The sequence below is a fragment of the Plecotus auritus genome, assembly GCF_963455305.1.
Source record: "Plecotus auritus genome assembly, chromosome: 9".
NCBI lineage: Eukaryota > Metazoa > Chordata > Mammalia > Chiroptera > Vespertilionidae > Plecotus > Plecotus auritus.
In genome coordinates, this window is record NC_137783.1 from 74,173,148 (window position 1) to 74,317,326 (window position 144,179).

At 42.7% G+C, this 144,179-nt stretch overlaps 1 protein-coding gene and 1 pseudogene across 8 annotated transcripts; both read left to right on the top strand.

Annotated features, from left to right (window-relative positions):
- The first annotated feature begins 21,667 nt into the window (after nt 1–21,667).
- USP28 (ubiquitin specific peptidase 28) lies at nt 21,668–90,078 on the top strand. Of its 7 annotated transcripts, XM_080642675.1 has the most exons (27): nt 21,668–21,870; nt 38,553–38,630; nt 39,388–39,520; nt 42,750–42,855; nt 44,002–44,161; nt 50,934–51,020; nt 51,949–52,086; nt 52,952–53,025; nt 54,613–54,692; nt 56,304–56,452; nt 58,240–58,367; nt 65,375–65,470; nt 67,451–67,630; nt 74,825–75,039; nt 75,798–75,868; nt 77,221–77,449; nt 79,793–79,987; nt 80,900–81,039; nt 81,203–81,388; nt 82,420–82,515; nt 83,211–83,389; nt 83,506–83,584; nt 84,370–84,449; nt 84,988–85,111; nt 86,795–86,990; nt 88,519–88,690; nt 89,789–90,078. In XM_080642675.1, the coding sequence occupies exons 1-27, from the start codon at nt 21,670–21,672 to the stop codon at nt 89,793–89,795; spliced, it is 3,579 nt and encodes a 1,192-aa protein (XP_080498801.1). In that variant the 5' UTR covers nt 21,668–21,669; the 3' UTR covers nt 89,796–90,078. The 7 variants fall into 7 exon arrangements, with proteins under 7 accessions (XP_080498801.1, XP_080498802.1, XP_080498803.1 ...); XM_080642676.1 differs by lacking the exon at nt 89,789–90,078 and having other exon boundaries at nt 88,519–89,694; XM_080642677.1 differs by lacking the exon at nt 89,789–90,078 and having other exon boundaries at nt 54,616–54,692; nt 88,519–89,694.
- Nucleotides 90,079–132,211: 42,133 nt separating this feature from the next.
- On the top strand, nt 132,212–139,149 carry LOC308233562 (protein FAM118B-like; annotated as a pseudogene). The gene is made up of 5 exons: nt 132,212–132,394; nt 136,324–136,429; nt 137,082–137,225; nt 137,462–137,853; nt 139,052–139,149. The product of its transcript is annotated as a protein FAM118B-like (transcript).
- The last annotated feature ends 5,030 nt before the right edge of the window (nt 139,150–144,179 follow it).

Sequence of the window (144,179 nt, forward strand, 5' to 3'; positions counted from 1 at the left end):
AGAAAGGGTAAAATCCCAGAAAGTTCACTTAGACTGGGTTTTTCTGAAGCATAACTGATAAGGATTTGTGTACTACTGTTTGTTACAGAAGGACTCACAAAAGAAACAGCTAAGGAAAAAAGGTGGTGTTAGCCTGGCCCTGCAGGGAAACTTGACGGTGAAAACAACACTAAGAGTTTGTTCCTTAGAAAGGGAGCCTGGCTGGCACTCTCACTCACACCTGTCAGGGGGCGGGGTGCAGATAGTGAACTCCCAGGCGTTTTCTTTCTTTCTTTTTTAAATTTCTTTATTGATTAAGGTATCACATATTTGTCCTCATCCCCCCATTTCCATCCCAAACCCCTCCCCACGCATGCCCCCACCACCCTGTTGTCCGTGACCACTGGTTAGGCTTATATGCATGCACACAAGTCCCAGGCATTTTCTGCTCTTTTCCTAGGCAAGCAAAGTATTTAGTAGCCCAGGCAAAGAATCCTAGGTGTGGGCTTTTGGGAGCAATAGCACACAGAAGCCGCCAGAGGGAGTACAGGGACCGTAAAAGGGGACCTGGGACGGTCTGGGAAAACCACTGCAGACCGCGGAGATTTAGGAAGGGCGCTGCTTATCTCTCCAAAGACAGTTACTTTCTAAGGAACCTGGCAACCAACTTTTTCAAAGCCTAATCATACAGAAATATACATATTAGCTATTGTCAACTTAATACTCTTCCTCCTGGAGGAAGCTCTTCTCTTCTCAAAATACTCAGTGACGATTTTACCATAAAACTTTGCAGAGGCACGTGGTTCCTAACTTGATCACATTTTTAAAGAATCAGATACGGCCCTGGCCCAGTGACTGGGCTGGTTGGAGCGGCGTCGTGGTCCCGAGCATCAAAAGGCTTCGGGTTCAATTCCTGGTCTGGGCTCCTATAGGAGGCAACCGATCGATGTTTCTCTCTCACATCGATGTTTCTCTCCTCCTCTCTTTAAACATATCCTGAGGTGAGGATTATTTCTAAAAAGAATAAGATATGAAAACATAAAATCTGAAGTCTTAAGTTATACTGATGTGAAGTCTAAACAAGTGGTTTGCAACCCTGACAGAACGTTAGGATCATCTGGAGCGTTTAAAAACTTTTAAAAAATTACCTGAGCTCCACCTCCAGAGATGCTGATGTTAGAGTGCAAGGTGGGGACCCGGCACTGGCGGGTTTCTGAAACTGCGCAGGTGACTGATGTGCAGCCAGGTCTAAAAACACACATTTAAACCAATGCAAATAAACTCTCTTGCAGATGCATGGAATACATTTCCCTTCGTTCAGTTATTATTATATTCCACTTTGATGCTTATAAAAGGAAACTGTTGGGTTATCTGCCCCGTCTGCACTCCCTTCTCGGAGAATTGCCTTTTTCTCCAGCTCCAGAAGCCATATGTGTCCTGTTAGCTCACCCCCTCTCACCAAAGCCAGTAGGACAAGGGGTGGACATCGGGTCCAAGTGGACCTCTAGACTCTCTCCTAGAACTTGAAGCCCGGGGGTAGTGATGCTGGGACTGGGGAGATATTGTGGACCCAAGGCTGGAGTGATGGCAATTTCCACCATTTCCACATAGAAGCACAGAATGCTGGGCAGATAGGTGAGGATGAGAAACCACCCCGGCCAGCAGTCAGAGAGGAGTCATTTTGAATCCTGGTGATTCTTTGAGAACCGGTCCCAGCTTTGAGGCCCAGTTGACTCCCATGAGATTGCTATGTGGCCTCTAAAAAAGTCACTCTCCTTCCACATATTAGAGCTGCTTTGTGCTGGTTTCTGTTACTTGCAACTAAAAAGCCTTTGTTAAAACAATGATACTTTGGCCAGGTACTAAGTTTGTGCCAAAAATATCTTTGTTAGGTAAAATATGTAGAGGCATGTAAGCGATAGTGCATATACGCTCCTGACCCTATGTAGACATTCCTCACCACCATGTCTGTCTGCCTCCGCAGAGGTCATGTAATCACCCAGCCATCACCCAGCACATACAGTGGTATAGTGGAGGTTCAATCTGCAGTTGTTGAATTCAACTATTAGGCTTGTCAAAGAATATGTATGTATTAGTGTGCTAGGGCTGCCGTAGCAAAGCACCACAGATTGGGTGGTTTAAACAACAGAAATTAATTTTTTCACGAAGGTGTCAGCAGGGTTGGTTTCTCCTGAGGCCTCGCTCCTGGGCCTGCAGATGGCCATCTTCTTGCTGTGTCTTCATGTGGTCGCCCCTTGGTCTGTGTCCTAATCTCTCCTGGTAAGGACCCCAGTCATAAGGGCCACCCTAACACCCCATTTTAACTTAATCACCTCTTGAAAGGCTCTGCCTACAGTCACATTCTGAGGTACTGGGGGTTAGGGCTTCATGAAAATTTGTAGGGGACACAACTCAGCCCATAACAATGTTTGTTCACTCATTTATTTATTCCAGACACTTTTGTGGGTCCAATGAAACAGGCCTAGTGTAATCCTCCAAACCAAAGCCTTATATCAGCGCTAAATGTGCCAGCTCCTTCATATTGTTAGTTTATAACTTTCAAAGCATCTTATAGATTGAATTGCTCCAACTTACATGATTAAGTCTTGGAGGAAATCTAAGTCTACAAACTTCAGAAAAATAGGTAAGTTCCCAGCACACAGTTTTATTATCAAAATCAGAATGGATACAGGTTTTTAAAATTTGCTTTATTTTCTTTTTGTTTTAATTAAGAATTCATTTTTGAGAGCAGTTTTAGGTTCACAGCAAAATTAAGGGGAAGATACAAAAATTTCTCATATACAAGCTGCTCCAAAACATGCATAGCCTCCCCTAGTATCAGAGTGGTACATTTGTTATAATTGATGAACCTACATTGACATGTCATAATCACCCAAAGTCCATCGTTTACACTGCAGTTTATTCTTGATGTTGTACATTCTATGGGTTTAGAAAAATGTGTCATGACACGTCCCTATCATTATGGGATCATATATAGTATTTTCACTACCCTAAACACCCTCTGTGCTCTGCCTATCCTTCCCTTTTAACCCCCAGCAACCAGTGATCTGTTTACTGTCTCCATAGTTTTAACTCTTCCAAAATGTCATATAGTTAGAAACAGATATTTCAGATAGACTTTTTTTCACTTATTAATATTAATTTAAGATTTCTTCATGTCTTTTCCTGACTTGATGGCTCATTTCTTTTTAGTGCTGAATAATATTTGATAGTTTGGATGTATCATAGTTTATTTACCCATTCACCTATTGAGGAACATCTCAGTTACTTCCAAGTTTGGCACTTATGAATAAAGCTGCTGTAAACATCTGTGCACAGGTTTTAGTGTGGATGTAAGTTTTAACCCCTTTGGGTAAATAACAAGGAGCATAATTTGGAGATTATATGGTAAGAGCATGTTTAGTTTTGTAAGAAACTGCCAAACTGTGTTTTAAAGTTGCTGCACCATTTTTCATTCCCACCAATTCACAAGAATTCCTGTTGCTTCACAGCCTCAGCAGCAGTTAGTGCTGCCAGTGTCCAGATTTTGGTCATCCTAGCAGGTGTGTGCTGGCATCTCATTGTTTTAAGTTGCACTTCCCTGAAGACAAATGATGTGCAGCCTTTTTTTACATGTCTTTCAGGAAGCATAAGTTTTACTTTTAATGACATCTAGCTTATCAATTATTTCTTTCATAGATTGTAACTTTGGTGTTACAAAATTTTTTCTAAAAAATCACCCACATACTCAAGGTCATTTAGAGTTTTATAGAGCTGTGTTTTACATGTAGATCTGTATTACATTTTGAGTTAATTTTTATGAAAAGTGTAAGACATGTGTTAGGATTAATGTTTTTTGCATGTAGATCTCCAGTAGTTCTAGTACCATTTATTGAAAGGACTATCTTTGCTCCACTGTATTACCTTTGCTCGTTTGCCAAAGATCAGTTGACTGTATTTATGTGGGTCTAATTCTGCACTTTCCATTCTGTTCCATTGTTCTATTTGTCTATTCTTTTTCCAGTGCCATATTGTGTTGATTCCTGTAGCTTTCTAATGTCTAATGTTGAGTAGTATCAGTCTTCCTACTTTGTTCTTCTCCTTCAATATTATGTTGGCTATTCTGGGTCTTTTGATTCTCCACATAAACTTTAAAATCAGTTTATAGATATCCACAAGATTTTACCATAAAGTAATTGCTGAGATTTTGGTTGGAGTCCCATTAAATCTATAGATCAAGTTGAGAAGAACTGACATCTTGATAATATTGAGTTTCTTATCCACAAACATGGGCTAGCTTTCCATTCATTCATTCATTCACTCATTCATTCATTTATTTTCTTATTTAAAAATTTTATTTTTTAAATTACAGTTTACAGTCAATATTATTTTGTGCTAGTTTCTTTCCATTTATTTTCCCTCCATTTATCTTGTTCTTTGATTTCATTCATTACAGTTTTCTAGTTTTTCTCACATAGATCTTATACACATTTTGTTAGATTTATAGCAAAGTATTTCATTGAGGCGGAGGGATGTAAGTGGTTTTATGTTTATAATTTCAAATTCCTCTTGTTCATTCTGGTATACAGGAAAGTGATTGACTTTTTTTATATTAACCTTGTGCCCTACACCCTTGCTATAAACATTGATTAGTTCCAGAAGTGTTTCTTATTTGCTTGTTTGTTTTGCCAATTCTTTTGACTTTTCTACATAGACTAGAGGCCCAGTGAATGAAATTCGTGCACTGGGGGGGGGGGGGGTGTCCCTCAGCCCAGCCTGAACCCTCTCCAATCTGGGACCCCTCGAGGGATGTCTGACTGCCCGTTTAGGCCCAATCCCGGTAGAATCGGGCCTAAACGGGCAGTCGGACATCCCTTTCATAATCCAGGACTGCTGGCTCCCAATTGCTCTCCTGCCTGCCTTCCTGATTGCCCCTAACTGCTTCTGCCTGCCAGCCTGATCACCCCCTAACCACTCCCCTGCCAGCCTGATTGATGCCTAACTGCTCCCCTGCCAGCCTGATTGCCCCTAACTGCCCTCCTCTGCAGGCCTGGTCACCCCTAACTGCCCTCCCCTGTAGGCCCAGTTGCCCCCAACTGCCCTCCCTTGCAGGCCTGGTCACTCCCAACTGCCCTCCCCTGCTGGCCATCTTGTGGTGGCCATCTTGTGTCCACATGGGGGCAGCCATCTTGTGTGTTGGAGTGATGGTCAATTTGCATATTATTCTTTTATTAGATAGGATAGAGGCCTGGTGCACAGGTGGGGGCCAGCTGGTTTGCCCTGAAGGGTGTCCCGGATCAGGGTGGGGGTTCCCTTGGGGTGTGGGGGGTGGCCTGGGCAAGGGGCCTGTGGTGGTTTGCAGGCCGGCCATGCCCCCTGGCGACCCAAGCAGAGGCCCTGGTATCTGGGATTTATTTATCTTCTACAATTGAAACTTTGTAGCCTTAAGTGGAGGCTAGGGCAGGCCAGGGCAGGCAGAAACCTTGGCTTCCTCCATCGCCGGGGAAACCCAAGCCTCCTGCTTACTCCAAGGCCACAGCCATTTTTGTTGGGATTTATTTATCTTCCATAATTGAAACTTTGTAGCCTTGAGTGGAGTCCACGGCCAGCCAGGCTGTGTGGGAAGCTTGGTTCCTCCATTGCCGGGAAAACCCAAGCCTCCTGCTCGCTCCTTGGCTGCAGCCATCTTGATTGGGTTAATTTGCATACTTGCTCCTGATTGGCTGGTGGGCATGGCTTGTGGGTATAGTGGAGGTATAGTCAATTTGCATATTACTCTTTTATTAGATAGGATGATCATGTCATCTGTGAATAAAGACAGTTTTCTTTCTACCTTCTCAATCTATACACCTTTTATTTCCTTTTCTTGTCTTAATGCATTAGCTAGAACTTCCAGTATGTTGAAAAAGAATGGTGCAAGGGAACATCCTTGCCTTTTACCTGATCTTAGTAGCAAAGCTTAGAGTTCCTCACTATTAAGTATAATGTTACTGTAGGCTTTGTAGATATGTTTTTATCAAGTTGAAGGAGTTCCCCTCTATTCCTAGGATATTGACAGTTTTTATGATGAATGAATGTTGGATTTTGTCAAATGCCTTTTCTACATCTATTCATATGACCATGTGACTTTTGGAAACAGTTTTTAAAAAGCTTTTATTGTAGTTTTCACCCTAAATTTGACCAACTCACTTTTTAATTACTTTACTTCTTTTTCTTTTCTTCCTTTTTGTGCTTTGTTGTGTTACTGTTCAAAGGAAGTAATAATTTAAAGTGCACAGTCTTAAATATGCAGTCTTAAGAGTTTTGAAAAATGTATAAATTCTTCTAACCAACATCCCTATCAAGATATGGTACATTTCCAAAAAGTTCCTTTTGTTCTTTGCCTATTTTAGAATTTCCTACAATTAGAATCATATACAGTATGTACCCTTTGTGTCAGGGTTCTTCCTCTCAATGTTTTTGAAATTCACAAATGTTGTTATGTATATCAATAATTCTTTGATTTTCATTGCTGAATGATATTTTATCATGTGGATATTATACAGTTTGTTTATCTACTCTCCTATCGACAGATATTTGAGTCATTAAAATTTGGGACTGTTATAAAGAAAGATACTATGGACATTTTGGAGCAGGTCTTCTCGTGGATCCACACTTTCATTTCTCCTGGGTAAAAACCCAGGAATGGATTGCTGGATACAAGATGTGAATGTTTAACTTTTAAGAAACTAAAAGTTTTCCAAAGTAGTTTTACCATTTTATACTCCTACTAGCAACTAAAGTCTTTTAACCTGGGCAGGTGGCTCATTGGTTGGAGTGTCGTCCCATATACCAAAGAGTGGTGGCTTTGATCCCTGGTCAGGGGCATGTGTGGGAGGCAACCAATCGATGTTTCTCTCCCCCCCCCCCACTCCCCTGCCCCCTCTCAAATCAATTTTAAAAACTTTTTTAAAAGTCTTTAAAATTTTAGTCACTCTAATTGGTGTGTAGTAGTATTACATTATAGTTTTAATTTGTAATTCCCTGATGGCTAATGCTATATTGGCTACTTATATATGTATCTTACTTTGTAAACTATCTGTTAAAGTCGTTTTCCCATTTTTATTTTTTATTTTATTTAAAAATCTTTATTGTTGAAAGTATTACATATGCCCCCCCTTTTCCCCCATTGACTCCCTCCAGCCCACCCCTGCTCCCCACTTCAGGCCTTCACCACCCTAGTGCCTTCACCATAGGTTATGCATATATGCATACAAGGTCTTTGGTTGATTACTTAACACCCACCCACCCTCTCTCTCTTTCCCTCCGAGATTCTTTTGCCCATTTTAAAACTGAACTGTATTTTTTTTAATGATTTGTAGGAGCTCTTTATACATCTGGTTATAAATAATTTTCTCAGATTATGTATTATAAATATTTTCTCCCAGCCTATAGTTTACCTTTCAATTTTATTAACAGTCTTTTGTGGAGCATAAATTTTTTATTTTGATTAATCCAATTTATCAATTTCTTCTTTTATGTTTAGTGTACTTTATGTCCTGTCAAGCTAACCTGCCTATATCTGGGTAGAGAAGGTACTCTCATGTTGTGTTCTCTCTAGAAGCATTAAAATTTTAGTTTAAAATTTATATATATGGCCATCTTGAATTAGTTGTTATGTATGAAGAATGATTGAAGTTGTTTCATTTTTTTCCCATACAAGTATCTTGTTATCACCATTTATTGAAAAGACTTTACTTTCCCCACTGAATTGAATCAGCATCTTTTCTGAAAATCACTTGACTCTGAATTTATTTCTGGACTCTCTATTGTGCTGCATTGATATGTTTGTCAATCATAAGGTTTCTCAACTTCAGCACTATTGACATTTTGGGCCAAATAATTCTTTGTTGTGGGAGCTTTCCTGAGTATTATAGGATATTTAGCAGCATCCCTGACCTCTACTCATTAGTACCATACCCTCAATGTGATAACCAAAACTGTCTCCACACATTGCCAAATGTCTCCTGCAGAACAAAATTTTCTTGGAGGGGAGAACCACCGGCATATCCTTTTGCCAACATCAAACTTGAAACGAATCGAAAAGGCAAAATACATATCTTAGCATTTCTAGTATGGTTAAATATTGAGAATGAATTCCTAGCCATGAAAATAAATAAACATTATTGTTTTATATCCTTGTTTTAAGCAACCTCCCTCAGGCAATCTCTAGAATCTGCTCTGAATGGGTTGGCTTATTTGATAATGTCCACAAAGTGATGGAAAAGAGGCTCTTTATCTTAATCAGTTTGAGCAATGCATATTTAGTTTTTGTAAAAATCAAAACTTATTCAAGTGTCACTGCAAAATGTTCAAAATATTTTCATGTTCTTCAGATAATCTTATAATCAGGTCAGACACCAAAAGACCTACTCAGCATGATCAAGTCATAGCATTAATTTTGCCTTCATCCCATTCTTTTTGTCTTGCCAATGAAATAATGAGATTTAGCATAAAACAACAGTTGTGCAGGTCACTGCTCATCTTTTTGTAAAGCTGAGGAAATGAAAGTTGAGAATCTACTACTTTTAAATAACATGACTAGCAATGTTAAGCTGAAATACTTTCCTGAAGCTTTTACTCCTAGGTACTAGAGCACCTTGATTGACGTAGGCCAACTCTCCGATCTGCTGGTCCCAGGAATGCCGTTCTTCACCTGCATTCCTTAAAGCACCAACACCCACTCTACAGGGTTACAGCTCTTCACAAAAATGGCTGGAGTCCAGACACTTGATTCAGCGCCTGTTTCTTTGTTATGAATTACTCTGGAGAAGTATTAGAGACAATAAATACTACAAAAAATAATTGTTTCAGGACTTCAGAGTTTGTACCTTTGCCATTCCAGACCTGAAATTCTAAACTCTCTTCTCCAATGGGGACTGAAAGCTCCATTCATCTCCGGCTTTAGTTTCTACCTCTCTGGCAGAGACCATCCACTGTTTTCTCTCCTTTTAACTCCACTTGGTCTTCAGCTCTTCAACAACTGCCCTGAGGACACTTGGGCCTCAAACGATGATTGAAGTTGGCTTACAAAATTGGAAAAGTTGCAGTACTTAAGGGCACAGGACTCCAGGTAGTGATCCCACCCACTTTCAGCGGGGTTCCTCCTATTACCTCTGGCTATGTTCTTCAGAAACAGATTAGCCAATTTTTGTTAATTATGCATGCTTATCAGATTTGGCTAGGGATCTGCATTTTAGCTGTATTTGAAAGACTGGGAAATTCTATGCTAAGAGTCTCTAGGACCATTGCTTAAATTCAAGATGAACGGCTCTGTAAGAGGGTGACCCTATAATTTATCATCCCAACCTGGAAGTTTGAGAAAGGAGGAGCTACTGATAATCATGCTGGAAAAACAGAAATAAACAAGAATTGCCCCAGGCAAAGTGAGACTTTTGATTACCCCAGCCACATCAGTTTTCCCTGCCTCTCAACTCAGCTCAGGTGGCACTCAAAATAATCTTTACAGGCTGCTTCTTCAATTATTCATCTTTCCCAGTGAGAGTTTTTCTAAACCAAAATCTTCTTATCTTTTACCCCACACTGTAGAAAAAGCTAGCCTGCTTGGCTTTGAAACCTGGCTCTACCTTTATTAGTAGAAAGACCTTGGGCAAATTACTTAACTGGTCTGTGGTTGTTTACTCATTTGTAAAGCACATCCTATATAATAATATATAATAAAAGGGTAATATGCAAATTGACCCTAATGGTGGAACGACCAGAACAACTACTCGACCAGTCACTATGAGGCGCACTGACCACCTCTCGGTCCCTTTCCCTGGCCAGCAGGCTCCGATTGCCTGATGGCGAATAGGGAACTGGGGGTAGGTACTGGGGAAACAGGCGGCACCAGGCCAAGGCCCTTGCCCCGCCAGTTGGCCCACACACAGAGGGCAACCCGCGGTGGGGCCAGCGAGCGGGCAGAATGGCCAGCCTCTTGGTTTCTCCCCCTAGCCTGCAGGCTCCAATCACCCGATGGTGAACGGGAAACCAGGGGTGGGTGGCAGCAGGGGGCAAGGCCGGCTGCGGGAAACCGGGGAAGATGGCCCTGATTGCAGGCCAGGCCTAGGGACCTTACCTGCACATGAATTGTGTGCACTAGGCCTATAGCAGCCTATATAATAAAAGGCTAATATGCAAATCGACCGAACAGCCGAACAACCAGTCGCTGTGACATGCACTGATCACCAGGGGGCAGACGCTCAATGCAGGAGCTGCCCCCTGGTGGTCAGTGTGCTCCCACAGGGGGAGCACCGCTCAGCCAGAAGCCCTGAGCCGGGCTTACGGCTGGCGAGCACAGCGGCGGTGGCTGGAGCCTCTCTCGCCTCCGCGGCAGCACTAAGGATGTCCAACTGACAGCTTAGACCCACACCCCCTAAGCCAGCAGTTGGACATGCCCCGAGAGCTCCCAGACTGTGAGAGGGTGCAGGCCAGGCTGAGGGAACCCCCCGAGTGCATGAATTTCGTGCACTGGGCCTCTAGTTTATAATAACAGTACTTACTTTTGTTGACCATAAGACTGAATTGATTAGGTACTGCATTACCAAAAAGAAGTTATTCAGGAACTTGAAAAGATTGCAATCCAGTGCAGAGCCTGCAGCCCTGGTGAGCTTTGTGGAGCGTCATGCCCGCATAAAGGAGGTACTTTATCCAGGGGAAGAGGAAGTTGTGGGGAAGCACAGGACTTGGTTGGAAAGTCTGTAAGGAGGAATCTCTGAAAGATCAGGGGCCTCTAGGGGGACTTACCAAAGGCGTCAGCCCCTGCTTTGACATTTCCAAGCAAGTCTGAGCCCCCAGGTGTTTCATTGGAATCTTTATATTTAGACTTCAAAATGTCCTTGCTTAAAGGACACTACAGACGCATGTGTCTTCTCAAGAATGCTTACCCTGCTGATAGTATCTAATAGTTAATTTTAGTGCAAGCTGTTGTTACAATAAAAGCTTAAGGAGGAGAAACCAAGATGGCGGCATAGGTAAGCACCTAAACTGCTGCCTCGCACAACAATTTCAAAACTACAACTAAAAGACAGAACGGACACCATCCAGAACCACAGGGAAGCTGGCTGAGTGAAAATTCTACAACTAGAAGGAAAGAGAAAAGCTCACAGAGAATTGGAGGTACGGCAAAGGGTCTTTGTGCGCGCACAGAGGAAGGGTGGCTGAGAGCCTGGCTGACTTTCTCTGGCAGAATGGGGAAGGAAGCCCCCGACCCCAGTTCTGACTGCACTGAACCCCAGTCCCGGGTGAAACCCCGTGGACCCAGGCTCATACAGGGGGAGTCTGGACTGTCAGGTAGAGAAAAAGGCACCCGGAGACTCGGAGATCCGGGGAAGACCCAGGGGAGCCCCGGCAGGCAGGGTTCTGGAGGCGCGCGCGCCCGTGTGCACAAAGGCTGCGGAGGTTGCCACAGGCTTTCCCTAGTGGAAGGGAGTCAGAAGCTTCTGACTGCACTGAGCCCCAGTTCTGACTGCACTGAACCCCAGTTCCAGGCGAGCCCCTGGGGACCCACGCTCTTACAAGGGTGGGGGGAATCTGGACTCTCGGGCGGAGACTTGGGAGCCGGGAAAGGCAGAGGTCTAGAGGCGCACGCGCGCAAGGGCAAGGCTGACCGGAAGTCAAGACTGTCTGCTCCACCCTGAGACTCCACCCCATCCAAGCTGAGCACAGAGGCTATTGCAGTTTGGCAAGTCTAATCCTATAAGGCTGTCTCCAGCACCGAACTTCTCCCAGCATAGACACAGCTGATCCTTACAGCCAACTGGCCTGGAGGTCAATTCCTCCCAGTGATACCAACAACAATCAAGACTTAACTACAACAAGGCTGTACACACAGTCCACAAAGGGGTGCACCAAGAGTGTCCACCTCAGGTTAACTGGGAAGGCCGACCCACTGGGCCATAAAGGAAACCTAGCACACAAATCTACCCTACCAACTCAGGGAAGCAGTGAAAATGTGGCGTCAAAGAAACAGATCACAAACGAAAGAAATGGAGGAGAACAAACAACTGAATATAGAATTCAAAACCACGGTTTTAAGGCTTTTCAAGAATATCCTAGAAAAGGCCGATAAATATATCTCAAAGATATGAAAAAGGACCAACTAGAAATTAAACATACACTGACTGAAATAAAAAATATTATACAGAGACCCAACAACAGACTAGAAGAACACAAGAATCAAGTCAAAGAATTGAAATACAAAGAAGCAAAAAACACTCAACCGAAAAAGCAAAAAGAAAAAAAATCCAAAAAGTTGAAGATAGTGTAAGAAGACTCTGGGACAACTTCAAGCATACCAACATCAGAATTATGGGGGTGCCAGAAGAAGAGAGAGAGCAAGATACTGAAAACCTATTTGAAGAAATAATGACCGAAAACTTCCCCCACCTGGTGAAAGAAATAGACTTACAGGAAGCGCACAGAACCCCAAACAAAAGGAATCCAAAGAGGACCACACCAAGACACATCATAATTAAAATGCCAAGAGCAAAAGACAAAGAGAGAATTTTAAAAGCAGCAAGAGAAAAACAGTTAATTACCTACAAGGGAGCACCCATACGATTGTCAGCTGATTTCTCAACAGAAACTATGCAGGCCAGACAGGAGTGGCAAGAAATTTTCAAAGTGATGAATAGCAAGAACTTACAACCAAGATTACTCTACCCAGCAAAGATATCATTCAGAATTGAAGGGCAGATAAAGAGCTTCACAGATAAGGAAAAGCTAAAGGAGTTCATCACCACCAAACCAGTATTATATGAAATGCTGAAAGGTATTCTTAAAGAAGAGGAAGAAGAAAAAAGTAAAGATAAAAATTATGAACAACAAATACATATCTATCAACAAGTGAACCTAAAAATCAAGTGAATTAAAAACCTGAGGAACAGAATAATCTGGTGAATATAATAGAATCAGGGGCATAGAAAGGGAGTGGACTGATAATTCTCAGGGGGAAAGGGGTATGGGGGGGTTCAGGAAGAGACTGGACAAAAATCATACACCCATGGATGAGGACAGTGGGGGGGAGGTAAGGGCAGAAGGTGGGGTGGGAACCGGGTGGAGGGGAGCTATGGGGGGAAAAAGGAGAAACAATTGTAATATTGTAATAATTTGAATAAAGATTTATTAAAAAAAAAAAAAAGCTTAAGGAGGCAGGCGAATGGGACTGTTTTAGTTCCTATAGCCAAGCAGCCCCTTAGCCCTCTCTTTCACAGAAACATGTGTCATAGTAATCCATTCATCCATTGCTCAGGGGCTGCCACACTATAGAGTTCTGTTGTAGACATAGAGTTCGGGGAGACTTAAGGCTTTTCCAGGACATAGGGTGCAAGAGCTTCATCTACAGTCCCTCCAAATGATTATGTCCAGATGAAGATTTTATCATGTCATTGGTTATTGTGAGGATAGAATGAGTTCATACATGGAAAGGACTTAGAACACCACCTAGCTTCCAAGTGCTGGGTAAAGTTAGCTCTTACTTTCTCTAAAAATGTTCTATTTTTTTCTAGATTCAAGTATCAGAATCTATAAAACCTCAGTAAAAACATTTGCATTTCTAAAGGCAAGTTTGTTTGTTTTTTGCCTCATCTATGCTTTCACATTTTGCCTCAGCTATTCTTTCAAATTTTGAAAAGATTTTGAAGTAAAACCTTTTACTTCAGTGGTGTCCTGGATGAAAAAATTCAGTCACCTGGTGTCCCAATTTATGTCCCAGTATTTGCAGCATTACACAAGTTTCTATTTGCTTTTTCTGGGTAGCTTTCTGGTTTTCATCCTAAGTCATGTTTTTGGTTTCTGCAGGCAGCTTCTAAAGAATTCTTCCCTTAAATTTTGGGAGCTAAAAGAGAAAATATTTTGCAAAATAGACTTCAAAAACTCCTTGGACATCATCAAAAATCTGGATTTTTTTTGCACACTTTTGCATAAAATGGAATGGTAACATTATTCATTTGTTTTATCTTAAAGACAGTCAAACCATAATTTCTACTTAATAGGAGAGAATGTTAAATGTTTGCCTCATGCATCAGCCAGCATAAAAGAATTATCTTTTGTAAACTGAAGAAACTTTATATTTTTCAGTATTTTTGGTGGACACAAAAATATTATTAGAGAGTGAGGATGGTATGTTTTTAATCTTTATTATTAGAATAGAGTTCTTTTGGTCTTTTGTTTTATTAAGTAGTTATAAAATCTATGTAAAATGATATAACAAACCCTCATGTATCTACCACCTGATTTATGAAAATAAAATGTTACCAATATCTGTGAAATCCCTATATGCTGTTTCCCCATGTCTTCCCTTCTCTTTCCTTCCCTCAGAATTTTGTGTTTACAATGTACTTGCTTTTATTTGTAGTTTAGCCATGTGTTTATCTCCCTAGATAATTATTATTTAACTAGAGGCCCAATGCACGGATTCATGCACCGATTGGGTCCCTCGGCCTGGCCTATGGGGATTGGGCCAAAACTTGCTCTCCAACATAACCTGAGGGGTCCCAGATTATGAGAGGGTGGTTCTCAAGTGACGCACCCTGGAATCAGGCTCCTTCCTCTCTGGTTCTGGGTGCATCACCCAAGAACCACAGCTGCCAGGTCACTGCAGATTGGCAGCTCCTGCATTGAGCATCTGCCCCCTGGTGGTCAGTGCGCATCATAGCTACCAGTCAGATGGTCAAACGGTCAGCCAGTCGGCTGGTTGCTTAGGTTTTTATATATACAGATATTGCTTTTGTAATTTGCATAAATAGAATCATATTGTATGTTATCTTCTGTGATTTGCTTTTCACCCCACAACACTGTGTTCCTGAGAATCAACCATGATATTAATAGCACAGCTGTAGTTCATTCGTTTTTCAGCTATATGTTTCATTAAATGACTATACAAAAATTGATCAATTTTACTGTTGATAGATTTAGGCTGTTTCCTGTTTTGTCTGCTGTTAAAAGTGTTATATTTGTATACATATATTCTGGTAAAATTTTTTTGCTAGGATACTATTTGAGGGAGGAATTGTTGTCATGAGGATGCACAACTTCAAATTTCAGTAGTTGATATTAATTGCTTTCCAAAGTAGTTGTGCTAATTTATACTACTAGTGTAAGGTCCTCCCATCACTCCACATTCCCAGCAACATGTTATTGTGGCATTTAAAAAATATTGCCAATTGTATGCATAAAATGGTATCTTTATGGCTTTAATTCATGTGTTTCTAATGACCAATAAGTTTAGCATCTTTTCATACACTTGGGATTCTTTTCTGTGAAGTGCCTGCTTAAGCCTTTTGCCCTTTTTTCTAATGCATTGTCTTTTTCTTCTAATTTGTAAGAGTTTTTCACCTAGTTTGGATCAGTGGTTCTGAAAAGATGCTGCCCTTTAGGAGATACAAATGTTGAAAATATTTGGCAATGTCTGGAGACATTTTTAATGGTTACAACTGGATATAGGAGAGCTACTGGCAACTAGAAGGTAAAGGCCAGCGATGATGCTAAAACATCCGACAATGCACTGGATAGCGACCACAACAGAAAATTATCTGGTCCAATATGTTAACAGTGCCAAAGTTGGGAATACTTGTTCTAGATACTAATGTTATCAGTTATATGTGTTAAAAATATTTTCTCTCAGTTTCTGGATGTTTTTATTTTTCTTATGGTATCTTTTAATGGAGAGAAATTCCTTGTTTTAACATAATTGAAGTTATCGATCTATTCTTTTATGGGTTAGGCTTTTTGTGCCTGATTTAAGAAAGATCCCTTATCCCCAAAGCATAGGATTCTCCAAAGGTGTTTCACAAGTTTTTAACTTCGTGGTTTTTTTTACATGCAAGCCTTTACTATACCTAAAACTGATTTCTGTTTATGATGTAAGGTAAGAGTCCAAAATTAAATTTTATATGGATAACTATCAGTCTGAGCACCATTTATTAAAAGGCCATCCTATTTTCACTGGTCTTTGATGCTGGTCAATTAAAAATCAAGATTGCAGCCCAGCTAGCTTGGCTCATGCCCAGGTTGCGGGCTCGATCCCCAGTAGTGGATGTGCAGGAGGAAGCCAATCGATGATTCTCTCTCATCATTGATATTTCTATCTCTCTCTCCCTCTTCCTTCCTTTCTGAAATCAACAAAAAATATATTAAAAAAATAAAGATTGCAGAAATGGCCTTACTTCTAGTTCTCTATTTTATTATACCTTTTAACAAATACTTTTTATTTTTCAACTGATGTACAATGTTATATTAGTTTCAGGTGTCGAACTCAGTAAGTAGCCATTTATATAACCTATAAAGTGATCACCCCAATAAATCCAGTATCCATCTAACATCATACATAGTCATTACATTATTGGCTATATTCCCTATGCTGTACTTTACATCCCATGACTCTATTTCAACCCATGACAATTATGTAACTACCAATTTGTACTTCTAAATCTCTTCACGTTTTTTTACTCATCCCTGTAACTCCCCTCCCTTTGATGGCAACCATCAAAATGGTCTCTGTATCTATGAGTCTTTTTCTATTCTGCTTCTTTATTTATTTTGTCTTTTCAGATTCTGCATATAAGTAAAATCATATAGCATAGATACATACAAATGCCATATGCTGATAGATATGTATTTATTGCCATTTTATAATTATTATTTTTAATTTCTGTTTCTTTTTCTTAAAGAAGACCCTTTGACATCTCTTATAATACAGGTTTGGTGGTGATGAACTTCTTTAGCTTTTTCTTGTCTGGGAAGCTCTTTATCTGTCCTTTGATTCTAAATTATAGCTCTACTAGGTAGAATTTTTTTTTTATTATAAGTCCTTGCTATTCATTACTTTGAATATTTCATGCCAATCCTTTCTGGCCTGCAAAGTTTCTATTAAGAAATCAGCTGACAGTCTTATGGGAGCTCCCTTGTAGGTAACTAATCACTTTTCTCTTGCTACTTTTAAGATACTCTTGTCTTTACCCTTTGTGAATCCTGAGGAAAAAAATGACACCTACTAAGTAGGCCTCTTGATGGCTAACTAGGCTCAAATGTAAAAACAACAACAATAGAGCAGCCCTGGCCAGTGTTTACAGTAGTTAGAGCATCAGCCCATGCACGAAGGGTCTCTGGTTTGATTCCCTGGTCAAGGGCACATATCTGGGTTGCAGGTTCAATCCCTATCCTAGTAGGGGTGCATGTTGGAAGCAACCAACAATGTGTCTCTCACATTGATGTGTTTTTTAAATATATATTTTTATTGATTTCAGAGAGGAAGGGAGAGGGGGAGAGAGAGAGAGAAACATCAATGATGAGAGAATCATTGATTAGCTGCCTCCTGCACGCCCCACACTGGGGATCAATTCCACAAACCCAGCATGTGCTCTGACCGGGAATCAAACTATGACCTCCTGGTTCATAGGTCGATGCTCAACCACTGAGCCATGCTGGCCAGGCTCACAGTGATGTTTCTCTCTCTTTCTCTTCCCGTCCCTTCCACTCTCTAAATAAATAATAAATAAATAAATAAATAAATAAATAAATAAAACAAAACAAAACAAAAAAACAGAGCCTAGCAGCCATTTCTGCACAGGGTCTTCTCACACAAATTGCACTTCACAGAGAAGCTGGTGTCTCTGCACTCAACTCCCTGCCTGCACTATGTGTCTACCAGCTGAGCCAGCCCTTATAAAGGAGTTCCTGGAATATTTCAGCCAATAGGACTGAGGCTTTCCACATCCAATCAGAGCTGCACAGTTCCAACCAATCAGAGCAGCTCTATTCCAACCAATCAGGACAGTGCCTTTTGGACCAAACTGTGAGGATTTTGCACGAGGACAGACCAATCAGGGACCAGATGCAGGACTTCTGTCCATATAAGCCAGCTTCCTTCTTGCTGGAGAGTGTACTTTCCACAGAAGACAGAAGACTGTGTCCCCTGGCTTAGTTGAAACACTGAAGATGTCTCACCAGAGCAGAGGGGAGCAGGCCAGGGTAATGCAAGGCAGACCATTAAGGAGCAGAGAAACAAAAGGAAGGGGACATGAGCTTGTTATTTTGAATGCCCAGGTCAAATACTTCTAAAATAAAAATGAACTCATTAACTTTACTGTAAGTTGTATCAATTCTCCACAAACCATATTCCCCTATTGTACAAATTTCAGGAAGGTTGGAAGTGATTTTTCAACTAGCAAAAACAACACCTATAATTTAACCTCAACATTTATATATCATCTAAATCTTTAATCTGTCCTCCTTCTTCCCTCTGTAGTAAGAAAGGCCCTTTTTGTAACTGCTGAGAAGCTGGCCCTGAAGGATATTTCTGTCTAGGTCATTCTTGGAAAAGATCCTATGGCTCAAAGAACAGCCAGCCACTCCTGTCAATCAGCGTCGGCCATCAGTTTTCAACTCCAGTTGGTCTGAAGCCAGTGGCAAAAACTATTTATAGAGTGAAGCCCAAATGAAATGCAAGTATACATTTTTTCCTTCCCTTTTTCTTTTTTCTTTTCCTAACTCCTTCCTTCCCTTCTCACTTACCCCACAAAGTTTGATAGAAGCATTCAATAACATTGAAATAGGATCATTTTATTATAATACAAACTATATTCGGAGTTTGAGATAAATCAGAAGCAGAACTATAAATACACTGACTCAGAAAATTACTGAGCCTTGGGACAAAAAGCTTTCTAAGAAAGGAAAAAATAATTCAATTTCTTCCTTAGGAAAATACTCTGAAAATTACTCCCCCTTTTTAATAGGTCAACTATTTATTGCTCCATATTAATATTATTTTTCCTGAATACACTTGAAATGATTATCAACTAAAAACATAATTATTGTGAAGCCTTCATGTATGGGTTTTATAGAGGAATGAGAAGGGATTTTCTGAGGTGACAGCATATGTTCCATGATACCCACTTTTGTTATTTGATCACCATGAAGTTTGCCAACTGATGGCTGAGCACTGACGTAGAGTGTTCATTAAATACGCTGGTTGGACTGGGTATCTCTAACTGATTACCATGTCCAGGACCAGCTGGTAGTTAAACCCCATGGGGCTATAGCCCTCAAATTGATTAGGTCAAATTTATTAATATGGAGTCTTGTTTGAAACCACACAGCAGAAAGCAGCTTAATCAAAACTCAGGGGCCAGTATTTACCATATGGTCTGTACATATCCCTTTCAGAGACATGGCAGTCTTTGCTGGTCTTTCAAGGAAATTTTCATAAATAAGCATAATAGGTCTCCACCTACTTGCACACAATAAATAAGCAATTTCCTATAACAAGTGTGCAAAGATGAAACAAGAGTGGCTCCAGAGACATGCTAAAGACACACAAAAATAGAGCTTTCTAGCAACATACAAGTATGCAATGCTGCAAATAAGCTAAACTAAGAAATCAACTTGTTTTGCTCTGATCCCCAAGTTTGAGGCCATGAACACAGGTTTTGATTACTCATTAAAAAAATAAAAGGGGGTAAAGCCACAAAAAAATAGTCTTACAACCATTAGACATAAACACAGCCTGTTGAATGTGGAAGATTCTGATCTTTTCAAAAGTGACCTGCCAGGGAAAGGGGGCCCCTGTATTTCCAGGCGAAAGAAGTATCTATCGCTAGTCCTAGTTCAGGCTCCTGAGAGTAATCAGGTCTCCCATGGGAGCTTCACCTGTGTCCTTAGACCAGTTGTGGTCACATGCAGACTAGAAAAACCTGCCAGTGAAACATCACAGTCACACGAACAACAATGCCAATTCCAGGAGCACAGGAAAGGCCCCTATCCGTAAAAAATTCACACCAAGGGTGCTGCCCGAGAGCTAGGACCAGGGCAATGGTAAAAGCAGTAACCCCTAAAAAAAAAAAAAAAGATGCTTTTACACCCAGCCTAAGCATAGTGGAGAGCCAAAGTGTGCCTAGTGGATTGCCCTTGTGATACGTGTGAATGTGAGACATGGTCAGTAGTTACAATTTCCACCAAATTGTTCAAAATAAAACTCAATTGAGGGCATCTTAGCTTTAACATGCTATCTATCATAAGCATCTGGCTCAAACTTAACAAAATACTACAAAATTTTAGTTTGAACTCCAGAAAATCTAAAATGGGACAACTTAAGAATTTTTTTTTCTATTTTATTATGTTTTTAAATCTATTGGGGTAACCTTGGTTAATAACATTATATAAATTTCAGGTGTAAAACCTCATATTACAACATTTGTATACTCTATCATGTGCCCACCACCTGAAGCCAAGTCTCCTTCTGACACCATATATTGGGCCCCTTTACCCTCTTTAACCTTTCCCTAACCTTGTTCCCCTCTGGTAACCATCATTCTGTTGTATCTAGGTTTTAAAAAATTTGTTGTTTTTTGTTTTATTTCCCACATATAAGTGTAACCATTCAGTTCTTGTTCTTTTTGTCTGGTTTATTTCACTCAACATAGTACTCTCAAAATAGTCCATGTTCATGGACTGAAATAATTACCATTGTTAAAATGGCCACATTGCCTAAAGCAATATACAGATTTAATGCAATCCCCATCAAAATCCCAGTGGCATTTTTCACAGAACTAGTGCAAATACTCCTAAAATTTATATGGAACCACAAAAGACCCCAATAAGCCAAAGCAACCCTGAGAAAAAAGTACAAAGCTGGAAGTATCACACTCCCTGACTTCCAACTATACAATGATGTTGAGAAAATTGGAAGCCACTGACACCATACACAAAACTTAACTCAATAAGTATTAAAGACTTGAATATAAGACCTGAAGCAATACATGGAAAAACACATAGGCACTAGACTTAATGGACTTGGGTCCCAGTAGGGTTTTTGTGCACTTGCTCCAGATACATATTTGGACTAAGACTTTAAAGTAACAAGATCGGTGGGAGGGACTGTAGTTGGAACTAGCGCTCCTGGGAGCAGTTCTCCAGCTCGGCCATCCAGAGAACCCTGCAGAAAGAACTAAGCTTACATCAGGCTCTATGGTTGCAAATGCCTCTCTCCTTAACTTCCTCCCCTCTGTTAAGTTCCTTTCCATCCCGGCAGCAGTGCAGCGTGTGCACGTGGCTGGCCGGGTCTGTAGGCACTGAGTTGCAACCCCTGCTCCCCCCACCCCATCCTTTTTGGTGACAAAACACCTAGTGGCTACTATCCATACTGCCCATGCTCATGCCAGTGTTAGGCACCACGCTGGGCACCAGTGAACAGAAGTTTGGTTAAGTTTAGGAAGGCCGCTCATTCAACTTGTCTCTCCTTTTTTAAAAGATGATTAATAATTTTTCGTGTCGCTGGATTTAGGAATGGCTATGTGACCAGATGGGAAACCCTTTATTTACGCTGTCCCTAGACAGGATCCCAAATTGGGGAGCAGCTTTAACTCCTCGGAGGGGAAGGCTGAGCGGGTGGTGGGTCCTAGAAATGAGCATATTTTGGAAGCAGAGAACGGAGAAGGAGCGCGGGACGCAGATGCCCTCGTCCGAAAACCATGTCCTGGGCACCCCCGCCAGAACATAACCTCCCTGAGTGGCGACTCTGACCTCTAGCTATGGGCGGGGCTGGGGTCACGTGGCCGACGCCGGGGTCAAGCCGGCTGTGCGCGGGCACGCAGAGCGCCCCGGAACGCGCTCGGGCGGAGGCGGAGGCGGAGGCGGAGGCGGGGCCGGAGCGGGATGATGGGTGGGGCGGTGGCGGGCGTGTGGGCGGAGCCTCCGGCGCGCGCTGGGGCGAAGGCGGTGGCCGTGGCAGGGTCTCCGTCTCCTCCTCCTCCTGCGAGGCAACACTGGCGGAGGTGGCGGGAGGCCGGTGACCCGGCCATGACTGCGGAGCTGCAGCAGGACGACGCGGCCGGAGCAGCCGATGGCCACGGCTCGGTGGGCTACGTGGCGGCGAGGGGAGCCGGGCGCCGGCGAGGCGGGCTCCGGGTCGGGGAGAGGAGGGTTGCGGGGCTAGGGTGGGAGCGGCGCGGGCGGCGGCCTGCGGGCTGGTCGCGGGGCGGGGGCCGAGAGGCCCCCGCGGACCGTGGGCGTGGGCGAGCGCGGGGAAGGGGCTCGGGAGGAGGCTGGAGTCTTTTCTGGGCTTGGGTTCCGTCGCCGAACGAGGGGCATTAGATGTTTTGGGAAACGAAGCATGAAGGCGGGCACGGGGTTGTCTGCACCGCGGTCTCTGGGGAGAACGCCCCGGGCCGCGACCGGGGCTGAGGAACTTCCAGGGGCGGCTTTGGTGGTCTTTGCACTTTGTTTCTATTTTAAAATCTGCTTTGTGGCGGGGCTGCCTTAGAGAGTCTCACCCCGGGAGAAGTTAACTGAAAGCCGGCATTTATCAGCACCGGGGAGAGGCCGGGTCCTAGCGACCCTCCCGCGCCCTCGCCGCCAGCCACGCTTCTTAGAGCCTCCTCCCTCCCAGCAGCGGCCGCAGGGGTAGCGTTCATCGCCGGGTTTGAAGGAGGGGGCATCGCGCCGAGTCGTAGGCATGCGGGTGGCGTGTTCCTATTCTGGTGTCTGAGAAGATCCCAAGCAGCACTAGGGTTCCTGGGCTCAGGTGGTGAGAGGAAAAGAAGGCTGGTTTGGGAGAAAATCCAAAGGCTAACGTTTGTGTGCAGAAACTTGAAAATGGGCAATTTGAGAATGTCTTCTGATGTGACTCTGGAATGTTAAAACCTCACGCTTCCTCATCGCCCCTCCCAAGGCAAAATGGGAAACTTGTGCCGAGTATTCAGATGCGAGTTTGGAAGTGAGGAATTTCATAAAATATTTACAACACAGAGCTGTCAGATGCCTCCACGCCAGAAACCTTTGATACCTTTTTACTCTTTTCATGCACTCAGAGGGCCAGTAGCGTAGAAGGTGGACACACTTCCTCTTAAAACTTCTGGAGTAAAAGATACCTTTGCGTCCTGGGCTTCGAAATGAAAGTATGCTGCTTTCTAATGAAAATAGCATTGTTAGGTGTTCCCCAGTGCCTGCTGGCACCCGAGTCAGGATTTTCTCTGCTTTCAGAGATCAATTCTATTCGTTTTTAGGGTAGTGACTGAAAACAGGTGGGGGGAAAAAATCTTAGTTTTGAGACAGTGGCGTTGATTTAGAGAAGAGACTATTTTAAGGGAGAGCAAGTTATTTACATTTCTCAGGACTCTTGTTAGTTGAGACCACGTGCATGTTAATCATTGGCATCTTCATTCCCCTTTGCCACAGTTTGAGAAGTGACCACCATCTCATCACTATCTATTTGAGACTGTTGTCTGTGAGGTGTTTGATGAGCACTTGTTCGTAAGTCATAGCTATTTTTGGAAAGCTTGGAAATCCGCTGGCTGTGGTTGGCTGCAGTACCCTGGTTCCTGGCGACCTGCACAGTGATGACATTAACTGTTCTTCCCAGTGTTTTGCCCCATACAGGCAGATGATAAGCTTGGTATGCTTGATAGTGTTTGCCCTTTTTGCTTTTGTTCTTTTGTTGATGATGTAAAATGCTTGAAGTCAGCAGGCTAGGTTGACGGAATCTTATATGGGGATCTTATATCCTCATCTTGATAAGTTTCATGTTAGAATGGACTTCATTTTGAATTCTCCGTAGCATTCTACATTTCCCTTGGAGGATCTTTAATTGTTCTCATCAAGAAGAGCTTTCCTCCACAGACATTGAGAAACTACTTAAACCCGGAGTGCTTCCCATCCCTTGTTGGTCAGTTGTACATGGGACAGACAGAACCTTCCTTAACCTCACAAGAATTTTAGTAAGGGGAAAATGTAGTACTCTTGAAATAGGTTTTCAGTATCTACTCAAACCTAAAAGAGAACACTGATAATTCTAAATCCTCCACACTGCAGAATGTTATTTGAGTATCTAAAGGGATTACTTAATAGATTCTGTATTTTAATCAGTTCTTGACTTAGATAAAAACCCAGCAGCAACAGTCACTATTATTATAGGATGAACAACTTGAAGTCAGGTTGGTTCTTATAAACCTGTCATCCTTGGCGGCTGTACTAGGGTTCATCACACATTCTCTGTGCTAACTGGAGTTCTATGAAAACCTGCCAGCTGCAGTGAAAATTTAACTTCTTGTTTTCCCTGGGTTTATTGGCTTTTCATTCCCTTTTACCTTGTCTCATTCATTGTGATTTTTGGAGCATCAGTAAATGAATGCTTGGTTGGCTTTTACAACTCTCATGCCTCCTCAGCTACAAAGTTTCTGCTTACACAATGAGTATAGTATTTGTAAAGCACATCAACAAATAGTGCCTCAGATCTTTCCATGTGTTTTGTTTCATCAGAGAAATTTAAAGCAATAGCCAAGTGAAGCAGATATATTTTTCAAGGAAAATAAATGATGTTGATAATAGTAGTTAACATTGAGCATGTACTGTGTACCAGACCTTGTGCTCAGAACTTACCATGTATTATTTCAGTACTTATGACTACCCTAGGAAGTTTTCTTATGAGAAGGCTTATACTTGTTAAATAATTTGCTCAAGGTCACCCAGCTGGTAAGTGGTACATCCAGAATTGAACCCAGGCAGTTCTGACTCCCAAGAGCCAAAGATATCCCTGATTCTACTTCTTTGTTGTTGGACCCATTGTCTTGGGTCAGAACCTTTCTATTCTCTAGAACTTTCTGGTATTTTAAACTTTCAATCCTCCTTGCACTCTTTCTAAACAGTTAACCTTTTTTTCCTACTTGATTGAGCTTGCTGACATCTAAAGAGAGCTCATTGTCTCATGGTTTGGTGTTTTCCCCACCCCCTCTTCAATGTCTCTTCTCAGCGGAAGAGGTACCCATTCCTTCTTCCTTCATTTGTTAGAGATGAATCTAGATCACTGGTGTCCAGAGACCTTTTTGATTGTGACTATTGGATGAGGAGGATGCTGGCATCTAGTGGGTGACAGCTAGGAATGCTGCTAAACATCCAACAATGTACAGGGATAACCCCCTAACACAGACTTGTCTGGCCCAAAATGTCAGTAACACTGAGCTTGAGAAACCCTGATCTAGATGCTGTCTCTCCCTACTGTCCCAATCATCTCACATCTCCTTTATCCTAGCCTAATCCCTTTACTGTTATCTTCTCCCTTTAGACTCAAAATATGGTCCATGGACCAGCAGCATTTGTATCACCTAAGTGTCTGTTAGAAATATAGCAATGTGGATGTGCTGGAGCCAGCTTTTACTGCGTCTCCACCTGATTGTATACATCTCTTCCCAACGCTGCTTGGTGACCTCATGTTGGTAGCTTGAAATTGCCACAGTGGGAGTATTGTTACCAAGGAGATAAGCAAGCTCTCTGAATCATCACACCACTGTTTGGGCCTCCACCCTAGACCTCCTAAATCAGAAACTACCTTTTGACAAGATTCCTGGGTGATAAACTTGGGGAAGCTCGGTCCTACTCCACAGAATTCCCACGGTCCATTCAGCTATGAATACATATCCCCAATCCTCAAAATAAGAGCAACAAAATTCTCTTCTGCCCTTGTCTACCTCCTTTCTTTTATTTTGTTTACTTTTTGAACAGGTTTTAAATTCCGTTTCTTTTTTAAAGTGTTTTTCCAATTACAGTGTAATAGCTCTTGGCTGATAGGAGGCACAGCCCTGAGGCTGAGGCAAATTGGTTGCCAGATTCCACAGTGAGGTAGCAGCAACAGGTTGTGCAAAAGCCCAGTTAGGATTGGGCTGTGGGGACCAGTCCAGGCTCCATCAAGAAGAGGGTGATTGCCCATAGTCCTGCAGAGAGGCCTGCAGCAGAAGGTTCGATTGTAGGGCAATGAGTAGTTTTATGTTATCAGCATGCCCCAGGCTGCCCAACCAGAGCCTTGCCAGTAGTAGGCTTTTAGTATTTGTCATTAGCAAATGAAACACACCTGTCGGAAGTAACCAGCGACTGATCACCTTCTGGTCAAATCAGTGGTCTTTCTGTAGTGATTCCTATTACTATTTTCCTTTAGTTATTCAAGTACCCTTGGAGTCCCATTCTCATGCTTTCATTTGCAGTGATTCCTTATTGCCACTTGTTTGTTGATACTTATTTTGGCATTTGATTTTACGGCTGCCTTACTTCCTGAGCTCTCCTCCTTTGGCCCTGTATGTTGTTCTTTCATCTTTCTCTGCTATGGGCCTGTTTGCTTTCTTGGCTGTTACTGTCCTTTTATTAACTGCTTCCCTGTCTGCATTTGTACTCTTCTACCCCTCTTTTTGGAAATGCTTGTTGAACATTTACACTTGTATGTCAGCTTCCTTGGCCATAAGTATTTGCTGCATAGTTACTTTCCCACACTTATTGTAATAGGCAAGGGGATATATACTTGTAGTAATAGCATCGGCCATTTGCCAGTTACTGCCTTAAGCACTTTCTGTACATTTCTAATATTTACAAAAACCCTTCAAGGTATGAATTATTGTACCTTATTATTGATGAGGAAACTCAAATTCAGATATTAATATAGCTAATGAGGGCCTAATATGAGATTTTAAGCTGAAGTCTGTTTGCCTCCTTATTGCATATAAAAAATGTGGCTTACTCTTACTCAAGATTAAATTCTAAGTAGCAGAGCTGGGACTTAAAGCCATTGACTTCCCCCACTGCCATTCGTGCCTTTCTAAAGCCAAGCTTTCTGACTACCACTTGACAATTTATGAAGCACTTCAACATATGTTGTCATTGAACCTATATAGCAACCCCATGAAGTAAAAGTTAGTGTGACTGGGAAGTAGAATTTGCAAAGTGACACAGCTAATACTTAAAACCAAAACCCATGGCACAGTTAATTTTCTCCTAGGATATCAGTATTTTCCCTACAACCTTTGGATGGGCAGGTCACAAAATTTTACATTTATATATCATTTTAAATTTTATTAACAATTCCTGTATGTGTTATTTAATTCGATAGTCACACCGGGTCTGTTAAAGCTAATGCTGTATTTTATTTTACAGATGTGGACATTTGATGCTTGGAAAAATTGAGAGTTGCTCTAGTGTGTGCTGGAATCTGTGGAATCTGGACTACATAGTGCTATTTCTAAATAAAAGGGGAGGTCGAAGTACTGGACATATGAAGATCTGTGTGAATAGGTGCTAGTAACATGCTACGTGATGGCTGGTAGTCAGTTTAAACTTGTGATGTCCTAAACAAATATTTTTTTTTTTTAACATTACTGCCCAAGTTAGTACTTTCCTAGTGTTCTTTTTCTTATTTTGTGTGTGTGTGTAGCATGTGCATGTACATGAGCAAACACAAATCTCTCGATTTTTATTCAGTTGAGGTGAAATACATATAAAATTAACTGAAATGTATAACTCAGTGACATTTAGTATATTCACAATATTGTGCAGCACCATTTCTATTTAGTTCCAACATATTTTCATCACCCCAAAAGAAAACCCATATTCACTAAGTAGTCACTCCCCATTCCCCAGCCCCTGGCAGTGCCAATCTGCTTTCTGTTTCTGCTTTAACCTGTTCTGGATATTTCATATAAATGGGATCATACAATATGTGATCTTTTGTGTCTGGCTGTTTTTACTTAGTATAATGTTTTTGAGATTCATCTAAGTTATAGCATCTATCAGTACTTCATTTCTTTTAATGACTGAGTAATATTCTACTCTGTGTACTCTTAACTTATCCAATTTTCCATTGGTGGACATTTCCAACCTTTTGGCTGTTATGAATAGAGCTGCTATGAACATTCCTATACAAGTTTTTGAGTATCTGTTTTCAATTCTTTTGGGTATATACCTAGACATAAAATTGCTGGGTCATTTAGTAACTTTATGTTTAACTTTTTGCCCCAGGAATTGCCAAACTATTTTCCACAGCAGCTGTACCATTTTATATTCCCACCAGAATGCACAAGGGTTCTAGTTTCTCCACATCCTCACCCAACACTTATTTTCCATTTTTGTTGTTTGTTTGTCTTATAATGGCCATTCTCATGTGTGTGAAGTGGTATCTCATTTGTGTTTTTTTTTTAATCCTCACTCAATATATTTTTCCATTGACCTTTAGAGAGAGAGTGTAATGGAGAGAGGAGTGGAGGGAGGGAAGGAGGGAGAGAGAGAGAGAGAGAGAAACATTGATGTGAGAGAAACACATCGACTGGTTGCCTTCCCCACGTGCCCTGACAGACTCGACTGGGCTGGATATTGAACCTACAACTGAGATACCTGCACTTGACTGGGAATTGAACCTGCGACCCTTCTGTCTGTGGGCCTATGCTCTAGTCACTGAGTCAGACTGGCCAGGGCTCATTGTAGTTTTTATTTGCATTTTCCTAGTGGCTAATAATGTTGTTAAGTATCTTTTCATATGCTTATTGGCCATTTGTATATCTTCTTTGGAAAAATGTCTATTCAAATCCTTTGCCCATTTTTTTTTTTTTCTGGCATACACGAACTTACTGAATTATGATTAAAAACCATTGTCAGTACTGCCTGTTCGTTGCTTCTTTCTGTGCCACCACCATGCCTCACATCACTGTGCTCCAGGAGGGAGTCTCAACCAGATAATGGACCAGATGCCACCTCTATTCCCAATGCCACCTAGGAAGTTCAGGTTTCTGAACAAGTTTTATTACACACATAGGGGATGGGATTCAGACCTTCTTAGCTGCTGCATTCCTCATGGACGAAAGGACATTCTTCAGTTCCTCTCTCTTCTTCTTGGTGTGAATATGTGTCTGCATCCTCTTCTTTTGTTGTTGTTGTTGTTAATCCTCACTGGAGGATATCTTTCCAGTGATTTTTAGAGAGAGTAGAAGAGAGGGAGGGAGGTGGGAGAGAGACAGAGAGAGAAACATTGATGTGAGAGGGTCACATCGGTTGGTTGCTTTCTGTATGCGCCTTGCAGAACAACACTGGTTAGGGCCATACCCTTTTCTTGATGAACTTCAGGACCTGCTTGTATCTCCGTGGCATGCTGCTCATAGGGGGCAAAGCCACACACCTCTCGAATCATGTTCTACATGCACTTTGTGTGCTTATTGAGGTACCTGCAGCGGTGGCTGAGCCTCAGCTTGCTCATGTTCTTGGTCACTTGTGGCCCTTGTTGAGGCCAACAGCCCTGGGGTAGTAGGGCAGAGCCATGGCTGCTGCTTCTCAGTGGCTGCTGCGGCAGAAAAGCAGTCCTTTGCCCATTTTTGAATTGGGTTGGTTTGTTCTTGGTTGTTTGAATTATGAGAGTTGTTTCTGTTTTTATATATGTATATTTTTTATTTTTTACAGAGAGGAAGGGAGAGGGATAGAGAGTTAGAAACATCGATGAGAGAGAACCATCGATCAGCCGCCTCCTGCACACCCCCTACTGGGGATGTACTTGCAACCACGGTACATGCCCTTGACCGCATTCGAACCCGGGACCCTTGAGTCCGCAGGCTGACGCTCTATCCACTGAGCCAAAGCGGTCAGGGCTATGAGAGTTTTTTTTTAATATAATCTGGGTACTAGACCCTTACCAGAATTATGATTTGAAAATATTTTCTCCCATCCTGTAGGTTGCCATTTCACTTTCTTAGTAATATCCTTTATGCACAAGTTTTTAATTTTGATGAAGTCCTGCTTACCTGTTTTTTTTGTAGCTCAAACTTTTGGTGCCATATCTAAGAATCTATTGCCAAATCCAAGATCATGAAGATATACCTTTATGTTTTCTTCTAAGAGTTTTATAGGATTAGCTCTTATATTTAAGTTGTTGATCCATTTTAAATTAGTTTTTGTGTAAGTTAGGGGGTCTAATTTTACTCTTTTGCATGTGGATGTCTACTTGTCCTAAGCACCATTTTTTGAAGGGACTATTTTTCCCCATTATATGATCTTGGGACCCTTGTCAAAAATCAGTTGACCAGATGTATGGAGTTTGTTGGAACTCTTAATTGAATTCAGTGGTCTATATGTCTTTCTTTATGCCAGTAGCTTTGTAGTAATATTTGAAATCAAGAAATGTGAGACTTCAACTTTATTCTTTTTTCAATATTGTTTTTACTATACAGAGTCCATTGAAATTCCATATGGATTTGAGGATCAGCTTTGCCATTTCTGAAGAAAAAAAAAAAAAAAAGGCCGTTGGAAATTTTGATAAGAATTGCATTGAATTTGTAGATCACTTTGGGTAGTATTTCTGTCTTAACAATATTAAATCTTCGTGATGATTACTTTGGTGTGTCAACAGAGCTGTGAGGTGCCCAGACATTTGCTCAAACATTATTTTGTACGTAAGGGTGCTTCTGGATGAGATTAACATTTGAATCAGTTGCCCTCCCAAATGTCTATGGGCCTCATCAATCAATTGAAGACCTGAATAACAAAAAGGCTGGTTAAGAGGAACTTCACGTGACTGCTGAGCTAGGACAGTGGTCGGCAAACTCATTAGTCAACAGAGCCAAGTATCAACAGTACAACAATTGAAATTTCTTTTGAGAGCCAAATTTTTTAAACTTCTTCTAACGCCACTTCTTCAAAATAGACTCGCCCAGGCCGTGGTATTTTGTGGAAGAGCCACACTCAAGGGGCCAAAGAGCCGCATGTGGCTCACAAGCCACAGTTTGCCGACCACGGAGCTAGGACATCAGTTTTCTGCTCTCACGCTGGAACTTATACCATCAGCTTTCCTGGTTCTCAGGCTTTCTAACTTAAAATGGAATGACACCACTCACTCTCCCTCTGAGGTCTCCAGCTTGCTAACTGCAGATCTTGGGACTTCTCAGCCTCCATAATTGCAAAAGCCAATTCCTTACAATACATTAATTTACCCCTACACACAGGAAACTGAGAATCCAGGGTTCCTTTACACACACACACACACACACACACACACAATCACAATCACAATCACACATCCCGTATTGGTTCTGTTTCTCTGGAGAAATCTGACTAATCCAGTCTTCCAGTCAAGGAACCTGGATATCTTTCCATTTATTTAGGTTTCCTTTAACTTCTGTCTCAATGTTTTGTACTTCTCAATGTATAGAATTTTACTTCCTTGGTTAAATTTATTCCTAGGTATTTTATTCTTTTGGATAGTTGTAAATGGAATTGTTTACTTAATTTTTCAGATTGTTCATTACTGCTTTATAAACTGATTTTCGCATGTTTATCTTTTTTCCTGTGAAATTACTGAATTTGTTTATTAGCTCTAATAACTTTTTCGTGGATTCTTCGGGATTTTATATATTATGTCATCTGTGAATAGAGATAGTTTTATGGTTTCCTTTTCAATTTGATGTCTTTTATTTTTCTTGCCTCATTGCTCTGGCTAGAACTTCCAGCACAGTGTTGAATAGCATTGGTGAAAGTGGGCATTCTTGTTTTGTTCCTGATTCCAATGGGGAAACTTTCAGTCTTTCACATTGATATGATGTCAGCTGAGAGTTGTTTCTGTTTGTGACTATTGTGACTAGTAAAGGCCCTTTATCATGTTGATGAAATTCCCTTCTATTCCTAGTTCCCTGTTGGTTTTTGTCAAATGCCTTTTCTGCATCATTCAAGATGATCTTGTGTTTTCCCCTCCTTCATTCTGTTAGTGTGGTATATTACATTGGTTGGTTTTCTTACTGCTTTTATTTTATGTTGGCAATAGCATTCCCTTAGGCATCCATATTCAAATATTTGACTAATATTTGAGATGTTTAGAATATACACTCCCTTTCCATTTTTTTCCGACCAGCATCCTACCTGTCTCATCACACTGGCTTATTCAGTAGCCCTGTAACTCTAGTTAAGCTTTCTTCCCCTAGTTTCATCCCACTTTAAACTAGTTGTTACATGTTCTAGATTAATTCCCTTAAGGCAGTGGTTGGCAAACCGCAGCTCGCGAGCCACATGCGGCTCTTTGGCCCCTTGAGTGTGGCTCTTCCACAAAATACCACGTGCGGGCGTGCACGTACAGTGCGATTGAAACTTCGTGGCCCATGTGCAGAAGCCGGTTTTCGTCTCTCAAAAGAAATTTCAATCATTGTACTGTTGATATTTGGCTCTGTTGACTAATGAGTTTGCCGACCACTGCCTTAAGGTCCACCCCCCCACCCCCCAATTTCTTTCCTGCTGAGGAACCTGTAATGATTTTCCATTGTTTATCAGGTCAAGTCTCATCCTGACGTTTAGTACCCTTTCTAATCTAATCGCACGTCACTTCTCTGATCCCTGTTATTTATCAAAAGTGGAAACTACACACTGAGGCCCACCTAATAATAACTTAAAATTTTACTGTCGTTAGGTTTCTAAAACTCTAAGCATGTAAATTTGATTTCTTAACTCTTTCCTCATACTTTCCTAGTTTCTCAATTAACCTTAGCAATATATTGCTAAAAATGGCATTTTCTTTAATCTTTGAGGATCCATTTCAAATTACCTATTGTACCTGCTTCCCAACCTAATTTGTATTTGGTTTGGTCATGTAGTCAAAGAAATGAAAAAATGTTGTCTTAATGTCCTCTAAAGTAAGAAACAGGCAAGATGCAGGACATGATGGATAGTGTGAAGATATATTCATGTGCATAGACCAGTTTTGGAAAGATATATCAGAAACTATTAGTAACAGTTACTCCTGGTAAATGGGAATGGGATGAAAAGAAGAGGTAAATTTTCTATTCATTTTATATCTTTTTATATTGTTGGAATTTCTTACTCAGTGCATTTGAGGAAAAGAGATGAGAAAATTTAAAAATAAACTAGTTCCTCTTTTTAAAAAATATTTTATTGGTTCCAGAGAGGAAGGGAGAGGAAACATCAATGATCAATATCATTGATCGGCTGCTTCCTGCATGCCCTCTACTGGGGATTGAGCTCCCAACCTGGGCATATGCCCTAACTGGAAATTGAACTGTGACCTCCTGGTTCTAAATTGATGCTCACCCATTGAGCCATACCAGCTGGGCTCCTTTTTTTTCTTTTAATTCCAACTTAAACCTCTCTATACCATATGAGTGACTAAACAGTCATTTTCAAATGACTTTTTGCATCATTAACATAAGTTATCGATTGAGTACCCTGTTTCAGGGGATTTAGTTGGGTCCACAAAAAACTGCTATTTGTCATTTTTAGAGAGTCATAGCCTTATGGCACTCACTGTCAAACAAAGAATCTTAACTTCTACTGCTGAAGTGTTTTTAAATAAAAGGGTATATCAGGTCATTGGGAGCCAAAAAAGTAAATAAATAAAGGAAAAGAGGCCCGTCTTGGGGCATGGAGTATAAACCAACCACAGCAGAATGGCTACGTGAGGACATGTCCATCATCCTGGAGCTTTGCAATGTTTTTATACATCCCTGGGGGTGGGGAGAGAAAGATCTAAGCCCTCCTGAAAGGATTTACATTAGCTCTAGACAAGGGATGGGAGAAGGTAAGAGGCTAGTTCTGGGATAGGTGTAACAGAGTCTGTAAGGAAGAAGTGTCCACTCCTGTGGATTATAACCACCTGGAAATTAATCCTAAATTCCAGCAGATATACCGGAATGTGAGCAGCCGTTAGTCAAAGCTGGTCCACAGCTATGAGCCGGCCACTGTCCTGTCTCCTCTGTCCTCTGTGGTTTTAATTTAGGTCATCTCAGAATTTTTTTCTTGTTTGTATGTTAGCTTTCTGCTTTATCAGTAAATTGGACCAACATAGAGTTGTTGCTGGAAGAAAAATGGAAAAAGCACCAGGGTTTTTGTGGACTGTTCTTGTTTTGTGGAAGTTGGAAAGATTAGTGGCAATCTCAGCATACATTAAGACCCTGTTGTCTAGACTGGATTTCTGGAGTTGTTGCTATATATTTTCTTTAACGCCTAAAATTATTATTTTGCTTTTCTTGGGTACTTAAGTTTTATTTTAAAACTAGAGGCCCGGTGCACGAAATTTGTGCACAGGGGTGTGTGTCCCTCAGCCCAGCCTGCACCCTCTCCAATCTGGGATCCCTCTCACAATCCAGGACTGCTGGCTCCCAACTGCTCGCCTGCCTACTTTCCTGATTGCCCCTAACCACTTCTGCCTGCCAGCCTGATCACCCCCTAACCACTCCCCTGCCAGCCTGATTGATACCTAACTGCCCTCCCCTGCAGGCCAGGTCACCCCCAACTTCCCTCCTCTGCTGGCCTGGTCACCCCTAACTGCCCTCCCCTGCAGTCTTGATCACCCCCAACTGCCCTCCCTTGTAGGCCTGGTCCCTCCCAACTGCCCTCCCTTGCTGGCCATCTTGTGGCGGCCATCTTGTGTCCACATGGGGGCAGCCATCTTGTGTGTTGGAGTGATGGACAATTTGCATATTACTCTTTTATTAGAAAACCAGATCTTTAATTTTGGAGGGAATTTTATTAGGCACACCTTGGAAGTTCTTCGGAGTAAAGGAACATTTATCAATATGTACTTAGTTTTTTTTTTTTTTTAAATTGATTTTAGAGAGAGGATGGGGGAGAAAGAGAGAAACATCAAAGTGAGAAACATCAATCAGGCACTTAATGGGGGATCGAATCCACCACCTTTTGGTGAGGAAGGGATAGGGAGAAAGAGAGAAACATCGATGATGAGAAAGAATCATTGATCGGCTGCCTCCTGCACGGACGGGGATTGAGCCCACAACTTGGACATATCCCCTGACTAAGAATTTAACCATAACCTCCTGGTTCATGTGTCAACGCTCGACCACTGAGCCACCTAGGCTGAGGCAAGAGTATTTTTTGTTTTACAAAAATAATGTGAATTCATCTAAGGAAATGCAAACCTGTTGACTCTTGCCAGTTATTTGACTTGATCATGACTGGAGCACAAGCTCTATCCTGTCTTGTTGGGTGTGTACTATATATAGCAGCATGATAGTGGTGAAGTTAATATTTAAATCAGCTTCCTGTGCAGTCCCAGGAGAAACTATTAGTTATAATACAAGAGGGTCGTAGTGCTCTTGGTTGGAATCTATACTAATAATAGCCTAGGTGGTCATCACCCCCTCACGCCATGATGCCCTCACGCTGTCACAATCCCACAATCCATCACCAGGAGGCTGTGTGTGCAATGGGCACGCACAGGTTGGTGGGTACTTGATGCTGCGTGCGCGGTGTGGAGGTGGGGCCCAACAGCTCACAGCGCAGCCTGGCCTGGGGGTCCCACGGCACAGAGGCAGGACCCCTGGCTCCCGCCTACCTCTTTGGAGCAATCCATTGAGGAGCCCCAGATGGGTGGGCGGGGCCTACCTCTTTGGGGCCATCAATCGCGGGGCTCCCGCACTGTGAGAGGGCACAGGCCAGGCTGGGGACACACACCCCCAAGTGCACAAATTTCGTGCACCTGGCCTCTAGTGTTACTATAAAATTAACATTTAATATATAGTACTTTTAGGATTTTAGTTGTGGCTACCATTTAAGAAATAAGGTTTAGCTGAATATTAAGATTGAGTCATGCACCCTGGCTGGTGTTTCACAGTGGTTAGAGCCTCGGTCCAGGCATCGAAGGATCCTGGGTTCGATTCCTAATCAAGGGCATGCAACTGGGTTGCAGATTCTATCCCCGGCCCCTAGTCAGGGTGTGTGTGGGAGGCAACCCATCAGTGTTTCTCTTTCTCTCTCTCTCCCCCTTCCTCTTCCTGTAAAATCAATAACACTTTTAAAAAAAGATGAACCTAACCATTGACAGTAGGTTAACATTCCATGGTCAATCAAATGTAGGAGGTATTACTAGAAATAACATAAACACTTCAATTGAGTTTGTGAGGTAAGGGATGGTGTAGGAGAAAAGGTTGAGTAAGTAGTGCAGGGTAGAATCTTTGAAAACTAGCAAGATAGGAATTTAGATTTGAATTAACATGTATAACATCATTCTTAGAGCTGTACGAAATGATATTACAAAGTAGTCATCTCTACCCAATAACTTTAAAAAAGGGAAACTAAGTCCAGTTGGTGTGGCTAAGTGGTTAAGGATTGATCCAGGAACCAAGAGGTCGCTAGTTAGATTCCCAGTCAGGGCACATGCCTGGGTTGCGGGCTTGATCCCCAGTGGGGGCTGTGCAGAAGGCAGCCAATGGATGACTTCCTCTCTCATCGATGTTTCTGTCTCTTTATCCCTCTCCCTTCCTCTCTCTATAAAAATCAATAAAAAATATATATATGTATATATATTTTTTTTTAAAAAAAGGGAAACTAAGAGTATTTTCCTTTCCTGGGTGTATTATTCTAGATGTATTGCTGTCCACTGCTACCTGTTACAAAGTGGGAAAATGGGAAAGGGACTTTAATCCATGGACAAATATAATTATTAATAAATTATTTAATATTTGCATACCATGTTTCACTGATTGACATTGGCATTCTGAGTTAAATTAATTAATACATGTGAAGTGTTTAGAAGAACACCTGGGTAAAGTAAGCAGCCTGTGTTACTTACTGCTTTTTGTTGGGATTTTTTTCTGTGAATCCTAAGTGTCAGTTGATGTACAGAGTAATTTAAGATGAAGATGTGATGTAGGTTAAATGCTCTATTCATTTGCCTCTCCCAATTATTCCCCCTCTTTTTGGGGTATGTTGATTTTGATTCTTTGAAAACTGAGTATGATTAAGATGTATAGATTCACATACCTTTACCCAATAAAATTAAATGGAATTAGAGTTAGTTTGGAGAAAACTTTTTAATATTTATTTTTCTAAAAATCACATGCTTTGTGTTTTCAGCATTTGCCAAGGCTAAATCTGGACACCTGCTAGTCTGAGAGTCACTCTCCCAGTCCACAGGCAGTGACTTCCTTTGACAAGACTCACGGCCTCAAAGACTGCTGGTCTCAGCAGGGTCGGTTCCATTTCTAGCCTATGACTGTGGCCTGGACTAGAACAGAAAGACTTGACTACAGGGGTGTTGCATTTAGTTATTTCTAGTTGCATGATACTTAAATGTTGCCCTGGGCCCGCAGCTGTTGAGGAACATAGGATACTGTTTCTGTTACAGCGGCAGAGAATGGGCAGTGCCTCTTGACGTATTACTAGCTGAAAGACAGTTAGTGGTGAAGCAGTAAGTACTGAGGCCTGGCTTCATTCTGGGATAACCTTAAGAATGGTATAAATTAGCCAAAACCGGTTTGGCTCAGTGGATAGAGCGTCAGCCTGCAGACTGAAAGGTCCCAGGTTCGATTCCGGTCAAGGGCATGTAACTTGTTTGCTGGCACATCCCCAGTGGGAGGTGTGCAGGAGGCAGCTGGTCGATGTTTCTCTCTCATAGATGTTTCTGACTGTCTATCACTCTTCCTTCCTCTCTGTAAAAAATCAATAAAATATATTAAAAAAAAAAAAAGAATGGTATAAATTAGACTTATTCTTACTGAATTAAATTTGAACTATTTTGTTTTCAATATTCATCTAAATGATCATTGTCTTCAGTTGGACAGCCAATTGTTTATATTGAGCTTACTTGTAAATAGTTGTTTTTGTTAACTTTTGTCTGTGCAAAACAGGACAGAATGTTCCAGTGAAGATGTTAAGGCTGAAAAGGGGTTATAAACTGATCTTGAGGTAGCCAGAAGTTACTACAAGATAGGTTTTTCCATGATTCAGATCAGTGAAGAGAAAACATTTCATAGTGTAGTCCCCCTGGAATTTTATTTGTAATTCAGAAAGTTCTAGCTTTCATTTAAGCAATTAAACCTAAAGTTTGAAATACGATGTTGGTGATATCATTTGTTAATCACATGGTTAGACACATTGTCAGTAAAAAAAAAAAAAAAAAATGACACATACAAATGGCATGTGCAGTGAAGCTTAAAATAGCACATCTTCACATCCCTGCAGATTCCCTGCACTCCGTGTATGACCTCCTTACTTTATGTACTGTTCACAGAAGGAAAAACCAGAGGCACTTTAAGCATCCCTTAAGGCTAGAATATTACATTTAAATGTTTTGTATTCTTCCAGTTTTACTGTTTAGTCATATTCTGCAGTTATTTTCTATGAGTAAGCTTTTAAGAGAGTGATAGATTTGGCATTTTAGAATGTGTCTTGACAGTGTTGGCGCTGGGGACACTTTTTCCTTTAGTTCTTCTGGCTGATTGAATAATTCAGACAACATACAGCAGATTAACAGGAGAAGATCAATTTTTAATACGTGCACACAGAATATTCACATAGATATTCACATAGGCATGAAAATTCCAAAGACTGAGGCAAAATGAGGCAGATATGCCAGTTTGGAGAAGAAAGGAAAAGAGTCTGGGATTCCTAAGGGGAGATAGGCAATTCACAGGTAGAGGACAAAGTAGCAAGCAAATTCTTGCTAGGTGACTCAGAAACAATGGGTTGCACTTCATTCACATGTGCTAAAGCAAGTATGGTGATTATACTCAGGTTCCCTTCCTGAAGCAGAGTTTTCATCTGAATCTCTTTAGGGGGGAAAGGGGAAGATAACTTTTCCTATTTTGTTAGGCTGTAATTATTTTCAGCTCAAAGTAACCTGCATGACAGCCGGGCATATTCTGAGAGACTAGACCCCACAACAGTCAATACCTTGTTGCTTGGAGGAAAGTCTCTGGTTTGTTAAGATGCTTATACTCTTTAAATGTATCCAGGTTTACTTTCTGACTGACATTTGTCTGCTGTTTTGTTTTGTTTTTCAAACATAGAGCTGCCAAATGCTGTTAAATCAGCTGAGAGAAATCACGGGCATTCAGGACCCTTCCTTCCTTCAAGAAGCTCTGAAGGTTAGTTTCAAGGCTTCTGTTAGTCAACAGGCTTTAAAACAGTTGTCCATATTGTAGTTATGTCAATTCAAGCTATTTTAATGCCTAAATGAAAGTGTATGTAGGGACAGAGCTCTACAGGTCAAATAACCCAGTATCTTCAACATGTAAATGGACGGAGGAGACTTGCAGTGCAGGAAATCCTACAGGGTAAAAGAGGTTTATGAACATATCAACCAGTTGCACAGTATAAACTTTGTATGGATCCTGACTCAAACAAACTAAAAGATATTTGAGTCAGGGAACTTTGAAGTAATTTACTTAAAAACAAGTTTACTTAAAAACTTGTTACTTACTCTTAAGGGGTTATATTTTTTAAAACATACATTCTGAAATGTTGACTGATGAATTGATACGATACTTAAGATTTGCTTCAAAGTATCTGGGAGAGAGTAGGCAGAATAGATGACTACCTTGGTACATGGGTTCAATTATACATTCCCTCTACTATTGTAAATGTTACAAAGTTTTCCCTAATAAAATATTAGAAACAATTATAAGTATGGTCACCTACAGAATATGTTTTAAGCACAGTGCCTTACTATCCTCCACCATATCCCACCCCCCTACCCCCCCACCCCTGCCCCCAGACTTATGCCTAGACTTACTCCGTATGTGTCCAGGTAGTAAGGAGTTATAACCAAGCAAGAAATTAACGCACTACTTACTTTAAATGCTGTGATGCTTTACTTGTGAAGTTTTTTTTCCCTCTCCTTAGGCCAGTAATGGTGACATCACTCTGGCAGTCAGTCTTCTCACAGATGAAAGAGTGAAGGAGCCCAGTCAAGACACTGTTGCTACAGAACCATCTGAAGTAGAGCGGAGTGCTGCCAGCAAAGAAGCATTAGCAAGTAAGTACATCCTGTCTTAGTCCTGCTTGAACTTGCAAAAAATAACAAATGAGTGTGTGTGACTTTTCTATCTGCCACATCAGCCCTTTGGAAATAATGGTAATGATAACTGATGATTAAACCGTTACCATGTGCCGGGCACAATTGTAAGCACTTTTGTGACTTCATTCATTCACACTTTTTAATGAGCACCTGCTATGTGCCAAGCCCTCTTTCAGGCACTGATGAACAAAATAAACAAGATGAACAAAATTAATAAGAATCCCTGCCTTCGTGTTGCTTACTTTTTCAAGGGGAGATGAACAAACAAATTATATAGCATACCAGACATGCTAAGTACCATAGAGAGAAAGTAAAGGATGGAATGAAAAAAGTTTTGAGGATTAGATTTGAAATAGGATGAGCCTTTTGAGAATGGGTGAGTAAGTCAAGTGAGGCCTTAGGATGGGAATATACATTGGTTTGCTTAAAGAGCAGCAAGGAGGCCAGAGCTGAGGCTTAGTGAGTGAGGAGAGCAATATGAGATGAGGCTGTAGAGAGAACAGGAGGCAGATCATGCATAAGTGCTTGGCTTTCCTCTGAGTTAGATGGCAGCCATTGGAGAATCTGGAGCCGAGGAGCGATGTAAACTGTTCCCATTTTCTAAGGTCACTCTGGCTGCTCTGTTGGGTAGTGGGTAATGAGCATGGGTCGGAGCAAGGAGCCCAGGACCAGTGTGGAGGCTATTGCAGATACTGTTGGGTGAACTGGGATGTAGTGGTTAAGGAGTGAGAAGTGCTTTCTATGTGGGCTTTGCTTACAGAGGAGACAAGGGGTGTGTGAGAGGAGTTAAAGGTGACTCCAGGGTTTTTTCCTAAGCAGCTGAAATGATGGTGTTGCACTTATCCAACATAGGAATAACTGTAGATGGAGCAAATTTGGGGTGTAAGATGAAGTGATCGATTTGGGAATATTAAGTTTGGATGCCTGTTAGACATTCAGGTGGAGTGTCATAAAGGCAGTGGAGCCCAGCCCATGTGGCTCAGTGGTTGAGTATTGATCTTGGAACCAGGAGGTCACAGTTTGATTCCTAGTCAGAGCACATGTCCGGGTTGTGGGCTTGATCCCCAATAGGGGGCATTCAGGGGGCAGCCAATTGATGATTCTCTCTCATGGTTGTTGTTTGTATCTCTCTCTCTCCCTGAAATCAATAAAAATAGATATATAAAAAAAGAGGCAGTGCAAACCCACATAGTAGTTCAGGGGAGAGATCCGCTGGAGATAGATAGAACTTGGAATCATAAACCTGTAAATGGTATGTAAAGTTATGGGACTGGATGAACTCTTCAAGGGAGTCGGTATAGAAAAGAGAAAAGGTTCGGTGACTAAACAAGCCAGCACTCCCAGTGAAGGGAGGTCTGGGGAGGTCAGAGGAAGACCAAGAGAACCAGGAGAGTGGTACTGTGGAAGCCAAGGAGGCTTCCAAGGGAAAGGAACCATCAGCTGGGTCAGATGGTGTTAATGGATATTTGGTCTATTTGTCATTTTGAACTATTCTGAATAATGCTGGTACGAATATTCTTGTGTGTGTGTATATATATATGTATATATGTGTATATAGATATGTCTTTGGTGCACATAGTGATCTTTTTAAATCAATATTTTGGGAGACTCATCCATGATGAAAGTTATAACTGTAGTTCACTTATTTTCACTGGTGTGTAGCATTTCATGGTCTGAATATACTACAGTTTATGTATTTATTAACTTTGGGGTTCACATTTTTTTTTGCTATTATAAGCAAGGCTGCTGTGAGCTATTTTGATTCTTGTAACATGTGCATGGCTAATGATGTTGAGCATCTTTTCATGTGTTATTGGCCATTTGTATGTCTTCTTCGAAAAAATGTCTATCCAAATTCTTTGCCCATTTAAAAAATTGGGCTATTTGTTTTTTTCATTATTTAGTTGCAGGAATAATTTAGGTAGTCTGTATATAGTATCTTACTGGTTACATGATTTGCAAAAATTTTCTCTTGTGTGTTGTCCTTTCGCATTCTTGATGGTGTCCTCTGAAGCCCAAGGTTTGTGGGTTTTTAAAAATTTTGATGTCAAATTTATCTAGTTTTTTCTTTGGTTGTTTGTGCTTTGGATGTCATCTCTAAGATGCCATTGCTTAATCCAATATCACAAAGAATTACAGTGTTTTCTTCTAACAGTTTTACAATTTTAGCTGTTATCATGTGGTCACAAGGTCATTTTTTTAAATGGTGTGAAGTAGGGGTTTAAAGTTATTCTTTTGTGTGTAAATATCCAGTTGTTCCAGTACCATTTGTTAAAAATATAGTCTTTCTCTACTGAATTATCTTTGTACCTGTGCATGAAAAGCATTTGACCATAAATATGAGGTTTGTTTCTATTCCACTGAAGTCTGTTCCCTTGATCTGTATGTTTGTCTTTATGCCAGTAGCCCACAATCTTGATTACTACAATTTTGTGTTTTTTTTCTTTTTAAATTAAATGTTCTTCATTGTTCATGTATAGAAATTCACTTAACTTTTGTACATTGATCTTTTTTCAGCCACATTTTATTAATTGTAACTGTTGTCTATAGATTATTTTGGGTTTCTCTTGTAGGTGATCATTATCTATGAGTTATGACAGCTTTCTTATTTTCCATTTCTTATGTTTTTAAAAAATCTACTTTTTCTTTTCTTATTGCACTGACTAGAACTTTCAGAACCATACTGAACAAAAGCCTTGATAGTGGACATCTTTGTCTTAGTCTTGGTTTTAAAGGAAATGTGTTTGACATTTCACCATTAAGTACAAAGTGTGCTGTGGGCTTCTCATGGATACTCTTTCTCAGCCTAAGGATATTCTCTTTCTAGTTAGTTTAGAGTTTTTATGCTTGAATAGAGGTTTAATGTTATCAACTACTTTTTCTGTATCTATTGAGATGATCATTTTCTTCCTTGAAATGTTAAGATAATGAATTTTACTGGTCTCTTTTCTAATGTTAACTCAATGTTTCCTACAATGAACTCAACTTGGTCTTAATATAGAATCTTTTTTTGTACATTAGCAGGATTCTGTTTGCTAATGTTTCGTTTAGGTTTTTTGCATTGGTAAACATGTGAGAGTTTGAGTATATCTAGGTTTGTTAATGCTTTTACTTTTTTTCCTGCAATACACACAGAAGGGCAGTGTTTCCTGAATGTAGACTAATTGAAGTTCAATGTATCTTGCAGAAGTAATAGACCTTACTCATGAGAACAAAGATGATCTTCAGGCTGCCATTGCTTTGAGTCTACTGGAGTCCCCCAAAGTTCAAACTGATGGAAGAGATCTTAACAGGTAATTGATTTAATTTATAATCTTTGCTCCCTACATTAGTGTGTAGGTCAAAGGCAATAGCTTTGTGAGTGCCACTCAAGAACTGTTCTTCCAGGCTCCTTTAATTGCATCTGAATTAAATTTTTCAAGGAAAATTTACTAAATTTAGCTTGCTTACTCTGGTTCACTTTTGAAAAGCCAAATATGATAAGTGTCTTATTGCAGCCTGTGGTCTTTGGGTAGAAGCCTGCAGGTTATGTATTTCATAATTGCTAATTCATGAGGGGGGTGGGCATTCTAGTGCAAGTATCCAATAAATATGTATGCCCTTTATAATCGTTGAGCCTTTGTAAACTTTGAGGGTTATGTTAATTTTTAAAAATGAAATAATGATTCAACTACCCTGTCTCAGAAGTGAACAGGGAATATAGTATTTGAATTGGTACTAATTTGGTGACTGGCTGGAATTGTCCATAAATATCCAGTTCCAGTAGTGGCCTGTCAGTTTCCAGATATGTTTATTTCCTTGAACTGTCGAGTTGTTTCTTTCAGGGAAACATGGGGCCATGGTTTGGGTACTAGACAGTTTGGAGGCTCTTACTTTTTAAAAAATATATTTTTATTGATTTCAGAGAGGAAAAGAGAGGGAGAGAGAGATAGAAACATCAGTGATGAGATGGAATCATTGATTGGCTGCCTCCTGCACGTCCCACACTGGGGATTGAACCTGCAACCTGGGTATGTGCCCTGACCTGATTCATAGGTAGATGCTCAACCACTGAGTCATGCCGGCCAGGCCGGAGGCTCTTACTGGTATCTTATAGCAGGGTGTCTCTCTTGCCTCTTTCAACGACATGGTCTGAGAGAGGGCACTGTTGCTGAAATCTAAAACTTTTCCTATGCTACCATAAATAGTCTTAAGTCTCAACTCAGTTCCATGAAGCACCTTATTAGTAATAATCTCTGTTATAGAAGGATTAACATCTCTATGTTTAAACCTTACTTTTCACTTACGTTATAATCTTATAATTACTATATAGCCAGTGGTTACCCAACAAATAGTTTATCTGGCCTTTGTAAACTTTATGAAAGGTTACCAGTATCCTCCATGTAGTATGTTCTTTAACTTTTTCCTTTTCTGATGTGTGGTATGTTGGCACAATGCAGGATGCACGAGTCAACCTCTGCAGAAACTAAACGCTCAAAGAGGAAACGCTGTGAAGTCTGGGGAGAAAATCCCAATCCCAATGACTGGAGGCGAGTTGATGGTTGGCCAGTTGGGCTGAAAAATGTTGGCAATACATGTTGGTTTAGTGCTGTTATTCAGGTATGATATTTTTAAGAGACAACTATGTAATTTTGAAACAATATTGTAATTTATTAAACCAAAATGTGAGGAGCATAGCTTTAAAAAAATGGAAACCTATAAAACTGGAGAGTTTCCCCCACAGCATCGTGTTTGGTTGCTTTCTTGTGTTCTGGATTTATATGCTCTGGTGTCTACATTGGGCAGTACTAAAAACAAGATCCTCTGTGGTTGTAAATATGTTGAGTCGGTGTTTTAGATCAGCATTCAGTGACTACTGTGTTGTAGCAGAGCAAGAGTTACTAAGGAGAAGCCAGTTTTTGGAGGCTGTCATGTAGGCAGGCAGTTAATGACGGTGGTCTGCAACAGAGAAGTGGCATAAGCCACAGAGAAGAGAAGTAAAGCATTTGAGAAGTGTTAGGAGATCAGATCTACAGGATTTGGCAAGTGACTAAATTCAGGATCTCTGCAGGAGAGAGTGGAGAAAGACTCCCAAGGTTTCTAGTTGGAGTACAGGTGGATAATACCTCTTGACACTTCAGGAGGGCTGATTTGGGTGTGTGTTAAGAGTGGGATTTCTGTTCAGTCCCCTCTCCCCCCAATAGTTATTAGATGGCAGGCCAAGATATGTGACAAAAACAGGATAGGTTGTCACTTAAAAAATCATGAACTGTGGAGGAGAGAGGAACCTTTGGTATTCCAGTACAGAGTCCTCATTTTAACTTTTTATCTTCTCTGATTCCATGTATAACACTTTCCATTGACAATACTTCTAAACACTTAAAAACAGCACCATGTCCTAGACAGTGGGCTCCCTGAAGGCAAAGCCAGTGTATAATTCACCTCTCAGGGATTCTTGAGTAGATGAGTGAGTGGATTGAGTGGGTGAAAGAACATACTGTGTTATTACAGAGGGGTTAAGTTGTTGAGGAAGCCACATGACACCTCCAGGGCTGATGTCACTGTAGCCCCATCACGGCCTTGCAGTCCCTCATGTGACCCCGTTGTCTTCTTACTGGAGTGATGTGAACACAGCACCTGGGCTGCTGCCCGTGCAGGCAGATGGCCTTGCTTGCCCCATCCCACTGCAAGTCCCCAGGTTAGCAGCTGGGTTTTTCTCTCAATGATGTGACTGGGCTTCCTGTCTTCCCTGACATGTGTGCAGATTTCCCCCTAGGAGTCTCCAACTCAAATCTCACAGAAAGCAGGGACTCCTCTGCCACCTTCATGCTTCTGTGTGACCATCCAGGAGTGCTTTGCAAAGTTACTTTTAGGATTAACTTACCAGCGTGCTTCCAGCTTTAACCTAAACCCATCAGGAAGCCACAGAGCAGCACCCTGGCCCTTCTAACTCCCAGTATAAAGCTAGCCAACAACACGGCTGCTGTGTGTGCTCAAATGGGCCATCATCTTGCCATCTGCTGCCATAGCCATCACAGTCTTGGAGCCACCTCCTTCCTGACAGAGTGGAGCCATGGGGTTTGTGAGGCGGTCATGGCCTTCAGTCCCAAACTATCATGTGGCCCAACTCCTGCTCTGACAAGGGCAGTCAGATATTGGGGATGTTCCTGGCAATCCAGCACCTCAAATCTGATTCTTGTGAGGCAGGCCTCTGGGATTAGTTCAGTTTTATACTCATTGAGTTTGAGGGTATCATGTAGTCAGGGAACTCTATGAATCTGTAGTTCAGTAAAAAGATTTGGGCTGCAGGTACATTCTGGGGATCAGTAGCATGGGTGCAGATAAAGCCAAGGGAGTGGATGAACCCCCTAGAGAGAGCTGCCTCTAGAGTTGTCTCAGGCATCTGCACCGGACATGGCCACAGGGCCGACTCGACTCTGCGCCTGCAGTTTCCTTCATCATAGCATTGGACATCCATCCAGCTGCTCAGCCAGAAACGGGATCATCCCTTTCCATACATAAAATCTATGGACTCCTGTGCCTGGCGCTGTTTTGGCACAGGGGAAACAGCCATGAATAAAAAGCCCTCACTCCCATGGAGTTTACCTTGAAAAGAGTGGGACAGACGGTAAACAATATATGTCAGGTGGTGACAAGTGCCATAAAGACAAATGGATGAGGGTAAGAGGGGCCCAGAGAGGAATCGGCTACAGAGGCTGCTATTTGTATAGGGTAGTTAGGTGTGGCCTTTTTGATAAGGTGGGCATCTGAGCAGAGGCCTGCATTAGGTGAGGGAGTGAGCCATATCCTATATAATAAAAGGCTTATATGCAAATCGACCAAACGGTGGAATGACCCGTTGCCATGACGCGCACTGACCACCAGGGGGCAGATGCTCAATGCAGGAGCTGCCCCCTGGTGGTCATTGCGCTCCCACAGGGGGAGTGCCGCTCATCTAGAAGCTGGGCTCACAGCTGGCAAGCGCAGCGGCGGTGGCAGGAGCCTCACCCGCCTCCGCGGCAGCACTAAGAATGTCCGACTGCTGGTTTAGGGGAGCGGGCCTAAGCTGTCAGTCAGACATCCCCTGATGGGTCCCGGTCTGTGAGAGGGTGCAGGCTGGGCTGAGGGACACCACCACCCGCCCCCCCCCCCGCCCCCCCCCCCCCCCGTGCATGAATTTCATGCACTGGGCCTCTAGTAATTACATAAAAGCATTGTAGACAGAGGAAACAGCAAGTAAAAGACCCAGATTCAGAAGCTTGTTTAATGAGTTGAGAAATAGGAAAAAGGCTAGAACTGAGTGATGGGGGAGAGGGCAACAGACAGTGATGAGGTCAGAAAGGTGGAGGTGGGGTGGGGAGCATGGGGTCATGATGAGGATTTAGGGAATATATATATGAAGTGGGAAAGTATAGGGAACGGAGCCTAGAAGTGATAGGATCCTACTTCCATTTCTTTCTTTTTTTTTTTTTTTTTTTTTAATATATATTTTATTGATATTTTACAGAGAGGAAGGGAGAGGGATAGAGAGTTAGAAACATCGATGAGAGAGAAACATCGATCAGCTGCCTCCTGCACACCTCCCACCGGGGATGTGCCCGCAACCAAGGTACATGCCCCTGACCGGAATCGAACCCGGGACCTTTCAGTCCGCAGGCCGACGCTCCATCCACTGAGCCAAACCGGTTTCGGCCCTACTTCCATTTCAAGAGGACTACTGGAATCTATGTTGAGAACAGAATTTAGGAAGGTAGTGTAGAATTAAGGACATCAGTCTGTTCTTAAGAGAGATTGAGACCCCAGTATTCACACCCCTTCAGCCTTCGGTCCTGTGAGAGATGTTGAAAAGAACTAGCAGGTAGAGGGGATAACGAGTATGGTTTCTGAGAACATGAGAGGATATGGCACATACAGGGAGGGAATAGGAAAACGGCAAGAGTAATGGGGAAAGAAGGAAGAAATGATGACTGAATATAAAGTTGATATAGTTTCTAATAGTCGATTTTTCCTCTGTGAAATAAGCAGTACTTTTCTGAGACTGGGCGGAGGAATGATAAGAGTCAGATTTTAAATGGAGTGAAAGTTTAAGAGTTGTTGCAGACAGTGGGCAACTGGTTGGCAGCAGAATATAATAGTACGGTGATATCAGTATGTACTGTTTTTTTCAGGACTTCTTAGCAGCTCTCTGAAACTGGAAAGTTAAATTCTTTTAGGTTGGAGGATTTTCTGGGTCTGGTGAAGACAAAAGAGCAATTTGAGAATTTAATGAAGGGAATCAAAGGTAGAAAGAGGGAAAATGAAGACAGGAAGGAACTGATTGTTAGGGGAAAACGAAAGAGGCCAGTTTGCTTGGGTTCCTATGAAATCAAGGGACAAATGTCCTGTAGGTAGTTGAAAAGATAAGCCAGAAGACAGGTATGCTTTAAGAGTGGGATTTTCTGCATTTGTGATCTGGCATCTTTTCAGGTGTTGGCATATCCCAGGTGTGGCTGTGGTGTGGGTGTAGAGATGGACTGGAGGAATGTGTCACTAGAGAGAAGACGCTCAGGAGACAAAGGGTCCCTGGGCTGACTGGATGTTCAACTAGGATGTGTTCTTGCAGCACATCCTAGTTGAATATTCCACCTCCTGTATGTCTAGAATGCTCTGGGCCCTTGAGATGCAGGAGTGAACACAGCCAAAACAGAGCCCTGCCCTTATAGAATTAAGATGTAAATAAATTTATATAATATGTTAGTCTGTGATTGGTGTGATAGAGAAAAGAGCAGGTTAATGGAGATTGCAATTGCTGCAGGAGAGACTGGAGCAGGTTGCAGTGTAAATGGTGATGTTAAGCTGAGGAGATGAGATTGGAGCAAATGCCAAGGGAGTGAGCCAGGCAACTGTGGGGGCAAAATATTCCAGGTTGGGGAAACCGCAGTGCAACGCCTTGAGGTGGGAGTGTGTTCATGGGGTTGATGTGTGCACAGGACACCCTGGAGTCCTGAGTGGCAGGAGTGCTAGGAGCAGAAGGGGGAATCATTGGGATGAAATTGGAGAGGTAACTTGTCTTTCATTCTGAGTGAGATGGGAGTCACTGAGGGTTCTGAGCAGAGGGGTGGTGAACTCTGACCCGAGTTTTAAAGTCTCACTCTGGCTACTGTGAGAATGAATGGAGTGGGCAAGAACCAGTGCATTCATCCATGTGCGAGGTGATGGGCCTGGACCAGGCTGGTGGCCGTAGAAGTAGAGAAGAGGTTGGATTCCTGATTTATTCTGAGGTAGAGCTTACAGGAGGTCCCATGATTGAATGTTGACTGAAGTTACTAGGTAGGATGACAGGACTTGGGATTGTAAGAACTATTACCAGAGAATAGTCTTCAGTGAGTTGGGAGCTTAATTTTGGTCATTTTAGAAAGATGGAAGAACCTGCGTGGCAGGTGAATTGGTACAGGGGACGTTCTGGAGGCAGGAAGGCTGTGTGCAGTGATCCAGGTGAGCATTGATGAGAGTGTGATTGCAGCCATCGATTGAAGGAGGTGGTTGGATCCAGCACCCCTGGGGCTCAATCCAAGCACTTCTCTGTGTTGGATGTGGCTGGTAAAGAAAGGGAAAGGATTCCAATATGATTCTGAATTCCTGAACTGGAGGAGGAGAATGTAATTAAGTAGTACAAAGAATACAGAAGAAGCAGGTGTTGGGAAATGGGAGTGCCCTCTTGTGGTTTTTAAGAGCAGTGGGGTAAAGCCTGATTTTGGTGAAGGTGAGGAGGTAGAGTGATGTGACTGAAAACGTAAAGCCATTTTGTGGTGGTAGAACCAAAGTCCTGGAAAAAGTTATGGGGTGGTGAGCAGAGCAAAAGTGAAATTGGGAGGAATGGAGGTGTGTGAGGGAGGCAGTCGAAGTGGAATGAAGGAGAAGGCAGAGGGCTGATACTCCCAGTCCAGCTGTGCTCCCACCCTAGCGGGTGAGTCCCTGTAGGCCTGCGATCCAGAGAGGGGCGGGGGGCTGTTGTCCACCCAGGTTTCGGCTTTAGGAGTCCAGGGTGCGGACTGCAGGGGCTTTTGTTTGAGGAGCGTGTTGGGATGAGGAGTCATAGTCACATGACAGATTTGGAAAACATTATCTTTCAAAAGATATTCATAGTAGAAAAATATATGGTTTACAAAACAATGAAAAGAATCCTTCATCCTAACTCTGCCAGCCAGAGATATCGGTTGTTAAAATTTTTTAATATAGAAATGTTCTCAGTACCCAGCTTCAGAAATAAATGTTATGAATCTCTGTGCTATTGAGTCCCTGTTGTTCCCATCCTGTCAGCTCCTCCCTTCCCCTCAAATATAGCCATATATGTATGAATCCTAAACAACCTATAGTATTATTTTATATATAACTAGAGGCCCAGAATTTGGTGGATTGGGGCCAGGCCTGTCAGGAAGAGGAGATGGCGGGAGGTTGGCCGGCCTGCCCACCCGGGCCTGCTGGGTGGAGAGGCTGTGGGCAATTGGCTGGTGGGCCCCGCCCCCGATTAGGGTGGGGAGGCCGATCAGGGGTGGGGATGGCTGGCGGTAGGGGCTGCTGGCTGGTGGGAGTGGTGGGGTCCCATCGGCCGGCCAGGGGAGAAGCTGCAGGTAGTTGGTTGGCTGGCCCGGCCCCCTACTGGGATGCGGGGCGGGGGGGGGGGGGGGTGATCAGGGGCGGGGTTGGCCAGGGTGAGGGGCTGTGGGCTGATCGGGTTGGGGGTGGGCTGATCGGGGGTGGGGCCAGCTGGGGGAAAGGGCCCGCCCTCTATTGGGGTGGGAGAGGTGGATCAGGGGTAGGGCCGGCTGACGGGAGGGGCTGCGGGAGGTTGTCTGGCCGGCCCCACCCCCTAATCAGGCCGGTTCACTGGCTGCAGTGGGCATCATAGGGACTGGTCGATCTGGTCATTATGGTGTTCCAGTCCCTGGCTTTTTATATATATAGATTATATTTAATATAAATAATATAACACTTTATTTTTCTGTAACTTTTGTTCACTCAAAATACATGTCTGAGATTTATCCATGTTAATTCATGTAGCTAGCTCTTGATCATTTATTTTCACTGCTGTGTGGCAGTCCATTTTTATGAAAACATTTTTTCTCCAAAAGTATTTTAATGATTACATAATAGTCTAGTGTATAAATGTACTATAGTTTATCTAATCTGTTCCTCTTGTTAGCCATCAGGTGGTTTTTTGTTTGTTTGTTTTTTCCTAAAAGAATTAGCATTCAGCTCAATTTTTATACATAGCCATTATCATTTCCTTCAACATAATAGAAATAGAATTACTATGTAGACAGTTATACATACTTTTAAGATAAAAGCAGTATTTTCTTACTGCAGTTATTTTGAAAGAAAGGCTATCAACCCATTTCTCTCTTCATTTCAGTCTCTCTTTCAATTGCCTGCATTTCGAAGACTTGTTCTCAGCTACAGCCTGCCACAGAGTGTACTTGAAAATTGTCCCAGTCACACCGTAAGTTGCTGCTATTGAGGAATCTTCACTGTTTAGTTCCTTTCATCCCAAAAGCTTTTAATTTTTTGGCTGAAGCTGATAACTGTGATGCTCTTTATTTGTGCTGATATTGTTTTCACTTCCAAATGGCTCTTTTTCCTTCTTTGTGACAAGAAATAAGGGTTTGCAAAAATGTAAAGTTAAGTAGGAATAAAATTGGAAAAACAGTTTCAAGAAAGTGGTGAGTTACCTACCGACCTCAGCATGTGGAGATGCAGAATCAATGTTCTGTTGTGGCAGCGAGCAGTGAGCTGCATTAGTCACTCAGACCTAGTGATGCAGAGGAGGCACCTAGTGCTAGAGGTCTGGACTCAGAAGAGGCTTTAGCCCTGGCTGGTGTGCACAGTGTTTAGAGCATCAGCCCTTGAGCCAAAGGGTCGAGGGTTCAATTCCTGGTCAAGGGCAAGTACCTGGGTTGCAAGTTCAAGCCTGGGCCCTAGTCAGGGTGGGTGCAGGAGGCAACCTATTGATGTTTCTCTTTCTCCCCTCCCTCCCTTCCACTCTCTCTAAAAATCAATGAAAAAAATATCCTTGGGTGAAGATTAACAAAGAAGACAAGAAGGATGAAGCCTCTTGCCAGTGATCTGACCCTTCCCAGGATTTCACCTGGGTGACAGATTTCCTAACAGGAGGGAGGACGGCAGCTTCAGAAAACAATTACACTATTAACACTATTAACTCCCTTGCTTCTACATAGACACTCTTTCAGTTGAGAGTAATCCCCTATAGAGACATTTCAGAGTACCAGTAACATAGTTTGAGACCTGACCCTGGTCTAGATCTAGGTAAATATAAATGTAAGAAGTGATCATTGACAACTTTTCTCTTTATATGTTATAATTTTCCAAGTAAGAGGTTGTAAGAGTACACATTGCTGTGTTTTCTACAGGAAAAGAGAAATATCATGTTTATGCAAGAGCTTCAGTATTTGTTTGCTCTGATGATGGGATCAAATCGCAAATTTGTAGACCCTTCGGCAGCCCTCGATCTCTTAAAGGGAGCATTCCGATCACCTGAGGAACAGCAGGTACCAGGTTTCCCCTCAAACTCTGTGGAGTTTGAAATCATGCCTAACATTACTGTAATGTTTATTTTAACCATATAATAAACTATGAACATGAGTAAGCAGGACTGTGGGTGCCTACCTTTGCCCTTTATAATGTCTAAGGAACAGGTGGTAAAAAGAGTGTGTGTTGTCTGGGGGAGGCTGGCAGTTCTAAGAGGAAGAAGTAGTAGTAGAAATAACAATTATAAAGAGGCAGTTGAAGTAGGAGGAGACTGGAAAATAGCTCATTGAGTGCTAGCAAAGAGTCACTGAGAAAAACAAAGTCCTTTGTCTACACATTTGCTGGGGTGTAGACCATCTAACCCTGAGTTCAGCAACTCTGAGCAGTCTTCTAGATGTTAGTAACTTCTTTTCCCCGCCTCCTATTAGGAAACAAAGCTCTCATTATTAGTGCAGCTTCTTCCTCATAAAATTAATTTTTTTCTCTAAAAGTCCTACAGTTCTGCAAAATCTCAAAACATTTTACAAAAGCTTTCTTTCTTCATTCAGATCTCATAAATTCTAAAGGACTACAGTGTGTTCTTTGGACCTTTTTAAAAAGTCCTTAACTGGAAGATTTAGTTTGTTTGTTACAAAAAGAGGTGGCTGGAAGTGGCAGTGTTCCAGTTTCCTCCTAGCCACAACTTAGAGGCTGCCTAGTGTGCCTTCTGTTGCACCTTTGGTAGCTGGTCCCAGTGTTCCATGTATCTTCTTGATAGGTGGCCCTAAAATAGAAATCATTGCATGGTAATAGAATCTTAGTGATTGGTGGGATAAAAGCAAATGTTTGTTTCCCTAAGTATAGTGTGGGGTCTAACTCTTATGCAATTTGTTACCTTTCTTATAGCAAGATGTGAGTGAATTCACACACAAGCTTCTGGATTGGCTGGAGGATGCATTCCAGCTCGCTGTTAATGCTAAGTGAGTGTCAAGGATCCGTTTGTACATCCTTCCTGCTCACAGCGGTCCAGTGAGAATTATGATAAGGGGGAACAGTACTCATCTTAAGTAGAAATTACTGGTTTTGCCCGACTGGCATGGCTCAGTGGTTGATTGTCGACCTATGAACCAGGAGGTCATGGTTCAATTCCCATTCAGGGCACAGGCCCAGATTGCAGGCTCAATCCCCACTAGGGGACATGTGGGAGGCAGTCGATCAATGATTCTATCTCATCATTGATGTTTCTATCTCCCTCTTTCTTCCTCTCCGAAATCAATAGGAAAAAAAAAAGAAAGAAATGAAAAGAAATTGCTGTTTTTTTCCAAACTTCATGGCGTAGCCACTCATAATTGTCATTGTGCATCCCCATTGCTTTTGGTTTTTCTCTTTGAGGATATAAATAATCATATTAACCCATAATTTTTTACTAAAAGGGCCATAATTATTAACTTTGTTACAGCCATAGCCTGTGGTGTAAAATGTGTTAAAAGGTTAAATCGTAGATGTGAACATGGTGGAATAATATAGATCATTAAATTTAATGTAAGACAACTGGTGTAATCTGTGTAGACTGTTAGAGAACAGCTTTTAGTCATGTCAGTCATTAGCAGAAATGAAATTCAGGGCAAAGATACAAGTATCCTTCACCCAATATAGATGCTGAGGAATTTGTTTTCTAAATTGTCATAATTTTGGGTAGAAGAAATGTATATCATAAAACAGCTTTGCAAATGGAAACATACATAGTTAACAATTTAAGGTAGGCTTGTAGATATAAACTACAGTTGACCTTAGAACAACATGGGTTTGATCTGTACAGATCCATTTAGACATGAATTTTTTTCAATGAGTATATTAGAAAACATTTTTGGAGATTTGCGACAATTTGAAAAAGCTTGAAATGAACCATATAGCCTAGATATATAAAAAAAATCAAGAAAAAGGTCATGAATGTGGAAAATAGTGTATTATTTTCTTTTATAATTTTCTTAACATTTTCTTTTCTTTAGCTTATTTTATTATGAAAATACAGTATATAATACATAACACACAAATATGTGTTAATCAGCTGTTTATATTACTGGTAAGGCTTAAGGTCCACAGTAGGTTAAGTTTTAGGAGAGTCAAAATTATACATGGATTTTCAACTTTGTCCCTAACATCCTCATTGTTCAAGGATCACTGTATTTTCATTCCTTGACTGTCATGCCACTGGGAAAACGTTTTCTATTTATTTGCGGAACTACACAAGAAGGTTCATTCTTATCTATGTACTACTTTTATACCCTGTATACTTTGGAGAGCTATATCTATATCTCTTATATATGTATCGAATGTATATAGATACATGTATAAGGCTTTCAGGCCTTATTGTCCTTGTGCTTTCAGATTTTAGCATATACTTGTCTAGTGAATGTGTGGACTGAAATAATCTATTACTTATTTTAGACCATACCTGGCTCTTTGTTTAAATGAAATTGTAGTGTTTTTGCTTTTGAATGATGGTTGGGTTTAGTTTAGTGCTTATCTGATCCAAATGATACCAAGTTGTCTCCTTTTTTTAAAAGCAGCAATCCCAAGAACAAATCTGAAAATCCAATGGTGCAGCTATTCTACGGTACTTTCCTCACTGAAGGGGTTCGTGAAGGTAAATTCTCTGCTGTAACTGTTAATGCTAGTCCTGTGACCAAATCTATATTACTGTTACAATTTGGGGAGGCAGTGTAGTGAAAAGGCTTGGGAATCAGACAAATGCAGGTCTGAATGTTGGTTCTGCCTCTTAGAAGCTGTGTAATTGTGGACAAATTATGTGAGGTCCTGGAACCTTGGTCTCTTTATAAGATGGGCCCAGTCAGGTAGCTCTCTTAGTTAGAACGTCATCTCCATACACCAAGGATGTGGGTTTGACCCCTAGTCAGGGCATATACAAGAATCAACTAATGAATGCATAAATAAGTGGAACAACAAATTGATATATCTCTCTTTTATATCAATAAAAAATTTGAAAAGATGGGCCTGATCATTATCTCAGAGTTGTTATATTAAGTTGTGTAATATTTGCACTACCCAAATCTAGTGTTAATTTTAGATACACAGTGATGTTACTTAATTTTCTGTTGTTCTTTCCAATGTAATATCTAATCTCAAAAGGTTTTATTGTGTTAGACTGCCAGAAATGTTTGTCTACTATAGAAGCTGCATGTTGGCCACATGAGGTTTTTTTTCTTTTTTTCGACTATAGAGAATTTTAAACACATAGAAATAGACCAATATAAAAACCTCCATAAACTCAGCAGCCATTAGCCTATGGCCAATCATTCTCCATGTAATCCCTGTCTACTCTTACCCCTCTGACATTCTTCTTAAAACAATCCAATATCACTATCACACCAAAAAAATAGCATTTCTTATATCAAATATCGAGTCAGTATTCAAATTGTTAACTTGTATAGTTATATATGGAGGCAGTGTTTATTTTTAGTTTCTCTTAATTAGGATCCGAATGTGGTGCATTTATGATTGGTTGATATGTCTTTTAAGTCTCTTTTCACAATCTGTAGATTCTTCTTATTCAATCTATTTTCTTTGAAATGTTTTATGGTTTTTTGTTTTGTTTTGTTTTTTAAGAAAGCAGGCTGTTTGTTCTCTAGTATTTGTATTTCCCACACTCTGAAATCTTGCTGCTTGCATATCCATGATATAAATTGGTAGTTGGATCTAGAGTTTGACTGGATTCAGGTAAGGTTTTTTTCTCCCCCCCCACAAAATATATTTTTGTTTATTTCAGAGAGGAACGGAGAGAGAGAGAGGGATAGAGAAACATCAGTGATGAGAGAGAATCATTGTTTGGCTGCACTTCCCCTACTAGGGATGGAGCCCGCAACCTGGGCATGTGCCCTGACTGGGAATGGAACTGTGACCTCCTGGTTCATAGGTTGATGTTCAACAACTGAGCCACACCAGCTGGGCTGGGTAAGGCTTTTTTAGGCAAGACAAACTCACAGGTCGTGGGATAGTCTCAGGCAGGAGGCATTTACTGTCTGCTTGCATTTCTTTTTGCAGTGTTAGCAGTTGCCAATGATCTGGGCCTGGATCCACTGGTTCATTAGCGGTTGCCACACAGGCTTAAATGCACTACAGATCAGTTCTCAGGATGTTGCTGAATTAAGAAGACATTGTCTCTGGTACCAGAAAAAAGGGCTTTAGATCTCGCTATGGCAGTGATGTCTTTTAAAAATCATTCTGTTTCTTTGTCTAGGAAAGCCCTTTTGTAACAATGAGACCTTTGGCCAGTATCCCCTTCAGGTAAATGGCTATCACAACTTAGACGAATGTTTGGAAGGGGCCATGGTGGAGGGTGACATTGAGCTGCTTCCTTCCGACCATTCAGTGAAGTACGGACAAGAGGTGAGTTGGGTATTTTCTTTGGTGCACCAACCACAAAGCCTGTTAAATAGGACTGAGCTTTTTGGCCAGTCGTTTTCCCATCACATAGCTTTACATGTAACAGAACTTAAACTTGTTTGAGATCTCTCATGAGTTGATGTGAGTTGGATGAGTCTTACTATTGGATAAATTCTTTACTAAAAGTGTGAATTTGGAGTCTGAGTTACTCATTTAAAGGTTGTATGCTGCTTCTGATATTTCAAGTGTGATCAAGTTTCTCTCTTTCTGTTGAAGCCTACCTGTACCTGAGTAGGGAGAGCGCACTGCCTCCATATTTTCGGAGGGTAAAAGTACAGTGATTAACTCCTATGGTATGCCATTTAGAATATTTTCCCTATTATAGTATTTACTGTTTTCCATTGTAACTTCTGCCTTTACTTTAAAATTTTTAAAATTTTGCATTTATTTATTTTTGTGGGTTGGGAAGAAATGGGGACATTAAAGGGAGAACAAGGGTAATTAATATCTCAAGACTTCAGCTGGGTTAAGAATTGCATTTGAATTTGTAGTAGCATTATTGTCAGTACAACACAGCTTGGATTATTCTCTTCTCATCATCCATTTTGAGACAAAATTATGGCTTATATGATGAGTCCAACTCAATAATTACTATAGGAGGAAGAAAAGCTTTCTTGAGTTAAAATAGGAAGCATAGTATGAACCTTGTCAAAATGCATTAGCGGTAGGGCAGGGCTGGGACCTGGAGAGAGGAACTGCTTCCCCTAGCTTTTCAAGGAAGGTACCGATTCCTGATTATGAGGAGCTGCATGGAGCTGATGGTGTGCTTACAAAAGAGAGGGGATGCTCACCAGTTACTCAGACCTCTGAAGACCTTTATTCAAGGATGGGAACACTTTATATATATATAAGAAAACCATTATGCTTGTTTAGATTTAGCCCTGAGGTAGTCAGACAGGCTATTTGGATTCACCTCAGCCTGACGAGGGCCTGTGAAGGGAACCGCTGTTTGTACTTTTGGTAAAGGGAATATTTTAAAGCTATCATACAGACCTCTGGCCTATAGGTGAATTGAACAGAAAGGCCTTTCCTGGTCTAGCTTTTCCTCATCTATGACCAGTGACACTTGAAATCATTTTTAAAAGCCAGGGCTTTCTTTTCTTGAAACTCAAGGTAACATACATTATAGGTTCATATGTCTGGGTCCCTTAGGATATGTCTGTAAATTGTTGGAATTGAGAGATTTTCTCAGGAACTTGAGAACTCATAATCATGAGGCTACTTCAAGTTTTCCTTTTTAGACAGAAAGGGGATTCAAGTTATGGTTAATAGATTATAAATAAATAGTACATTATATATGCACACATATTAGTCTTTTTAGCTGATTCATGGAGACAGTTGTCCCCTTACTTACATGCTGCTTAGTTTATAATTTCTAATTCTTTGGCTAGGCTGCCATTTTCTTCAGGTTTTGAATCTATTTTGAGTACTGATGACTTAATGAATAAATTGCATAGGTGCTTGTGCATTCACATATTTATTGGTGGTTATTTCTGAGGATGATAGTTGAGCTGGAGTATTGAGGAATGTTTAACCATATTTTCAATGAGGGCATGATTCTAAGTGGTCATTTCCTTTAGGATTTAAGATTAAACAAGAGCTCTAGAATGAGTTTGATTTGAATATAAATTCTATACCAAAAATACAGATTTATGAGGGATATTTTAAATCTGACAATTGCCATTTCCTGAAAATAACTTATTTCTCTCACATTTCTACTCCTGACATAGTGTTGGTTTACAAAACTACCTCCAGTGTTAACCTTTGAACTCTCAAGATTTGAGTTCAATCAGTCCCTTGGTCAGCCAGAGAAAATTCACAATAAGCTGGAGTTTCCTCAGATCATTTATATGGACAGGTGAGTTCTGTGATTGATTGTCTAAGATTGATTGTCTTAAGATTATGTGATTTTTATCTCTCAATTTGTTTATGTGATGTATCATATTTATTGATTTGTGGATGTTGTACCATCCTTGCATCCCTGGAATAAATTCCACTTGGTCATTGTGTATGATCTTTCTAATGTAATGCTGGATCTGATTTGCTAGGATTTTGTTGAGGATTTTAACATCTATGTTCATCAGAGATATTGGCCTCTAATTCTCTTTCTTTGTAGTGTCTTTATTTGGTTTTGGGGTTAGAGTAATGCTGGCTTCGTAGAAAGAGCTTGGAAATGCTCCTTCCTCCTGAATTTTTTGGAATAGTCTGAGGAAGATAGATTTTATTTCTTCTTTGAATGTTTGATAAAACTCCCCTGTGAAGTAGTATGGATCAGGGCTTTTGTTTGCTGTAAGTTTTTTGATTACTGCTTCAATTTCCTCCATAGTTATTGGCCTGTTCAGATTTTTTTATTCTTCCTGGTTGAGTTTTGGAAGGTTGTATTTTTCTAGGAATATGTCCATTTCTTCTAGGTTGACCGTTTGTTGAAATAGAGTTGCTCATAGTATTTTTTTACGATTTGTCGTATTTCTGAGGGGTCTGTTGTTACTTCGCCTCTTTCATTTCTAATTTTGTTTATTTGGGTCCTCTCTCTTTGCTTCTTGGTGAGCCTGGCTAGAGGTTCATCAATCTTGTTTATCCTTTCAAAGAACCAGCTCTTGGTTTCGTTGATGTTTTGTATTGTTTTTTGGTCTCTATGTCATATATTTCTGCTCTGCTCTTTATTATTTCCATCCTTCTGTTCACTCTGGGTTTTTCTTGTTGTTTTCTTTCTAATTCTTCAAGTTGCAGTGTTAGATGGTTTATTACCAGTTTTTCTGTTTTTTTTTTTTTAATATATTTTATTGATTTTTTACAGAGAGGAAGGGAGAGAGATACAGAGTTAGAAACATCGATGAGAGAGAAACATCGATCAGCTGCCTCCTGCACACCCCCTACTGGGGATGTGCCCGCAACCAAGGTACATGCTTTTGACCGGAATCGAACCTGGGACCTTTCAGTCTGCAGGCTGACACTCTATCCACTGAGCCAAACCGGTTTCGGCTTCTTGTTTTTTTGAGGTAGGCCTGTAATGCTTTGAACTTCCCTCTCAGGACTGCTTTCATTGTGTCCCAAAGATTTTGGATTGTTGTGTTTTCATTATCCTTTGTTTCCAGGATGTTTTTTATTTCTTCTTTGATCTCTTTGGTAACCCACTCATTGTTTGGTATTATGCTATTCAGCCTCAAAGTGTTTGAATTTTTGTGATTGTTTTTATTGTAGTTGATTTCTAATTTAATGCCATTGTGATCTGAGAAGATGCTTGATATGATTTCAGTCTTCTTGAATATGGAGAGAGTTTGCCTGTGTCCCAATATGTGGTCTGTCTTTGAGAATGTCTCATGTGCACTTGAGAAGAATGCATAGTCTGTAGTTTTGGGGTAGAATGTTCTGAAGATGTCGATTAAGTCCATCTGATCTACTGAGTTGTTTAGCATTGCTGTTTCTTTGCTAATTTTTTTGTCTAGAGGATTTATGCAGTGATGTTAATGGGCTATTAAAGTCTCCTACTATAATTGTATTGTTGTTGATCTCTCCCCTGATATCTTCCAGAAGATTTTTTATGTTATTTGGGTGTTCCTGCATTGGGTGCATAAATGTTTACCAGAGTTATATCCTCTTGTTGTATCGATCCTTTTAGAATTATGAAGTGGCCTTTCTTGTCTCTTGTTATGGTCTTCACTTTGAGGTCTATTTTGTCAGATATAAGTATTGCTACCCCAGCTTTTTTTTTTCATTTCCATTTGACTGATAGATATTTTTTCATCCCTTCACTTTCGGTCTGTGTGAGTCCCTTGTTCTGAGGTGGGTCTCCTGTAGACATCATATATATGGGTCATGTTTTCTTATTCATTCAGTCACTCAATGTCTTTTGATTGGAGCATTTAATCCATATACGTTTAGTGTTATTATTGATAGGTACTTGTTTGTAGCCATTTCTGTTCTTTATGCCTGTTTTCCCTTCCTCCCTTTCTATTTCTTCTTTTTACAGCATTCCCTTTAGCATTTCTTGCATTTCTGGCTTGGTGTAATGATAAACTCCCTTAGCCTTTTTTTTCTGCGAAGTTCCTGATTTCCCCTTCAATTTTGAATGATAGCCTTGCTGGGTAGAGTATTCTTGGATTCAGTCCTTTGCTTTGCATCACTTTGTATACTTCATTCCATTTCCTTCTGGTTTGATGTGTTTCTGTTGAGAAATCATTTGATAATCTGATGGGGGATTCTTTGTAGGTAACTCTCTGTCTCTCTCTTGCAGCCTTTAAGATTCTCTCTTTGTCATTAACATTTGCCATTGCAATTCTGATGTGTCCTGGTGTGGGTCTTTTGGGGATTCATCTTGCTTGGGACTCTCTGTACTTGTGTGACTTTTTTCTTCCCCATATCAGACAAGTTTTCTGTCATTATTTCTTCAAATAGATTATCTAATCCTTGCTGTTCTTCTTGTCCTACTGGCACCCCTATTATATGTATGTTACTTCATTTCATGTTGTCCCAAAGCTCCCTTAGGCTCTCCTGCTTTTTAATTATTTTCTCCAGTTGGTGTTCAGATTGGGCTTGTTTCTCTACCTTATCTTCTAACTCACTAATTTGGTCCTCCACTTCTTCCAGTCTACTGTTGAAACCTTCCATAGCGTTTTTGATTGTAGCTTTATCACTTTTGATTTCTTCATGATTTTTGCATAAGTTGTTGATTTTCTTGTCCATCCAGTATATGAACTGTATGACCATTACACTGAATTCTTTTTCTGTCATATTGCATGTCTCTGTTTCACTTATTTCCTTTCTTGATGAATCCTCTTTTTCTTTCCTTTGAGGGTTGTTTCGTTGTCTCCCCATTCTAAGTATCACCAGAAGGTCCAAACTCCCAAGTTGTGGGGGCCCGAGCTGTGTGCAGTAGGAGCATCGTGCCACCCGAGTGTCACTGAAGAGCTCTGACACCGAGATGTGTGCTGCTGTGGGTCAGTAGGAGCCACGCATGCCGAGAATCAGAGTCACCTGCTCTCAGTGCTGCCTCGTGCACACACCTAGAATGAGTGCCCAACATGCACCGCACTGAGAAAGAGTCTGATAGCATGCTCCAGGAATCAGAGTCCCCATGTTTGAGCGCTGAGAATTGAGTATCGGAGTCTCTGTCACTTGGTGCCGCCTTGCATCAAAAATCAGGGTCCCTGTGCACACGTGCACCAAGAATTGGAGTCACTGGCGCTCAGAGAGTGCGCACTGAGAATCATTGTTCCCATGCACCCGCGATGAGAAACAATTCCTGCATGTGCGCGCTGAGTGTCAAGTCACTGTTGCTCAGTGTGGCCTCTCGCATAGAGAATCAGGGTCCCCGGTCTGCTTGGGGGTCGGATTGCACAGCCTGCCTGTGTTGCAGGAGGCCTGCTCGCGTGCTGCAGGAAATAGACTCCCAGTGTGCGCTCACCCAGAGTCAAATTCAGGTAGCACAGCCGCCCTCTGTCGATGGGAGGCCTGCTCGCGTGCTGCAGGAAACAGACTACACGTGTGTGCACACGGCCAGAGTCAAAGTCAAGTCGCACAGCCGCCCTGTGTTGGCAGGAGGTCTGCTAGCATGGCATGGGTCTAGCAGGTCCTATTCCGCTGCATTGGGCCGGCGGGGAGGGGGTTAGGCTCTGTAACTCACAGAAATCTGCGGACAGGATGTCTGGAGTCTTGGTGTCCGTGAGGCTGCTGCTGTGATAGCAGGTCTTTGTCCCGAGTGGCTGTAGGATCCTGGTTTGCATCTGAGGACACACTGGGTGGTGGTTAGGCTAGGATCCTAGTTGCTAGCAGTTTTGCCCTTCAAGATGGCGTGGTTTCTGTGTAAGCGCTGGCCACCCCGAGTGTTTGCAGTGGCAGTGGGGTTTTGCAGTCTAAGACTTCCTGATCCAGCAGCCCCCCGAAAACCCTGCAGGATCTAACTGTCTCTAGCTAAAACACACACACACCACACATGTCCACACACTCCTCTATTGCTCCTTCACTCTTTCACACACTCTCCCTCCCTGCCTTCTTGCCAGTCGCCATCTTTTCGGTCTCCCAACTGTTTTCTAACGTGGCTGTACAATTTTGCATTTCTATCAGCTCCATTTGCTTCAAATCCTCACCAACATGTGGAATGCATGTTAGCCATTATAGTGGGTTTGTAGGGATATCTTATTTAAAATTTATATTCCCCTGATAACTAGTGATGTTGAGCATCTTTTTATGTACTTAATTAATGGTTATTTGTGTATTTTCTTTAGTGAAATGTCTGTTCAAACCTTTTGTTCACTTCCTTAACTGTGTTGTTGTGTTCATACTGAGTTTTAAGGGTTTTTTAAAATACATTTTAGATTCAAATCCAAATATTTCCCGTCTGCTTGTCTCTTCCATTTTCTTCCAGTGTTTTTTAGAAGAGCAGGAATTTTAGTTTTAATGAAGTGTAATGTATCAGTTTTTCTTTTATAGTTTGTGCTTTTTATGTTCTAACTAGAGGCTCGGTGCATGAAATTCGTGCACCGAGTGTGTGGCCCTCAGCCCAGCCTGCACCCTCTCCAATCTGGGACCCCTCGAGGGATGTCCGACTGCCCGTTTAGGCCTGATCCCGGTAGAATCGGGCCTAAACAGGCAGTCGGACATCCCTCTCACAATCCAGGACTGCTGGCTCCCAACTGCTTGCCTTCCTGATTGCCCCTAACCGCTTCTGCCTGCCAGCCTGATCACCCCCTAACCACTCCCCTGCCAGCCTGATTGATGCCTAACTGCTCCCCTGCCAGCCTGTTTGCCTCTAACTGCCCTCCCCTGCAGGCCTGGTCATCGCTAACTGTCCTCCCCTGTAGGCCTGGTCACCCCTAACTGCCCTCCCCTGCAGGCCTGGTCCCCCCACAACTGCTCTCCCCTGCAGGCCTGGGTCCCCCACAACTGCCTTCCCTGCAGGCCCGGTTGCCCCCAACTTCCCTCCTCTGCTGGCCTGGTCACCCCTAACTGCCCTCTCCTGCAGGCTTGATCGCCCCCAACTGCCCTCCCTTGCAGGCCTGGTCCCTCCCAACTGCCCTCCCCTGCTGCCATCTTGTGGCAGCCATCTTGTGTCCACATGGGGGCAGCCATCTTTGACCACATGGGGACAGCCATCTTGTATGTTGGAGTGATGGTCAATTTGCATATTACTCTTTTATTAGATAGGATAGAGGCCTGGTGCACGGGTGGGGGCCAGCTGGTTTGCCCTGAAGGTGTCCCAGATCAAAGTGGGGGTTCCCTTGGGGTGTGGGGTGGCCTAGGCGAGGGGCCTGTTGTGGTTTGCAGGCCGGCCATGCCCCCTTGGTGACCCAAGCGGAGGCCCTGGTATCTGGGATTGATTTATCTTCTATAATTGAAACTTTGTAGCCTTGAGCAGAGCCAAGCCTCCTGCTTGCTCAGTGGCTGCAGCCATTTTTGTTGGGATTTATTTATCTTCTGTAATTGAAACTTTGTAGCCTTAAGCAGAGGCCAAGGCAGGCCAGGGCTGCGGGAGCTTGGCTTCTTCCATCGCCGGGGGCAACTCAAGCATCCTGCTCTCTCCAGCTCCATGGCTGCCGCCATTTTTGTTGGGATTTATTTATCTTCTGTAATTGAAACTTTGTAGCCTTGAGTGGAGGCCTGGGCTGGCCAGGGTGTGCAGAAAGCTTGGCTTCCTCCATTGCCGGGGAAACCCAAGCCTACTGCTCGCTCCTTGGCTGCAGCCATCTTGGTTGGGTTAATTTGCATACTTGCTCCTGATTGGCTGGTGGGCGTGGCTTGTGGGTGTAGCAGAGTGATGTTTAATTTGCATATTACTATTTTGTTAGATAGGATTAAGAATTCTTTGCCAAACCAAAGGTCACAAAGATTTTATTTTTTTCCCCTTTCTGAAAAATTGTAATTTTAACTCTTAAATTTATGCCTATGACTCTTTTAGAATTTATATTTATATATATTATGAAATAAAGGTTTTTGGTGTTTTGTTTTGTTTTTTTAATAAGAGGGGAAAGATGGCATGTGGGTGTCCAATTATTCTAGTACCATTTGTTGAAAAGACACTCTTTTCCCTCATTAAATTACCTTGATACTCTGTTAGAATTAATTAAATTTACATTTGTGGGTCTATTTCTGGAGTCTCTGTTCTGTCTGTTGCCTAATCTTATGTCAGGGCCACCTTGTCTCGATTACTGTGGTTTTATTATAAATCTTGACCTCAGTATAAGTTCTCTAACTTTGTTTTTCTTTTTTCAAATTGTTTTGGTTATCCTGGTAACTGCATTTCTTTCTTTTTTTTTTTTCCTTTTAATCTTTATTGTTGAAAGTATTACATAGGCCCTCCTTTTCCTCCCGTTAACTTCTTCCAGCCTGGTCCCATTCTCACCCCCCCTCCCCAAGCCCTCACCACCCATTGTCTGTGTCCACAGGTTATGCATCCTTTGCATTTCTATATAAATATTAGAATCAGCTTGTCAGTGATTGGGATTTTGATTGAGATTGTATTGAATCTATAGATCAGTTTGGGGAAATTGACTTAACAATTCTTAGTTCTTCAATCCATGAACATAGTATACCTCCATTTATTTAATTTTTCTGTGAATTTCTTCAACAGTGTTTCATAATTTTTAGTGTATAGGTCTTGTACATATCTAGTTGTTTATTTCTAAATTCATGTTTAATTTTATTATAATTGTGTTTTTTACCTCATTGCCTCCAGGCTATGCCTCCAGAGGGAATGCTTTCAGTAGTCTTAACCATTAAGTGTTCTACCATTAAGTGTGGTGTTAACTGTGTGTTTTCATAGATGTCCTTTGTCTAATTGAGGAAGTTTCCTTGTGTCCCTAGTTTGCTGAGACTTTGTGTTATTAATGTTCTTAAATATAAATTGTGATTTGGGGCTTATTTGTTTAGATACATGTACAGAAGCAAAGAGCTTATTCGAAGTAAGAGAGAGAGTATTCGAAAGTTGAAGGAGGAAATGAAAGTCCTGCAGCAAAAACTGGAAAGGTAAGTTATGGACACCTCTGTGCTTATAAATGTAGGAGTAGAACATTAAAATCAGATAACTTGTTTATCTTTAAAAACTAGAGGCCCAGTGCATGAATTCGTGCACAGGTGGGGTCCCTCGGCCAGGCGGCATTCAGGGCTGTCTCACCCAGTCCCAATCAGGGCTGGCTGGCTCGGGGAAGGGACTGCAGGAGTTTGGCCAGCCCCAGGAGGTTGGCTGTGGGGGCACACTGACCACCAGGGGGCAGCTTCTGCATTGAGCCTCTGCCCTCTGGTGGTCAGTGCACAACATAGCAACACGTCATTTGGTTGACTGGTTGTAATGGTCACTTGGGCTTTTATATATATAGATAGATTAATTCAGAGTTCAAGTATTAACTAGTGTATTTTATAAAGTAATATTTATTTTTCTAAGGGTGAAGCATATTTCAAGATAAACTAATAGTATCCATGGGCAAACAGTAGTCCCAGGGAACTTAAGTGACCCTTAGCCACACAGTTATTGGCAGTGTATTTAGAGGACCAACATTCTGATTTTATAGCCCTTTCCTTTTCCACTGTCCTTGCCGTCTTTTTCATAAACACAAGAGAGGTAATGTCATAGTGCTCCTTTCCCATTGTCTTGGGAAAACAGTTTCTGAATGTCTGGGGAAGGTAAAAACAAAAAACAATTCTGCTCTACCTAGAGTAGGGCTAACTGATTTAAAAGGGCTATTTCTGACAGGTACAAAGTCCTTTGTCTTATAGAGGATTCAGTCCCTTTTCTTTGTTTACATTATTTCTGTGGAATCACTCCTATGACTTCCTAAGGGGGAGTCAATGTAATTTCTTTCTAGTCAAGATAGAGCCCATTGTTTTTGCATTTCAGAAAGAATCTCATACAATGTTAGTGGCTTTCCCCCCTTTATCTGCTTAACAATTTTGCTGCTATCATCACCCCATCTCTACCCACTCTATTGCTAGGTCATTAATTTTCCTGAGAGGCAACACTGCATATCCTCTAATGTGGTTGACTTTGATTGCTCTGTACATATTTTCCTCTAGTGTTTTCATTTTATAATGTCCTTCTAAATATAGAAACAGACAATTTTCCTTCTTCCTAGTTCTATACCCCTTTCTTCCCCCTACCTCTCACTTTATTCAGAGAAGAAAAACATGAAGTGACTCTATCCTTTGTAAATAGAATCCCAGAACTACAGAGTTTACCTGTATCAATTGGTCAACTTAATTATTGTACCATTTAAACTTTGTCTACTATAGTGAACTGTAGAATTTATTAAAGTAAATTTCTTTAATGACTCTAACATATGATAGTAATGGCAGAATATTGGGTATTATTAAAATAATTTGATATTTTGGTTACATATTTCTGGTATTTATATTTACTAATCCCAAAGAAATCTTTAATAATTTATGCCTGGCCTATGCTGTTTTTGAGTGTATAAATAATAGGGTACTTAGGACTCTGCAAAAAAAAGATTTGCTAGTTTTCTTAAACTCTGACCTTTATCAATATCTACTTACCATTTCCAGCTTTCTTTCATTTTTTCCTAATAATTGCCAAGTGGTTGATCTATAGGGCAGCAAAGAAAAAAAACGTGGGTACTAGTTCACCAGCATTTTTTTCAGATTTGAGTACTGGTAATATCTCTATTTTCCTTTAAGAAACAGCATTTACTTTTATGTCCAGAGCCTAAATGTGATATGATATCAACAGAAAACATAACTGGCATGACTTTGGTTAGGAGCCCATTTGTTATATTTTCTGCCAGGTATAAAAGTTTAGATTGTTACGAATTTTTACTTTTGTAGTTAGAGATTTTTTGCCCTACAGGTTGTTTGAATAATGTGTTAAATATCGTGTAGTGTTTAGAAATAGCCTTTCCATCAACTCTTCACACCACAACAGATCTTTTGTCAGCAAGCCTCAAAATATAAGACAGACATGGCCAATAGAGTACCATTGTCTTTGCCTCTTAGGTATGTGAAGTATGGCTCGGGCCCAGCTCGGTTCCCACTCCCTGACATGTTGAAATACGTTATTGAATTTGCTAGTACAAAACCTGCCTCAGAAAGCTCTACGTCTCAGAGTGACACAAGCATGACATCACCACTTTCTCCAGTGCATTGCCCGGTGTCTGACCTGACATCCAAGGAAAGGTAATGAAAAAAGTTTTATTAGTATACGTATATATATATTTGGTTTATATGTACTGTGCACCTTCTTTCTATCTGATTAACACCCCATATGACTTGAGGTCTTGAGCTCTTTGTCTTAAAGGGAAGGATTTTGCCAACTGTCCCTTGAGAGAATGTTCCTAATTCCCACCAGTGCACTCACCTGCCCATAGGAGGGTTGGGGTTATTTCAGAGCTTCCTGAACTGTCTTGGGATAGTGTTCGTTTTGTACCAGGGCTGCCTTGTTTTGGGCTAGCTGCCAACGATCTTTCTAAGAGGAAACTTCAGCCCTGCTCCTCCAAACATCTTATTCTTGCTGCTGAAAATATGCATGACTAAGTAAACATTAAGAAAAGAGATTTATTCATAAATAGAAAACTAACACATGAAAAGACTGGCTTGCAGTTGAAGAGGATGGCCTAGAGGGGTTTATCTAGGGAAGGAACAGGGAGATCAAAGCTCAGGAGCCCTTTGATTCTGCTCTGGCCCAGCCACATGCAACAACCTTTGTAACCTGGAGAAACCATTAGGGTCAGCTCAGATTAAACTTGATGTGTGCCTTAACTGTTAAAACAAAACACTAGAACCTGCTTAAAAAGGTTAGATTTTTGTTTTTTTGTTTATTTGTTTTAAATATTTATTTATTGATTTCAGAGCAGAAGGGAGAGGGAGAGAGAGAGAGAGAGAGAAACATCAATGATGAGAGAGAATCATTGATTGGTTGCCTCCTGCATGCCCCACAGTGGGGATCGAGCCCGCAACCCGGGCATGTACCCTGACCGGGAATTGAACCGTGACCTCCTGGTTCATAGGTCTATGCTCAACCACTGAGCCATGCCAGTCAGGCTAGATTTTTTTTTTTTTTTAAAGAAAGATCAGGTCTTTACTGCAAGATCAAACATCACACAGCAGCAGTTCCTTCAGTACATTGCAAAGCACTTCTCAGGGCCAGGGCCCCACACTGTAGTTTATTGCATAAAATGACATCTTAAAGGTAGTGTGGCCACTGTTGAGGTTCACATCAGCTTTCCATTAAAAGCATCAGCACTTTTGGTGATGGGGAGAGGGTCAGCTCTAATGCTGGTATTCTCAGGGGGGGAGAGGGCAGGGATGAGGTGGACTTAAGTGAGTGCCTCCAGGGCCTCACTCCTGCCATCTCCTGGGGCACTTTCTGGAATATAGAATATACTCACAGGGCCAAAGAAACAAGGCCAGGTTCAGGCAGCACTGCCCACCCCAGGCCAGGCTCCTGCCCACTCAGGAATCTGGGGCAGTTCAGGCTCCGATGAGGCTGTGTTTGTGGTGGAGCATTAATGCCATTGTGTGTATATGTGGCAGGTAGGATGGGGATAAGGAGTTATCTTTGATTTTCTTTCTTTCACACAACACATCAAATCCATCAGCAAATCCTATTGGTATATCCAGGATCTTTTCACTTCTCACCACCTGTATCCCTCATGGGTTCAGTCCACCAACATCCATGGTCTCCTTATGGCAGTGGCCTCCTAATTGGTCTCTCGCACCCTGTAGTCCTTCAACATGTGAGCCAGGATGACTCCCCCATTTAAAATAGGTCTGAATGTCTCTCTGCCTAAAACCTTGGAGGGGCTGCTATCTCCCTCAGCACAAAAGTCAGTGTCCTTTCTGCGGCCCACAGGCCCTCCATCACTCTGACCCTTATTTCTGGCTGCCTCTTCTCAACTCCTCTGGTCTCTGCTATTTCCTGGATGCCTCAAATATGTTCCCATGGCAGGGTCTTCGCATTTTGTCTTTCTGGTTGAACCACAGAGCTCGCCTCATGGCTTCCTCTCTCACATCCGATGTTACCTGGTTTGTGGGACTCCCTTGGCCATCCTATATGAAGCAGTACACTCCCCAACGTAGCACTCCCAGATTTATTGTTCTCTGTAGTAGTTAGGATCACCTGCTCATGCCGTATGTTTACTCTTTAATATAAGTCCCATGAAGCCAGGGACTTTGCTTTGTTTCCTGCTGTGTCCCGAGCACCTGGCACAGCACAGGTGCTCAACAAATATTTGCTGAATGAGTGAGTGGGTGCCCATGTACCACACACTGCACAATGCTCCCTGCTCCTGGGGGTCTGCCACCAACTAGGAGATCCAAAGGACACACAGTTCTGTCTCCTAGCCTGGACCAGCCTTGGGGATTCCAAACCATTGTAGAGGGCCTGCCTCCTCCTCCTCAGGGATCCTGACGACCCAGGCACAAAGCACACCTTCCGCAGCATAATTACCACCATCCCATGGCCTGACATAAACACCTAAAAGGAGCCAGCATGGAGTCCAGGCCTCTGCCCATGCTCCCAGGCCAGAATTCTGGACTGGGTCACTGCAAACAGAAAATGAGAGAAAGAGACTGAGTTTTGGGGCACACTTTTTTGTTTGTTTGAAAGAAGAAGCCATTTATGAGGATTACAGACAAATTACATTATGGTTGTTTAACCTGTTCTGGATTTCCCCAGGTGGGGGATGGGGTGGAGATCAAACTGGCTTCATTGCAAACAGCACATGGCGGACACTAAACCAACAGCTGAAAAATACACTATTTGAGATAGAGGCCTTGGGAAGGAGCACTTGAAACTCCGGCCTTCAACAGGCAGGCCTTGCTCTGGGCCACAGACAGTATCAAGAGTTCTGTATAAAAAGTTTTATGGGGCGGTTTCAGGGAAAGTATTTTCCATTTCAATATATGAAACAGTATTTTTGCACTCTGGGCAGTTTTGGGCATTACTTTATTAAGATTGTGTGAGAAAATATAGAACTTTTCAGCAAGGGTGCTCCTTACTACATTTTGGGACAAGAGTTTCCTTGTGAGAAGACAGCACCCAGTTGGTAATGGAGAAGAGGCCCTCAGAGCCACTGGAACCTTGCAGACTCCTGAGTGCACCCCCTGGGGTTCTAATGCTCCCGCCCGGCTTTTCCTGCCTCCTGGAGAAGGCACACAGCTTTATGTAAGGCCCCCTTGATGGAGCTTCTTCTCTGGCTTTGAGAAAAATGCCTGAGGAGACCAGGCCTGGACTCCCAAGCCCCTCTGGATGAAGCTATGCAGCGATCTGAAGGACCCCCTGGATGAAGCTATGGAGTGATCTGAAGGACCCCCTGGAAGAGGCTACGGAGTGATCTGAAGGACCCCCTTGTAGAGGCTATGCAGCGATCTGAAGGACCCCCTAGATGAAGCTATGCAGTGACCTGAAGGATCCCCTGGATGAAGCTATGGAGTGATCTGAAGGACCCCCTGGAAGAAGCTATGCAGCAATCTGAAGGACCCCCTGGGGTTGTTCCTGGGGAGGCCTGGAGAGTCATCTGGTGAGATCCAGTTCTTGCTTTTGGGACGGGTGAGTGAGGAAGCCCCGAGGCTCAGCCCAGCTCTGTCACCTGCTGGCCCTCCCTTGCCGCCTATGCTCACAGCACTAGAGGGTTTGGGTCTGAAGTGCTTCTGAGTGACAGCTTGTGCAGTGCCCAGGTGCTACAGGCCCAGGATGCCAGGTGCCTGGGAAAGTGGCTCCTGCTTGTGGCCACCGTCTTGAGTTTGAGAGGCTGCTTGGGCAGGGCGGGGCTCTGCAGGCACATTGAAGTGCGAGTGTGTGCTGGTTGGTGTCAGGCATAGGTGGAGGGTAGAGAAGGCCTGCAGTGTGGGAATCTCTGTCCCTGGGCTCAGTCCATTAGTTGGCACCGAGTTTACTTGGGCTTGTTGAACTCCGACAACACCTCCTGCAGAGATGAATTTGAATCATCAGCATTTGCTGTTCCCAGGTCTGAGTCATAGGACATGGGCTCCTCAGAAGGATTTGGGCTCTTCGCACCATTTTCTGAGTAGGCAGCTATCGGAGTCTAGGCTGTAGGATAGTTGGGAGGAACTGGTGTGTCCAGGCTGAGGAAGGAGGCAGTGAGCTGTCTGTTCCATTGGATCTTATGGCCCAAGTGCTGGCCTTCCATGTCCTCTGAGCCTGAGGAAAGGGAAATGGAATCCAGAGACTCCTTCCTCTGTACCAGAGGTGGTGACAGGGTCAAGCTTCAAGAGTGGGTGAGCGTCCTCTTCTTTAAGGTTGTGGACTTGTAAGGTAAGGGTGTTAGTCCCTGCAGGAAGCTGAGAAACTCGCCCTCCTTGGGGTTTCCAGGCAGGGTGGTGGGCTGGTATTATTCACACTTGCAGGTAGCACTCCATCAGGCCATCCTTGAGGGGTGGCCGCAGCCAGGCCCGGTGGCTGCCCACATCCCTGCTCCAGTTCTGAGATGCTCTGTCTGTGGGTGGCAGCTTTTAGGAGGGCCAGAAGACAGGCTGAGGCAGGGGCTTCTGGTGGGCACTGACTCACACACTGGCTTCAGTTCAAAAGTGCTTGGCGTGCAAGCCGTGGATAACCATGCCTCCAGGGTGCTGCATGTGGTGTTGGCATCTCTTTGCTGGTGAACATGGTGTCCCAGGACACGTACTGCTGCTGCAATGCCTTCACGGAGCCCACTAGATGCTGCTTGATGACTTGGGTGGCAGCCCAGGGTCCAGTCCATTCTCCACCACAGAGCATTTCCACTCATGCAGCAGCTCCCAAGGAGAACCTCATACACCTGCAAGGGGAGCAGTGGGGGGTGGGGGGCTCTTGTCATGGCAGCCAGAAGCTCCCACCCAACCCTGTGGCCTTCTGGTTACTGACTAAAAAAGGTTAGGTTTTTATGTTTAAAAAAATCTCACCCAACTCCCCCCCATATTAATAACTAAAGGCCCCATGCACAAAATTCGTGCACGGCGGGGGTGGGGGTCCCTCAGCCCAACCTGCACCCTCTCTAATGCGGGAGTCCTCAGGGGATGTCCTACTGATGGCTTAGGCCTGTTCCCTCTGCATGAGGCGACCTGGTGGATCAGGGGAAGGCACTGCTCCCATCACCCTGCTGCTGCTGCCGTTGCCGGCGGCCGCAGCTGCCAAGGTGTTTTCATCAACACAGACTCCAGTCCCTTCACCACAAAAAAAAATGACAACTTTCTTTAGGCATTTTCAAGATGTCTCTTTCATAGGATATGACATTTCTTTCTTTTTTTATTCTCACCTGAGGATATTTTTCCATTGCTTTTTAGAGAGCGTAAAAGAGAGAGGGAAAGACAGAGAGAAACATCAATGTGAGAGAGACACTTTGATTGGTTGCCTCCTGCATGAGCCCTGACCTGGGTCCCGGCCAGGGAGGAGCCTGCAACCTAGGTACATGTCCTTGACCAGAATCTAACCCGGACCTTGTGGTCAGCAGGCCAAGGCTCTATCCACTGAGGCAAATCAGCTAGGGTAGGATAGAACATTTCTTAGCCCCTCCAGCAGCGGACCTTTTTTCCTCCAGGAATGAGGTGAAAAAAACCTAGATCACCTTCTTGGATTCTTATTACCAAGAAAACTGCGAGTGGCGTATGGGGAGCTTAGCCAATGAGCCAATGAGCGGTCAGAAAAGGTGTTTCTTCTGCAGCTCACGTGCAGAGGCAGAACTGCCGGTGCGCTGCAGCTGGCAGGCCCTGTTCTCTGCGGGCCTGCGCCATCCGTGGCTTGCCTCACCATGCACACAGTCCCCTCCCGCCCACCTGCACACGCATCCTCCTCCTGAGCGGTCGTGACGTTATGGCGTCCCAGACAATTTGCATATTACCTCTCTCTCTCTCTCTCTCTCTCTCTCTCTCTCTCTCTCTCTCTCTCTATCGATACATATATATATATATATATAGTATTCATCCTTGTATGCATAGTAGTGAGTATCTCTAAGGGTGGCACGAGTCAAGGGATGGAGGAGTCTTTTACCTTTTATACTCTACCTGTGTGTTTGGTGTTTTCTAGAATGGTTTCATGTTCTTTATTAAATAATTGTTTTAAATTTCAAAAAGCAGTTGGGCAGTCTATTTAAACACATACAGTAATATTGCCTACTGTGTGTATTAGATTTTATTATTAATTTTTTAAGATATATTTTTATTGATTTCAGAGAGGAAGGGAAAGGGAGAGAGAGATAGAAACATCAATGATGAAAGAGAATCACCGATTGGCTGCCTCCTGCATGCCCCCCATGGGGAATCGAGCCCACAACTTGGGCATGTGCCCTTGACCAGAATCGAACCTGACCCTCCAGTCCACAGGCCAATACTCCATCCACTGAGCCAAACCAGCTAGGGCTATGTGTATTAGATTTTAAAGTTACTCTGTGTGTGTGCTCCCTTCTGAGATTGAGATAATCTGCTTTCTTGCTTATATTGGAGTATTTTTCCATATATATGGGTCCTTGGGGAAGAAGTTTTCTCCATTATTTTGTTTGTGAGAAAGAGCAGGTGGGAAGAGTAGGGAGTGAGGGTTTCTTTAAGGCAAAGTCACAGGAAGTTTATGTTCTTCAGTTTTGATGTGAAGTAGAAACCTAATTTAGAAGCTTAGTTTATATTCCTGCTGGTTTGTGTGTAGTTTGACATTAGTTAATTAGTAGCTATATTACCATTTACTTTACATACTTTATTCTCAGCTAGTTCAGGGCAATGGTGTAAAGAAGTTAACATTTATATTTAGAGCTGAGTATTAGATTGCTTACCTGGTATTTAGCTAAAGTGTGGTAGAGCTGGGATTGTCTGCCTTTCAGTCCAGCCCCCGTTCTTCTCCAGGGTGTTACCTAGTTTGTATTCCTGTGACTTGGATGTTCAGCTGATATTTCATTTTTCTTGCTCTGTATATTGTGTTCCTGGGTTTGTCTATCTATCCCACTTTAATTGGTTTAATCTTGGGAACTCTATAGTTGATTCCTTGATTTTTCCAGGCCCAGTCTTTCCTTCTCCGTGCTCTCTCTCCTCTCTTCTTCATGAGAATGCAGTATAACAAGAGGTGAGAGAGCATGAGCCATAGACTCAGGTAGGTCTGGGCTTAATAGCTCTCTATCGCTTACTAGCTGAGCGAACTTGGGCAAGTTGCTTAATTTTTCCAAACCTTAGATTTGTAATTGTTTAATAGGGATAGTATCTGTATAGTAATAATATCTGTCTCATAAGCATATTGTGTTAAATGAGACTATATCTGTACAGGAAAGATTCAGCTCTGCACCTGTGCGGAGTGAATACTCACCAACTTACAGTGGTGCTTTTCCACATAGCAGCTTGCTTTCAAGGCATGTTTTGGAAGTTATCATATGAGCATGATGTGTCTTCTTTCAGCACAAGTAAAGAAAGCTCTTCTCAGGACGTTGGAAGCACCTTTTCTGAAGACTGTCTACACAAGTCTACGACAGTGACTACGCCACTGGCATCTTCCAGGTCTCCTGTGTCAATGCCTGCACACCCGGCTCCCCGAGCAGTCACCGAGGAGGAAATCAACTTCGTTAAGACCTGTCTTCAAAGGTGGAGGAGTGAAATTGAACAGGATATACAAGGTTGGCTCTTCTAAAACTTGTCAAACAGCTATTCTTTGCCTTCTCTGTTCATTTGAGTATTTGGAAGTTTGGCACCGTGAGTACACTTGCTGCTATTGCCTTATATACTATTGAATTTTGCCGTATATGCTGTTAAATTTTGGCATGGGGATTGTGACTTCTTTTGTTCCCTGTGAGATTGGATCACATACTTCCATTATATCGCTGTGGAAAGACACCTCCTAGATTCCCTCCTCAACATTTCTGGGCTTCCTGGGCAGCTCATTTGCTCATATCCTCTTTGGTTGGGATTTTTCTATATGGCCTCCTGGTCATGTTGCTCAGATTTTTCTTCCCCTTACTTTCTCCTTTTATCTGGAGAGCAAAAAATAAAAATAAAAATTCAGATTCCTTCTAGGTTCTTATTCACAGAAATTTAGCTCTCTCTTGCTCTGCCACCTTCTTTCAGGTATTATCGCTCGGACATTTGCACCCAAGTGACCCATTAAGGTCTTTCTCTGAGTAGGCTGTTTCTTCTTTAAGAAATATTGGTGCCAATTATAAGAGATGATTTTTAAAATCTTAATGTCATTATATCAAACTAACAGTTTTCATAACCTGAAGCACTAGCTGCTTTAAGACAGTCTTCCTTCGTGGCTTATCAAGTGGAGTTGAAGTCATCGGAACCCTGGCACAGACAAGCAGTGCTCATTGCTTAGTTGAAGCAGCCTCTGTGATGTGGAGTGAAATCATCTTAACTAAGTCTTCTCTTTTAACAGATTTAAAGAACTGTATTGCAAGCACTACCTATACTATTGAGCAGATGTACTGTGATCCTCTCCTTCGCCAGGTAGAATGAATTGTTGGGAAAGTAGTCAAGCATGTTCTAGTGGTGCTACTGGAAGACACAAAAAGGAAACTGGATGGCTTTCTTTGAAACTCAATGAGAACCACCTGAGATAATAAGAATAAACTTAGGAAAGAAATTAGTAGTGTTCTGTTATTTTTAGGCTAAAAAAAAAATAAATGTATCTTCTGCCACCAGTAGAACTCAAAATATATTTGTTTTGATTCTGCTACGTGTTGCTTTTTGATACATTAGAAAGGCCTGCTGTCAGATATTAATAAAAGTTGTCATGCCCTAGTAATTTAAGTAGTACAGTGGGGAAACCTGAACTAGGGACCTGTTACTTGTCCTTTTCACAGTACTGGAGTCCTTTGTTTACCTGCATGCTTCTCCAATGACTCTAAAAGGGAGGTAGGCGGGCAGTTCTCATTGTCCACATAATTTTTTGTTTAGAATGACATTCTGGGCATAAAGGGGAGAGAGGTTCCAGTCAGGGGCATGGCCTCTTAGTGGCTTCTGGGTCAGTGGCCAAAAGAGAGGAGCTGTCTCCAGGGTTGCATGGAGGCATGGTTCTGTTGCGTGGCGGGAATGCATCATGTAAATCTTGGTTTTCCCCATTTTCTCTTTTGTATTATTTCAAAAATTTCTCCACCAGTAAAAAACATGTCAAGGTACTGATTAAATGTAAGTTTAACTTGAGTCTGTGGCCGACTTTACTTTTCCCCATCAGTAGTTAGTTACTTGGCATTTAAGCATTGCTTTATGTTCTGCATATTGTGAAAAGAAATGCCTTTCAGGTATGGAAACTAATAAGTGTGTAGTTGAAAGGGTCTTCACCCCAGATGGGTGAACAGTTTCAAGAGGAAATATAGGGACCATATGACTGATTCATAATGAAATATGCTAACTTAAATGTTGGTGCCAAATACAATAGACAGAGAACAAGATGGCTGCTAAACTAGCTGTAGGTCCCAAACGTGGTAAGCATTTTCTCAGCATAATGGTCAGGGTAATTCTGTTTTTAGATAAACTGTGTTTGGAATTGGGGAATAAATAGGTCTGGGTTATCTTTGGTTTTAGATCTATAATCATAAGACTTTAGAGTTAAATGAGGTCTCAGAGGAGGTTATCTAGTTCAATTGTCTGGTTTTAAAGATTTGGGAACTGAAACATAATTGGTAGATTCCAAGGCTGTGTTTTTGTTAGTTCATCTTGAATCACCAAGATGTCTCGATGTGAACAAACATATGTATACCTTTCTTATGTCTGATAGTTAGGAATAATCTTGGATTTTAGTAACCTAAGCTTTGTCCAATTACTGCATCTCACTCAGAAATGTGCTTTCTGGTTTGTAGGTGCCTTATCGCCTGCATGCAGTGCTTGTTCATGAAGGACAAGCAAACGCTGGACACTACTGGGCCTATATCTATAATCAGCCCCGGCAGGTCTGGCTCAAGTACAATGACATCTCTGTGACCGAATCTTCCTGGGAAGAACTTGAAAGAGATTCCTACGGAGGCCTGAGAAATGTCAGTGCTTACTGTCTGATGTACATTAACGATAAGCTACCCCACTTTAATGCAGGTAAAAATATCTTCACAGGAGCCAGTAATGGGGGAAATCTGTACTGCTCAGGGAAGGGGGCACATTCTTTATAGTTTAAAATAATTTTAACCTAGAATTTATCATGAAGTAATAATGCATTTTTAAAAATACAAACATTACAAAAGAGAAAGAGGAAAAATAAGTTTGCTCCCCGGCTTCTATCCTTGAGCCCAACAAGTATCAGTTGTCAGGTTTCTTCTGCTGTGTTCAGAAACTGCTCTGTGCAGCTACTACGTTTTCTTATCGACATCTCCTCCATCCAAATGGGATATTTTCCTTTTTGTTTTGCATCCTTTTATTGTGTATCTTAGTAACCTTTATATTTTCATAAATAAAATTTACTCATTATTTTATTTTAATCCTCACCTGAGAATATGTGGTTGTTTTTTTTTAATTTTATTTATTTATTTTTTTTAGAGAGAGAGAAACATCAATTGATTGCCTCCTGTTACGTACCTGCAACCTGGATATGTGCCCTCACCGGGAATCAAACCTGCAACCTTTTTTGGTGTCCAGGATGCTGTTCCAACTGAGTCACCCGACCAGGGCTCTTTCTTTCTTTTTAACCCCATAATCATTCCATTGCATGGAAAATATATATATATATATATATATATATATATATATATATATATATATATATATATATATATATATAATTTATTAAAACCAGCCTCCCATTGATAGACTTTTAAGTTTTCTCTAGTTTTTTCCTTTTTTAGTAACATTTTGTATACATTTTTTAAATGTTTTTATTGATTTTAGAGAGAGAGGAAGAGAGAGGGGAAGAGAGATAGAAACATCGATGCATCCCCATTGATGCTATGAGCAGTCATGCTTATAATTTATATTGGTGCTTTATTCCCTACAGCATGCTTTCAATTTTTATTTCTCTAATAATTTATAACTCTAAAAGGAAGGTAGGCAGGGTAGGAATTCTTATTGCCCACATTTTCCAGCTGAGGTTCTTTAGTTGTCCAGTAAATAAATGGCAGGCCCACGATTCAAATCCAGTTCCGACTCCATATTCTGTGCTGTTTTCCATGTACATTATTCTCTCTTCCTGTCACATCTTCTCTGAGAGGTCTTATGGCCAGCATTTCACAGCTAAGACCATAGGAGGCTTTTTATTTCAGTACGCACACTTGACTGTGTTGCATAGGTAAGAACACATGTCAGCATTGTGTCCAGGCAGCAGGTTGTCTTTCTGATTTGCTAATGTGATTGGGGGAGGTGGGGGAGGAATGAGCACCTCACAGTAATTGATCTTCATAATTGTATATTTGCAGTGTGAAAGCAGGGACAGCTGCTTGTGGGAGTTACTGTACAAATGGCTATACTGTGGTTGGTATATAGGAGCCTTGATATATATGGCTCAGGCAATTGGTAATAGGAGCCTCTGTATTACACATATGGCTCATTTTTACATTCTAGAAGTAAACAAGTGGAAACTGTCATTTGCTTAGTGAAAAGACTAGTTGATGGCAACCAATAAGTGGATGTGTTGTTCTCTAGGGGGTTTTGGTTTTGTTTTGGTCAAAACAAAAAAGGTTTAGAAATGAAATATAATATGTCCTTGATATCCTGCCTTCTTTTTTTTTTTTTTTTTTTTGGTTAATCCTCACCCAAGAATATTTTTTCCATTGATTTTTAGAGAGAGTTCAAGGGAAGGGGAGAGAGAGAGAGAAACATAGATGTAAGAGATTGGTTGCCTCCCGCATGTGTCCCACCCAGGACCAAGCCTGCAACTGAGGTATGTGCTCTTGACGGGAGTCTAACCTGCGGCCCTTCAGTTTGTGGGCCAACGCTCTAACCACTGAGCAAACCTTCTAGGGCTATCCTGCCATTTTTCATCATAGCTTTTAATGACCCAGGTATTATTGACCATCTATTATATCAAATTGCTTTCTGATAGCACTTAATTGCATGAAACTCGAGACAGCATAAATGTATTGGAATTCATCTCTAACCATCTTGAGATAGATATTCTTATCAATAATAGATGCAGTGGTTATAGTGATAAAATTATTTTGTTTGAAATTTCCATTGGATCTAATGATTTTTCTGAATTTCTAGGAAATGTTTGGTTCATTCTTACTATTTTACCATTGATTGGCCTGTATTCCAAATCCTTACATTCATTCATTCCTTCATTTAACAGATAGTTCAATATGTGCCTACTTACTAATATGCCAGGCTCTGTTATTGATGTGCTCTGACTGTTGGCCTTATATTGTCAATACTTCTGATGGATTATGTAAGTGTGTATGTATTTTTCATTAGGAAAGACCGTTTGATTTCTCCATCTTTGTTCTTTCTCAGAGGCAGCCCCAAATGAATCAGATCAGATGTTAGGAGAATTGGAAGCCTTATCTGTTGAACTTAAGCATTATATTCAGGAAGATAATTGGAGATTTGAACAGGAAGTAGAGGAGTGGGAAGAAGAGCAGTCTTGCAAAATTCCTCAAATGGAATCTTGTACCAACTCAACATCACAGGATTTCTCTACACCACAAGGTATTCAAGAAGGGCAGTGTGCCAGCGATAGTATTATTCACATTGCCCTCCTTCAGCCAGCCCTGTGCACGTCACCTGATGGAGTGGTGCCCCCATGTGCAACTGTAATACATTTCAAATAGAGTTGGTATTGCACAACCTGATGGGATAACTTGTGGTTCAGAACGTGATTTCTGATGAGTAGGAGTAATAGCAGAAAGACTAGCTACCTGTACTTTTACTCTGTTTAGTTTTGCTTATTTCCCAGGTTGTAAGAGGAATTATGGTGGGATTAATAGGTGGATTTTATGAAAACAATTCTCCAAAGGTGATCTTCCATCAGGTCAAATACATGGTCATGGAAGGAAACTAGATTTTGGGTGGGGAACATGCAATAGAGTACACAGATGTTGAATTATAATCTTGTACACCTAAAATTTTATAATGTTATTAGCCAATGTTATGCCTATAAATTTAATAAAAAAAAGAATTTGGAACAGCATTAATTGTAATGCTGTATGCAAATGTAAATGTGTCAAACCTCAAGAACTTTAATATATATATATGCATATGTGTGTGTGTGTGTGTGTGTGTGTATATATATATATATATATATATATATATATATATATATAAATTTATTTTTTTTTAAAGTCCATCTTCCTAACAGATGTTGTTTGTAGGAAACCTTGGCATAAAGGCATCTGACCAAGTCAGGAGGAGCACGTTAAATTTTACAGGATCATCAGTGGTTTTGCTGAAGTAGCCATTCCTTGTGGTCACAGTTTCTAGGGGAAGCTTGCATAGATTTTTTTTAAAGGTTTGTTAGAAAGGTTGTACATTCAACTTTGTGTCCATCCTGCTTGCCTTTAGAGAGCCTTCTAGACATTATGTATCATCAGACGCTAATTTCTGTGTCCATCTCTTTATCAGAGCCTTCAGGAGCCTCTGCCCATGGGGTTCGCTGCTTGTCGGCTGAGCATGCTGTGATTGTCAAGGAGCAGACCGCCCAGGCCATTGCAAACACCGCACATGCCTATGAGAAGAGTGGTGTCGAAGCAGCCTTGAGTGAGGTGAGAATGACTGAGGGAGTCCCAATTCAAGAGGGACGGGCTTTCAGCAGTAATTTCCATAGTTCTCTCACATTTCTGTGATTCTATGTTTTTGCTGCATTTAACCAGTCCCTCTTTATTTCTCCTTTTTTTTCTACTCATTTTCTCCATTCTGCTGCCGCAGCTTAAGGAAGCTGAACCCAAGAAACCCTTGCCCCCGGAAACAGACTTTGCAGAGCAGTCAGAGCAGCCCCCAGAGGCTCACGATGCAGACTCTGCTGCCCCGCCTCATTCTGAGGTGTCTGAAGTCGAGATTCCCAGTGTGGGGAGGATTCTGGTTAGAGCTGATGCAGACGGATATGATGAGGAGGTACAGAGCCAAGTGCAGGGTTGAGCTACTTGTTGTCAGTCTTACCCCCTCTCATGTCACTGCATGTGCTTGAAGGGGTTCGGCGATGGGTAACATTTTCTTTTTGAAACAAATGACGCGAGGCCTAGCAGGTTTGACCTTAGTTACTGTTTTTAACAAGATAGCCTTGTTCCCACTGTGCACTGCTCCCAGTATATATCTACCCAGGTGTATATTTATGGGGCCACTGCAGAGTTTAGATGGCTCAGAATGATAGAATTTAGTCCTTTATTTGGTATTAGGACAAAAACTGCCTTTTATGTGTTTGTCTTTGGTAGTATTAGTTAATTGTTTTTCCTCCACGTGTAAAATTTCCAGAGGTATAGTGAGCCAAACAAATGTAAATTGGAATTGTTTTTAATTCTAAAGCTCTGGGAAGAAGCTGTAGAATCCCACGTGATTGAGGTGCTCCTTACAGTTGTCACTGCACATAAACTATCATGAATCCTGCCCCTTAGATTTGTTTTTTCCTGTGAGATATAGTTTTAAATTATTGAAAGGTTTTCATTTTATAAAGTCATATTTGTGTATCCCCTAGTTTCCAGACTATTTTAAATGCCCTGTTCATCCTAGTAAAAGTCTAACATATTTGTGTGTTTAGGACATACACCCAAACTACAGAACTAAATTGGAATTCTCACCTCAGACACTTCCTCACTGATAGCTCTAACTCAACTTGATTCTTGGGCAGTGCCATAACAGATAGTTTTAGACATACATATTTAGTCATTTGTGCATTACAGAGAATGCACAGAAATAGCTTGTCTTGGGTTGTGCGTGTGCATAGGAGTAAGTGTGTGGACCTTGACATTGTGTAGAAGGCAATGCTGTCAGTGTGCATAGGAATGGGTGTGGAACTTGACCTGCAGTAGGTGTTGACCAAGGAGCACACGGCCATGCTTTCTTCAGCAGGCTACTCACCTGTCTTTTCATGCTCTTCTTTTGAACCTTTCCTCTCTCCTTTTTGTCTATTTTGTGCCCTCTTGTGGTAGGTGATGCTGAGCCCTGCCATGCAAGGGGTCATCCTGGCCATAGCTAAAGCCCGTCAGACCTTTGACCGAGATGGGTCTGAAGCAGGGCTTATTAAGGTATCTCCGTTTTTTAATTTCTCCTCCTTATACCACAGGTATCATAATAATGGGGCAGTAATTCTATTAGTTGGTAAACAATAGGATTAAAAATGTCTTTCATTGAAGTAAAGCGTAAAACTCTCTTTCCTGCCTAACTAATGAATAAGCTGCCCACCATACCGATCGCTCCTCCTCCTCTCCTGGCACTAACGCGGGCCGTGGTGAGCAGTGCCATCTGTCACCCAGCCGGGAGGGCTTGCTGTTGTTCTTAGGGAATGTCTAGTAATAAAGCTAATGAGACATTGCCTTTGTACTTAGGGGGCTGTAATATGAGAAAGTGGGCCATGCTTTTTAAGGTACTTGAATAAAATTTAAGGTACATGAATAAATTGCATTTATGTGGATTTTTAAGATTTGGGTCCTTGGGACTCAAGGATATCCCTGAAATAATTAAAAGTAAATATTTTTTTCTGAGAACTTTATGAAAAACTGTCTCTTATGAATATAGTATGTCTTTGGTGCCAGGATGCTAGAAGAGTTTCATCCCTTATGAAATGCAAACACCTTACAGACTCCATAGTTGCCTCTGTAATTCCTCAGTAAGGATTTCTTAGGAGTCTTCTCAGAGTTAGGGAACCTCTGTCACCTGAGGCATCAGTGTCTGTGCAGAGGGCCACAGTGCGCCCTCTCTGACTCCCAGCTGTCTTTCATAGGCATTCCACGAAGAGTACTCCAGGCTCTACCAGCTTGCCAAGGAGGCGCCCTCCTCTCACAGCGACCCTCGACTGCAGCACGTGCTCGTCTACTTTTTCCAGAATGAAGCACCCAAAAGGGTGGTGGAGCGGACCCTTCTGGAACAGTTTGCAGATAAAAATCTTAGCTATGATGAAAGGTGAGAAGGCACTATTCAGATGAACCCCCTCCTTCTGGGTGTGGTGTGGCTGCCTTCCCTGAGGGGAAGCTGTGCCCTGGCTGCTGTCACTGCTTCCTGAACCTTGTCCCACACAGGTCCATCAGCATCATGAAGGTGGCGCAAGCTAAGTTGAAGGAGATCGGTCCAGATGACATGAATATGGAGGAGTACAAGGTCAGGTCTTTTCTCTAAATCTGCAAAGCCTCAAACATTCATTCCTGAGGCAAAACTTATAATTCTGTGATTTGTCCTCCCCCGCCCCCCCCCCTGAAAAAAAAACACACCACCTGAATAAGAATGGATAAATGATCTTTTCTTACCCTCAGCATAACAGGCTTCTTTATTCCATCTTCATCAGTGAGTCAGCACTTCCTTTTCTTAAATACGTGCTTTAGCCTTGTTCTAGGCATATAATTCTTGAACTCACAGTTTGGGTTTGTTTTAAATAATACAGTTTCCTATATTGGAAATAATATTTTTATATTGGAAATTCAATTTCTGTGCATTAAAGTGCATATATAACTACAAGTTTTTTTTAAAAGCTTTGTATTGTACATAAAACAGTGCCAGCTAAGGTGTGCCCACCACACTCACTGAACTTGAGTGTTGTCCTGTGACTGGGACGGCCTCTCCTTTCATCTTCCTCACATCTGGATGGTTTCCTCAGAACTAGAGAGGTCATTCATTTAAACCAGAGCTGAGTGACTTTGACGAGGGTGCTGCAAATTAAGATGGTAAATTCTAAAGCTCATATGAAATACCATGGAAGGAAAAGGGCATTAAAAATTAAGGTCAACAGTAGACTTATTCTAAATGTTGAATATGTTTCTATGTGGAAGTCTTTGTGTTTGTTGCTTTTGTGCCTGGCCATATGTGCACAGAGTTTAAAACTTATGGGTGGGCAGTATGGAAGTAGTCTGTTGTGGTCATAATCATTAACACGAGTCATCCCTTTTCAGAGGTGGCATGAAGATTATAGTTTGTTTCGGAAGGTGTCTGTGTACCTCCTAACAGGCCTTGAACTCTATCAAAAAGAAAAGTAAGTTGGCCTTTCATGTTGCTAAGACTGTTGGTCGGGACTCTCTGATTTATCGATCCCCACCCAGGAATACTGAGAGTCACGGGCATGCCCCACCCTGTCATGTGCACAGCGTGCCTCTGTTGTCCCAGTATTGCCCTTAATGTTGCTCTGAATGTCACACTGTGTTTTCATCCTTCACGTAGTGATAGATTTATTAGTAAAGAGATGTAGTGGCCAGATTTCCTTTGTGATAAATTAAGATGAACTCAGTAAACCTGAGAGCTGGTGCAGCCCTCAATGAGCACCTAGTTCAGTCTTTGTCAGGAAGTCCCGAGCCTAGGGAGCTTTCAGGATTGGTCTTGGGGTTTGGGCCAGTTTGTGGAGAAGCTGAGACTGGCTGCTGTCTTTGGCCCTCAGGCTTTTCCCAGTCCTCGGTGCCGCCCCCTCCTTTCAGACTTCCATAATGCAGCCATGGAAACCCTTGTCTGAGGGGCAGGGTGGTGTAAGCCCTGGGTTTTGGAAGACACTCAGCTGTTGTTATCTGCCATTTCCTAAGGTACCAAGAAGCCCTCTCCTACCTGGTGTATGCCTACCAGAGCAATGCCACTCTGCTGACGAAGGGGCCCCGCCGTGGCGTGAAGGAGTCGGTGATCGCTTTATACCGAAGGAAATGCCTTCTGGTGTGTCTGTCTGTAACACCTTAGATCTCTGTTGCTCATTGTCTTTACCACTGCCCTGCAAGCCAGGAGGAAATTAATCTCCAACAGGTTTCACATTTTCCCAAACTCTCAAGACGAGCTTAACATTGGAACAAATTATTTAACATTACTTAGTGGATATCATTCTTCAGTCCCTGGTAGACGAGGGATGAGAATGGATTACCTCTTTGTGCCCTTCATGTGTACCTGCATTTCATCTCGTTGCTTTCCTACCAGCCTGTGAGTACTTGAGCACAGATTTTCTCCTAGCTGTGTTCTCTGAGTCTGGAACGTAGTAAACATGTAATACATGTGTGTTGTAGGAATGCAGTGTTTCTTCTGTGTTCCTTGCTGGTAGATAAGAGTCCTAGTGACTTCTAAAGAGACTCCAGTTTTTTTAAGTCAGGAGCCTTGAGAATTGGCCTGCCCTCCGGTGTTGTCACTGTCACACTCCAGGGAATGCTCCTGGCCTGTTCGCACTCGGCAGCACGAGGACAGGCAGACCGATGCCCTCTGTCTACCCAGGTCTAAAGCGGTGCTTGTCCTTAGAAAACTGTGCAGGGAGGCTTGCCCACAGGCTGTGTGGTGTGTGTGTTTTTCCTGAGCCCCTTTCCCTCCCGGGGGTCAGGCAGCCTTCCCACCACTGCCCTGTTAGCACCACATGGAGGAGATTAAGTCATGACATACACCGACCTCAAGAGCTTCATTTTCTGGTTTACACAGTAGGTCCTCAGGTTATGTTGGAGATCCGTTCCTACGGCGCGACGTAACACGATTTTCGACGTAACACGATTTTCGCCGTAAGTCGGAACCCACCTATATAAAGCATTTACATCACTCACAGGGAGCACATACACAGCAGTAATGAAGTGAAACAGTAAAAAAAATTTAAAAGAAAGATAATTCCTGACCTTTACTTGCGGTAAATAAATAATAAAAAACAAAAAGCACATATGTACATACGTCGAAATGACGGAACTTTTTTTTTTATAAATAAATGGGAGATGGCGATGTAACCACGAAACGACAAAACGACGAGTTCGACGGAACCTGAGGACTGTCTGTATTTGATTTCTGTTCTGGTTATAGGTGTGGCAGGGCATTTGGAAGCTGAAGAAAGGCTTGTAGATTGGGTGGGTCTGAATTTATTAGAGCTACTTTTATTTTTTAAGTCACCAAACACAGGTTACATTTGGCCTGTCCTGCTCAGCTTCCACGGGTAGGCAGTAATAGTGAACTGGATGGTTCCCAGGCTGGCTCTCCACCTTCAGTGTGCGCCACAAGCACCTGGGGAACTTTCACGCGAGGATGATGTGCAGGCCCCTCCCCAGGCAGCCAGACCGGGGCCTGCGCAGCCTCCTGTCTTCTGCAGGTGGTTCTGACGCTCCGTGGAGATGGAGGGCCATTGAATAGGCCTTTCTTGACTTGGAAGTTTAGGCCACTGGGTCAGAGGCTTAGCTGCCTGAAAATCACCTTGGGAGCTTTTATCAAGTCCCAGTGCCCAGCATACCGATGACAGCAGCTGATGGGTGGAGGAGGAGCAACATGATTTTTAGAGATTCCCCTGGCAATTCCAATGGCGGTAAAGTTTGGCAGCCACTTGTTAGGATCTTCTAATGTTCTTTTTTATCTTTTCAGACTTTTTTTTCACTCTTTTATATGTAGGAGCTGAATGCCAAAGCAGCTTCTCTCTTTGAAACCAATGATGACCACTCAGTAACAGAGGGCATTAAAGTGATGAATGAGTTGATCATTCCCTGCATTCACCTCATCATCAATAATGACATCTCCAAGGATGACTTGGATGCCATTGAGGTCATGAGAAAACACTGGTGCTCTTACTTGGGGCAAGATATTGCAGGTGTGTTGCTTTTAGCACTCCCAGTAATCTCTAAGGTTCTTGGGAATGACAGAAATTACAGTGGGCTCACTCTATAGCACAGGTTGCCAAACCTTGCCAAAGGATTATGGGAACCCCTAGGGTTAGGGAGTTAGAAGTGGACCTGCTCTACTGAGGTGGGGAAGCTGGGCCTCTGCTCCTCTAACCTCCCTGCCTCTGTGGTTCTGAGGTGTCTCCAGACGACCAGGAACCCTGTGTGAAACATCACAGCTCTCCAGGAGTGTCCGACCTCTATTAATTTTCAGTTGCCAAAATCTGGACTCCAATTGCATAGTTTAAAAATCAAAATCCATTTATGCTGCTCCCTGGCCAGTTGCTCAGTGGTTAGAGCGTTAGCCTGTGGACGGATGGGTTGAGGGTTCAATTCCTGGTCAAGGGCACGTACCTCTGATGTAGTTTCGATCCCTGGCCCCGGTCTGTGCAGGAGGCAACCAATTGATGTCTCTCACTCACATCAATGTTTCTTTCTCTCTCTCCCTCCTCTCTCCCTCCCACTGTCTCTAAAAATCAATGGGGAAAATATCCTTGGGTGAAAATTCAACAAAAAGAAATCCATTTATGCAGCATGGTTATCAAGACCTATCATATTAACCAGGATGCCTTTGCAGCCAGTTAGTAAATGGACTATTCTTGCTTGTCCTAAGTATTTTAGGGAGGGAGCCTAAAACTAGTTATTTTTAGGGGAGTTTGATAGACTTAGAAAGTTGGTGTATATTATAATATGAATCTTCTCTCTTAGCTTCTCACTGATGTAAAGATATTCTATTGACTGCCCTAGCTGGTTTGGCTCAGTGAATAGAGCATCGACCTGCGGACTGAAGGGTCCCAGGTTCAATTCCAGTTAAGGGCACATCAGGCTCAATTCCTAGTAGGGGGTGTGCAGGATTCTCTCTCATCATTGATGTTTCTCTCTCTCCCTCTCCCTTCCTCTCTGAAATCAATAAAAAATATATATATTTTAAAAAATATATTCTATTGACTTCTTAAAGTGCTCGAGTTTATAGTATTTATTGAAAATTCTATTATAATTAGTAGGTGTGACTTTCCTTTTAATGTCTTCAATTTTTGTGTAGGCCATGTGTGATATATGGCTCTATTTAGTACGCTGTGTATACACTGTATATTTTAATCATTTAAAAGACAATCGTGCCCTTATATTTATGATACGGAGTGTTATATCTGCTTTCTCAAAGCTTAAAAGAATGAGTAAAAGATCTGTCCTGTCCATAATGAAGTCAGCGCAGTGTTTTTCTTCCATATGCCAGGTGGCCGGCAGCACGACCTAAAGCTCTGGTGTACTTGACAAGTCGGTCTTTGCTCCTGGTTGGGCCTGAGCACGTCACCACCATCTGTTGTTAGTTTGCCAGAGCAATGCTCTGTGGTTGGGTAGTGGGCTGTCTGGAGGGCCTTCTCATAGAGTTTCAGACTTAATTAGTTTTCACTAGAGTTCTACTTAGCTGTATATGTAACCATCATTTTCTCTCCACAGAGAATCTGCAGCTGTGCTTAGGGGAATTTCTACCCAGGCTTCTGGATCCTTCTGCAGAAATCATTGTATTGAAGGAGCCTCCAACTATTCGACCCAATTCTCCCTATGACCTTTGCAGCCGGTTTGCAGCCGTTATGGAGTCAATTCAAGGGGTTTCAGCTGTGACCGTGAAGTAAGCGGTCATGTGTTCAGGGCCTGCCCTGGTCTTTGGTTGCCTGCCCATTGAACAGAAGTCTGTTACCCAGTGTTTACCTTGGGAGAGGAATTAGGTGAAAAGGAAGATTCAGATCCAGACCCCAACCATGCTGTATGTATAACAAAGGATTGAAAATAAAATTGCACTTTTCAGGAACAGAATCATTAGCCCGGTTTTCCTGAAAGAGGCAGGAGCAGTGCACTGGGGTGTTGAATTATGCGGAGACCCAAGATGGCCTGTTCTGCCCACGGGAATGCTTGGGCTTTTCTAAGCCTCTACCACTTTTTAAATGATCCTTCAGCCATAAATATTTTTGACAGCAGAATAGAAGGGTGAGTCACTGGAACCTGAACCAGATGAACAGCTCCTAGTTATTACAAATGACATTTGAAAATTCTTAACTGCCAGAGATAAGAAATATAAACCTTGCCTGGCTCTTGGCAGGATGGCAAGTCAGGTTACTGATAAACCACCGCCCTTTTACATGTGGGTAGAATACAAGGTCATGTGGCTGAATGATGTGGAAAAGTCAGAAGAAAGCTGCCTCCTTCCTTCTCTCTCTCCTATTTATATTTTTAATGAAACCAGAAAACCTCCTGAGTGAAAGAAAGAAAAGCATTAAGGATTTTAGATGGAATAACATTGTGAAACTTGACTAACGGTGGTGGGTTTGTGTGGTTGTTTTCTTTTTTAAATGGGAAAGTGAGTGTATGTAAACTCTCGGGTGTTTCCTACTGTTGACCCTGTTCTTTTTGGTGAGGGAGCCTTTATTTTACTTTACTTTTTTAATTTAAGTATAGTTGGTATACGATATTATATTAGTTTCAGGTGTACAGTACAGGGATTCGACATTTATATACCCACGATGTGATTACCATACTGAGTCTAGTAACCATCTGTCATCATGCAAACTTACCAAATATTATTGGCTATATTTCCCTTCACCTGTTTCACTCATCCCTCCCACTACCACCATCCCCAACAAAACAAAACAAACACAGGCCCATAGAAACAGAGATCAAACTGATGGTTAAAGATGGCATTTTAATCATTTTTAACGATTGAATTTTCTAGGGCCTGAAAATTGTCAGAAACATGTCTAAGGCTGCTGCTGACCCAAAAGAACATTTTGATGCCCTCTCCCTTTTTGTTTTGAAAAAATAAAGGATGTGGGTTTGTAAAAAGAAAAAAGAAATCTATATGTATATGTAGAGAGAGAAATATCTCCTGTTAACCATTTTTAAAAGGCTCCAGTTTGGATATTGTGTTTTAACGGAATTTTCAGATTGAAGGAATTGTGGGAGGGAAGAACGCTTGATACCACTATGCAGATTTTATAAATGTGCAATAAAAGAATTTGTTTTACCTTTGGTGTGCAGTAAGGCCCTTTTTTAAAATATATGTCTTCTATTTTGGAAATGGATGGACTTGGTAAACATTTGTTAAGTGTCTTTCTTTTTTAAAAGAAAAAAGGAGACTAAAGGGTTAAGAAGCTTAATGGGGATAAAATAAGAGCAGACAACAGGCCTTGAGCAGCACCTAGTGGTGACTGATAACTTTTCATCTCATTTACTAGTATTGCATGTAAGTGATCCACTCTGTATTTATCAAACTTAGAAGGCAAAAAAAAAAAAAAAAAAAAAAATGCTTTTAACTCAATTTTTTATGTTTTTATAAAATTAATGGTTTGGTCATATTTTATAGATATTCAGAGGTATCTGTATTTTAAGGTTACTGCAAAGATTTGTTTCATGGGAAATTAATCAATTATCTTAACCTATTGATTACCTTTTACTGCTTAAAATTATAAACCATTTGCCTTCACTTTTAAATCCCTGTCATTATTGAATACTGTGCACAGTTGTATTATTTCACTTCATATAACAACCTGGGATGATGATGGGTCAGATGTCATAAGCTGTGGAGCCAGGACACTAACCCTCACTTCACAGCCTGTGCTTTAACAACTGCTCAGCTGTACTGGGTAGTCTTGTAAAACCTTTTGCTTTGTACCTTTCCACATTCGTTATTTCCTGGTCAGGTACTGGGAATCTACAGTTGGCCAAGGAAGGAATAGATGGGCGTCTTTAGTGTGCAATGTTGAGTAGTTTGTTAACTTGGGACTCACACCACCAGGGGGTGCTGAGAAGGAATTTCTTTTTCCTCACATTAGCTGACTGCCTTCAGTCAGCCTGGTTTCTTAGAGTTCACAAACTGCCTCAAGCTAGGGATGACTTACGAGTTTAAAGGGTTGTGTAAAAAGAATGAGGAGGGTGAGAGGAGGAGGAAGAAGAAACCTATGTGACCCTTAGCTAAAGTGATTCAAGAGTTTGGGCATGGTACTTATTTGATCTCAGCATAAATTCCCTTGAAACTGGGTTTAGACCAGCCGTGGGCAAACGTCGGGAAACACGACCGCAGTTCCTTCTTCTGAGTGGGCGGATATATCCGCCCATTCAGTAGAAGGAACAACCTCTCAATCTTCCAGAGGCTCCTTGTAATGCCCACAGACGCGTCCCCCAACATCACCCTGGGAATGCGTAGACACGTTATCGTGGTGATGTAGGGAAACACGCCCCTGGAGAGCACAGTATCAGAGCATTAGCTAAAAAGGAGACCAACGACACTGTTCCCACTGAAACTGATGTTTTAAAGACCAAAAACCTTTCAACCCAGTCTACATTGCCATCTACATCTACGTCCCGGGCATAATTTGGAAGTTGCACTAAAGAAAATGTTTAATTTACTGTTTACACATTTTGTTCTTTTCTATTTGTTTTAGTTTTAAATTATTATATTTTAAGTTTAATTTGAAAGGCTTTTGTACGTTTCCTTTGTTAGGCAATTTTATTTTGCCTTTGCCATCTTCAATATAAGGTATGTTATTGTGCTATGATTCCTCCATTTTTTGAAGTTTCAAATTATAATAATTAGTGTTTACATTCTTCTTGTTAAAATGTTTGAAATGAATAAAACTATTGAAATGAAAAAAAAAAAAGACGGTACCCTTTTATGTAATGATGTTTACTTTGAATTTATATTAGTTCACACAAACACTCCATCCATGCTTTTGTTCCGGCCCTCCGGTCCAGTTTAAGAACCCATTGTGTCCCTCGAGTCAAAAAGTTTGCCCACCCCTGGTTTAGACTTTTCCTGGTTAACTGGAATTGCAGTCCTCTCTTTGGAATTGTTAGCTCCTTAAAGAATTGAGGCATATAAGCTCATAGGTGTGAAGTGGATACATAGGACAATTTAAATAATGAATAAACTAGAGGCTAGTATTGAATGTGGCCTTGGGATGTAGCAGGGATAGGACAGAAGGGGGAATTAATTGTAGCTATAGTTTATTCATTTTCACTGCTCGGTGGTTAAATACCTTATAATTTATTCCCTAATTTTATTTGAGTCATTTCCAGTTTCTGATTACTACTCATACTGCTACCAGGAACATTAAATGTATGTCTTTTGATGCACACAGGAGTGCATTTCTGTTGGTATGTAACTATAAGTGAAATCATTGGATTATGGAAATAGATATATCTTTATTGGGTACTGCCAAGCAGTTTTCCAATGCACTTTCACCAATTTAAACGCCCACCAGCAGTTTATAAGAGTTTGGTGTTCAGTGTTGCCCCATATCCTTGTCAAGATTAGGTTTTGTCAATATTTTTTAATTTACCTTTCTGGTAAATGTGTAATGATATTGTTTTAATTTGCATTTCTCAGGTGCTAATGATGTTGACCATCTCTATATACTTAGTGGCCTTTGGCTATTGTCTTTTATGAAATGCCTATTTAAGTCTTTGGCCCACTTTGTTGAATTTACTATCATTTAATTATTGATTTACTAGTGGCCCGGGCACAAACTCGTGCACACTGAAAGGAAATTAATTAGAAGAAATATTTGAATATCACTATTTGCCCTTTATAGTAGAAGTGTCAACCAAATTCACGATTGACAATGACAGATCAAAACACACCTGTATGTTTGGCGCCAGCGAGAGCTTTATATATATATATAGATGAACTTGCTTAATTAGACCTGCTTTCTGATTTAGCTAAACTTTTCCAAGCCCAGTGAAGCACTCCCAACTTCTCTTTCAGATAATTGTCAGCAACATAGCAGTAAATATCAACATGAAGCAGATTATTATTATAGATCACGCAGGGAGAACAAAGGGTAAAATATTTAACTGCAGCAGTGTTTGACTATATTTTGCGCAGTGAGAAAACCTGAAGTCATTTTCAAGTTCCACCATTTCTAAACTTTCTAAATCAACATTTTCTGGCTAATGAAAATAGGATTCCACCAAGTCTCCTATCTACCTACTCCATGACTTCTGTGAGGATCAAATGAGATGAGGCAGGGGAAAATGGTTCAGACATTTGGTTACAGTGTAAAATGTTTCCACCTGGCTATAAAGCAAGTCGTGTTCCTGGGCTGAAGAAACTCCCAAGGAGGCTAGTCACTAGGGAGAGGAAGCTGGGTGTTGCTACATGACGTCATTACCCGCTGCTCACAGCCAGTTGCTGGGCTGGGCTGTGGGCTGTATTTTGCGCCATGGGGTCTTGGCAGCGTCAGCTGCTATTTGGTGGAGTGTCACTCTGGGGTGGTGGCAGGGCCTGTCCCACTTGGGGGAAGTCAAGTGTTGCTTTGCGGGTGCCAAGTCCGCGGTGCCATTTATTGTTAAATGGCCTGTTGCTAGGGAGAGGAAGCCGGGCATTGCTACATGACGTTATTACCTGGCGCCCAAAGCTACCGTTTCCGGGCTGGGCTGGGCTGTGGGCTGCATTTTGCACCCTGGGGTCTTGGCAGCATCGGCTGCAATTTCGTGGACTGTCACTTTGGGGTGGTGGTGGGGCCTGTGTCCCACTTGGGGGAAGCCAAGTATTGCTTTGTCGTCCCCAGGTCCATGATGCTGTTTCTCTGTAAATGACCAGTGTGCATCACGGCAGCTCCTGCATTGAGCGTCTGCCCCTGGTGGTTAGTGCGCATCATAGTGACTGGTTGGATAGTCGGACACTTAGCATATTAGCCTTTCATATCCTATACTAGAGGCCCGGTGCACAAAATTCGTGCACAGGAGGGGGGTCCCCTCAGCCCAGCCTGCACCCTCTCCAATCTGGGACTCCTTGGGGGATGTCTGACAGCTTTCAGACATCCCTCTCACAATTCGGGACCTCTGGCTTCTAACTGCTCACCTGCCTGCCTGCCTGATTGCCCCTAACTGCCCCCCCCCCACCGGCCTGATCAACCCTAACCGCCTCTGCCTGCTGGCCTGATTGCCCCTAACTGCTCCCCCTGCTGGCCTGGTCACCCCCAACTGCCCCCCTACTGGCCTGGTCACCCCTCACAGCCCCCCCTGCCAGCCTGGTTGCCCCCAAGTGCCCCCCCTGCTGGCCTGGTTGCCCCTCGCTGTCCCCCACTGCTGGCCTGGTTGCCCCTCATGGCCCCCCCTGCCGGCCTGGTTGCTGCCAACTGCCCCCCCTGCCAGCCTGGTGACCCCTCACTGCCTCCCCCTGCCGGCCTGGTTGCCCCATGCAGCCTACTGTTCAGTCGTTTGGTCGTCCCTCACTAACCCCCCTGCTGGTCTGGTCGCCCCACGCAGCCTGCTGTTCGGTCGTTAGTATAGATAATAAAAGGCTAATATGCAAATAGACCTAATAGTGGAATAACCAAACAACCGGTCGCTATGACGTGCACTGACCACCAGGGATCGGGCCTAAATGGGCAGTTGGACATCCCTCAAGGGGTCCTAGATTGGAGAGGGTGCAGGCTGGGCTGAGGGACACCGCCCCTCCTGTGCACGAATTTCGTGCACTGGGCCTCTAGTTTAGAATATAAAGAAGCAAAAACAACAACAACAAACCACCCAATCAGAACATGTCCTCATAGTTTCCCACGGTAAGAAAATCTCTTATCTATATTTAATATAGGGAATAGTTACTGTGTTTTCTCGAAAATAAGACATCCTCCGAAAATAAGACCTACTTACATGTTTCCTTCTGAGTGAAATATAAGGCATCCCCCGAAAATAAGGCCCCCAGGCTCTGTCTCAGAATGAAAATTAATTTACTGTAAACTGGTCGCTAGGGCCGCCCCGACTGGCGTCTGGCAACCAGTGACGTTATGCGGAGTCCTGATGTCACTGATGTGTGGAGGCGGAGCGGAGATCGGAGTGAGCGGTGAGCGCGGGGCGGGAGAGAGGAGGAGACTTTCGCAGATGCGTGTAGAAGAACAGGAGGATTAGAGCGGACGGGACGAGGCAAAGGTGGTGAGTGCTGGTCTGTCTCTGGTGACACTACCTGATGCTCGTGGCCGCCTTCATGATGACTGAAGGTTCTCAGTCAGTGGCAGACCCTGCTCCAGCCCAGATCCAGGCCCCAGCAAGCCCAGTGACAGTCCCCAGGCAGGCCTCAGGGGGTAAATGTCTGATAAAGGGGTAGGGGGGATACTGGTGAAGGTGTTCAGTGGCACAGGGGTGGGGGGAGGGGGATCACTTAAAATGACACAGGAGGATCAGAGGGGACAATCAAAATGACACAGGAGGGTCAGAGGGGACAATCAAAATGACACAGGAAGGTCAGAGGGGACAATCAAAATGACACAGGAGGGTCAGAGGGGACAATCAAAATGACACAGGAGGGTCAGAGGGGACAATCAAAATGACACAGGAGGATCAAAAGGGGTTACTAAAATGGTAATCCCCCCTCTGATTCTCCTGTGCCATTTTGATTCCCCCCTCTGATCCCCCCTGTGTCATTTTGAGTGATCCCTCTCCCCCCACCTTGATACCCCAATTCTTTTTTTTTTACCCCTAGAAATGAGCGCAAAAAGAAAAAGCTACTCCGTGGAGTACAAGAAAGGAATCGTGGAAGACTTTTGGGGCCAAAATCTTACTGCTTTCTGCAAAGAGAAGATGTTGAGTATCCGATTGGTCTGAAAATGGCGAGCAGAGTATGGTAACCTCATTGAACAAGAGGACAAGGGAAATGCTAAAAAGCGCAAGTGTGGATCAGGTCGGCAACCATTATTTTCCGAGCTGGAAGACCTGATCTGTGAATGGGTTGTTGACAGAAGAGCAAAGGCTTTGGTTGTGAATAGGGCTCAGATTCAAGAATTTGCCCTTGCAATGGCACCACAGTTTGACATAGCCCCCGAAGACTTCAAAGCATCACAACACTGGCTGGATAATTTCCTTCAGCGAAGTGAACTATCTTTAAGAAGATCTACAACATTGTTTAGGTTGGAAGATACTCAAGTTATTAAGCGAGCACTTGCATTCAAGTCCTTAATTGATGATGCTGACTTCTCTAAATACAATCTTTCCAACATGATTGCTATGGATGAAACTGCAGTGTTTATGGGCCAATCATCTCAAACAACAATTGAACAGCGGGGTGCTTCCTTAGCGTACATTCCCTCCACTGCTTACAAAAGTGCACGTGTTTCCTGTATTTTGGCAATTCGTCTGGATGGCACTAAAATCCCACCTTTAATCATTTCTAAGGGCAAGAAGGAAAAGATTGAACGTGTTTTGGGCGTTTTTATTCTTGAAACTGAAAAAGCCTGGGCCACACAAGCAGTTATAAGGAAGTGGGTCGATTTGATGCTGCCGCTTGTTATGCAAGGGAGCCAGAGAGGTCTGCTAGTCTGGGATGCAGCCAGCACTCACTGCACTAAAGACATGAAGACATTTCTTCACGAAAGAAAAATAGATCAGATAATGATGCCCGCAGGAATGACGGCCTATCTCCAGACTCTTGATATTGCAATAAACAAGCCATTCAAAGACAATTTGTGCATGGGAATTAATGACTACCTTGAAAATAGAATGGAGAGAAATCAGTGTGGAAACTTTGTGAAACCTAAACTGCAAGAAGTTGTGACTTGGGTGAAGAATTCATGGGAGAAAATCACTGACAGTTGCATTGCAAATGCACTGCAAGCAGGCTACCTTGACAAGAAGTACTCATTTAAAGACAGTGCTATTGCTAAACATGAGAGATTTGGTCCACTGATTCTGAAAGAAATGGAGTCACAAGAAATTCACCAGGAAATTCAGGAATTGGATTGTTATGATGATGTTCCAGAAGATGATGACATGATTGTCATTGAATAAATGAGTAAATTCTTGATACTGTAGGATTCACAGTTTGTCTGGTTTGTGTTGACAACTACCGTACTACCGTACCATATACAGGTAATAAATTTCCTTTATTTTCATTTAACAATAAATGTGTACCGTATTCTTCTTCATGGAAAAATAAGACATCCCCTGAAAATAAGACCTAGCATGTCTTTGGGGGCAAAAATTAATATAAGACACTGTCTTATTTTGGGGGAAACACGGTATTAATCAACTGTGATTCTATTCTTATTGTACATCCTTCCCCTATCATTCCCCACTGTTAGAATTAAATCTCATATCTATGAGATTAGTTTCATATGGAAAGGTCTTATTGTTGAAGTGCATTACTCCTGGCCTGTCTCAGGACTTCTGTTTTAATTTATAGAATTAATATTTTAGAAACTTTAAAATATATACTATAAAGTGAAGAGAGCTGTGCATTGGCTTAATATTGCTGCTGCAACAAATTACTACAAAGTTAGCCAAAACCGGTTTGGCTCAGTGGATAGAGCGTCGGCCTGCGGACTGAAGGGTCCCGGGTTCGATTCCGGTCAAGGGCACGTACCTTGGTTGCGGGCACATCCCCAGTGGGATGTGTGCAGGAGGCAGCTGATCGATGTTTCTCTCTCATCGATGTTTCTAGCTCTCTATCCCTCTCCCTTCCTCTCTGTAAAATATCAATAAAATATATTTAAAAAAAAATTACTACAAAGTTAGTGGTTTAAGCATTATAAATGTACTAGAGGCCCGGTGCATGAAATTCGTGCATGGAGTGGGGGGGAGAGTGTCCCTCAGCCCAGCCTGCACCCTCTCCAATCTGGGACCCCTTGAGGGATGTCCGACCACCCATTTATATGCAAATTGACCGTCACTCCAAGACACAAGATGGCCGCCCTCATGTGGTCAAAGATGGCTGGTGGTCAGACATCCCTCTCACAATCCAGGACTGCTGGCTCCCAACCGCTCACCTGCCTCTGCCTGATTGCCCCTAACTGCTTCTGCCTGCCAGCCTGATCACCCCCTAACCACTCCACTGCCAGCCTGATTGACGCCTAACTGCTCCCTGGCCGGCCCGATTGCCCCTAAATGCCCTCCCCTGCCAGCCTGGTCACCCCTAACTGCCCTCCCCTGCTGGCCCGGTCACCCCTCACTGCCCTCCCCTGCAGGCCTGGCCCCCCCACAACTACCCTCCCCTGCAGGCCTGGATTCCCCCCCAACTGCCTCCCCTGCAGGCCTGGTCCTCCCACAACTGCCCTCCCCTGCTGGCCTGGTCTTCCCCAACTGCCCTCCTCTGCTGGCCCAGTCACCCCTAACTGCCCTCCCTGCTGGCCTGATCGTCCACAACTGCTCTCCCCTGCAGGCCTGGTCCCCCCCAACTGCTCTCCCTTGCAGGCCTGGTCTCCCCAACTGCCCTCCCCTGCAGACCTGGGTCCCCCTCAACTGCCCTCCCCTGCAGGCCTGGGTCCCCCCCTACTGCCCTTCCTTGCTGGCCTGGTCTCCCCCAACTTCCCTCCCCTGCCAGCTATCTTGTGGTGGCCATCTTGTGTCCACATGGGGGCAGCCATCTTTGACCACATGGGGGCGGCCATCTTGTGTCTTGGAGTGACAGTCAATTTGCATATTACTCTTTTATTAGATAGGATTATCTTGCAATCTGCAGAACTAGAATCCAAAATGGGTTTGACTGGGTTGAAATCAAGGTACCAGCAGAAGGGGTGGAGTGTGGGAGTCCTGACCAGAGTACGCTGGAAGTTAAAGGCCCACTCGCTATACACATGTGTGCAGGCACTGATATGGCAGTGTTGCTATGTTCAAGGTCCCTTTGCCCTACGCATACGTGAGGGCAATGACTCAGTAGTAGCACTGTATATACTGCACGATGCACCCTTATATAACCTGCTTATGTTAACGTAGCACAGATGTCACTAATTGGCATGAGGCCTCTCTTGTTTGAGTGTGTATATAAGGTGCCACTAACCAGCCAGTAAACCAAGGACAGTCATTTTTGATACCTTAAGGATGGGCAAATGCTGGCAAAGAACTAACAAATTCACCCATGCATTTTTTGGAATGTTTCTTTCCATTTGGGTATATTTTTCTTTCAAGCTCTGTAGCAATTACAGAGAGACCTAGTTTACAGGTAGCATGTAGCTGAGGGTCATTTATGAGAGTCCTAAGGGCTTGCCTGTATGGAAAAGACACTTTGATCTATGGAGGCCTTGTTCTCCATTCACTTCCCTGGGAACGGCAAACCAGGTGTAACTGCAGGGTAGCATTAAACTTAATGGGCTACTAACTGGCCAAACCTCTCCATTGTCCACTTTATAGTGGGGCCAGGCTATGTTGCAAAAGAAGCTTGAGGGACTTAGGTCAAATTTCACCCAAAAGGTAACTCGAGGCACTGTGGATTGGTTCCCCATCTACAGAGAGACAGTTAAATTCCCAGTCGAGAGTTAGAGACATTAGTGGTTATGTTACAGCACAATTCTGGAGGCAGCCAGCTGACAATGCAATTCTTATTGCATTGCTGCTGTTCTATACACATGTCTGTGGGTTCTCTTAATTCTACTTGTTCCTTGAACAACTACCCCATCTGTTCCAAACTGTATAACCTATTGTGGGGCCCTGTCTAGAGTATGCCAGATGCTCAAGGCCAATTGGAGTGTTAAGGCCCTATTCAGATATGCTGGGTGTTCAAGGCCACTCTGAGCCTGGGAATCTTAATCAGGGTGTTCAAGGCTAAAATGCTATATGCAGATGCAAGGACACAGATACCGCACAAGCATGCCCTTTTATAAGCCAAAAGAGGTCGCTATTTTGGAAAAAAGCCTCTTTTGTCTAAGTAGTATAATGATTACTAAGCAGCTGGTGCAGCTGCTTGGTGAGGCTGTTCCTATGTAAGTCTGGACTACTTGGGGAGGCTGCTCCTATGTAAGGCAGGCTGCCGTTATGTGGGGCTGAACTTTGGGGAAGATGCATCAATGACTAGCATGCACGGCTGCTCAGATAATAGCTGTGGGTACAGAGGCTACTGCTACTATGTAGGAAAGAAGTATTGCTACCTAGCTGGTGCGGCTACCTAGCCAGTGTGTGGTTATCTAGTTGGTGTGCGGCTACCTGCTGTATGGGACTTTGCTTTGAAGAACTGTTTTGAATAGTGGCTCCTTGTTAGCAATGGCTACATGGCCACTAGCTCCTACAATTCTCTCATACACCCACAACTTCTCATGGCTTCGCTGTCTACCACCCAGTGAACAAGAAAGCCCAGCCCCTGGCAGAGGGGCTCAGACCACACAGTTGGTGTAGTGGAGCAGGATGAAGGAACTGAGTTCCCAACAGTTAGCACATTGAACAGGGTTCAAGGAGGAACTTGCTCTGACACCTATAAAGGTCCAAGTAGTGCCATGGTCCCGCCAGATCAGAGTCTCAATGGCTTGGCGTACAGGGTCCCAGGTGATGCTGCTGAATTCTTGAGCAGCAAACCATGTTCAATTGGCAGTGGTGGCCAGATGGATGAGCCATGGAAATCCGCTGGCCGCTCCTGGGGGAATTTCTGTGCACACCCGACAATGGGGGACATTATGCACTGGAGCATAGGTGTGCGCCCACATGACTATGCTGTTAGCCAAGCTCACCCTGGTCAAAGAGACAAGAGAGAGACCATCATAGGGAGATCACGGCCTTCAGGCAAGATGCAAATAACTGTGTCTCCTCTAGACAGCACTGTGGCTGGAATCAGAGGACGACCTGGCTGGTGATACCAAATGGGATCTCCCCCTTCATAGGGGCACAGTTTCACAGGAGAAGCTATGGGAACTCTGGGCACTGGCCAGAGGGCAATAACATATGTGCCCTTTAACAAGGTTCCCTTCCCTTGTTTTCTGGCTTGGACTTGCACAGTTACTGTCCAGGGCTGGATCAAGGGGTGCAACTGTAACTTGTGGTTGTATCTGCTTCCCCAAGGGGATAGGAGGGCTACCCAGCAGCGACGGGATAAGAATCACATTGTCGGCTGGCTGCCTCCAGATTTGTGACGTAACATAACCACTAATGTTGAGGTCCAGAAGCGATGGAATAGAGTGTTATACCGGCACAAAACCTGTAGATTTGTGATCCCAGGATACTTATGGGTGTGTGGAAGGTATGGCTGTCCCTATCCCCCCACCACCCCGAATTGATCGGTTGGATATACTTGGGGTAGTAACAGCCCTTCCTTAGTAACAGTCCATGGCCAGATCCACACTGCCTCTTCCCCCTCTGCCAAGGGGGCAGGTGTAGGTAGCAGCAAAGTTCCAGATGGTGTACCTTGGGGCACAACAGTTCATCTGTTATTTTCACCTCACATGCAGTATCTAAGGATACCTCCACATCACTAACTCTAAGTAAGAGGCTCCTGTCTTCCTGGGCTGCTCATTCAGCCATCTAATGGCCATATCCAATCGGCTAGCCCAGTGGTCGGCAAACCGTGGCTCGCAAGCCACATGCGGTTCTTTGGCCCCTTGAGTGTGGCTCTTCCACAAAATACCACGTGTGGGCACGCACATACAGTGCGATTGAAGGAGTACCCTAATTAAGTTAATAACAATGTACTTACTATATAGTTTAAGTTTAAAAAATTTGGCTCTCAAAAGAAATTTCAATCGTTGTACTGTTGATATTTGGCTCTGTTGACTAATGAGTTTGCCAACCACTGGGCTAGCCCAACCTTTTAGGCTGGGCGGGTCCACTCCTGGGCGGAGCTTGTCTTTCAATAGGCCATTACACCGTTCAATTACCCCAGTAGCTTGAGGATCATATGGAACGTGAGATTGCCAAGCTCTGTCCTGGCTTGGCCCAGCTCTGTGCCTCTCCCTGTGAAATGAGTTCCATTATCACTTGCTATGCTAAGGGGTCGCCCATAGGTGGCCCCAAAATGTTCCAATCCTCATACAACTGTCCGTTGGGCATAGAGTAAGCAAAGAGGAGGCCGGTGGGATACACAGCCATAAGGGCATACTTACAACCCCGGTCCAGAGGGAGAGGCCCAGTGAAATCCACCTGCCAATGTTGCAGGGGGCCCTCTCCTCTGAGGACATGGCCCTTTCCCCCCTGGAGGCCGGATCCACGAGTGTGTGCCTGAGCACAGTGAGGATATCTTGTACTGCAGTGAGGGCTTCCCCTGTGGGCAGGGCCAGGCCCCACCGCCTAGCCACCTGCACCATTGTTCGTGGTCCCATGTGCCCCAATTTCTGATGGAGCCACCAAGCCCGATCTTCGGGGGAAGGTACTACCTCTGGGACCCTTGCCAAGGCGCCTCCCTTAGCATTCCTAGGGCCTAACAATGGTCAATGGCCACTCAAATGGTATATTGTTGTTTCTTTGGAAGTCCCTACTTCCTATATATCCTTCTACATTTCCTGTCCCCACAGGGGCCGATATCCTATCATCCTCTGTTGCTTGTGCCATTGCGGCAACCACAAAGTCAAGCCTTTACAGACAGCCCAGTTGCTGTTCCAATGGCCACAGGGCCAGGCTCCTTTGTTGAAACCATTCAGACTGCTTGCAATTCAGCCCACTGGCTACTTTGCCCAGTTACAGAATCTAACCAGTTTGTCTGTATCCAAACGGACAGCCACTGCCATCCATGTAGCAGGGCTTCCTCTACTAGACCCATCCATGTACCACATGGACTCTGGAGGGGGTGGTGTACCCTCTCGGAGTGGATAGGGAGTACCTCCTCCATAGGAGTTTCATCCCTTCACAGGGTCTCATAAGTCACAGGTCCCAACAGGGTTTGCAATTCCTGTGACAGGGGGCTGATACTCACTGTTGCCCTCTGTTCCAAATAGGCCCCTCACTTTGCTAAAGTTGGGGTTTGTGCTACTCCCAACTTGGGCGTGGTCACCCAGGACATACGCCAACTGGCTATAGGATAGGCAGTCCTCAAGAGCACCTTAGTTTGTGTCGTGATTGCCTCATAAGTGGCTGCCAACTGCTTCTCAATGAGGGAGTACTGACTCTCGGCCCCCTTCCACAGCTGGGACCAGAACCAAATGGGTACCCTTCTCTGCCCATACTGTTGCCACAGGCCCCAACCCAACCCCAATGGAGTAACAGTTATGGCCAACTGGAATGGTTGTGTTGGGTCTACACCTGCAAGGTTTGGGCTTGGGCAACTGCCCTCTTGACAGCTAGAAAGGCCTCCTCAACCTCTGGAGTCCAGTCCCATGTTGCCCCCTTTTGGGGCAACTGATACAATGGCTGCAACAGCTGCGCCAGGTGGGGAATGAACACTCGCCAACACCCGAAAGACCAACATAGGTCTAACTGTTTCACGGTTGTAGGTTTGGGATAAGGTTGCATTTTGTCAATGACTGCTCCAGGTATCACCTTGGTCTTACTTGACCAGACAACAACTAAGAACTTGACAGATAAGGCAATCCCTGGACCTTGCAGTTGTTCACTGCCCATCTCCATGAGTCGAAAGCTTGCCAAAGGCTACTGGCAGCTGCATTTAAATCTGCAAGAGAATCAGAGGTTAGCATGACATCATCAGTATAATGGAACATTGTCACTGTGAAAGGCTTGCCCAAGGTCGCTAAATCTTGTGCCACCAGACCGTGATAGATAGTAGGGCTGTGCAAATATACTTGCAGGAGAATGAAAAAAGTCCATTGTTGACTTTCCCATGTGGAAGCAAACTGTTCTTGACTCTCTGGTGCTATGTCTATGGAAAAAAGGCATTAGCCAAATCCACCACATAGTGGTACCACCCCATCGTCGGTGTAAGGTGGTCTATGAGATCCGTTTTAGCCAGCACTGCAGAGTGTAGTGGGGGAGTCACTTTATTCAGTTCTCTGTAATCTATAGTCATTTGCCAGGTGCTGCCAGGCTTCCTCACTGGACATACTGGAGAACTGTAGTGGCTGTGTATGGGATGGATGATCTTTGTCTTTTCCAGCTGCAATATTATCTGTGCAATTGCCTCCTGGCCTCCTGGGAGGCCATACTGCCACACCCACACCACCCAGCGGGGTTTAGGCAGTTTCATGGCCTCATGATGCAGGTGCCATCTTGGGATCGGCTTTCCCACAGGAACCCACAAGCAGAATTCACCTGGGGTCATTGCAAAGCTCTTAGCACATCCATTCCCAAGATGTATTCTGGTGTGGGAGAGATATACATGGGATAGGCCTTCGGGGGAAGGTGGCCAATGCTCAGTATCAAAGTTGCCTGCTGCACATCGATAGTTTGGCCTCTGCACTCATCTACATGGGCCACTGGGCCCATATATCTGTCTGGGTTTCCACAGAGTAAAATGTAGTCTGTCGCGGCATCCACCAGCACCAACACACATTGCACATTGTGGGGGGACCCATATATAGTGAGTTCAACATGTGGCCTCTGGGGACCCCCCTAACCGGGTACCTTGGCCTGCTCCTCTAGGAGCTTAAACTCCTCCTTATCAGGAGAGTCTATAGTCCTGGAGGTGGACCGGTCTAGGGGAACTGCCTTTCTTCGTCAGCTTCTGGAAATGCTGTCCTACCAGCAATTGCCTCTACAGGGCCAGCAGCAGGTCGCAGGGCTGCTGGTCTCTTTTCTCTTTCTTAACCCCCGCAGCCAGGAGGTCTACTCACATTTGCTGCAGGAGATTTTCCTGGGCTCCTTCCCCACCACTTTTCCGGATCCCGGGCCCGCCGTCTCAGACACGCCTTACATACCTTAGGCTTCTGCATTGTGAACAGTCACGGGTCTCACCATCCCCTTTTCTTGCCGCTTGACTTCTAAGCTGGCCATGGCCGCAATGATTCATGTATACGGTGGTCCACAAAAGGGGTCAAAACGGCTGCCAGTGAGCCCAATGCTGCCGGAGGGGCTTCAGCGAGAATCAAGTCTTTCATAAGCGTTACAAAACACTCATCATCAGGACCACGAGTATTCAAATTAAACATGGCTTGTCTCATGCCCATTTCTCATATAACTTGCACTAAATCTACATACTTAGTCTATTTACTCCCGGCTTCTGGCAATTCTCCAGCATCCTGCCAAATGCTTCGAGATGCCGCCATTAGCCAGTCTATCAGGGAATGATCTCCCGGTCCAGCTCCCACACGGTGACTGATCTGCAGTCGTTGCCGCAAGGAAGGATGGGTCATATGGAGGGTAACTTCTCCATTTCGGGTGGAGACAGCTGCAAGCTATCTGCACGTCATCCCACCACCTTAGGAGCCACACTGGAACCAGCTCCCCTGGCCTCTGCTGGCGCTGCTTTCCTGATTCTCTCAGTTCTGGGGGTTTAGGTAGTGTATGTAGTTAATTCAGAAAGTGTCAGCAGCCCTTGAGCTCCACCTCCTGGTGCCACAGGCTGATCGTGCTCCAGATGCCATTTCACAATTGGTCGTGCCTGCAAGACAAGGGCCACTACACCAGTGATAACACTGTCCTCCGAGTGGTCTCCTGGCTCTAGTTCTCCTGGTCCCTCCTGTCCCCAGGAGGCCACCTCCTGCTCTAGCACGCATACCCGAGCCTCTAATGCCTCCTCCAGGTTCTGTAACTCATGTATCTTAGCGTCCCCAGCCAGCATCTCTCGGTGTTGCAGTTTCAAGGCCATTAGGAGCAACCAGCCTACCTGCCCCACAGCCTCCCTCTGGTCTTTGGGAATCTGGTCCATCAGGGACGACAGTCTTCTTAACGCCTCCTGCGTTACCTCAACCTGCTCCCAGTCCTTGCGGGGGAGGAGGGGTCCCAAGGTATCAGGACCACCGCTACCTGATACCACAACCCAGTCAGAGGCCACATGCCCTCTGGCGGGATGGATGGGGTACTTACCCCAGAATCCTGCCAACTACACTAATTGTTGGGTGCAAGTTGCTCAGCCAGGGATTTGAGCTCTCTGGGTGCAGGATATTGGAAGAACACACGAGTGACCATAAGTAGGTGAGGCATGCTTTATTGCAAATCCGTAACTTTCACAAACAAAGCAGCCAACAACTGGCTGGTCAGTGGCACCTTATATACACGCTCAAAGAGGCCTCGCGCCAATTAGTGACGTCCGTGCTACGTTAACATAAGCAGGTTATATAAGGGTGCACTTGCACTGTACATATAGTGCTACTGCCGAGTCATTGCCCTCACACATGCGTAGGGCAAAGGGGCCTTTAACATAGCAATACTGCACACATGCCTATGGTGAGTGGGCCTTAACCTCTGGTGTACTCTGGTCAGGGCTCCCACACTTACTTTTGGCTTTTTATTGCATGAAGTCTGTAAAATGGATTTGGAAGTGTTGATATAACGTCTTGTGCTTTAGTGAAGGTGTGTTTCTTGAAACAGAATGTTTAAAATGTGTTCATAAAGTCCATCTAAGAAATGCTAACTGCTTACATTTCAGTGGTCATTAAAAATGGAAGTTTCTAAGAGTTAAGAATTTTAATTAGTTGGAAAGAAATTGTATGGTTGATACTAGAAGACATAAGGTATGGAGATATATTTTGAAGGAAAAAGAAAAAGAATTGTTCTAAAGCTGGTTGTTTTGATATGTAAAGAGGTTTGTGAAAGTTGTAGACGAGGGATGAGAATGGATTACCCCTTTATCTGTAGAAAGATTTGTGAAAGTTATAGATTTATAAAGAGAAATGTTAAAAGGAAGTTATATAAATGACACAGGCCAGTAAGCCAGGACAGTGGAATAGGGAAACTGAGACAGATAGTTAAAACAGCAGTTTGTAGCCATCTAGAAAATCTAGATGCAGTTTGCAGCCATCTACTAAATCTTATCTCCCCTAAACCAGGGACACTTAAGAGAAAATGTTTTTCATTTTTTCTCCACAACCAGAGGGTAAATAGCTTAAAGCAGTGGTCGCCAACTGGTGGTCTGCGGACCACTAGCGGTCCATGAGAAAATTTTGGTGGTCTGTAGAAAAACTTGGTGGTCCATAGAAAAATTTGGACATTATTTGCATTTTTAATGTTTTATTAATCCTAATAAATAATAAAACAAAAAATATTCTAAGAAATTCTTATATTCTGACTGAATGACAGTTTTCGCCTTTACATTGCACTAAATTCACGAAATGTACTAGTTAGTACTAGAGTTTACTAGTACATTTCGTGAATTCCCCTTTCTAGTAACTAGAGAGGGGGAAACAGGAGAGGTGCAAGCGGCTTCAGTATTGTTTCGACCATTACAGCAGTCACACTCTCCACGATTACCGATTCTCATCCGATTGTTTTATTTTATTTGTGTATTGTATGTAACTGTGTATTTTCTTTAACTGTTATATTTAATGGCATCAAATAGTTTAATAACGATAATTTCTTGTTTGGTTTTAGATTCAAATGAAATAAACCCGTAATGAGTGAAAAAAAGCAAAGGAATATTTTGCATTTGGTTAGAAATACAAAAGATAATGTAACTAATGATAATAGTAACAACATTAATATGTGTACTTCACTTAGCTGTGAGCTGATCAGTGAATCAGAGTCTTCACAGTCCTCGTCAGGAACCATCAGGAAGAACATTGGAACTGGAGGTGGAGAGAAGAAAAAACTCAACGTATCAAGAAAATATGATTCGAACTACTTGAAATTTGGATTTGTTCAAGAACCTGGTAGTGAGCTGTGTTGTGTGTTCTGAGAATTTTCCAATGATGCCATGAAACGTTTGAAACTCGAAAGACACTAGCAGTCAAAACACCCGGATTTAGCTAAAAAAACACTTGAATGTTTTCAAAGAATGTGTGAAAATATGCAAAAGCAAGTAATTGCTCTAACAAAAATGACTGTTAGAGATAAATCCTTATTAAAGGCTTCTCATCTAATAGCACTTCAGATCGTGAAAAATAAAAAGCCGTATACGGTTGTAGAAGAATTAAGCCTTGCATGTTACAAGCCTGGTTAGAGGTTTTGGGAAAGCAGGCTGTCCAGACACTGAAAGCAATTCCTATGCCAACTAATACTGTCAAACACAGAATTGAAGACATGGCTGAAGATATTGAAAATCAAGATATAAAAATGGTGAAAAATTCACCATTTTATTCAATTCAACTTGAAGAATCAACAGATGGAAGTAACGAGGCACTTCTCCTTTGCTTTGTAAGGGTTGAGTGTGCAGGAGATTTGCAGGAAGAACTACTTAGCTCGCTCAGCTTGCCGGGTGGAACGACTAGCTCTGAGATTTTTGAAGCACTTAATAGTTATTCCCTGGAACACAGGATAGAATGGAAACAATGTATTGGGGTATGTACAGATGGTGCCACAAACATGCCTGGACACCTTTCCGGAATTGTTGCAAAGGTGGAAAATGTTGGTCACCCAGACGTTTTGTCTGCACACTGCATCATACATCCTGAGCAACTTGGGGCAAAAAAAATGTCCCCAGAACTACACGAAATATTATCAGATGTTATTAAAATTATAAATGAAATTCCACACAAAGCACTCGATTCTCAAATATTTGAGGCACTTTGCGAAGAAATGGGTTCCCAGTATACTCACCTTCTTCTTCAAGCTGAGGTGAGATGGCTGTTGAGGGGCAAGATCCTAACCCGACCTGTTCTCCCTGTGCAAAGAAGTCAAGATATTTTTCCAGCAGCAAAATAACCCGAAATTACAAGAACTCTTCTTCGACGATGAGTGGGAAGCCAAGCTTGCATACCTGGCAGATATTTTGTTGGTATTAAATGAACTAAACATATCCTTGCAAGGACAACTTAAGGACGTGTTCACACTAAGAGGTAAAATGGATGCTTTTCTTTTTTTTTTAAATTTAATAAATCTTTATTCAGATTATTACAATTGTTCCTCTTTTTTCTCCCCATAGCTCCCCTCCACCCGGCTCCCACCCCACCTCTGCCCTTACCTCCCCGCCACTGTCCTCATCCATAGGTGTACGATTTTTGTCCAGTCTCTTCCTGCACCTCCCACACCCTTTCCCCCCGAGAATTGTCAGTCCATTCCCTTTCTATGCCCCTGATTCTATTATATTCACCAGTTTATTCTGTTCATCAGATTTTTTATTCACTTGATTTTTAGATTCACTTGTTGATAGATATGTATTTGTTGTTCATAATTTTTATCTTTACCTTTTTCTTTTTCTTCCTCTTCTTAAAGAATACCTTTCAGCATTTCATATAATACTGGTTTGGTGGTGATGAACTCCTTTAGTTTTTTCTTATCTGTGAAGCTCTTTATCTGACCTTCAATTCTAAATGATAGCTTTGCTGGGTAGAGTAATCTTGGTTGTAGGTTCTTGCTATTCATCACTTTGAATATTTCTTGCCACTCCCTTCTGGCCTGCATAGTTTCTGTTGAGAAATCAGCTGACAGTTGTATGGGTGCTCCCTTGTAGGTAACTAACTGTTTTTCTCTTGCTGCTTTTAATATTCTCTCTTTGTCTTTTGCTCTTGGCATTTTAATTATGATGTGTCTTGGTGTGGTCCTCTTTGGATTCCTTTTGTTTGGGGTTCTGTGCGCTTCCTGGACTTGTAAGTCTATTTCTTTCACCAGGTCGGGGAAGTTTTCTGTCATTATTTCTTCAAATAGGTTTTCAGTATCTTGCTCTCTCTCTTCTTCTGGCACCCCCATAATTCTGATGTTGGTACACTTGAAGTTGTCCCAGAGGCTCCTTACACTATCTTCAAATTTTTGGATTCTTTTTTCTTTTTGCTTTTCCGGCTGAGTGTTTTTTGCTTCTTTGTATTTCAGCTCTTTGACTTGATTCTTGCGGTCCTCTAGTCTGCTGTTAGGTCTCTGTATAATATTTTTTTATTTCAGTCAGTGTATGTTTAATTTCTAGTTGGTCCTTTTTCATATCCTCGAGGTTCTCGCTAAATTTATTGGCCTTTTCTAGGAAATTCTTGAAAAACCTTATAACCATGGTTTTGAACTCTATATCCAGTCATTTGTTTACCTCCATTTCTTTCATTTGTGATCTGTTTCTTTGTCTCCGCATTTTTGCTGCTCCCCTGAGTTGGTAGAGTAGCTTTGTGTGGTAGGTGTCCTCTAGGGCACAGTGGCTCAGCCTCCCCAGTTACCTGAGGTGGACACTCTTGGTGCACCCCTTTGTGGACTGTGTGCTCAGCCTTGTTGAGGTTACGTCTTGATTGTTGTTGGTATCACTGGGAGGAATTGACCTCCAGGCCAACTGGCCGTGAGGATCAGCTGTGTCTACGCTGGGAGAACTTCTGTGCTGGAGACACTCTTATGAGACAAGACTTGCAAAATTGCAAAAGCCTCTGTGCTCAGCTTGGGTGGGGCGGAGTTTCAGGGCAGAGCAGACAGCCTTGGTTTCCCGTCAACCCTGCCCTATGAGGCCCCTGGGTCTCAGTGTCCCTCGGTAATTGCTGCAAACACCTCTGAGAGAAAGCCACCCTCGAGTTTCGCCCACTTCCAGACAGTCCAGTTTCTCCCCGAATGAGTCGGGGTTCCCAGAAACTTGCCCAGAACTGGAGTTCAGCGCAGTCGGGAGCTTCTGTCTCCCTCCCACTTTAGAAATCCAGCCGCGTACTCAGCCTCCCGTGTATTCAGCAGTCAGACCTCTCTGCGCGCGCTGCCTTCCACAGTTCCCGAGTCTCAGTGTGCTTTCTCTTTTCCTGACAGTCCAGATTCGCCCCGAATGAGTCTGGTTTCCCAGCATGTCGCCTGGGAATGGAGTTCAGTGCAGTTGGGAGCTTCCTTCTCCCTCCCACTTTAGAAAGCCAGCCACGCACTCAGCCGCCCATGCACACAGCCGCCCATCCTCTCCACGTGCGAGTCTCCATACCTCAGCCTTTTGCAGCTCCTCTAAGTCTCAATGTGCTTTCCTCTTTTCTTCTAGTTGTAGAATTTCCACTCAGCCAGCTTTCCTGTGGTTCTGGATGGTGTCCATTTTGTATTTTAGTTGGAGTTTTGATATTGTTGTGCGAGGCAGCAGTTTATGTGTTTACCTATGCCGCCATCTTGGTTTCTCTCTCAAAATGGATGCTTTTCAAAAGAAAATATTGCCCTTACTGGTTTAGCTCAGTGGATAGAGTGTCGGCCTGTGCACTGAAGGGTCCCAGGTTTGATTTCGGTCAAGGGCATGTACCTTGGTTGCGGGCACATCCCCAGTGGGGAGTGTACAGGAGGCAGCTGATCGATGTTTCTCTCTCATTGATGTTTCTAACTCTCTACCCCTCTCCCTTCCTCTCGGTAAAAAATCAATAAAATATATTTTTTTAAAAAGAGAAAATATTACTGTGGCAATGTGGTTGGCTGAAGAAGATCTGCAAATGTTTTCAAGCTTTAATGAATGTATGTGAGAGAAGGATGTCAACCAGCAGGTGGTAACCATTGTTCAACAGCACCTACAATCACTCACAGAATCTTCTGGTCATTATTATCCAAAGAAAGAAGATCCCAGACATGACAATACGTGTATAATAGATCCACTTGCAGCAAGCATTGAAGATAGTAATTTAAGCGTGAATGAAAAAGAAAGCCTTGGCGGTGGGGGGGGGGGGGGGGCAGAAATGGCAGCGGAATAGACATGTTCCGAGCCTTGTCCCAGAGCAGAAAGAAAGAACAGCTGAGGGTTGCACGAGGAGTGTTTGTTGGCAAGTTAAGGGACAGCTAAACTCCAGGAGAAGGTGGGGGACTGCTAGACGGGGTTCCCCTGACCAGGCAGCCCCCACTGCGGCTGGGTCCCCTCCCGGAGCTACAGGCTCGGACGCGGAGACTGCGCCATCTTGAAAGGGAAAGTGGAGCTTATCGGAAGCCTGAAAATCCACAACTGCAGCAACCACTGAACAGCTGCGAGCCCAGAACACCAGTCCCCAATTGGCGCAAACTCGCGGATTCAGAGGAGCTCTACACTCCACAACAAAAAGGTCAGATTTTGCCTGGGATAAGATGAGGTCTCTGGTCCCTGCGGGAGAGAGGAATACGCATTTTGTGGGAGCTGGAGGACCAGGGAAGTCTGTACCTAGAACAATCCGTGGTTGTTGGGGCTGGCATGAACCGTGAATGTGGAAGGGGATCCTCAGAGCTGCTAACAGAAGGGATCTCTAAAAAGCAACCCATTTTGATCTGACCTGCAGGGACAGCCTAAGAATTTCAAAGTTGTGCCGGCTGCTTAGACTTGCGTGCAGACCCATTGTTCGCACATTTGGGCTTTTTCCTCTTCAAATCCTTGCTTCTGATTACTAAGCCCAATACATAGGATCACCCAGTTGGGGAAACCCTGGGAGACTGCAGGGGAAAGTTGTTTTTCTGGAACCTGGGGATCAGAGCAGGGAGTGACCATTGAAGAGCCAGCTCTGAGGCAGCCCACTTCCACAAACCGATATTGCATGCCACAGGGAAAGAAGGATGTAAATACAGGCTAGAGAGGCCAAAGAGATCCAGAAGTCAATCCAGAAACACTGCCACCCAGGGGCTGAATCACAAATTGACTCTTGTGTAATCAAAAATAAAGGAATACAAGAAATTAAGACACACCGCCTGCTTAAAAATCAGGACTGGCTTACAACACTGAGGAGCAGTGCAACACAGGGAACTGCAATACTGTCCAGACTGAGAAACAGGCGTGCCAAACAGAACAATAGAGGAAGTGAATGACCTTCACTACTGCACATTTTATTTTTTATTTTTATTTTGTTATTTTCATTTTTTACATCTTTTACTCAAGAAACTAAATTTTTTCTTTTTTCCTCACTTGATTTTACCTTTTTAATTATTACATTTTATTTTTAATCAGTATAATTACTACTACTATTTTACCTTTTTTTTAAAGTGTCATTTTATTTTCTCTTTATTTTACTTTGGGATTAGTGTTCTACATTTTAGTTTCATCTTTTCTTTAGTATTGTTTTACTCTATCTCAACTCTACCTTTATGCCATCACTATCTTCCTAACCTTTCCCCTTTTGGTGTCCTGTTTATCTTACCCCTTTCCTACTTTAGATTTTCCCTATTCTTTCTGTTTACCCCCTAATAAAATTTCACCCTACTTATATATCTAATCTACAATCCCCTGCTCCAAGTCCATACACACCTCTCTCTTCGCTGTCTTAACTATCCAAAAAATTGTCTTTCTCTCTGTCCTTTTGTTGTTGTTTGCTTGAATCTTGATTATATCGAATTTTTATGCTTTTTTTGTGAGATTGTTTAGCTTATTCTTTTGTTTGTTTGTTTTGTTTGCTTTGTTTTTGTTTTTTGCTTCTGTTTTCCCTTGCCTCGCTTGATATTAGTTGGTGTTGTAGTTTGTATTAATCCCCAGGTACTTGTTGCTGGCATTTGCTGGGATTAGTGATTGTTCTATTGGAGTTTTCTCCCCATATATATAGTTTGTTCCCCTTTCTCTTTTAGTCTCTTTCTTGTCTCTCTTACCTTTTTTTTCCTTTTACCAATTTCATTTTGACATTTCTTCTTCCTTCTTTCTTTCTTCCTTCCTTCCTTCCTTTTCTTTCTTTTCTTTTCTTTTCTTTTCTTTTCTTTTCTTTTCTTTTCTTTCCTTTCCTTTCTTTTCTTTTCTTTTCTTTTCTTTTCTTTTCTTTTCTTTTCTTTCTTTCTTTCTTTCTTTCTTTCTTTCTTTCTTTCTTTCTTCCTTTCTTTCTCCTCTTCATCGTTCTCTCCTATCCCCTAATTTGCCTTTCTCTGGTGGTCACTTTTATTGGAGGTTATTAATATCATGAATACATTTCTGTTCAGTGCCTTGTGTGTTGTACCTGGTTGTGTTGTATTTTGTGCCTTTAAATCAACGCAGGAGAGAGAGAACTACATAACCAGACATCCGGAGAAGAGAGACCATGGGGAGACAAAGAAACAGCCCGCATATGAAAGAAAAGCAGGCATCACCAGAAAAGGAAGTAAACGAAATGGAGGCAAGCAACCTTCCAGAGAAAGAATTCAGAGAAATGGTCATAAGGTGGCTGAAAAGAATGGAAGACAAATTCGACAATATGAGTAAGAACCAAGAGGAAATGAAGAAGAACCAAGAAGAAATGAAAAATGACATTGCTGCTCTAAAGAACTCAATATAAAGCGTCAAGAGTAGACTAGAAGAAGCAGAGGACCACATCAGTGAGCTAGAAGACAAGATGGGAAAAAATACCCAAGTAGAGCAGCTTCTGGAAAAAAAAATTAAAAAGCAGGAGGAGAGCCTAAGGGAACTTTGGGACAACACAAAACAAAACAACATCCGCATAATAGGGGTTCCAGAAGGAAAGGAAACTGAGCAAGGAATAGAAAACCTGTTTGAAGAAATAATGACAGAAAACTTCCCTGGTATAGGGGAGGAAAAAACCACACAAATCCAAGAAGCTCACAGAGTCCCAAGCAAAATGAACCCCAAAAGACCGATGCCAAGGCACATTATAATTAAATTGGCAAACACCAACGACAAAGTAAGAATCTTAAAAGCAGCAAGAGAGAGACAGAAAGTTACATACAAAGGAACCCCCATCAGACTAGCAACTGATTTCTCAACAGAAACTCATCAGGCCAGAAGGGAGTGGAATGAAATATACAAAGTCATGCAAAGGAAGGGTCTGAATCCAAGAATACTATACCCAGCAAGGCTATCAATAAAAATTGAAGGTGAAACCAGGAGCTTCACAGACAAAAAAGGACTAAGGGAATTTATTACCACCAAACCAGCAACGTAAGAAATGCTAAAGGGTCTGCTGTAAAAAAAAGAAATAGGAAGCAAAGAAGGAACACAGCGGTAAAAAATAAAAATGGTGACAAACAAGTACCTATCAATAATAACTTTAAATGTAAACAGATTTAATGCCCCAATCAAAAGACAAAGGGTAACAGATTGGATAAGAAAACAAGACCCATGTATCTGCTGTCTACAAGAAACCCACCTCAGAAAAAAAAGACTCACACAGACTGAGGGTGAAGGGATGGATAAAGGTCTTCCAGGCGAATGGAAATGAAAAAAAAGCTGGGGTAGCAATACTTATATCTGACAAATTAGATCTCAAAGTGAAGGACATAACAAGAGATAAGGAAGGCCACTTCATAATACTAAAGAGAGCAATCCAATAAGAAGAAATAGCTCTGGTAAACATATACGCACCCAATACAGGAGCACCCAAATACATAAAAAATCTCCTGGAGGATATCAAGGGAGAGATTGACAGCAATACAATCATAGTAGGAGACTTTAATACCCTACTATCACCATTGGACAAATCCTCTAAACAAAAAATCAGCAAAGAAACATCAATCCTAAATGACTCACTAGACCAGATGGAATTAATTGACATCTTCAGAACATTTCACCCCAAAGCCACAGAATATACATTCTTCTCAAGTGCACATGGGTCATTTTCAAAGATAGACCATATGTTGGGACATAGGCAAAGTGTCTTCAAATTCAAGAAGATAGAAATCATATCAAGCATCTTCTCAGACCACAGTGGCATAAAACTGGAAATCAACTACAATAAAAACAAAGAAATCAAACACATGGAGACTAAACAGCATGCTATTAAACAATGACTGGGTTACCAGAGAGATCAAGGAAGAAATAAAAAACATCATGGCAACAAATGACAATGAAAACACAACAATCCAAAATCTATGGGACACAGCGAAAGCAGTCTTTTTTTTTTTTTAAATAAATCTTTATTGTTCAGATTATTACAGGTGTTCCTTTTTTTCCCCCCATAGCTTCCCTCCACCCGATTCCCCACCTCACCCCATGCCCTTACCCCCCACCACTGTCTTCATCCATAGGTGTAAGCTTTTTGTCCAATCTCTTCCCGCACCCCTCATACCCCCCCCCAGAATTGTCAGTCCACTCTCTTTCTATGTCCCTGATTCTATTATATTCACCAGTCCATTCTGTTATTCAGATTTTTTATTCACTTGATTTTTAGATTCACTTGTTGGTAGGTATGTATTTGATGTCACTTTGTTGTTCATAGTTTTTATCTTTACCTTTTTCTTCTTCTTCCTCTTCTTAAAGAACACCCTTCAGCATTTCATGTAATCCTGGTTTGGTGGTGGTGAACTCCTTTAGCTTTTTCTTGTCTGTGAAGCTCTTTATCTGACCTTCAACTCTGAATGATAGCTTTGCTGGGTAGAGTAATCTTGGTTGTAGGTTCTTGCTGTTCATCACTTTGAATATTTCTTGCCACTCCCTTCTGGCCTGCATAGTTTCTGCCGAGAAATCAGCTGACAGTCGTATGGGTGCTCCCTTGTAGGTAACTAACTGTTTTTCTCTTGCTGCTTTCAAGATTCTCTCTTTGTCTTTTGCCCTTGGCATTTTAATTATGATGTGTCTTGGTGTGGTCCTCTTTGGATTCCTCTTGTATGGGGTTCTTTGTGCTTCCAGAACTTGTAAGTCTATTTCTTTCACCAGGTAGGGAAAGTTTTCTGTCATTATTTCTTCTAATAGGTTTTCAATATTTTGCTCTCTCTCTTCTTCTGGCACCCCAATAATTCGGATGTTGGTACGCTTAAAGTTGTCCCAGAGGCTCCTTACACTATCTTAAAATTTTTGGATTCTTTTTTCTTTTTGTTTTTCTGGTTGGGTGTTTTTTGTTTCCTCATATTTCAGATCTTTGGTTTGATTCTTGGGGTATGTTGATCTACGGTTGAGTTTCTGTATATTCTTTATTTCAGACAGTGTATGCTTAATTTCTGACTGGTCCTTTTCCATTTTTTTGGTATTCTCATTAAGATCCTTAAAGGTCACACTAAGTTCCTCAGCGGTTTTTAGAAGATTCTTGAGTAACCTTATAAATGTGGTTCTGAACTCTATGTCGTCCAGTAGTTTGCTTTCTTCCATTTCTCTCATTCGTGACATGTTTCTTGGTCTCCGCATTTTGCTGCTTCCTTGTGTTGATGGAGTGGCTTTGTGTGGTAGGTGACCTATAGGGGCCAGTAGCTCAGCCTCCCCAATCACTTGAGGTGGACGCCTTTGGTACACCCCTTTGTGGGCTGAGTGCAAAGTCTCGGTGTAGTTAAGCCTTGATTGCTGTTGGTACACTGGGAGGAATTGACCTCCAGGCCAATTGGCTGTGAGGACCCGCTGTGTCTATAATGGAAGAACTGCTGGGCTGGAGACTCACTTATGGTGCAGGACTTGTTTCAGTGGGGCTTTGGTGCTCACTGAGTCTGCCTCTTGAATGTGTCACTTATGGATGTGAGGAGTTGAAATCTGGTGTCTCACTCTGACCACTAGGTACACTGGCTTCTGGATCTCCAATGGGGTGCAGGTCAGCTACTGTCTGAGGCCACCCAGCAGGAGCTACAGCGAGAACTACAGTTTTTTCCTCTTTGCTTGGGGTTTGGAGGTTTTGGAGCTGTCTGACCCTGGCTGCAAGTTTGCTAGGTTAAGCTGTGATAGGGCAGACCATTCATATGCTAAAGCCGCTTCTTGGAGCTTGGGTGGGTTTGTAGGTTGTGCGGGGTGGGGTCTCAGGGCGTCCCTAGGCTAGGGCGTGGCAAACAGCGATGGCTGCCAGAAGTCGGCTCTGCATCTCCGACCGTGTCCCCGCGTCCAGCGCCCCAGCACAGTAAACAATTATTCCTGCGCGCAGCCCTGCAAGCAAGCCTCCCTCACTTTCCGACCCCACGGCAGACAGTCCAGCTTCTCCCCATAGGAGTTTGGGTCCCCCGCGTCTCCCCAGAAACTGGAGTTCGGAGTAATCGGGAGCTTATCTCCCTTCGGGTTGAAAACAGCAGTGCTCCCGATTCGCGCATCTCCGTACCTCAGCTTTTCTGCGCCTGTGCACCCCTCAATGCTGTTTGCTCTTTCCTTCTAGTTGTAGAACTTCCACTCAGCCAGCTTTCCCGTGGTTCTGGGTGATAGACATTTTGTCTTTTAGTTGTAGTTTTGAAATTGTTGTGCGAGGCAGCAGTTTAGGTGTTTACTTACGCCGCCATATTTCAGCGAAAGCAGTCTTGAGAGGGAAGTTCATAGCTCTACAAGCATACTGCAAAAAACAAGAAACAATGGTAATAAATTACCTAACCCAACAACTCAAAGAGTTAGAAAAAGAGCAACAAGAAAAGCCCAGTGTAAACAGAAGGAAGGAAATAATAAAGATCAGAGTGGAGATAAACGACATAGAGACCAAAGAAACAATACAAAAGATCAACAAAACCAAGAGTTGGTTCTTTGAAAGGATAAACAAGATTGATGAACCTCTAGCCAGGCTCACCAAGAAGCAAAGAGAGAGGACCCAAATAAACAAAATCAGAAATGAAAGAGGTGAAATAACAACAGATCCCGCCGAAATACAAAGGATTGTTAAAAAATACTACGAAAAACTCTATTCCAACAAACTGGACAACCTGGAGGAAATGGACATATTCCTAGAAAAATATAACCTTCCAAAACTCAGTCAGGAAGAATCTAAATAGCTCAATATGCCAGTAACTATGGAAGAAATTGAAGCAGTCATCAAAAAGCTTCCCGCAAACAAAAGCCCGGGGCCAGACGGCTTCACAGGAGAGTTTTACCAAACATTCAAGGAAGAACTAAAACCTATCCTCCTCAGACTATTCCAAAAAATTCAAGAGGAAGGAACACTTCCAAGCTCCTTCTATGAAGCCAGCATCACCCTAATACCAAAACCAGATAAAGACAACACAATGAAGGAGAATTACAGGCCAATATCCCTCATTAACGTAGTTGCCAAAATCCTCAACAAAATTCTAGCAAATCGGATCCAGCAGTACATCAGAAAGATCATACACCATGACCAAGTAGGGTTTATCCCAGGAATGCAAGGATGGTACAATATCTGCAAATCAATAAATGTGATACATCACATAAACAAATTGAGAGATAAAAATCACATAGTCATATAAATTGATGCAGAAAAAGCATCTGAAAAAATCCAACACCCTTTCTTGATAAAAACTCTCAACAAGGTGGGAATAGAAGGATCATACCTCAACATAATAAAAGCTATATATGATAAACCCACAGCTAACATCATACTCAATGGGCAAAAACTAAAACCATTTCCCCTAAGAACAGGAACAAGACAGGGATGCCCACTCTCACCACTCCTGTTCAACATAGTACTGGAAGTATTAGCCATTGCAATTAGACAAAAAAAAAAGAAATAAAAGGCATCCAAATTGGAAAAGAAGAAGTAAAGCTGTCCTTATTTGCAGATGACATGATATTGTACATAAAAAACCCGAAAGACTCCATCAAAAAACTAACAGACTTAATAAATGAATTCGGCAATGTAGCAGAATACAAAATTAATGCCAAGAAATCTATGGCATTTCTATACACCAATAGTGAACTTACAGAAAGAGAGACTAAAAAAGCAATCTCATTTACCATCGCACCAAAAAAATTAAGATACCTAGGAATAAACTTAACCAAGGAGGTAAAAGACCTATACGCGGAAAACTACAGGACACTGAAAAAAAGAGACAGAGGAAGACGGAAACAGATGGAAGAACATATCATGTTCATGGATTGGTAGAATCAACATCATTAAAATGTCCATACTACCCAAAGCAATCTATAGATTAAATGTACTCCCCATTAAAATACCAATGGCATACTTCACAGACCTAGAAAGAATTCTCCAAAAATTCATCTGGAATAAAAAAAGACCCTGAATAGCCACAGCAATCCTGAGAAAGAAGAATAAAGTAGGAGGGATCTCAATACCAGATTTCAAGCTGTATTACAAAGCCACTGTTCTCAAAACAGCCTGGTACTGGCACAAGAACAGACTTACAGACCAATGGAATAGAATAGAGAATCCAGATATCGACCCAAACCACTATACGCAATTAATATTTGACAAAGGAGACATGAACGTACAATGGAGTCAAGACAGTCTCGTCAATAAATGGTGTTGGGAAAATTGGACAGATACATGCAAAAAAATGAAACTAGATCACCAACTTACACCATACACAAAAATAAACTCAAAATGGATACAAGACTTAAACATAAGACGGGAAACCATAAAAATACTAGAGGAATCCACAGGCAGCAAAATCTCAGACATATGCTGAAAGAACTTCTTCACTGATACTGCCCCAGGGCAATGGAAGCCAGGGAGAAAATAAACAAATGGTACTACATCAAAATAAAAAGCTTTTGAGGAGGAAAAGAAACCATCAACAAAACAACAAGAAACCCCACTCTATGGGAGAACATATTTGCAAATGTTATCACTGATAAAGGTTTAATCTCCAACATCTACAGGCAGCTTATACAACTTAATAAAAGGAAGATAAATGATCCAATAAAAAAATGGGCAACAGACCTAAATAGAATCTTTTCTAAAGAAGACAGAAGGAAGGCCAAGAGACACATGAAAACATGCTCAAAGTCACTAATTATCTGAGAGATGCAAATCAAAACGACAATGTGATACCATCTCACACCTTTCAGAATGGCTATCATCAACAAATCAACAAACGACAACTGTTGGCGAGGATGCGGAGAAAAAGGAACCCTCGTGCACTGCTGGTGGGAATGCAGACTGGTGCAGCCACTGTGGAGAACAATATGGAGTTTCCTCAAAAAACTGAAAATGGAACTCCCATTTGACCCAGTAATCCCACTCCTAGGAATATATCCTAAGAAACTAGAAACACCAATCAGAAAGGATATATGCACCCCTATGTTCATAGCAGCACAATTTACAATAGCTAAGATTTGGAAACAGCCTAAGTGCCCGTAAGCAGATGACTGGATCAGAAAACAATGGTACATCTACACAATGGAATACTATGCTGCCATAAAAAAGGAATTATTACCATTTGTAGGCACCTGGATGGAATTAGAGAACATTATGCTAAGTGAAATAAGCCAGTCAATGAAAGAAAAATACCACATGATCTCATTTGTGGATAATAAAAAACATTATATACTGATGAACAAAAAGATACAGAGGCAGTAAAGCATCAAACAGACTGTCAAATTACAGCAGGAAGGTTAGGGAGAGGTGGGGGAAATAAGAGATCAACCGAAGGACTTGTATGCATGCATATAAGAATAACCAACGGATGCAAAACATTGGGGGGTGAGGGCATGTATGGGAGTTGGGTGGGAGGGGCAATGGTAAGGTATGTACACATATAATACTTTAATAAAAAATATGTTTAAAAAAGTAATAAAAAAGTGAATACCCATTGCTGAGTGAAAAAGCAATGAAAATTTTGATTAATTTTCAACAACATATTTGTGTGAAAAAACATTTTCATCTGTCACAGCAATTAAAACTCAGTACTGGTCTCAGCTTGAAATAAATACGGCTCTCCGTCTTGCAGTAACATCATTGGAGCCAAAAATCCATAAACGTATTTCAAGCAAATAGGAGCAAATATCACACTCTAAAAATGTGTAACACTTAAATAAGCTTCAATTATTTCATAAACATTAAAATTAATTTAATAAATTTGTTACAATTAAACAACCTTTGAAGATTTTGTTATAATTAAATAAGTATTTATAATGTTATATTAAATAGGTGCATTTCATATGAATAAAATGGAAGTTCTCTGATCATTATTTTACAAATGTATTTATCTTATTTTTTTATTTTTTAAAATAAATCTTTATTGTTCAGATTATTACAGATGTTCCTCTTTTTCCCCCCATAGCTCCCCTACACCCAATTTCCGCCCCCCCCCCACGCACCCCATGACCTCACCCCTCGCCACTGTCCTCATTCATAGGTATAAGATTTTTGTCCAATCTCTTCCTGCACCCCTCACACACCCTTCCCCCTGAGAATTGTCAGTCCACTCCCTTTCTATGCCCCTGATTCTATTATATTCACCAGTCCATTCTGTTCTTCAGATTTTTTATTCACTTGATTTTTAGATTCACTTGTTGATAGATATGTATTGTTGTCATTTTGTTGTTCATAATTTTTATCTTTACCTTTTTCGTCTTCTTCTTCTTAAAGAATACCCTTCAGCATTTCATGTAATCCTGGTTTGGTGGTGGTGAACTCCTTTAGCTTTTTCTTGTCTGTGAAGCTCTTTATCTGACCTTCAATTCTAAATGATAGCTTAGAGTAATCTTGGTTGTAGGTTCTTGCTGTCCATCACTTTGAATATTTCTTGCCACTCCCTTCTGGCCTGCATAGTTTCTGTTGAGAAATCAGCTGACAGTCGTATGGGTAATCCCTTGTAGGTAACTGTTTTTCTCTTGCTGCTTTCAAGATTCTCTCTTTGTCTTTTGCCCTTGGCATTTTAATTATGATGTGTCTTGGTGTGGTCCTCTTTGGATTCCTTTGTTTGGGGTTCTGTGCGCTTCCTGGACTTGTAAGTCTATTTCTTTCACCAGGTAGGGAAAGTTTTCTGTCATTATTTCTTCTAATAGGTTTTCAATATTTTGTTCTCTCTTCTTCTGGCACCCCCATAATTTGGATGTTGGTATGCTTGAAGTTGTCCCAGAGGCTCCTTAAACTATCTTCATATTTTTGGATTCTTTTTTCTTTTTGTTTTTCTGGTTGGGTGTTTTTTTGTTTCCTCATATTTCCAATCTTTGGTTTGATTCTTGGGGTCCTTTGGTCTACTGTTGAATTTCTGTATATTATTCTTTATTTTAGACAATATATGCTTAATTTCTGACTGGTCCTTTTCCATTTTTTTTTTTTTTTTGCATTCTCATTAAGATCCTTAAAGGTCTCACTAAGTTCCTTGGAGGTTTCTAGAAGATTCTTGAGTAACCTTAAAACTGTGGTTTTGAACTCTATATCCAGTGGTTTGCTTTCCTCCATTTCTTTTATTCGTGACATGTTTCTTTATCTCCACATTTTGGCTGCTTCCCTGTGTTGATGGAGTGGCTTTGTGTGGTAGGTGACCTATAGGGCCCAGTGGTTCAGCCTCCCCAATCACCTGAGGTGGACACTCTTGGTGCACCCCTTTGTGGGCTAAGTTCACAGTCATGTTGTAGTTAAGCTTTGATTGCTGTTGGTACACTGTTTGATATGAAGATGCTTGATATGATTTCTATCTTCTTGAATTGACCTCCAGGCCAATTGGCTGTGAGGACCCACTGTGTCTATAATGGAAGAACTGCTGCGCTAGAGACACTCTTATGGGGCAGGACTTGCTTCAGTGGGGCTTTGGTGCCACTGAGTCTGCCGCTTGAGTGTGTCACTTATGGATATGAGGAGTTGAAATCTGTTTTCGTCTCACACTGACCACTAGGTACACTGGCTCCTGGATCTCTAAGGAGGTGCAGGTCAGCTACTGTCTGAGGCTACCCAGCAGGAGCTACAGCAAGATATGCAGATTTCTCCTCTTTTCTTGGAGTTTTGAAGTTTTGGAGCTGTCTGACCCAGCTGCAGTTTGTCAGGTTAAGCTGCGAAAGGGCAGGCCATTCATATGCAAAAGCTGCTGCGCACAGTTTTGGTGGGTTTGTAAATTGGGTGGGGCGGGGTCTCAGGGAATCACCGGGATGCAGTAAACAGCGATGGCTGCCAGTCAGCCGTCTCGGTGTCTCCACGTCTCCGCGCCTCTGCCTTCCATCCCCCAGCACAGTAAACAATGATTCCTGCACGCACCTCTGTGAGAAAGCCACCCTCACTTTCCGACCCGATGCCAGACAGTCCAGTTTCTTCCCGTAGGAGTCTGGGTCCCCAGAGTCTCACTGGAAACTGGAGTTCAGAGCAGTCGGGAGCTTGTATCTCCCTTCGGGTTGAAAAAAACAGTGTACCCAGTCGCCAGCCCGATTTGCACGCCTCCGTACCTCTGCTTTTCCATGCCTGTGCACATCCTACTCGGTCTCAATGTGCTTTTCTCTTTTTTTCTAGTTGTAGAATTTCTACTCAGCCAGCTTTCCCGTGGTTCTGGGTGACAGACATTTTGTCTTTTAGTTGTAATTTTGGTGTGGTTGTGAGAGGCAGCATATACAGGTGTATATCTTATACCACCATCTTGGTTTCCTCTTGTATTTATCTTTAAAAAAAAATCATATTAGTGGTCCATGGGATTTAAAATTATGAATTTAGTGGTCTGTGAGGTACGTAAGGTTGGCAACTGCTGGCTTAAAGCACCCTACTCAGGGAGACAGATAGCAAAAATCCAATTAGTGTCATTTGCTGACCATACCCAAGGACAAATTAAGAGAATAAACCTCATTTTGGTATATCATCATAAAGCTAATGAATTCAACTGAGATCCTCCCCTAAAGGGAGTTTTAAAAATCCTTTCTTTAAGTGGTTTTTAAAACTCCTTAAAATGAAGAACTAGCATGTACTCTCATGAGTAATAAATTTATTTAAATAAATTTAAAGATCAAAAGTAAGTTGAGAAACCAAGATGGCGGCATAGGTAAGCACCTAAACTGCTACCCCGCATAACAATTTCAAAACTACAATTAAAAGACAGAATGGACACCATCCAGAACCACAGGAAAGCTGGCTGAGTGGAAATTCTACAACTAGAAGGAAAGAGGAAAGCTCACGGAGAAGGAGTGACAAAGAGCTGAGGTACGGAGACACACGCGCCCAGAGAGGAAGGGCGGCTGAGTGCCTGGCTGGCTTTCTCTGGTGGGAGGGGGAAGGAAGCCCCCGACTGCACTGAACCCCAGTTCCGACTGCACTGAACCTCAGTTTTGGGTGAAACCCCGAGGACCCAGGCTCAAACAGGGGGAGTTTAGACTGTCAGGTAGAGAGAAAGGCACATGGAGACTCGGAGACTCGGAGACTCAGGGGAGCCGCAGCGGCAGGGGTCTGGAGGCGCGGGTGCGCACAAAGACTGACTGCGGAGGTTACCACAGGCTATCCCTAGCGAAAGGGAGTCAGAAGCTCCTGATTGCACTGAACCCCAGTTCCGACTGCACTGAACTGCAGTTCCGGGTGAGCCGCTGGGGACCCACACTCTTACAGGGGAAATCTGGACTGTAAGGCAGAAACTCGGGAACCGTGGAAGGCAGGGGTCTGGAGACTTGCGCGCAAGGGCAGGGCTGACGGGAAGCCAAGACTGTCTGCTCCGCCCTGAGACTCCACCCCTTCTAAGCTGAGCACAGAGGCTTTTGCAATCTGGCAAGGCTAATCCTATAAGGCTGTCTCCAGCACCGAAAATCTCCCAGTGTAGACACAGTTGATCCTCACAGACAACTGGCCTGCAGGTCAATTCCTCCCAGTGATACCAACAACAATCAAGACTTAACTACAACAAGGCTGTACACACAGTCCACAAAGGGGTGCACCAAAAGTGTCCACCTCAGGTTAACTGGGGAGGCCAATCCACTGGGCCATATAGGAAACCTAGCACACAAAGCCACCCTACCAACTCAGGGAAGCAGTGAAAATGGGGGGACGAAGAAACAGATCACAAACGAAAGAAATGGAGGAAAACAAACGACTGGATATAGATTCAAAACAACGGTTATAAGGCTTTTCAAGAATATCCTAGAAAAGGCCGATAAATATAACGAGACCCTCGAAGATATGAAAAAGGATCAACTAGAAATTAAACATACACTGACTGAAATAAAAAATATTATACAGAGACCCAACAACAGACTAGAGGAACACAAGAATCAAGTCAAAGATTTGAAATACAAAGAAGCAAAAAACACTAACTGGAAAAGCAAAAAAAAAGAAAAAAGAATCCAAAAAGTTGAAGATAGTGTAAGAAGCCTCTGGGACAACTTCAAGCGTACCAACATCAGAGTTATGAGGGTGCCAGAAGAAGAGAGAGAGCAAGATACTGAAAACCTATTTGAAGAAATAATGACAGAAAACTTCCCCGACCTGGTGAAAGAAATAGACTTACAAGTCCAGGAAGTGCACAGAACCCCAAACAAAAGGAATCCAAAGAGGACCACACCAAGACACATCATAATTAAAATGCCAAGAGCAAAAGACAAAGAGAGAATATTAAAAGCAGCAAGAGAAAAACAGTTAATTACCTACAAGGGAGCACTCAAACGATTGTCAGCTGACTTCTCAACAGAAACTATGCAGACCAGACGGGAGTGGCAAGAAATATTCAAAGTGATGAATAGCAAGAACCTACAACCAAGACTACTCTACCCAGCAAAGCTATTATTCAGAATGGAAGGTCAGATAAAGAGCTTCACAGATAAGAAAAAGCTAAAGGAGTTCATCACCACCAAACCAGTATTATATGAAATGCTGAAAGGTATTCTTTAAGAAGAGGAAGAAGAAAAAAATAAAGATAAAAATTATGAACAACAAATACATATCTATCAACAAGTGAACCTAAAAATCAAGTGAATTAAAAAATCCGAGGAACAGAATAAACTGGTGAATATAGTAGAATCAGGGGCATAGAAAGGGAGTGGACTGATAATTCTCAGGGAGAAAGGAGTATGGGGGGTGCAGGAAGAGACTGGACAAAAATCGTACACCTATGGATGAGGACAGTGTGGGGGGAGATAAGGGCAAAGGGTGGGGTGGGAACCGGGTGGAGGGGAGCTATGTTGGGGAAAAGGAGAAACAATTGTAATAATCTGAACAATAAAGATTTATTAAATTAAAAAAAAAGTAAGCTAATACAGTGTTAGAATTTGGTTATTTTCCACATTGTTAAAAGGACAAGGATTTTCTTCACCTTCCAAATACAAGGAGACATTTTAAAAATAATTTGGTAATTTATATCTTTTTCTCCCTACCTGATCCCTCCAAAGGCACCCAGCCCCAGCAGAGTGCATGAATTCAATAAGACCAGGTTCCAATTGCTGTTTTATTAACCAGGACACTTGCTGGAGTGTCATGTCTGAGAGACATGCCTGGACCCTGATGTCACTAGAAGGCCTCAGGACGCCAATAAGAGCCCCTTGGAGAAAGCCAGTATCTTGCTTGTTCACATGGTTCAGGGCAGTCTTTCCAGGTAAGGAACGAACGTTACTTTCCTGTGAGATAGCAAGGAAGGAACTTCACGACATTTTGGGAACCTCAAGAACTTGAGGAATTCATCCAAGTGTGTAGGTATTACAGGAAAACCTGATGGCACCTAGGTGGCTCAGTTTCTTTGCACTGAGGGGCTAGTTAAAGCTCAATCATGGAACTCCAGCAAAGCAGATTTTAAAAGAGCCCATACATCGTGTTCATGCAAACAACCAGGCCAAATTGAAACTAGACTTCATACAGTAAATAAATTGATCTTAATTTGGCTCTTTAATAACAAAGAGGGTGCTTTTAGGGGGGAAAATTGTACTTCAATAGACTAATACACAGTTGTGAATATTAGACTTTCATTCCATTAATTGTCTTCAAAGTTTTATTTTTCACCGATGAATTAAACTGGGCCCTGGATGTATTTAGTTTTCTTAAATATTTGCCAATACTTCTTGCTGTATATATGTCAATAGCTCTTTTGAATAGAAACTAGAACACAGGCTATTCTTAAACAGGCTGATTAAGGGAACAGGCATTGCGCTCTCTATCCCCTGAGATTCGGGCCCAAATCTGTGGTATGCTTTCCCTCGTTAACCTCATGGCTTTTACCCTTTTTAGAACCACTGGCCTGCCTGTTCCTAGCAGTATTGTTTGGCCCCTATATATTCAACCGTCTAACTCAATTCATACCCTCTTGCTTAGAATCCATCAAGCTACAAGTGGTCATGGAAATGAACCATGGATAACCCGATTTTCTACGGCCCTCTAGATCCTCCTCTCCTGACAGAAACCTGACTGCTGGGCTCCTGACAATGCCCCCACTCAGCAGGAAGCCGTCTGGATTAGGGATTTTGTTTGCTGGGAGTTTTTTAAAATTACTGCTTCTATTTCATCAGTTGCTATTGGCCTATTCAGGTTTTCTGATTCTTCCTGATTCAGGTTTGGAAGATTGTATTTTTCTAGGAATTTGTCCACTTAGTCCATATTGTCCAACTTGTCATATAGTTGTTCATAATATTTACTTACAATCCTTTGTATTTCTGTGGCGTCAGTTTTTACTTCACTGCTTTTGTTTCTGATTTTATTTGGGTCCTCTCTCTGTTTCTTGATGAGTCTGGCTACTGGTTCATCAATCTTGGTTATCTTTTCAAAGAACCAGCTCTTGGTTTCATTGATCTTTTGTATTGTGTTTTTTTTAGAGCCTCTATGTCATTTATTTCTGTTCTGATCTTTATTTCCTTGCTTCTACTTACTTTGGGCTTTTCTTATTATCTTTCTAATTATTTAAGTTGCAGGGTTAATAGTTTATTAATAATTTTATTTCTTGAGGTTGCCTGTAGTGCCATGAACTTCCCTCTTAGGACTGCTTTCACTATGTCCCATAAATTTTGTGTTGCTATGTGTCCATTTTTATTTGTTTCCAGGAAGTTTTTGATTTCTTTCTTGATCTCATTGGTAACCCATTCACTGTTTAATTACATACTATTTAGCCTCTATGTGTTTGAATGTTTTTGGGTGTTTTTCTGTAGTTGATTTCTAATTTCATTCCACTGTGATCTGAGAAGATGCTTTATCTGATTTCAATCTTCTTGAACTGGTAGAGACTTAATTTGTGTCCTAACATGTGGTCTATCTTTGAGAATGACCCATCTGCACTTGAGAGGAATGTATATTATGCAACTTTTGGGTGGAATGTTCTGTAAATGTCAATTAAATCCATCTGGTCTAGTGTGTTATATAGAGTCACTATTTCCTTGTTAATTTTTTGTCTGGAAGATCCATCCAGTGAAGTCAGTGGGGTGTTAAAGTCCCCTACTATGACTGTATTGCTGTCAATCTGTCTTTTAAAGTCCTCCAGGAGTTTTTAAAATATATTTAGGTGTTCCTATATTCATGCATACCAGTATATGTTTATCAGAGTTATATCCTCTTGTTGGATCATTCCCTTTAGTATTCTGTGGTGATCTTTATTATCTTTTATTATGGCCTTCATTTTGAAGTCTATTTTGCCAGATATGAGTATTGCTACTCCAGCTTTTTTTGGTTTTCATTTGCATGGAAAAATTTTTTCCATCCCTCCACTCTCATCCTGTGTGATTCTTTTGTTCTGAAGTGGGTCTCTTGTAGACAGCATATATATGGATCATGTTTTCTTATCCATTCAGCTATCCTATGTCTTTTGATTGGAGCATTTAATCCATTTACATTTAACATTATTGATAGGTACTTATTTATTGCCATTTTAATTCTTTAGGCCTATACTATTATTTCTCTTCCTTGCTATTTCTTCTTATTACAGCAGTCCCTTTAACATTTCTTACAATACTGGTCTGGTGGTGGTAAACTCCTTTAGCATTTTTTTTTTTTTTTTTTTTAGTCTAGGAAGCTCTTTATTTCACCATCTATTTTGAATGATAGCCTTGCTGGATATAGTAATCTTGGTTTCAGATCCTTGCTTTACATTAACTTGAATACTTCAAGCCATTCCCTTCTGGCCTGTAGAATTTCTATTGAAGAAAATCAACTGACAGCCTTATGGGAGCTCTTTGTAGAAAAAAAAGCTCTTCCTTTTTTCTTGTTGCCTTTAAGATTCTCTCTTTGTCTTTAATTTTTGGCTTTTTAACTATGATCTGTCTGGATGTGGACCTCTTTGGATTCTTCTTGCTTCTCTGTGCTTCTAAGAACTTGTGTGACTTTTTCCTCCACCAGCTTAGGGAAGATTTCTGCTATTATTTCTTCAAATAGGTTCTCTATCTCTTGCTCACTTTCTTCACCTTCTAGAACTCCTATTATGGGAATATTGTTATGTTTCATGTCATCCCACAGCTCTCTTAAGCTGTCCTCCTAGTTTTTAATTGCTTTTTTCTCTCTGATTCTGATTGATTTTTTTACACTGTCTTCTAATTCACTGATCAAATCCTCAGATTCCCATAATCTTCTGCGTGTTCCATCCAATGTGTTCTTTATTAGTGCTATATCATCCTTCATTTCCAACTGATCATTTTTCATAGTTTCTATATCTTTTCTTATGCTGTTGAGCATCCTTGTAATCATTATTCTGAACTCTATAGCTGATAAATTTTTTATCTTTATTTTTATCTTTATTTCATTTAGCTCTTCTTCTAGAGAATTCTCTTGTTCTTTGAATTTGGACTTTTTTTTTTTTTTTTTTTGTCTCCCCATTTTGGCTGCTTGTTTGGATTTGTTTCTATGTATTATGTAGATCTGCTATGACTCCCAGTCCTTTTGTGAAGGACAATGTCAGATGCTGTTTGTGACTAGCCCTAAGTACCATGTTTGGAGCTATCAGCAACCCACGGCTTGTGGCTCCCTCTGCTGGAGCTGGGTGCCTTTGGAAAGGACCAAGATGCATACCAAGGTCTGCTTTCCTAGCCCCTGGTCCAGAAGCAGATCAGGCAAAGACTCAAAGTATCCAGAGATCCACCTCTGCCTGCAGGCTGATTGTTATTCTCAGTCTCTTAATGAGCCTCAGGGTCCGCAGGGTGGAGTGATTGCTTTCCCCCAAGCAAAAGCTGCCTGGAAGTTAAAAGCCTGCCGGAGAAAGATGTCTTCTGCAGTATGGGAGAATAACTCAGCACAGGAAACCAGGTGGCTGCCTTCTAAATTTTAGCCCTAGAGCCCCCAACTCCTCACACAGCTCTAGTCCACTCTGCCTTCCCTCTGCCAGAGTCCAAGGTGAGTGGCTGCACACAAAATTTTGTGCATTGGCCCTTTAAGAGGGTGCCTATATTTCCAGCCATCTCTCCCTGGCAGACAGCAATGCTGCTGCTTTTCACAACCGGATGTTATGTGGGCACCTTTCTCCTTTCTGGTGCTCTGAGCTAAGGAGCCCAGCTTGGGGTTTAGACCCCAGAGTTGTCAGTGGGAACCCCCACAACTGATATATCCCTCCAGAACTTCAATTGCCTTCTGTGGGAGCCCAGCCAGCCCTCTCATGCCTCCATACTTCCTACCAGGCTTTATGCAGTCTCCACTTTACATCCTTGCTTATAAGGACTCTCTCTAGCTAGTCTTCAGTTGATTATTCGGGATTTTTTTTCTATATTTTAGTTGTAATTCCCGTTTGGTCCTAGGAGAGGGTCAGTATAGCTTCCACTTAATCTGCTGCCATTTTGGACCCCTTAAAAAAAAAGGTGGGATGGTGTTGAGAATGTTCTCTCTGGTCATGTGGCTGAGCTCAGATTATAGGAGAAAACACTGAAGGGAGGAGACAGGTGAGGAAGCTGGATCAAATCAGGATGACCAAGTTCTCCCCACTGAGCTACTTCTCTGAAATAGAATTACCCATTACCTGACATCAGCAATCTTTTTGCCAAATGTCTTCATTTTTGAATGCAAATTTCAAGATGCTTTTAGCTAGGAATACTTATCTAATTCTCTGTTACTCAGTGTGCATGGCCTGCTCATTTTCTCTCCTTTCTCCTCTTTGTTGACTGTGCAGCTACTGGCTGACTCATCACCTGTCAGCATAGCCTTAGTGGGGAGCACACCTAACGGACAAAGAGTCTCAGTGTTGTAGGAACAGAGAAGTAATTACTAATTACTGAAATGTCTCAAGGACATTTAAAGGAGGCAGGCATATGCCCACTTTCCGGAGGCTCCAGGTAATTAGCAAACAGGTTTGAGACACCTTGCAATGGCCTGAGGAGAGAGATGGCTGAGAATGAGGCTTTCAACCACCTTAGAAGATTCACTTATGGCTTTTTGCATGGTGAGCTTCTCACTCTGAAGCACGAAGGATGGCTTTGGGGTCAGATGGAGGGGCATCCCTCAACAGTGCCATCCTGAGAAGGGTGTCGCAGAAAGAGCTCCATGCATTCCTGAATGGCAGGTGGTTAAAAGAAAGCAAATGGAAGTAAATTGAACCCTTCACTTGGTCAGACCCTGTATAGTTATGGTGTAAACTGTGTATGGTGTGTGGTGGTGCAGGGGGAGAAGTCAGCAGCCCAAAGGGGCCCTTGGAAAGCTCTTGCCTCAGGAGGAAGCTCAGGTCAGGGAACCCAGGCACAGAACTTTAAACCCTGGTAACTGGCAGCCACATTCTAGAGATGCCCTTATTTAGCTCACTTTGCTGGAGAAGCTCAATAGAGCGTCCACATATCTCGAGGCTGTGGTCTGAGGAAAGCCCACAATGACAGGCTCTTTAGATGTTGCAGACTTTGGATCAGATCTCAAACCAAAAGCCTCTGGCTATTTCCCTGGAGAGACTCACAGGGTAACAAACAAATGGAGGCCCAGGGTGGTCCAGTTCAGGCTAGGCCACCACTCTGACCCCACTTGGGCATCTCAATGTTTCATCCCCATGTGTGTGTGGAGGAAAAAAGGTTCCCGTGGAAAGGGCCTGTCCTGAGCAGGAACAGGCTGAGAAGGGTTCCGAAGCTGGTAGGCTGGTCATGCTTGCGTTCCAGGTGGAGTCTGGCAGAATGGATCTGTAGTGTGGGGCAGATCCCTCTGCATGAGGTTTATCCTGATCCTTGGAGGTGAATTTCATCCCCCTGGCGGAGGTCTGGGCAGACACAGGTCCAGGCCTGATCTGAGAGCAGAAGATTGAAAAGAAGCAGTGATAATGAACTGACATGGCTCTGATGCCTCTGGTCCGGCTGCCAGTCATTGTCATTGCAGAGCTCTACTCAGATATCAGGAGGAGATGGTCTACGGGGACAGCCACCTGCACCAGTGAGGGGCAGGCACTACAGGTCACCAACAGGCAGTGCAGGTTCTGCAACCACATTCAAAGCCTCACTTCGGGCTTTTGCATGGTGAGCCTCTCACTCTGACGCATGAAGGATGGCATTGGGGTCAGGACCAAGGGGTGTCACTCAACATCTTGAGAAGGGTGTCACAGAGGAGCCCCGGTGGTTCCCGAATGTCAGGGGGTAAAGGACAGGAAAGACATGAAAGAAGTAAACTAAGCCCCTCACTTGGTCAGACTCTATGTAGGGACAGTTATGGTGTAACCGTGTGTGGTGTGTGGTGCAGAGGAACAGTCAGCAGCCCAGAGGGGCCTTTGGAGCTCTTGTCCCAGGAGAAAGCTCAGGTAGGGGAACCCAGGCAGGTAACTCACTTCCTCATGAAAGAGCTCAACAGAACTCAGAACCTGGGTAACCAGACAGCCACAGTCTATATAAGCTCCTACCCAGCTCACTTAGCTAGAGGTGCTCCAGGGAGCAGCATGTTTACTTGTTGCATCGCCAGGTCTCAAGGCCTTGGCCTCAGGAAAGTTGCAGACTTTGAGTCAGATCTCACCCCAGGCATGTCTGTCCTTTTTCCTGGAGGAACTTAAAGGTAACAGGAAGATCTGGGATAGTCCAGTCCAGGCCACCACTGTGATCCCACCTGGACATCTCTAGGCTCCTCCCCGTGTGTGTGAAAAGCAGGAGGGCTTCACATAGGGAGAGCCTGCCCTGAAAAGAGTGTAGGTTGAGGAGGTGTCAGAAGCCAGGTTGGATGGTCATGTTCACACTACAGGTCAAGGCTGGCTGGGTGGACGTGAAGTACAGAGCGCTATCCTCTGCTTGAGGTTTCTCTTGAGCCCTAGAGGGGAATCTTATGTCCCCCAGATTCTGATGCCTCCAGATGGGATAATGTCCATTCTCATCACAGAGCTCCGCTCAGGAGGTCTTTCAGGAGGTGGTCAATGGGGACAACCACTCCATCTCCCCTGGTGAAATGCAGGTGCACCATCCAACCAACAAGGGTCAGTGAAAGCTTGGGCTGACTGGCTACTGAGGGGTCTCCAGAAACAGGGCCCAGACATGGCTGGGATGGCCCAGAGGCTGCCCTGGATGCTTCCCAGGTCCCACCCATGTGCACTTCTTCATATGCAGCCCTGAACTGGAGCACTGTGCCCACTCCCTTGGATTTGATTTGAGAACCTGGAGCACCCCCTCCTCCAAGGCAAAGGCCAACCACGAGAAGGCAGTGGGGTGCATGAGAGCATATAGGCAGGGGGCAGGGCTGGACACGTAGAAAGGAAACTCGGAGTCTGTCATTGGGCCAGGAACAAAGTCTGCTTCAGACCACCCATCTGGAGGAAGATGTCCTATGGTGAGTCCTGGGCTCTGACTGTGTTCTGTCTCTGGGGGTGGGTGGGGGGGTACATGGAAAGGCAGGCACATGGGTGATCTTTCCTCCTCTTCCAGCGCCAGCATTAGCCCAGCTTCAGTGCCTGCACATCCTCAGGAGCCAGATACAAGTGCAGAAGCCAGTGCAGAAGTAAAGGCGGCTCCCAAACTGGAGGAATGTCAACTCCAGCAGCCTCTCCAGAGCTGCAGCCAGCACCAGCATCCATTTGATCAGCAGGCCTGCAGCAGGAGATGGCATGTGAGCAACATTCCACAGCACCTGACTGGGGGATTCATCACCTGCACCTTTGCCCAAGAGCTGGAAAGTCACCCATCCCTCTGCAGGTAGAACCATCGCCGGTGCCTGCAATGGATCTGGCACATTACCCACCACCCCTGAAAAAGAGCTGGTTTCAGGAAATTCCTCAGTGCCAGCTATGGAGCCTCTTGAATGGCTCCCCGACCCAGAACTCGCTTTACCCTCCCCTTTTGAGCATTTGTTTCAGGGTTATTTAATATTTTTGTTTTAACTATTGTATATTTTAACTTATTTCAAGTTGTAAATTACATGTCATAAAATTTTTTTGTTTTAAACTGTGCAAATCATGAGCATTATGTACTCTCACGAGGCTGTGCAAACATCACCACCATCTATTTGCAGAATATTTATCTCCCCAAATGGAAACCCTTTACCAAAAGACTCACTCCCCATCCCTCCCTTTCTCAGCTCCTGGCAACCTCTAACCTGCTTTCTGTCTGTGTTCCTTTGCCTAATCTGGAGGTTTCCTCTAAACGGAATCCTACCACAGTTGCCATTCTGTGGCTGCTCACATATTTCAAGAAGGGACAGATTAGTTTGTTCTCTGTTTTTATTTGCACTAGGATTTTTGTTATTTGAAAGGGAAATTCCAGATGAATTAAAGATTCGATCTAAAAAAAAAAAGTCCTTTTAGTTAGAATGTGTGTAATCTCAGGGTAGAGTAGAGGCCCCAGAGCCAGGAACCAGTCGGGAAACATCTGTTTCTTCCTGTGCCCAAAACAAAAGCAAGAAAAATGCAGAAAGCTGGAAAGAAAAACCATACACTGAGAAGCGTTCCTTACAACCCAAGGCCAGAGAAAGGTTTAACACCCCTGTCATGCAGGAAACTCTCCAAAGGCAGTGTGTTGAAAATGGACAGAGAGCAAACACATGCATTTCCAGTGAGAGGCAGTGCACACTCCAGTACATGTCCGAGACACCTGACCTCCCAGTGGCACCACACACCCTGTAGACACTGCGGGGAGAGCGCTGGCACGCTCAGACCGGCAGGCTTCTCCTCAGGAGGCAAGCAGCCCTGGGACAAAGGTTGAGAACAGAGGCCCCAGCAGAGCCCCTAGAGAGAAGTGGGAAAGGTCCAGCTCTGAAAGAACAGCGTGCAGGACCCTTCAGACTCCCACGGGTGCTCACCTTCTCCTGGCAATGCTCATCCAGGAAGTGACCCCACAGAAATACTTGTACAATTTTTAAAAGATGTATTTTCAAGACCACCCATCAGAGCACTGGTGAAATAGCCGGGTACGGGAAACACTCATGTCCATGTAGAGAGGTCCGGGGTTTTACCCGCCCTGGTTCACACGGAGGAGTGGAGCACAGCAGCTGTTAAAGGAGGTGCAGGTGTCTCTATGGGCCGCAGATAAAGACCTCAGTGATGCTCTTAGGTGAGACATGTGGACCAACTGTCTGCATCCAGAAGCCCACCTGTTAGACAACATGTGATTTCAACAGGCGGACATGCATATGTGTAAATGCATGTGACAGCAACATAAAGAGACAGAATGAGAAGCAGAGAGCCTGAGATAGGCCCACCAAACCTCTCATGATGGTCACCTCTGAAGGCAACACTTGCAAATCAATTCTCCTTTAGGTGGTGGTTAAATTTTTTATAAAGTGCATTGCTTTTATAATTCTAAAAACATTAAAATCATGCTAATGTTATCCATTTATTACTCATTTATGGAGTTAAGGCAATTACTCAGTTTTAAATTTTTATCCTCCCCCGAGGATATTTTTCCCCGCATTGATTTTTTAGAGAGTGTGAAAGAGAAGGTGGGGCGGGGGGGCACAGAGAGAGAGAAACATCATCGATTGGTTGCCTCTGTACCTGCCTAGACCGGGCCAGGGAGCCAACCCACAACCCAATACGCAGGCTGATGCTCTAAACAGCCAGGGCCAGTTTTAATTTTTAAAGGTGATTATCACAAGGAAAATAAGGATTTATTATAGTAAAATAGTGACTTCTAAAAAATAAAGTTATAGTGGGGTTGTTTGGAGCTGACACAGAATGAACAGGAAAAAAAGAACTTCCACTAGAGCAGCAGTCGCCAACTGGTGGTCCGTGGACCACTGGCGGTCCGTGAGGTCTGAAAGATTGGTGACTGCTGCACTAGAGGGATGGGTGGAAAACCAGGAATACACAGCATCCAGAGGAGATCAGAATGGAATTGTCAGATGCTTCCAACAGAAACTGGATGGCTTCTACAAGGAGCCAATCTTCTGAGATAGACAAGAGTTTTGGATCCTTCCATGATGGTGCTTCCCCCCCCCCCCCCGCCCCATCCTTCCCCCCCCCCACCCCCGAAAAAAGCCCAGGATGCTGCTTCTAAAAAGTAAGAAGCTGTGGGAAGTTGTGTTGGTGATCAGAACACGCATCAGTGCTATGGTTGCACCTCAGGTTCCAGCCCTGAAATCCTGTAAGGGGTTAATGTAGGGACAAGAAAAAGGCCTTTCTTTATCTTTTCTGTGACCTTCCACAATTTATGAAAAACACCTGGTAATTAAACCCCAAGATTTTTGGCTCCTCTGATTCAGACAGCTCTTCTGTTCAAACTTTGGGACAAGATAAGCTACTCCCAAGGTTGCATTCCTGCATCTTCCTCCTCCTTGCTGTTTTCACAATCAGGGATAATTCACATCAAGGACTCTCTAGTTAGTAGAAAGTTCCCTTCTCTCTCCCCTTCAAACAAACCTCTTTTGAACGCTTCATAACTTTTATTCTAAGCTTGTTTTACAGGCTTGGGAAAAATACCGATAAGACATCTCCTTAGGATATCTGCCAGACTATCTCCTGAAAAGCAAACAAACTAACTTTTCAAGACACACCCCTCCCACCCCCATATCTGCTCAACTTCAACACAATCACTCCCTCCCTTCCTTGTCATCTAACAACAGCAACCAATTGCTCTTTAAAAGTGAAAGCCACTCTTTCTTCCCCTGTCCTGTATTGATGAGCAATACTTGGCCCTTTTCTCCCTCAGAAAGTAAAATAAATTTCCTCCCCGCATCTATCTCTTCTCTCAGTTATGAATTATTTCACAGCCCGAGTCACTGGCCAAACCCTAACAGTTAATTCAGGCCTTCGTGGTGCTGTCACTGACTTTGATCTTCTAGAAGATAATGAGAGAAAAAAATTTCAGGAATGTCTCCATGAAAACAAGAATCTTGTTCATGTTGCCCATGACCTTATTCAGAAACTCTCTCCTCGTGCTAGTAATGTTCGATCCACGTATTTCAAGGACTGTTTATATGAACTATTTGATGACTTGGAGTCAAAGACAGAAGACTCTGGAAAACAGCCACTTCAGTCAGTTCTCTACCTGATGGAAAATGGAGCCCTGGAATCGACTACAGGTTTCGACAATTTCCTGGCACTGTGGCACTGTACACAGCATAGTGGGGGAAACAACCTGAATCCCTTGACCTTACTGATGAACAATAGGTTCTAGAGTGGGCTCAACAGAAGCAGAAGTTGAGCGTGTTACACATCCATGGGGTCTACACCAACCCTAATGCACTGTCCTTCATCCAGCTGGGTACCGGAATGTGCTCAGGAACACTGAAGTTACGAGAGAGGTTCAGAAACTCTATGAAAACAAGTCATTTCTTTCCCTGGATTGTGGCCAGACTATGGATGACACCATTTCCCAAGCCCTTTTCTGGAGGCTGTCAAGCATAATTCTTAGAATGTTTCATGCTTGTTTGGACAGGAGATGTAGATGAGTTCAAGAAGCTTTGAGAAAACATGCTGGACAAAGGGATCAAGGTCATCTGCTATGGAAATAAATATGCGATCTTCCAGAACATTTCAAGCGACTGACCTGTGAGCTCTCCACAAGGGGTAAGTTGGGGGTGGTGAAAGAGTTAGCTAAATGGTTCATCTGCAGTACACAGTGAAAGGAGAGACCACAGTACAGAACGCTACAGAAGTTACCACATAAGACCAAGCAATAAGGCCCTACCATGGACACTGTTTAACAGTAAACTTAAAAGAACCCATCACAGCTCCTAGGAAAAACCAAAAGCCAGAAGTTGAAAGTTGGGGGTAGCCAACCTACAGGGGATGTGTGTGTGTGTGTGTGTGTGTGTGTGTGTGTGTGTGTGTGCATTCCAATTTAATCCTTCATGCTGGCTGGTTCTTGGTCTTATGAGGTCTGTTCCAGTTCGAGAATACCCAAGTGACAACGCAGCTCCCCACCCTACCCCTAGGCTGGACATGCCTGTGTCCACGCACAGATCAGTGTGATATCCACTGAGTAGGTTGCTGCTCTGCAATGAGGGACTTTGGATGTAGACACTGTGGAACCACCATGGCCCTCGTTGCAGTTCTGTACTCCATTCTTGGTTTTCCACTTAAGCTTAATGGCTTTTTAAAAACAAGACTTGAAGCTCTAGTTTTCTAGACCTTTTACAGTGTGCAGTATTTTACATTCCTGAGCTGTGTTAAAGCTTGTTCATTTAATAAAAAAGAATAAACAACAGTCCTTCCCCTCAGGAGGCTCCCCCTAAAAGGTTGTGTCCAGTGTTCCAGTCCTTCCCCTTAGTGAGCACATGTGTGCACATCTGTTCCCGTGCACACACATGTGTGCATGTGCAGGTGCTTGAGCATGTTCAAATATGTGCCTGTGTAAAATGTACAGCTTGATTTGACCCTTCTAGTGTTTTCTTTCCTGAAATTGCAGATGCAGTTAAGCACCAGGGATACTTGTCTATAATCTGGAATCACTCACTGGATGAATTAAAACAACACCTCAGTTATGTTTCATCTATATAGCCACCTTATTCTGGGTACTGAAATGGGCATGAGAGTGTGGTGGGAGAAAACATGGTCACAAGTAGTACTGTGGCCAGCACATCTCCAGGGAAGTGCTAGGAATCCAGAGCTAAGAGCTGGTGATCTGGTGTCAGCCAACATGGCCTCACTGGTGTCTGGAGGAAGGGGTTAACCCCTTTTCCTAATAACTTTCTTCCTATGCCAATGGTTTGACAGAATATATTTTGGAGAGTGTTGATTATGAAATCTGTTTTGCTGATAACAGGATTCCAGGTAGGACCAATGGGGGAGATTTCCCAGGAGCAGTCAGAGTATACCATCAATGAGTTTGAAAAAGTTATGCTCTGCCAAGCAACAGAGTAAATGCTACCTATTTGGATTGAAAGTACTGTACAAATTCAAATTTTATTTTGATTCATGATGAAATAACTGTCATATTTTCAATTTTCCACAAGTAAGAGAAAACTGTACAAAAATCCTTTTGTATTATTTCCTTCCTGCTCCTCTCCTTTGTCATCTATCTTCCACTCAGAAGAATGGCCCAGCAGAGGCTCACATCCTAATATATAAAAAGGGGTTGAGTAAATGGTCAACAGAATAATATTGTAATATGTTCATTCACTAACCACCCCCACACTCCAGTGCCTTGTTCACACCTATAAAAGCTCCCTGAGTAATTCATGATCAGCAATCACGAAGGTACTGACAGTTGTTCTGTGTTCCCCTAGCTCCATCTGAGAACCGGTAGGCACCTTCTGAAATCTAAACATCTGCTATTTTAAGGCCCCCTTTATGTTATATAGAAACTAGAGGCCCAGTGCACAAAATTTGTCCACTGGGAGGGGGTCCCCTCAATCCAGCCTGCACCCTCTCCAATCCAGGACCTCTCGGGGGATGTCTGACTGCCAGTTTAGGTCCAATCCCACCTAAACCAGCAGTCGGACATCCCTCTCACAATCCAGGACCGCTGGCTCCTAACTGCTCCCCTGCCGGCCTGATCACCCCTAACTGCCCCCCCACCTGCCAGCCTGGTCACCCCTAACTGAGCCCCTGCTGGCCTGGTTGCCCCCAACTGCCCCCCTCTGCTGGCCTGGTTGCCCCTAACTGCTCCCCCGCTGGCCTGGTTGCCTCTAACTGCCCCCTCTGCAGGCCTAGTTGCCCCTTACTGCCCCCCCCCCCCCCGGTTGGCCTGGTTGCCGCAACTGTCCCCCCTGTCAGCCTGGTTGCCCCCAACTGCCCCTCTGCTGGCCTGTTGCCCCCAATTGCCCCCCCCCACCAACCTGGTCACCCCCAAATACTCCCCCTGCCGGTCTGATCACCCCACGCAGCCTGCTGTTCAGTCATTTGATCGTCCTTCACTAACCCCCCTGCTGGCCTGGTCACCTCACGCAGCCTGCTGTTCAGTCTTTTGGTGGTTCCTCACTATCTCCCCTGCTGGCCTGGTCACCCCATGCAGCCTTCTGTTCAGTCGTTTGGTCGTCCCTCACTAACCCCCCTGTGGCCTTGTTGCCCCACACAGCCTGATGTTTGGTTGTCCATCCAGTTGTTTCAGTCGTGGCAGCCCCTGGCTTTTTATATATTAGGATGTTGCTTTCTTTTTAAATCAAATTCAATATGAGAATCTGACAATATACAGTACACATGACATAAAAAGGGCCCTTAATGTGGTGGATTAGTGTAGACTGTGGGTCTTTTACCAGTTGATACCCTGATAGAAGACAACTTTTTGAAATGATAGTTGTCTGGTGTCCAGAGGAAGGGGTTAGCCCCTCTTCCTAATAACTCTCTTCCTATGCCTATGGTTTGACAGAATCTATTTTGGAGAGTGTTGGTTATGATGAAATCTGTCCTGCTTGTAACAGGATTCTATGTAGGATCTATTATAAACTGGAAGGTGGTCTTTTTCTCAAGACCAATTTCCCTCAATTGAGAATTTGTAATTCACAGTACTTGAAAGGTACATGCTCCATGAAATGCTCCTTTGATTTTACAGGTGTCCACTACACTTTCTTTTAGGATCTTTGGCCACTCACTCAACCCCTGTTCTGTATCTGTTGTGCATGTGTGTTTTTAACTCAGTAAGAGTGAAAAAAAAGATCCATGTAAAATTGCACAACTTGATCTAACCCTCATAGTATTGTATATAAATTGCCGATTCCTCAAGCATTAGGACTATTGGTATGTATTCTTGAATCATTTGCTTTCTGAAAAAAAGTTGACTTTTATCTATATAGCCATCCTAATTCTGGGTCCCAAAAATGTGCATGTAGATGTGGTTAGAGACAATGGTCCCACATGTAGGTCTGTGGTGAGTGAGTCTCTAGGGAAAGTCTCTGTGGTGAGTTATGACTCTAGAGGAAAGAAAAAAATATCATCTGGTGTCAACTGCATAGTCTCACTGGTGTCCAGAGGCAGGAGTGAGCCCCTCTCACTAGTAACTTTAGTTGTGATATATCTGTTTCTACAGAGTAGATTTTGAAGAGTGTTAGTGATGATGAAATCTGTTCTTCTGGGTACCATCATTCCAGGTAAAACCAATGGGGTAGGGTTCCTCTGAGCAGTGAGAATTACCAGCAGTGTATTTAAAAGTTTTGTCCTGCCAAGCAACACAGTGCACCAAACCTATGTTTAAATTGAAGGTAGTGTAGCTGCTGTGGCTCAGTGATTGAGCGGCAACCTATGAACCAGAAGGTCATGGTTCAATTCTCAGTTAGGTCACATGCTTGGGTTTTGGGCTCGATCCCCAGTGGGGGGCTTGAAGGATGCAGCCTATCAATGATTCTCTCTCATCATTGATGTTTCTATCTTTCTCTCCTACTCCTTTCCTCTCGGAAATCAATAAAAATATATAAAAATTGAAGATAGTGTGAAAATTAATTTTTACACAATGAATAATTTTAAGTTTTTAAATTTCTCATATGTAAGAAAACTAAACAAGGACTCTATTTTCTTTCCTGTTCCCCGCTTTGTCATCTGTCTTCCAACCAATAGGATGGCCCAGAAGCTCAGTCCATATTTGTTAACCATTTTCATACCCTCTAGCCCCTTGTCCAAACCAAGAAGAGCTCTTTGAGTATTTCATCATTAGCAATCACCAAGGTACTGATGGTTATTTTGTGTCCCTCTAGCTCTGAGACCCTGTTAAATGCAACTTCTAAAGTAAAAACATCTGTGTTCAAGTAAGCACCCCTTTATTGATGTTATATAGAAATGTTGCTTTAATGCTTTTTTTCTGTTTCTTTTCTTTCTTTTTTTTTTGTTTTTTGTTAATCCTCACCTGAGAATATATTTCCCATTGCTTTTCAGAGAGAGTGGAAGGGAGAAAAAGGACGGGGAGGGAGGGAGAGAAACATGGATGTGAGAGAGACACATCAGACTGGTTTACACACACACACACACACACACACACACACACACACACACACACACACACGGAGGCGGGGCTGGGGAGGGCAGGAAGGAGAGGGGAGGAGCAAACCACAACCCAGCTATGTTTTAGGTTAATGTTGACCCTGTGTCTTTTCCTCATTGAATATATGATAGAAAAGAACATTTTGAAATGACAGCTCCCATTATAAACTGGATGGTGGAGACTTTCCCTCACAGTTTCCCACCTTGGATTAAGTATTTTGTAATTGGTTTGCCGATGAACTTGATAGGTACATGCTACAGAGAAAGCCCCTGCCTTTCAACAGGCTCATCTCTACTTGCTTTGGGGTCTTTGACCTTTGATTCCAAACCTGTTTTAGAGCTGTGCTTTTTTAAATTTACCAAGAGTTAAAACAGACCTGTGTGTAAAATTGCATAGCTTGACTTGATCCTCAGTGCTTTCTTTTATATAAATGCAGAGGCCTCAAGCATCAGAAATGTTGGTATAAATTCTGGAATCACTCACTGGCAGAAAAATAAAAGTTTGCTGTGCTGTGAATGCAGACGAAAGAGCAGGGTGGCCTAGTGTCAGGCAGCACAGCCTCACTGGTCTCTGGATAAAGGGGTAAGCCCTTCTCCCTCATAACTTTCTTCCTGAGGTCTGTGTTTGCAAAGAGTATAGCTTGGAGAGAGTGATAAGATCTGGATATCAACATTCCGGGTAGGACCATTTGGGAGGCTTCCCAGGAGCAGTCAGAATACAGCAGCAGTAAGTTGATTAAACTTATGCCCTCACACAGTGCATCCAACCTATATTTGGATGGAAGGTACTATGAAATTTCAAATATTAATTTGATTCATGATGAATAATTGTATGTTATTCAATAGCCAATATGTAAGAGAACAGTGAAAGACTCTTTGTATTCTTTTTTTGCTTCTCTCCTTTGCTATCTGTCTTCTACCCAGTAGGATGGCCTAGCAAATTTCAGGCCATACTTGTGAACTAACCACCACCATACCCTCTAGCCTGTTGTCCTCACCTATCAAAGCTCCCTGAATCATTCCTGATCAGCAATCACGAAGGTACTGACGATTGTTCTGTGCTCCCCTAACTCAGTGGTCGGCAAACTCATTAGTCAACAGAGCCAAATATCAACAGTACAACGACTGAAATTTCTTTTGAGAGCTGAAAACCGACTTCTGCACATGGGCCATGAAGTTTCAATTGCACTGTACATGCGTGCCCACACGTGGTATTTTGTGGAAGAGCCACACTCAAGGGGCCAAAGAGCTGCATGTGGCTTGCGAGCCACAGTTTGCCGACCACTGCCCTAACTCTATCTGAGAACCTGTTAAAGGGACCTTCTGAAGTCTAAACATCTTCTGCTTAATGTTCCCTTTATTTATGATATATATTTCTTTCCTTTTTTAAAACTTTTCAATTCAGACATGATAATCTGACAAGGTATGGTATACATGATATACAAAGCAATCATCATGTGCTGACTTGATATTTACTGTGGGTCTTTACCAGTTGATAGCTAATAGAAGAGATCATCTTGAAGTGAGAGCATCCATTGTAAATGGGATGATGAGTTCTTTTTCTCAAGATCAATTTCTCCACTTGGATTTAGTATTTTATAATTGGTATTTTATAACCAATTATAATTTTATAATTTAGTATTTTATAACTTCACAGGCACATGCTCAGGAAAAGTTCCAGCCTTTCAATTGCTTTTTTTTAAATGTGGCTTTTGGGGTCTTTGGCCTTTGAGTCAACACCTAAAACCACTTAAAAAAACACACCCACTCATAAATTGTAAAATAAATAAAAAATAAATAAAGACCCTTGTAAATGTGCGCGGCTTGATCTCACTATCAGCGTTTTCTTGTCTATGACTGCAGATGCCTCATGCATCAGGAATATTTGTGTGTATTCAGGAATACTCTCTGGCTGAATAAAAATTTGTGCTGGCTTTTGTCTCTATAGCCACCCTAATTCTGGGTCCAGAAGTGAGAATGTG

Bases quoted from the DNA above. Each gene is read 5' to 3' on its own strand.
- USP28 (XM_080642675.1), top strand. From the start codon at position 21,670: ATGATGGGTGGGGCGGTGGCGGGCGTGTGGGCGGAGCCTCCGGCGCGC. The intron at 39,521-42,749 runs GTAAGTACATCC...TGTATCTTGCAG, and splicing joins CAGCAAAGAAGCATTAGCAA to AAGTAATAGACCTTACTCAT. The intron at 86,991-88,518 runs GTGTGTTGCTTT...TTCTCTCCACAG, and splicing joins CTTGGGGCAAGATATTGCAG to AGAATCTGCAGCTGTGCTTA.